The sequence below is a fragment of the Akebia trifoliata genome, chromosome 6 (genome assembly GCF_017979445.1).
Source record: "Akebia trifoliata isolate Shusen 1 chromosome 6, ASM1797944v1, whole genome shotgun sequence".
Lineage (NCBI taxonomy): Eukaryota > Viridiplantae > Streptophyta > Magnoliopsida > Ranunculales > Lardizabalaceae > Akebia > Akebia trifoliata.
This window is the reverse complement of record NC_141380.1, coordinates 28,925,042-29,042,455: the sequence shown is the minus strand read 5'-3', so window position 1 is coordinate 29,042,455 and position 117,414 is coordinate 28,925,042. Positions and strand designations below refer to the sequence as shown.

Here is a 117,414-nt window from a genome sequence, read left to right as displayed (position 1 = left end):
AAAAAAAGTTCATTGAATGATCGGTTTTATATTTCTCTCTCATCTTTTTCTCTTTACACTTTCTCTCTCTTAATTATTTAAAGAAAAAAAGGAAAATTATAAAAAAAAATCAAATATAATAATTATTTAATAAAAGTGAAGAGAAAAATTCATCAGACATTGAATAATGGTCGTTTCATTTTAAAACAATTTCGAGAAAAATTCAACGGACATTGAATAATTGTTTAGAATGTAAAAATTCTTTTTTTTTTAAATTAAAAAATAGAGAGAGAAAGAGAAAGAGGAGAGAGAAATTCAACGGACATTGATTGGTCGTTTAAAATGTAAAAATTCGTTTTTTTAATTAAAAAATAAAGAGAGATAAATTTAGCGAGCATTGAATGCCGTTTAAAATATAAAAATTTATTTTTTAATTTTTTAATTTAAGAGAGAGAGGGAGAGAGAGGATATGGAATGGCAATGAAAACATTTGAATTTTTTAATTAAAAAAAGGAAAATTATAAAAAAAAATCAAATATAATAATTATTTAATAAAAAAGTACAAATTTTATGAAAATTATGAAAAAGATAACAAACCGGCCATGCAAGGGCCGGTTTTTTCTCTCTCCATTTTTTTCTCCTTTTTTATCTTTTTAATTTGAAAAAATCGAATTTTTTATACTCTAACTGGCCATTCAATGTCCTCTACATTTCTTTCTCCTCTTTCTCTCTCTTTTTTATTTTTTTAATTAAAAAAATAAAAAAAAAAATTCATTATAACCGATCATTCAACGTCCTCTAAATTTCTCTCTAACCGATCATTCAACGTCCTCTAAAAAAAATAAAAAGAGAGAGAGAAATGTAGAGGACATTGAATGGCCAGTTAGAGTATAAAAAATTCGATTTTTTCAAATTAAAAAGATAAAAAAGGAGAAAAAAATGGAGAGAGAAAAAATCGGCCCTTGCATGGCCGGTTTGTTATCTTTTTCATAATTTTCATAAAATTTGTACTTTTTTATTAAATAATTATTATATTTGATTTTTTTTTATTTATAATTTTCCCTTTTTTTAATTAAAAAATTCAAATGTTTTCATTGCCATTCCATATCCTCTCTCTCCCTCTCTCTCTTAAATTAAAAAATTAAAAAATAAATTTTTATATTTTAAACGGCATTCAATGCTCGCTAAATTTATCTCTCTTTATTTTTTAAATTAAAAAAATGAATTTTTACATTTTAAACGACCAATCAATGTCCGTTGAATTTCTCTCTCCTCTTTCTCTTTCTCTCTCTATTTTTTAAATTAAAAAAAAAAGAATTTTTACATTCTAAACAGTTATTCAATGTCCGTTGAATTTTTCTCGAAATTTTTTTAAAATGAAACGACCATTATTCAATGTCTGATGAATTTTTCTCTTCACTTTTATTAAATAATTATTATATTTGATTTTTTTTTATAATTTTCCTTTTTTTCTTTAAATAATTAAGAGAGAGAAAGTGTAGAGAGAAAAAGATGAGAGAGAAATATAAAACCGGTCATTGAATGACCTTTTTTTTTTAAATTGATTTTTTTTTAAATAATTAAGAGAGAGAAAGTGAAGAGAGAAAATGAGGAGAAAGAAAAACATAACCGGTCATTTAATGACCTATTTTTTTTTTAAAAATAGTTTTTTTTTTAAATAGAGGAGAGAGAAACACAATCGGTCATTTAATGACCTGTTTTTTTAAAAAATTTGAATTTTTTTTATTTTAAATAATTGAAGGAGGAGAGAAACTACAACCGGCCAATCAATGGCCGGTTTTTTACCTTTTTCCTAATTTTAAATAAATTTGGTTTTTTTTTGAGAAATAATATTTTTATTCGATTTTTTTTAATAATTTTCCCTTAATTTTAATGCTTACTGTCTCAAACTACTTGCTATTATACACATTTATGATATTTTTAATGTGAAGCACCTATCTCCGTACTTTGATGATAATCCTTATAATGTTGCTATTGCAAATTCAAAGGTAAATTATTTCCAACCCGGGGATAAGGATGTACATAGGTTTGTTGACACTTATCTCAATGCGTATGATCGAGTTTAGATAGATCAAATAAATAAATCAACATCATTGAGTCAAATAAGTTTGATCGATCCAACTCGATTCATTCTTTGATCGGTCCTCAAGACGTAGTCCAACTTCTCTTAGGACTCTTTATGTTATCGAATTTCTATTTTTTTTTAGTTATTTAAATAAATCTTAGTTAGTTTCTATTTCAACTTTAGGAAGTTTCTAATTTGTTTTATATTTTTAATATTTTCTAAATTCATTTTTATTCTTTGGGATATAATTTGAAAGACTTTTAGATTTTCAAATTGAATTATAATAGGATTATAAGGTTAATAATATGTCACAGATAGATTAAGAAGTTACTTTTTAGTATTCTAGAAGGTTTATAAGTTATGAAGGAGTTATCCATATAAAGAGTTCCAATAAATAAATTCAACAATTATTATTTTTGAATATTTATTAATAAAAGAAAGAAGAAAAGACTTCTCTTCTTAATTTTTATTTTTATTTCCAAATAGCATAAAAGTCCGATGTTGATTCTTAATACTAGTGTTTGCGATTGATTTCCATCAATCTCAAATCTAGATTGAAGTTTTTAGTATATTTTATTCGACATGAAAATTCTTCATGACTCTTAGTTCTTGGGATTTCACTTTAAAATGAGATTTTTAACATAAACTCTAAGTTTGTGTGTTCTACTCTATATCACACCTGTAGCATAGTAGACCCTGCAATTTTATTTTATTATATAGATGTTCAAATGATTTTACTAGGCTTTTCCTTAATTTGTTGCCTGTTATAGTTGAACTTACATATTTTTTTTTAATGTATTCATTTTTAATTTTATTTTTTCCTATTGTTTCCACTCATCTATCTCATCATTTTCATATTTGTTAAGTTCAATTTATTAATACGACGGTTCTTGCTGCCCAACATTTAAAAGCATCATGCTAATTCATAGCTATTAAGATGGATGAGCAAAAAGAAAATGAAAGATAAAATCTAAATAGTGAAAAAAAGATAAAAGATTTTCCCCTAAATATTTAAGATGCTATAAAGATAATTTTTTTTGTTTTTTTGGTTTTGAGAAGTATTTGAAAATGAGAGTATCTTAGTTATTTTATATGTCTTCTACATAAGACCATGAATCAAAGGGACATGTCATCAATTTGAAAATAGGGGGGAATATCTAAAACATTTACCAAATGGTGGAGGAGGTATCTCTAAATTACCATTTAATTCAACAAAAGCTAATTACACAGCCTCGCATCATATATTTCGGATGTCGCATCATTAAAAGTCGCAACGTGGGGCCTATAAGCCTGACTCAATAACTCATGGAAATAGGGTTAGGTTTCCGTCGTCGAATACGACCCGTTGATGTTAATTTAACGGCTGAAGAGAGGCGTCTTCTGTCATGTAATCTAATGAGATTTTACTCACTCGACCACCAAGTTCTCTCTCTGCAGAAAACCCTAGAAACCCTAAAATTTTCCTTCGAAGCCCCTCTTGTCCGACCTCCCTTTCGGTCGGAAGTAGTTGTTACGCTTGATCTCTCCGAATGAAACCCGAAAGTACTCTCTCTCTCTCTCTCTAATAAACCTTGAAAGAGCTGGTTCAATCATTTGTTAGTTGGGGTTTTTGCTTCTATGCGTCTCTTGCATCGAAGATCTGCTGCTTCTGTCTTGATCACAGGTCAGTTGTTTCCTCTCTAGATGCGATGACAGCAAGAAAATTATGTTTTTTTTAAAATTTATTTATTAACTTTTGTGTAGTATTCCATACCCGAGTTTCTACGTATGTTCTCTCTGTATATATCTTGTTTGTTGAAATTATTGTTTCAGGTTCCCTCTTTATTATTTTTTTTAAAGGTTTTGCTTAATTTAAAATGTGCATTTTGGGGGGTTTTTTTTTTTTATTATCTCGAATGCATAACCTGCAATGCCCCCCCTAAAATTTTCGAGGGTAGTTATTGGTAGTAGGTTAAGGATTTGGGTTACAATAGGGTTACGAGTAAACCCAAAATTGTTTAGGTTGTCGGATTTAATTTTAATGTTTTGCAACTACAATTCGGGATTTAGGTTTATAGGATGAAAGTAAGGGTCAAAGGTTGAGGTTTGTAGGTTAAGGATTAAGGGTTTAAGGAAAAGGGTTTTAAAAATGAGAAGTCAAGAGTTCTTAAATTCAAGAACATCATGAACTAGAAAATAAAAGAAAATCAAGAAAAGAAAAATAAGATTATAAAAGAGAAAGAAAATGGATAGAAGAATAGAACCTTGGAATCACACCAAGAATAATGGAGAATTCACACCAAGGAACTCCATTTAAAGTAACTAATTCTTTATTCACATCAACTGTCCTCGTCCCAATGTTTATCCCCCATAAGTAGGGGTTGGGATGTAATTCCCCTGCGAATCTCGAGGACTCTCTCTCTTCTCTCCTTTCCAAGAATGCCCTTCTAATTTTATTCCCTTTCCTCTTCCCCCTTTCATTAATACTCTTGCGGGAAAACTGTTATTCAAACTGGCCCTTTTGTGCGGAGTGATGGTGCTTGGGAGGAGGGGGGAGGTTAACCAGAGACCGACCTCAAGGTTGCGGTGCAGAGCCCCAATCAATTGAGCTATGGGCTCGACCTTTTGTGTGTTGGTGTGTGTGTGTGCAAATTCTTATGTTAGGGTTACATGTTATATAAGTTATTTATGTTGTTACATTGGTTCTCATCAATTACAACACTTAATATCTATGCATCCCTTTTTCTTTGATAGGAATATGCATGACACCGAACATTCTGCAGTCTACTCCAAACTGAGGCACACGGCTTGGTATGGATTAGCGTTAATCTAAACTTTGATTAATTAGCTTGAAAATCAAGAAGCGCAGCTTGGTATATATTACTATATACTGCAGACAAACATGAATGTTGAAGTGGTAGACATGGAAGAGGAAAACCATGGAGCAGGAGATGCGGAACGTCACAAGCGCGGGGAAGAGAGAGCAACTGAAACATCAATTGAGGAAGATGATGGGGGTAGTGAACCACATGTGGGTATGGAGTTTGAATCCGAAGATGCTGCAAAGACATTTTACGATGCATATGCAAGGCGCGTGGGTTTTAGCACACGTGTTGGTAAATTCAACCGTTCGAAGCCTGACGGGAGCGTTGTTACTCGAGAGTTTCTATGCTCCAGAGAAGGTTTGAAAAGGAAGAATGTCGATAGCTGCAATTCAAGGCTCAAAATAGAGAGAAAGGATCTAGGCAAATGGGTGGTTACAAAATTCGTGAAGGAGCATAACCACTCAACAGTAAGTCCCAGTAAGGTGCATTACCTAAGACCACGTAGGCACTTTGCTGGCACTGCAAAGACCATTCCTGAAACTGATGGTGGGGTTGGCCTTTCTCCAAGCGGTATGTATGTACCTATGGATGGAAATCGTGTATCTGCAGAAACAAATCAGCCTGTTAGGATCCCTCCCTATGGAGAAGCAAATCGTCCGGTTAGAAATGCTCCCTCTGCGAATTATGGTAGACCATCTAACCGAAAGAGGGCCATTGGAAAAGATGCCCAGAATCTATTGGATTATTTCAAGAGGATGCAAGCTGAGAACCCTGGATTTTTTTATGCAATACAACTTGATGACGATAACCGCATGAATAATTTTTTTTGGGCAGATGCAAGGTCGAGAGCAGCTTACACTCACTTTGGAGATGCTGTTACTTTTGACACTATGTACAGGCCAAACCAATATCGGGTTCCTTTCGCACCGTTCACAGGAGTAAACCAACATGGGCAGATGGTGTTGTTTGGTTGTGCTCTAGTTTTTGACGAGTCTGAGTCTTCCTTCTTGTGGTTGTTTAAGACATGGCTCGAAGCTATGTATGGCCGCCTTCCCGTCTCTTTTACCACTGACCAAGACAGGGCCATACAGGCGGCTGTTTCTCAAGTGTTCCCAGGAACCCGTCATTGTATTTGCAAGTGGCATATACTGAGAGAAGGCAATGAAAGGTTGGCTCATGTATGTCAGGCTCACCCTACTTTCCAAGGGGAACTTTACAATTGCATCAACTTGACTGAGACGATTGAGGAGTTTGAAACATCTTGGGGTTCTGTACTTGATAAATATGATCTCAGGAAAAATGAATGGCTTATAGCTTTGTATAATGCTCGCCAACATTGGGCTCCAGTTTATTTTCGTGACACTTTCTTTGCTGCAATTTCCACAAACCATGGATTTGAAGCTAATAGCTCATTTTTCAATGGGTATGTAGATCAACAGACCACCTTACCTTTGTTCTTTAGGCAGTATGAAATTGCTTTAGAGAACTGGTTTGAAAAGGAAATAGAAGCGGATTTTGATACAATTTGCACCATGCCAGTGCTGAAGACACCATCCCCGATGGAAAAACAGGCTGCAAACCTTTACACCCGGAAAATATTTACAAAATTCCAAGATGAATTAGTTGAGACTTTTGTGTATACTGCAAATAAAATTGATGGGGATGGGGCAATCAGTACATTTCGGGTTGCAAAGTTTGAGGATGAAAAAGCATATATTGTCACATTGAATGTTCCTGAAATGAGAGCAAGTTGTAGTTGCCATATGTTTGAGTTCTCTGGCATTCTCTGTAGACATGTGTTGACAGTCTTCACCGTGACAAACGTTCTTACACTCCCATCTCATTATATATTGAAGCGGTGGACAAGGAATGCTAGGAGTGCGATCGGATCAGATGAGCGCAGTGGTGAACTCCAAGGTCAAGAATCACTGACAATGCGATACAACAATCTATGCCGTGAAGCCATGAAGTATGCTGAGGAAGGGGCAATAGCTGCAGAAACTTATAATGTGGCATTGGGTGTTCTAAGAGAGGGTGTGAAGAAGATTTCTATTTCAAAAAAAAATGTTGCAAGAGTCGCGCCCCGTAACTCTCATATCAATGGAAGCAATCAGGAAGATGGTAACAGGAAGACCCCTTCATCGTCTTCAAATATGACTCCGTCATTGTGGCCTCGACAAGATGAAGTGTCCCGTCGCTTTAATCTTAATGATGCTGGTGCTTCTACACCACCTGTTGCTGATTTGAATTTGCCCCGCATGGCTCCTGTGTCTGTTCGTCGTGATGATGGCCCTCCTGATAATATGGTATGGAGGAGAATGCGTCGGTAGGATTTTCTTTTGCGTATTATATCCAAATATTATGTGGGAGGGGAGAATTTCTGATTTACCTTTATTTGTGAAGAATCTGAAATTAATATTTAATCGATATATTTTGTTTTATATGCTCTAGTGATCCTATGTATCATTTTATAATTCCCCTCTTTTTAAAAATTAGAAGTTTTTACCTTTCAAAAAAGAGTTGGACGCATTGTCCCCAATGACTTTTTTTTCCCTATTGATAAAGGTGATTCTGCCTTCCCTTAAGTCAATGACTTGGGTCATGGAGAATAAGAATGCAGCACCGGCTAATCGTGTGGCTGTCATCAATCTGAAGGTATGCAAACTTAGACCCCAATTTTGTTTCCTGTTGTGTGTTTTGAATTAATTGACTTCCATATTTGCATCAATTATCTGATTTATTCACTCCATGGTGGTAATGGTGCATCTAATGCGTTGGGTTACATATTAGAATATGTATGTAGTTCTCACTATAACTGTTATAGTGCTTAGCAACTCAATTGGCAATAAATTGGTTGTATGAGGTTGTGAGCAGTAGCAAACATAGGCCGATGTCACATTTTGGTTTTGAGATTCTAAGTCACTTATCTAACTAGCCGTTTTCTTTTTTCCTATTGCAGCTGCAAGATTATAGCAAGAATCCTTCAGGAGAAGCAGAGTTGAAGTTTCAGCTTTCCAAGGACACATTGGAGCCTATGTTGAGATCTATGGTTTGTATTGGTGAGCAGCTATCAACGCCAACTAATAAGTTTGGCGTGATCAATCTGAAGGTATTATTATGGATTTTAAGTTGCTTCACTCAGTTTGCATGAATGATAATCTTATTCAGTTATTCTGGCAAAGCATGGCTGGAGAAGATTTTGCAACACTAGAACTGTTTGCAAAAGTGTTAGGCAACCACTAGGCTATATGGGTTCTTCAGGCAGTTTGTATATTTATTCATTAAGCTGAATCTACGGCCTTGGACCCATGGCTCTGTTGGGTGACATATTGCGCTGCAATATTTAGGTCTTCATGGGTTCATGTCAGCATACCTACCAAAAAACGTGAATTAAACAATAAAAATACTATGTAGGGCTTAGACCTATAGCTTAGTTTATTTGACACATTGCAAAGAAACTTTGAGGTTGTGGGTTCAAATCCAGCTTACCCAAGAAAAACAATAAAAATACTACGAAAAAAGTTTAAAGGGGGACGTTAATAAAGCGCATGACCATAAATTATGTAACACACGGTCAAAATGATTATCAATTATGTAACAATGGCCCCTGTATTAGTTTTGTTCCTGCTTTTGGTGTGGTCATCTCGACCAAGCTAATTTTCTTTGAATAGAATCTTTTGTCTATCAATTTTTTTTATGTATGTAATTTGATTATCAGTTACATTGAAATATTTTTGTTCATGGAATACCCTAAGCAAGTAGAGGCACACATAAACAAAGCTCACTGTTCATTTTTTTTCTTTCTTCATTTGAACAATGAGAAGAAATAAATAAATAGAGAAAATGAAAAGTAATAAAAGATTGAAAAAAGAGGATAGGAGGGAGGAATTTGGGGGGAGGGGGGTTATAAAAAAATCAATAGAAAGAGGAGTATTTCTGGGTTGCACAACTCATATCCTAAATAGAGAGGAGATATGAATAGGACTATTTCTTTAATGTGCAAGCACAGTCCATCTCCGAAACCAAAACACAGAGAAAGAAGAAAAGACGAGAAACTAACTGAGAAACAAATTTAATATGATTTGTTAGTGTTGCTAAGTACTCAGAGGACTGTTCCTATGTTGCATGTGCTAACCAACCAACTACTCCAAAAGACCGATCTATTGGAGAAGGGGAGAATACTGAATATAAGAGGGGTCACAGGGCTTGACTGGGATATGACACACCTGAGAGTGGAGGAAAATATACACTTGACAGCATGAACAGCCCTCTCCATTAAAGAGATGGGAGAGATGGATATTTTGTAGCATACAATTTAAAAAAAAAAATTGAAGAAAAAGGCCACCCCTTATCAGTAGGACCCCAAAAGGTGAATAAGGAGCAGAATAAATTGGAATACTCTATTGAAGTTATTTATTCTTTGTTGTAAGAGTTCACTTGCAATGTTGTCAAATAGCATATTCGGTGATATGTGTTCAGCATATGCAATTGCACAATGCCATATGTGGTCACATATCACTCAATTTTTTATTATGTTTTTTTATATTATAAAGCTAGAAAAAAGGGGGGAAAATTCATAAATATTACAATAATTTTAGATATATTGGTTATCATTTTTATTTTCCCTTCCATTATTGTTTATTATATTTGCATGTTACCAAGTTTGTAAGAATGCATAAACTTAAAAAATGGAAAAAATGAAGTCATGCTGCTTGAATCTTGCAAAAATCCTTTCATCTTGCTTTCGTAACCTTGAATCTTGATTCTTGCTTCTTGACCTTGATTCAAATAGAAATAAAATCACATATGACATCATGGCATATGTGATAGCATATTTGCTAATGGTCAAAATTTTGACCTTTGGGAAAAAACTTATTTTATTTTAATAAATATCATCAATTTCACCTCCCCATTCCTACAACATTCTAATGTAGTTATATTCTTATTTTAACTGAAATCTACTCTCATTTAGCTCTCTTTTAAGTTTAAGTTATTTTTCTTTTACAATCTACATTTGCAACAATGCTTACTCGCATATATACACTATATTAAGTTGTATGTAAAGCAAGGTGCCAACTTAGCTAAAGCTGGTAAGGCTCATGGAGTGTTGATACCATGATTTTGGTTCAAAATTCGTTGAACCTGCTTTACCTCTGCTGATCACTAACCCTTCTTGCCTTGCAAAAAAAAGGTTGTATGTATATTGTAGGACTTCAGTGCCTAAGCAATTGTTTAGTGGCCGATATGCTGAGGGTTCTGGCTAGGCGAGGCGTCCCGTAACCAAGTTGCACTAGAATTAGTTGGATCTGTCAACCGCATGGTTTCAAAACAAAGTTTTAGGGCTCGTCCATGGACGTGACCGAGTTCTCTCGAATGTGTCAACTAGCCTCGGACGAGACAATCCATAAAACTTGGTTTATATTGATTGATTTACATATATTTAAATTAAAATAATTATATATTGTAATAAAATAAGATAGGTTAGGAAATGTTTAGTCATAAACTCATGTTTTATTTGTATAATAAATATTTAAAATCTAAAAATAATAATAATTTTAATCAAAATCTAAAAATCCCAGTTGACTCGGCTGAGATTTTCAAAATATCATCTGAGAAATCTTGTTTATCTCGCGAGATGATGTAAATGTTGAGACACCGTGTATATCGGTATCTTTGCTGAACATGACCGAGATGACGAGACATCTCGGTCTCGGACAAGATTTAAAACCATGGTCAACCTTGCATCTGCCATGCTTGAAGAGGTTGATTTCCCCTTGACAAATTAATCACACTTGCTTGTAAAAGCTTGGGATAAAATTAAAGAAGATTAATTGGTTAATTTCAAAATGCTAAGAGGTTGCTAGATTTAACTATTGCACTTCTGGAGTACAATGTGTTAGATGCATCTCAATCAAACTAAAAGGAACATTTTACAAGAAGGTAGTAATGGCAGCTATTCTTTGTGGAGCAATGTTGGACAGTCCAGAAGCATCATGTTAATAAATTGAGGGTTGATGGGAATAGCAAATATGGATGGGTGGACAGACTAGGAAAGATAAAATTAGAAATAATTGCATTCAGGAAAATGTATGAGTAGCTCCAATATGAAATAAACTAAGAGTAAGTTGGTTGATATGGTTTGGGCATGTTGAACAAAGGCTCATTACAGCCCCTGTTAGAAGAAATGTTCAAGTTGAATCCTAAAACAGCGAGAAAAAGATAAAAAAGAATTTGGATGGAGACAATGAAAGTAGATATGAATTTGATTTAGTGTAATGGAGAGGAACAAGAATGATCACTGTTCGTAGGGGTAGACATAGATGAGGGTATTTTTAGGTTGTAGTGATGAGTAGGGTGTTGGGTTGGTAGATTTTTGGAAAGAAAAAAAATCAGGTTTTTCGATTTACAGATTGAAGATGAGGGTACTTGGTCATTTTCTATTAGTCTATTAATAAAGACCTAGGTCAAAGGGGTATGCTATCAATTTAAAATTTTAGGGATATCTCGAATATAATCAATATGTTGCAGTGGAAGTGAATTAAGCATTTTCCAAGGTAATCCGATGTAAAATCAAGAAGTTCGTTAGGTTCACTGCATCTTACGAACCAATAGTGTACTGTACCCTTATCGTGAACTGGTTCGATTCAAACCGGTTCGTGGTTTGGTACTTAAATAACAAATTAGGTAACCTAGTTCTAACCAATCTAGTACCTTCTCAATATTTATTTGCCTTACTCTTTTTAGACTCTCACAATGTGAATGAGTAAATGTGTATGTCTAGTTCTTTATGTAGGTGTCTCTGTCTGTATTGGACAACATTGGTGTGTAATACATATGGGAGGTAATTGGGATGGTACCTTCTAGAAGCCTTGCCTTCGAACAATGCTTTTACCAAGCCTTTCTCTTGCTTGATTTAATGTTGGTGAGTTTTGTGTCTACTTGCAGAATACTACCTTGAAAGGCAAATTTGTCTGTGGAATGTTGATGGAGACATCAAATCTTGAAGAGTAGATTTTTAGTTTTTATTTAGATTTATGTTTTGAGGCTTTAATTTTATGTTTTTGGGGTTTATTTTGATGTTTTATTGGCCCGTGGTCTTAGTATAATATTTATGGGCAGTTTAGTAATTGTAATTTGTCTTTTATTTAAGTTTGTTAGTGTTGAAAAATTAGGAGAGAGAAAGTTACGAAATTAAGATTTATTTATTTGGTATTTTAATTTGATTAGGATTCTTGATTGATTTTCTTTATATAGATTGTATTAGGGTTTTTTTTTTTAACCAATGAATGAAGAATGATGAATAAAAAGAAAGTTTGAGCTTGATCTTTCCAACAATGGGTGTGGTGTGAGGTCATTTTGAAATGAATCCAATATAACATTCTTTTCTTCTAATATTTATTTTTATTTTTTATTCTTGTTTTTCTTTTAGTTCCTTGTTTTTGATATTATTGATTCTTGAAACCTACAAACTTCAACCCTTAATCATTTCCTTACCCTATAAACCTTAACCGTTAACCCTTTTCATCTATTCCGTCGTAATTGCGAACACATTTTTTTTTACTTTTGGGTTTACCTTATCCTAGCCCAAATCCTTAACCCAATCCCCAACCAGAATTCCCTAAATTCCCCATTTTCTTCTCTTTTCTCATCGTCCTACATCAAATGTTTATTAAATTTGATATTTTAGTTTTTATGTGGTTATCAAAATAAAATATTTTAGTTATGGGTCAAGATCCCTTGACTCCTAAGAATGACTCATGAAAAAAACACATGATCCCAACTCTTTAAATGCAACAATGGTTGAGACTTATCCTCGGGATATGTAGCTCTGAGATTTGTGTTTTCAAGATACTCATAAATCTCAATCCATTTGATTTTGTGTTTAAAGGGTTGGGATCGTGTTTTCTTTTTCATGAGTCATTCTTAGGAGTCAACGGACCCCAACCCTTTAGTTAATATGTAAATTAGATTTAAAAAATAAGAAGTGAAGATATGTAATAAGTAAACAAAGAGCTGTTCAATAGGCTTAATATAATTTATACAAGGGAACACTATTGAACAACTATAGTTATGCTCAATTGCTTAATAAAGCAGGCATTGGAGGATGAATAATTACATAATTCATTAGATTAGAGTGACTGGTGTATGTGTTGGGAGTACTATGGACATGGCAAAGAAAGTGCCATGTTGTTGCATTAATGAGTGTGTGCACGTGCCCACATTTAGAATAACTTGTGATCGTGGCTTTGTTAGTGTATTTAGCAGCAACTATATGTGTTTGCCTGAGCATATTTTTTTTATAATATTTCAATGGTGATGCATAGAGACCTCAACTTGTATAGTCATTTTGTTTGAAGTTATTATGAATGCTTTAGCCATTAGTTTGACGTGTCTTTTTAATGTATTTTGAATTTTCAGCTCCAAGACACCGAAGGAACTTCAGGAGAATCAGAGGTGAAATTCCAGGTGTCTAGAGACACTCTGGGTGCCATGTTGAGATCAATGGCTTATATTCGTGAACAGCTCTCTTAACATTGTATGTGCTCTCTCCATAATCCTGTCACTTGTCGAAGTAAGCGCACATCATAAAGGCCTATTTTTTACCAAAATAACCCAAATTTCTTCCGATTTCTAGGAATTAGTTTCTTTCCCATGCCTGCTAAAGACAAAGGGGCAGTATTCAACTATTTTTCTACTCATTTTCCTTCAGGGCACACGTCATTTATTGTTGCTGCATAATAATGATTAAATCTTTGTATGCTACATTTGGCCTCCCTTTCTAATGATCCATTTCTTTTACAAAAACAATATGTTGTGCACTTAAAATCCATTTAGCACACTCTGTACCTCAGTTGTCAAAAGAGTAAACAAGTGTGGGTTTTCATTGTTGTTTTGCAACAAACAAAGCAAGAATTCCAAGGCATCATCTAACTAGTCTTAGGTGCCATCATTTATTCTTTAAATTTCTTTTGTTTTGACTTGGATGTATTCTTGGCAGGCCGAGTCGTAGTCAAACCCATCTTTGGAGAAGCATTGCAAGTATAATGAACATTGAGATGTGGGTTTTGTTTATAATCTGACATTGTAAAGCCAGTTGAATTCACGTAATATTCTCTTTCAGCATGTGATGGTGGGGCTGGAAGCTGTTCCTATCGCTCTATATGTGGGTGTCTATATCTATGACCTGCCATTTCATGTAAGCATTTGGTCCATCTAATCTGACATATCAGTTATTGAGGGTTGATGGTTTGTAGGAAGGTTTCTAGTTAGTAATCTTAGATCTGAAATTCAACTTCTGACTAAAAGGCCTTTATGTGGGCATTATTAACCACCTCACATTGCAACAGTGGGTTTATTATGGTTTCTTGGAAAATTTGCAATGTGCTTGTACACAAGACTATATTACTGATTTATAGGTGTTGGATCTAAAGGTTTATGTTGGCCACATGTCTCATAATGGCTGATTTTGGTGTATCAATTAATCAAAGGAAGGATTCCTTCATGCCAATCCTATTATTGCACTATTTACAAATGCTTCAAAGATTACATGCAAAACTAATCTCACTATATAATAGGCCCACATGATAACGAGGAAGATCACCTTATCACACATAGATTTGGGATTTATGCAGCATATATTGCAGTCCAATTCCTGAACTAGGTTTCCAACCAGAGGTTGAGATTTCTTCAGTGTGCTGTGTAATCTGAACAAGGCCTTGGGGAATCATTATTTCTCTTCCCACCTCAAACATGGGTTGGACAATGTTCAATGTTATTGGACCACAGAAACTTTTTAAAAATTTTGAACAACAATTTCATCAAAACAATTTTTTGTTGGTTACTTTGTTCCACCCTCGACATTTGATCCTGTTTAATAGATTTGGGGCATCCATCAAAGACCCGTCTTCAGCACTGATGGTGCAGTATGGTATCCAATGATACAAGTGAGATCTTGATGAAAGCATCTATGGTTCTGACACATCCATGTCAGAAATGTCTTCCCACGATGTACATTTTAATGTTACTTCAGCATTATCTATAAAATTTAGCATGATATTGGAGTTTGTTAGCTATACATATAGTTTTGACTGTTTTAGATTTGAAAATTTTTTGCTCATAGAATCCGGGATCCACCGATCACATGAGCCCACATGTATTGAATGACATTCTTAATTTACAAAGGTACCCTCGTTAGGCTTGATGTGGCACGCATTGGAGGGTCTGTGAGCACAAAAATCTCTCTTCAAATTTGCCAACAAAAGCTATGTTTGTGGGCCAAGATTGCAACAAAAGGGCAAAAATAAAAAAATTATTCCTTTCAACTTGTAGGCAAGATCACTTATAGAAAATATCGCCAAACCTGAACCCTACCTTGGGTCAGGTATGGGCATAGACATTGGATTGTCCAAATCCAAACTTAATATGGATATAATGCAAAAATATTTTTGTTTCTTTCTCGTTAACAATTCACATTTTAAACTTTAGATAATAATTAAAATCTTTTTTAGAATTTTTTTTTTCCATACTACTTATCTTTATATAAGTCATTAGTATTACTAAATTATTGGAATAAGCCAATCCGACTTAGGTTGAGTATCTATCTGCCTTAGTTGCAGTCCTAGATACTCCTTCCTAGAGGTTAATTCTCGTCTTAACTTGAATTATAATATAAATTTATTGTTACCTCGGCTCTTGATATTGGCCACTACCATTTTTGATCCTGTTATGGACGGCACCACCACTCTTAAACATCAACAAAACCCCAAAACTCAATTTTAGTTTCTAGTTATTAACCCCCACTCTCTCTATTTAACTTCCTCATGTTTCTTCTCTCTCAATCTCTCCATCCATCCTTTTTTACAGTACAACAACATTGACACAAGCACAAAATGTGGTCACTTGTTTTATTCATTATAGCTTTACTTGTTATATGGATTTCACATTGGGTTTATAGTTGGAGTAATCCTAAATGCAAAGGAAGACTTCCACCAGGTTCAATGGGTTTCCCAATTATTGGAGAGACTCTTGAATTCTTCTCTGCCAACTCGTCTTGCGACGTTCCACCTTTCATCAAAGAGAGAATGAAGAGGTAATATACTAATAGCCCATTGTCCATTTTTGTTCAACCTAAGTGCCCAAGGGATTACATGTTGTGTGTGTCGTCACTTTTCAGATACGGGCCACTCTTTCGAACTAGTTTTGTTGGTCACCCTATTGTTGTATCGACCGATCCCGAGATCAACCATTTCATCTTTCAACAAGAAGGACGTTTGTTTCGAAGCTGGTATATGGACAGCTTTACTGAGCTCTTTGGACGACAAACCGTGCTTGCCGCACAGAACATCGTTCATAAACACCTTAGAAGCTTAGTCTTGAATCTATTTGGTCCTGAAAACTTGAAAGAAAAATTGCTCCCTGAAGTGGAACAATCGACACGTAAATATCTGAAGTTATGGTCTAGCCAGGCTAGTATGGAGTTTAAAGATGGCATTTCAACTGTAAATTCATGCTCGTTGCCTCTGTCATTTCTTGTAAATGAGAAATTTACTAAAACGGTACATGAAAATTGAAAAATTACCAAACCAAAATGGAAAAATTTTAAATGAATAGTATTTAATGCCAAAAATGCCCTTTTACCTTTTTTTATATTATAAAACAGTATACATATCCCCTCTTTAAGTAAACATATAGAAAAATAAATGTTTTAGTTCAGTGATGAGTGATGTTTCCCTTCAAGATTTAGTTCATTTCATCACTACATATATACTAAAAAAAGTTAAATTTCTATCTATTTTGTTAAACAAGGAATGTGTATGCTGTTTTATTTAAAGGGGTGTGAATTTTGGTATCAAAACATTGTTCATTTAAAATTTTACTGTTTTGGTAAAATAACTTATTTTCGAAAATAATAATTTATCATTTTCAAAATTAAAATGAATAGTGCACCGTTTTGGTAATTTTTCAATTTTCGATGCACGTTTTGGTAAATTACCCTTGTAAATTTGCAAAACTACTCTTTCACTTAAATCTCTTGACTTGAACAATTCATTGGCTCCTACAGATGATATTCGATTTGACTGCTAAGAAGATAATTAGTTACGATGAAGAAAAGTCATCGGCAAAGCTAAGAGAGAATTTTGTTGATTTCATAAATGGTCTAATATCATTTCCTTTGAACATTCCTGGGACTGTTTATTATAAATGTTTACAGGTACTTTTCGAGAAAAATTCTATTCAACATATTCAGCATAACAAATGAATCTTTTGTTTTGTGTGTGTGAAATTTAATTGAAAATTTGGTGATTAGGGACGTAAGAAAGCGGTGAAGTTGATCAAAAATTTGTTAGATGAGAGGCGTGCAACACCTGAGAGGCGCCATGATGATTTCTTTGATCTCATTGTTGAAGAACTGAATCAAGAAGAGAAAATCCTGAGTGAGGGGTTTGCTTTAGATTTAACATTTGTGCTTCTCTTTGCTAGCTTTGAGACAACTTCCTCTGCTCTAACATTAGCCATGAAGTTTATTGCTGACCACCCTTTAGTCCTGGAAGAATTAACGGTTGGTAAAACAGTTATTTTTAAAGAATCCTCAATCTGAATCTGACATGTGCAAACTTTCTAAACATTGGACATTGTTCATCAGAAAGAGCATGAATCGATTCTAAGAAGCCGAGAAAATGTGGATTCAGGAATCACATGGAAAGAATATAAATCTATGACTTTTACATTTATGGTGAGTTGCTGTTCTTAGCCGTAAAACTAGCAACATGGGTTTGCTCCTTCTAGTCGTGTGTTTGAAACTAGGTGGCCTCCTGACTTACTCTGTTGCACGTTTCGGGTCAGGATGTGCGACCTATATATATATACATAAGAAAAGAAAAAGGGCCATCTTACTGAAGCTAGATCTTCCCTTGACATTGCAGGTTATCAATGAAATAGTAAGGCTGGCAAATATTGTTCCCGGGATTTTCAGAAAAACAATCAAAGATGTCGAGATAGAAGGCATGTCTTAAAATAACTAATTAGATGAACTCATTCTTTTTTAACATTACAAATCTTTCGTCAACTTCTAAGATAACCTTCTACTCGAATTGTATGTAATGTAGGATATACAATTCCAGCCGGGTGGGGAGTTATGGTTTGTCCTCCAGCCGTTCATTTGAATCCTGCAAAGTATGAAGATCCTCTTTCCTTCAATCCATGGCGATGGGAGGTAAGTAAGATAGTTGAGCATTTAAGTATAAATTCTTGTTTTGAGGTTGTTTGAAAGTGTCTAGATTGATGCCAATACATGTGGGAATGAATTGTAAACGCTCACACTTGAAGAAAAACCAATGCTTAATAGTGATGGTCTAATATTGCACAGCTTGTTACTTGATACCAAATCATGTCTTCTCATCCCTTTTTTTTGTGTGTGTGTGTTTTATGTGTGACAACAATAGGGCTTGGAATTAAAGGCTGGTAATAAGCACTTCATTGCTTTTGGTGGCGGGTTGAGATATTGTGCAGGGGCGGACTTAGCGAAGCTGCAGATGGCCATCTTTTTGCATTGCTTGGTCACAAAGTATAGGTAATCATGTCAATGATGCAAGATGGCACATACAAACAAACAAACAAACAGACAAACAGGGTATGAACTTTTCTAAAATTGGAATTTGTTTTGCAGATGGGTGATAATCAAGGGAGGTGATATTATCCGAAGACCCGGTTTAATGTTTCCAAATGGTTTTCACATTCAAATCTTGGAAAAAGACATAAAATGAAGACATTGTTTTCTGAAGTGTTTTCAGTTTAAAGTGTAACAAATAAACATGTTGTTCTTTGGCTGGTGCTTATTTACCCTTTGTTGATGATTAGTTGTAAAGTTGTGCACAATCATATATGACTCTACATGTGATTTAACACCATCCACAAAGCTCTTTCAATTTCTTGAATCTTATGGTGAGAAATTGATATAGGTGTTGAAGTTCCAAAGACACCGTTCTTCCAACAATCTTGATCGAGAGGCATTAATTAAAAATCTCGACGAGCTTAATTCTCTCTTTCAACATGCCAACTTTATATAATTTTGTCCCCTGTTAATACTCTAACCTTCTCTATTACTATCGAATAAGCTCTAGATTCCCTTTAATTACCTTTCCATGAGTAGAATCCAGGGCTCATCTTTGATGAAATAGGGATAGGCAACCCTCATTAGTTGGTTTGACACATAGCAAAGCCAATTTGAGGTCGTGGGTTCAAGTCCAGCTTACTCATTAGAAAAAGAAAAAAGAAAAAAAAAAGAGAAAAATTCATTCATTCACATTAGGATTTCTCTATAACCTCCAAATACCCTGTTATTAATTAATGGTAAAAATCAATTCATCTTCTCAATAACCACCACCATCCTTATAAATATTGAATCATGCTGGAGTAACATTGAAAATGACATCGTTTGGGACATTGGTGTGCATAGAACCATAAATGCTTCTCACTTGTATCTCAATGAAAAGCATCTATGGTTCTATAGACACATCCACATCAGCAATGTCCCAAACGATATCAATTTCAATGTTACTTCAGCATTTTCCATCGAGATTTTATCAAATCTCTACATTCTACCATAAAGCAAGGAAAAAAAAGGCCTTACTAAGAAGAGTCCGACTAGTCTTACTAACTTATTAAGGTAAAAAAAAAGGCCTTACTAATACTCATCCAATGTCTAAACAAGACCTTGAGATTTGGAACAAATCTCGAATCTTGAGGTCGACAGTGGATGAACCTTAGTAAGATCTTTTTTCCTTACTAAGTTATGAATGTGTTTTCCTAGTTAGTAAGAAAGCATTATCTAACTCTAGTTACCCAACAGTAGAAGTTAGGCCATGTAACAGATGTCTTTCCCCTCTATATTGTGAGTTGAAGTTGACCTATTGTATTGGTTTATTGAGTTTAACTTGACTGATCAAGTAGAAATTCCCATAATTCATAGAGTTAGACTATCGACAATAAAGGTATCACATTAGCTTGGTATATAGCTCTTATTAGTTTGCTAACTTCCATTATGTGTTACCATCTCCCTTTGTGAGGGGGACATGAATGCCACTATACAATTAATTGCTTTTATATGGAGTCGTGATAATTTGACTTACGCACGTGACATACTCAATCAACTTATGAGATGTGTGACAGACTCAAAACTATAGATGTGCTCTCCTTGAGATACAAAATTGCACCTTTTTAATGGGAACCGTAGTTTTGTATCCCTGGGAGAGCACATCTATGGTTCCCGAGCTTGTCATGTCGGGTAAGTCAATTGAGTTGCCACGTGCCTAAGTCAGATTATCAACACTCTTTTATATATGAAAAATCTTAAGGGTATCTTCGTAATTTCACTAGTATTATATTTACAAATATACCCTTGAAAATTTTCATATATAATATGAAACATTACCGTGGACCCCATTCCAACTACAGTTATGGGGGAAAACGTCCTCTCCATATACAATGGAGTGAGGTCCATATTACCTTACATTATTTTATTTTTTTTCATTTCATCTCCTTCAACTTTATTGTCTTTCCTCTCCCCTTCCCCCCTTACTTTTTTGCTCGCCGCACCCCACTTAAACGTTAAATGTCAATAATGTGTAAGTACGTAAATGCCTTTGGGTTTTATTATGTTTTATTGCATACAGCCACCTAATTCTCACCAAACTAATGCATTTTTTTTCCTTCTATTGATCCGAAGCATATCAAACCCTACAGAAACATCCATATCGAAAAAATCTATCAAGTTCAATCAAATCTACATAATCAACTAATTTTTCTTTAGAGATTCATCTAACGATCGTGTTTTGATCCATTTGTGAGGAAATTATTCATTAAAATCTGATTTTTTTTATTATCATTATTTGGTACAATTAAGTATTTTGATAGATGGAAGTGAATTTTTATCATTTATTTTCATCATCTTTTATTCTTGGAATTGCTTTTAATTGTTTTGCAAATGAACCATGTTAAAAATCGATTTGATCTTTATCGTTTGCATCAATTTTTTTTCTTCAAAATTTTCAATACGTTTGGTAAGTCAGGACCAAACTCATAAGCACTATTTTGATAGGTATATAAATGCATTTTTTCACATGGGATCCCCATGTTAAGAATTGTTTGGTATGTACATTATAATAGTGTATTTTTCAATATGTGTATTGAATTTATTGTTCTTAGATTTATAGTTACATACCGAACAATTCCTTACACAAGATCCCATGCGAAAAGTATTTATTACCGAACCTTTTTGAAAATATTTAGTATGTATTTATTAAAAATTATTGAAAGGTCTGGTAGGTTTCTATTTGTTTTAAAATAAATCGGTTGGTGAAATTAATAGATAATTTTTTGCTGGATACATCCACACAAGTACAGTGGGTTAACATAGTAAGTGGGTGTAGCGAGCACAACAATGGGTGTAGATGGCCCGCACTTCTTCAATAATACCCTTTTAATTGGACTATCTTTCCTCTGTTATACCTTTAACCCTAATTACAATAGAGTGAGGTCCACCCTTTCAACTTTATGATCATGGTTTTAATGCCATAATGTAGGATATCCCATGTCCCTTTTGGAATGGGAGTGGGACTAGTCCTTGTTAGGCCTAGATCCCACTAAAGGTTTTTAGAATTTGAGACCACCCAATTTCGAACACAAATATAATATATATTCTTTCTTATACATTCTCTCGGTTGAGACATAATTAATCAATAATGGATAAGATACTTTACTAATATAATTCTTAATATATCCCAAAATCTCAATTCAAATCCCAATTTATTAAATTTCATATATCATAAGATTTACATAAATATAAATAATTAGTCTTTTTATTTTTTGGGAAAATCAATTACAATGTTTGGACAATTTTAAGAAAGTTTCTTGACAGCACATCCTTAGGCATGGAAAATAAATAATGGAAGAGTGTTGATTTTGTAATTCAACCTCAAAAACTCATTGACGTGGCAGGTACAAGAATCGTAGATTTTTTTCCTCAGGATATACAACTATACATGTTTTATGGGGATGTGCAATTGTGTATCCCGAGTGAAAAATATACGATTCTTGTGAGGTACATGTCAATTGAGTTTTTAGTCACCCTGTCACGTTGAGTTACCAAATCATTACACGTAATGGAATGTAATATATATATATATATATATATATATATATATATATATATATATCGGGAAATGTTCAGCACCAAACATTTTGACAAAATATTTTTCAAAACATGGGTTAGAAATTTTGGAATGGCCTGATTTTTGGTGAGGATGATCTCTCATCACCAAAAATTAGCCCATTCCAAAACTTCTAACCTCATCAAAAATGATTTATAAAAAATGGACGGTTCACGATTTTTCAACTTGTAAACATGGGGCTAGAAGTTTTGGAATGGGCTGATTTTTGGTGAGGATGATCTCCTCACCGTAGAGATCATCCTCACAAAAAATCTGCCCATTCCAAAACTTCTAACCCATGTAGAACAAAAATGATTGGTTAAAATGTTGGCCAAAATGTTTGGTGCTGAACGGGACTCGTGTATATATATATTATTGTTAACCATTCTACTTTAAATTTGAGAGTTGGGTGACCATCACCATCAACCCAAAATTATTTTGTTAGGGGTGTGTAACACTATAGAAATTAAGATCTTTGGCTGGACCAACATAAAATGATTAAATTTGACAATTTTAATGGTTATTCTGATACAGATCAATTTTTTTTTTTTAATTATTATTTCAGATTTCAATAGAATGCTGTTTGTGGGTCCAAGGCATTTCATAGGGAGAACATCAAACGTTTTGTATTCATAATAACAACAAATTTTTGCCTCTCATTAAACTCGATCTGGGTAACCTACGAATCTGAAAATAAGTGGAAATATTGCTTATTTCGCGGCGCAACGATAGCATCTGCTCTTAATTGATCATAGGTTTTGTGAGCCCACAAAGAAATAGTAAAGTCAATGGCTAAAAGTATCAAGAGTAGCATATTAGGGAGACCGGAAGTGGGATTATAAACTGCTTCAGGAAGTACAGGATTGGTACATTCGTTATTCTTCTTTTTCCCAGCTTATCGTAAAACCAAAGTAATCATCAAGTACAAAAAAAAAAAAAAAAACCAAACCTTCTTTTTCTTTGTTTTTATTTCTGAATCTCAGTCTCACATTAGAAAAAAGAAGACAAAAAAATCTCTGCTTTTTTTCTCCTACTTTCCGTTATTATTGTTGGGATTCCTAATAGATTTTCAATGATTTCTGTCACCTTCTTCAGTAGTAAGTATTTGTTCTGGGAACTTACGTATCTTTCCTAACTCCATTTTTATGCCTTTTTATTACCATATGATATATGAGTTTTTTTTCTCTCCTTTAAACAGATTTATAAAGTTTTAAACTTTTCTTGGCATTTGAGAAGTTTGTTGCTTGTAGAGAAGTTTTAACTTCTTGTTACAGTCTTCTGAGAGTTTATGACTTCTGGGTTTTTCTTTTCAGGTCTCATTGATTTCCTTTTCCTACCCGTTCTTGCACCAATATAAATCTTAATAACCCATTTTTTAAATGCTTGGATGATTTCTGGGTTTTGCTGTTTTTTTCTTTGTCTCAAACTGATTAGTAAAAAAGAAAGAAAAATAGTTTTATACTTATCTTGGCATTTGCAGAGTTTGTTGGTTGTATTGAAGTTTTAATCTTTTTACAGTCTTCTGAGAGTTAATGATTTCTGGGTTTTTATTTTCAGGTCTCATTGATTTTTTTTCCCTCCCTTTCTTGCACCAATGCAGACCCATTCTTTTTTATTGTTTAAATGGTTGTATGATTTCGGGGTTTTTCTGTATTTTTTTGTCTCAAACTCATTAGTTAAAAAAAAAAATAGTTATGAAATCATCTTGGGTTCTTGGCATTTGCAGAGTTTGATGATTAGATAGAAGCTTTAACTTCTTTTTGCAGTCTTCTGAGAGTTACGACTTCTGGGTTTTTCTTTTCAGGTCTCATTGATTTCCTTTTCCCTCCCTTTCTTGCACCAATGCAAATCTTGGAACCCCAAGACATAATCTTTTCTATTGTTTAAATTCTTAGATGATTCCTGGGGTTCACTTATATTGTCTTTATAGAGGTCATATTATTAAATAGCGATATATATTGTTTGATACTTTATCTTATGTATTTTTATTTTATTTTTCTGAAATCACCAATGCACACTATGATAATGATATTTCTGAGACATTTTGAAGAAGTTCATGGGAAGTCAATTTAAGATTAATCTTTTCTACAGTTTATAGCTCTTCAAACATTGAATTTCTGTTCTTGGATGCCTGCAATGTCAGTGGTTGGCATTTGATTGATTGCTCTCAGTTTATGATTTGTGACATTTCCTTGTTTTATCTCAAAATAGTAAGTTTCTAAGCTTATCTTGGTAGTAAATTTATTCCCTTTCACCCCAAGTTTGGTGTATAGGTTTCTAATGCTTTGTTCTCAATATAATATTTCTTGAGTTAATTTCTCCACAAACTTCACTGCAGTTCTATTCATTCTTTTTTTGTTGTTGTTGATAAGCATAATTCAATTCAATTGTTTGTTTAATTTTGAAAATCAATCCAGAAAAACTAAACCCCATCCCTGCTATTGGGCTTAAGGTTGGTCTTGTGAACTTCAATTCATGGATTTTCTTGTCTCATATCAACGACCAGTTTGTACTTGTTTGCAATTGGAAATTTAGTTAGATAGTATGATGGAGTTTGAATTTTGACATTCAATGCGTTACACTTCAATTTTCTAAACATCCAAGATTCAAAGTTTGATTCTGCACAATTGATTTTTGGAGGGAGAGTTTATGTTTCTCAACCATGTGATTTAGTTCTTTTTTCTTTTTTTTTTCATCTTTCAATTTACTTCAAGAACTTGCATAAATTGGTTCTTAGATTTTCTTGTTTATTAGTTTTTTATATTTATCAACTAATAGAAACTTGATTAAGTTAAGTCTCTGGTTTTGTCAGATTGAAAGCGAGGCCTCTCTTTGTATGTGATGGGGCTTTTTAAAGGATCACTACCTGTTTGTCCGAGAAACGAGCATTGCTCGCAATGGGTTCAGACCTACATAAAGTATTGTCTTTGCAGTGTGAAGGATGGAGTTTCATTAACTCTGGGTATTGTAAGTGTTATGAGTTGGTGTATTGCTGAGCTACCTCAGATCATTACAAACTATAAGCAAAAGTCCACAGACGGCCTTTCGGTTGCTTTCTTGTTAACATGGATTGTCGGGTAATGCTTCTAATCCTCAATAATATCTTGAAAGTTTATATTTTATATTGATTTGATGTCAGTATTTTCTCTAGAAAAATGAATCCTGAGTTTTGTCTAAGTAAATATTTCTATAAGCATGCTTGCCTAAGAGATCTATATTGCCTAGGCGTTTAATTAGGCTTAAAGTATTTTGTATCTTGTGGATTATTTATACTAATAGCATGCAATTTGTATAGATTTATTTTAGTGTATCAATAACAAAATTTCCATACTTCTTTATAATTTTAAATATCGTGCTCTAGATTATGTATTCACTTAACTTCTGTAATAATGGGTGGATCAAATGTGATCACGGTGCCATGAAATGGATATTGTTCTCTTTTATTCTTGTTTGTTGCAGTTTTTAATATTAAATGGTTACTGCCTCCATTGCAGAGATCTTTTCAACCTTTCTGGCTGCATGCTTGAGCCAGCTACTGTAAGTTTTCCTTCCCTTTTCTCAATACAAGTACTTGTAAATATTAAATGATGTTAATTTAACCAAGTGAGAGGATATTGTGCTTTGTTGGGTCATATTGTATGCCATTATTGATATTTATTTTGTTTCTTTAAATTACTTTGAGAAATATGACACAATTACACTACAAGGTGTTATTGTTCTCTTCCAAAAATCAAAATAAATAGATGACAATGTAGCTATGCTTAGTATACACATTGAAGTGAATTTGTGGATAGGAGTCAAATGTCCACCTTTGGTTTAATTCTTTGTAGTTTTTACCATCTATTTGGAACTTTGTTATTTATCTAATATGGCTTAGTAAGATTATGTTTTCTTACTAAAGATTTTTTTATTGGTTAAAAGTGAGTTAAAATGCATAATTACTAAGGAATATTTCCTTGCCTTAATACCACCCTAAAAATTAACAATGTGAAAGTGTAGAAATCTAAAAGTACTGAATTCTTTTGAAGATTAAGTACACAAATTGAGAGATTCGGCAATGTCACCATCCGTAGTGAATGAAACGTGGTTGTGCCATGTGGTACATCCCAGATGTCTTATTGCTTCCTTCTTGCATGCCATCTCTTTCATTGCAGTGTGACACCCTCCATGCTGTCATTAAGTTCCATAATGATCATTTTTTTTTTTTGGGGGGGGGGGAATGGATCATTTAACAATCTCTACAAGGCTAGACAATAATGTTGTTGATGCATGTCTTCCATGTTGGATAGCATACTTGAATACGCTTAAAGAGGGCCATGCGATTGTTATCTTGCATTAGAATGTAGTATAGTTGATTGAATTTAGAATATGGCCGTTAAACTTACTGAACCATTTCTGCTTTATGTTGCAGCTTCCAACACAGTACTATGTGGCAATGGTAAGGGTTTCTGCTAAAGCTTTGTATATATTTTTATGGTACTTAATTGGGTAGTACTGGGACTGCAATACATTTGATAGTACCAAGTCTATATCTTATAAACTTTGCCTAGTCTTATTAATTGCGATTATCCGATTAGTTGACCCCAATTAAGATACCTCCTTGACCATTAATCATTTTGATCGGATGATTTCTAACAATCCGACGTAGAAAAAGTTTCTAAAGGCTCTTGTTGTTCTGTTTTTGCTGTTTGAGTACAATTGTTGGATGATTAGGATCATCTAACAAGGCTGATTTTTTATCAATAGGTAATACTACAACTATGGTACTAAATTTTATTCAGTTTTATCTCATTCTGTCCTCTTGTAGTGGATTGTGTAGTTAATTTGTTAATAATGTTCTTGGTGTTCTGCAGTTGTATATGGTAAACAGCACGATTCTCACTTCTCAAGCTGTATACTATGGTTACATCTACAATTATATGAAAGCAAATAGACGAGGCCTTCCTAATAAGGTCAGCCTTTCAGGAAGCATTTTCATCCCTGCCTACATTTTTTTCCCTTGTTTTTAACATCATGGATCTGTTTGTTCACCACCTTCCCCCTCTAGCCCACCAACACCAAATTATCCAAATTTTTCCTTGTAAAAATTTGGCGAATAACAAATTAAATAGTAATCATTGAATCGAAATAACAAATTAAATAACATCATTTTTATAATTCCCAATTTTTTTTCAGAACTTGTTTCTAAATCTTTCTTGGATTAAGCTGAATGGACTCGTGTCGAATAATTGCTCAATCCAATCTTGTTTACTATACTCTAGACAAAGGAGCTTTCTTTTTCTCCTTCATGTTTCATTTTCTCTTCCCTGATAAACAGTGAAATTTATTGGAAATAAGAAGAGAACGTAAATTGAGGTACACAAGGGATGAGTATCCCAAGACAACAATAAAAAAATTGAAAATCTTCTATAACCATCAAGCCTGCCTATTTGTCTTTGGTATTCTGCTCAATCACTGTGCTAATGATTTTCCTCAAGATTGCATGTTGTTCTTCTTCATCGCGCTCTCTCCCTCACATATAAATAGAAAAAAAAAAGAAGGGAAATGAAAAGAACAATGAACATTCAGGTACACCCAGATTCGGGAATCCTAGATGACAAAACAATATATACGAGAAATAGCAGAGGTCTGATAAAATCTTCGTTCAAAGTTGTACAGAGGAATCCAAGTAAACCTCTAGCAAGGAGCACTCCAAGCAACTTAAGAATTTTCAAAAGGACATAAAAACATATTTAGTAAAAATAAAAAAATCTCTCTTAAATACCTCATGTAACAAGTATTTTATAATAAAGCTAAGTACTAATAATATGATCAAAAGACTTCACATAATTTGTCTCTCATTTGTTTGAATATGGTTAATGGTCAAACTTCCCTTAATTCTCTAGACAAACAAATACCAATAATCATAAAACTACCACACATGCTTTCTCAGTTACTATTATACCACATTCTTTGACTTCTTGAGTTTTAAATACAGGATCCCACGTTCCACCAACCTGTGACAGTGGATAAAGAAAAACATATAGGTAATGCTGTTGGTGAGAAACAAGTTAAGCTTGGGGATCAATGGACAAATGGGTCTAACATTGTGCAGGGAGCTGTGCTGCCAAGCTCCCCTATCCCTGTGGCTGCTCCGTTCCTTTCTCGTCTAAATTCTATTGGGAGAGACTTGTACTACATGTAATTGCCTCAATCTTATTGCAATCTTTAGTCAGTGCAGTTATGAGTCTTAAGTAGGTACAGTTATGTATCAAGTTTATGAAAAATTAACAAAAAACCATGACCTCTGGCACGAAATCAATCAAATTGGCCAATTGTAACCATGTGATCTGTTGCAATTGGAAAAATTCCATGGATGATCAGCATAGCCACCAAAATCTGTGACTTATTCAAAAAATCGCGATTAAATCACGAACTTTGTGATTAAATAAAAAAGTAAAAGATGTCCTTGATGCACTAATAAGAGAAGATGACCTCGATAAAAAATGATAATTATCATTTTATCGATGAAAATGTTAGATAATGAGGATGCAAATGAAGATGAACTGATTTTCGTCAGTTGATGAATCTTAACTTACACTCATGACAACATTATATTTTGAACAATAGAAACCTTGATTTGTGTTGTAGACCTATGGTTGCCAATTGGGTTGGATTTTTTTTACTTATAAATTGTTTCGTGGCCCTAATAAGTGCCAATCCAAATGTATGCATGTGCACCATGTGGAATTGTTAATGAATTTGTCAGGTCAGCGAGATCTCTTGCAAAGAGTCACACACCTATAGTAGGATCTTATTTGGCACACTCACATGATCAGAAGAGAACAACTCCCATCCCATGCCACAATCCACGTTCCGTTGATGAGCCTTTGCTTGGTGTCCATCTTTCTACACAATCTGCACCACCATTTAACACCAAAAGCTTGCTATGTGTGGTGAGCTTAAAAGGCAATGGCATGTTGATCTGTTTTGGCATTCCTTCTATTTTATTATCTTCTAACTTTTCTTTTGTTGCAGATCTCTGCAGTGACATTCTTTGTTAGCAGTTTTAATCTCCACTTTTCTATGTCTAATAGACATAATGTGGTTCTAGAAAAACCACCCCAAGGAGTTGTAATCCAAGTAGGAAGAACACTTTTGCAGGTAAGAAAATACAGTAATTTGATCTTTCTATAAAGTTCTCAATAAAATATCAAGTCAAATCTAGATGAGGTAATATTTCTTATGAACCACATTGTGCAAACACCACAGTTCCTCCCCCGTTCAAATGGTCACACTCCTTTATTTTTCTTTTTCCTCCTTGTTTAATTGTTAAGAAATAATGCAATTTATTAGATGGTTAGGATCATCCTATTCAACTGATTTTTGGGCTTTGGTCAATTCAATAAGTGACTCATTAATACTTATCAAATTTAAAATAAATAATAAGTGACTCATTAATTGGTCAGTTTGGATTTGATTAGATCACCACCAAGTCACCAACCCAATAGTTGGAGTGGAGGAAGCATGAAATTTCCATACTGTGTTATGTTCCCGAATCCAATTTAGAATATTAAGAGTTGCCAAAAACTGCCTAAATGAACTCTAGTGTTTGATTTTCAGTGGGCATTGGAGTCATCATAGAGTGCCCAAGATGTCAGCATTGGCCTCTTTGGGGTGCTTTAGGTAGCACAGTCGGCCTAAGTGATGGCATGGGGCGATATGAGCCTATATGGCTTGGGAGGTTGGAGGCACGAGCATGGGCATGGATGGAGAGTAATAACTCCATCTCTTTTTTGTGGGAGTAGCTTCTGCACAAATTTGGGAATTATAGGGGTTTTGGGAGTTGCGACTGATGAGGGTATGCAATTTAAGTGGCAAAATGAAATTGAGTTGTAGAAGTTGCAGCTCAACTGTGTCTTCCAAGCATTCCTTTAGATTTTTAATTCTCTTGATTACTTGAAGTTGCTACATATTTTTTGATAATTAAGAATTTTTTGACAATGAGTTTTCAAATGATAGGAATTTGGTAATGCTGCTGAAAATTTAGTACTAATGATTCCTTTTCTTTTCTTTTCAATTGTCTGGGTTCTTCAGAACAATGGTGTACTAATTATGAGACAAGGGGCCGAAGGAAGCAGTGGGATTGGAAGCTTCCTTGGTTGGGCAATGGCAGCTATTTACTTGGGAGGACGGCTTCCACAGATTTACTTAAATGTGAGGTTTACATTTTTTAGTCTTCTACCAATAAAGTTGCAATTTTGTATACTAATTGTCATTTATAAAACACATGATTGAATATAACTTGATGGTTTGGTTTCTAATCAATTTGCAGATCCGAAAGGGCAATGTTGAGGTATGTCCTTTCAATCTTGAGTTCTTTCATGTGTACTATGGAAGCTGTGAATATTTCTGACTTCTGATATTACCATAACATGCAGGGGCTTAATCCATTAATGTTCATCTTTGCGTTAGTTGGAAATGGGACGTATGTTGCGAGGTGACTCTTCCCTTCAATTCAACTTCAAATTACAACAATAGAGTTGTATATAAAATGATTCCGGTCTTCTATGGATGAAATATTTATCAATATATTTTTTGTGTTTTTTTACATCTTTCTGTAGCATTCTTGTGAGCAGCTTGGACTGGTATAAAATCAAACCAAATCTACCATGGCTGGTAGATGCAGGAGGATGTATTCTTCTTGACATTTTTGTATCCTTTTTTTTTTTTTTTAAGTATATATATTATGCTCTGATTCCATTTCATTTCTATTGAAATTTAATTATCGAGTCTTGTTTCTGATCTCTATTGTGGGATTTTCAACTCTTCTTGATTGTAAAACAATACATATATCTTAGAAATTTAATGTGTAAGTGGCAAACAATAATGTAGAACCTTAACAGTTTTTCCAGATACTTACTCAGTTCGTCTATTTTCGTAAGCGGAAATTCCGGGATCTTCAGAATAGGCATGGTGAATTTGTACTGCTAGCTTAGCTGATTACAAAGTCAAGTTGCAACAATTCTGAGGTGATCTCTCTCTCTCTATCATTATGTACTCCTATCGATGCGACAATCCAATCAATCGTAGCTGTCCCCACCATGTTGATTATCATTACCAAAAATCAGTCCATTCCAACAACAATAACAATATGAAAATTCCACCTTAAGTATTGGCTTAATTAGATAGTCTATATTCCGGGTTTTTTTTTTTTTTTTTATAAAGTCATTCTCATATGAGGTTTTAGGAATGTCAGAATGAAGTAATTTTCTATGAAGATGATCTCCATGAAATAAGACTTCGATGATGAATTCACTTGCCAGTTTTGATTAATCGCTCTCACTTTCTTGTGTTTTCATTGTTTGATATTTGTGATTGACTTGAATCAATCATTTTCTTGTAGGATGGTCCTCTTTTCCTTAAAAATGGATGGAAATTGCTGTCCCGTGAAATTGAGGGAGTATCAGACAACTGGTGATAAGGCCAGAATGTGGTTCCACTGATAAAAAAATATGCATGGACAAAACAATCAAAATATTGGTCATATAATTTTTATTTTTTATTTTTTTCAGTTCTTTAACTAGTGTGACTAGAAGTTTCATACTCTTTTTAACTCATCTAATTAGATTATTAGATTCAAGTTTTAAGTAAGAAAAAAAATCCTCAATAATATATTTTTTTTCTTCTTATAAATATAATGTTGAATTTGTACCATTAAGATGAATCTTCCTATCATGTTACATTGCAGCTCTCCCATCTTTGGAGGAGAGAAATTCCATGTGCGATGGATAATATTCACATTCGTTTCTTCTCCTATGCATACATAAGAATGGTGAAATATATAATTTGGTAAATTAGCATATCCCATGTTTCTCATCTTTAATAGCTAATTCCAGTTCCTTCTATAAAAAAAAAAAATCAATGACATCTACGGGTTCTTTGGAAATCAATGATTCTTTCAAATAACTCTCTTCCAACCTATCCATCATTACCAGATTTGGCTTTAAACCACTTAAAAAGAGAAAAACCAAACGCTTTGAGTTGTAGTTAGCTCTAATTGTCAACAGTCAAAAGTAGAACTTGAGTGAGTTGAACATCAGAAGTCCGACTCTCACGAGTGAACGAAACAGATAACCAAGAACATCATCCACACATTCTTCTCAGATAATGTACATGGGTATATTGGTCCAGAAAAAATCACACTAAATGTTGAGCCAAGTATAATGTCCATTCCCACAATTAATCAGAGTAATGCAATATTGATCTGTTCGTAAACATATTTTAGATCCAATCTAACTAGGTTTCTGAATATACATATATCCAGAGCCGGTTCAATAGATCAGAATAGATGGGACCTAAAATTTTCTCTTTTGGTCTTTCAGTAAGTAGCTTAGAACTAAAATACAACATATGCTGCCAGAGGAAGAATTCCTTTGATGGGGTGAGTAAAGCCTAAAAACAAAAACCATCTGTCAGGAAAATGTGGAAAGACTGGGATGTCACCATTACTGCTTTATTCTTTGGGAGTTGACTCCATTGTTTGAACTGGTGGAGCCGTAACTTCTGCAAGTTTAATGTCAGATTGATAGGAGTTGCCTGACCTGTCACGGATCTCCCTGTACTCTTGACAAATGGCACATAAGTGGCAGAACACATGAGTTGTTAGGTCTCCACAGGGTGCTTCCTGTTTAGAAAATATCAAAGCAGAAGGGTGAACTTAAAAACAAGTCAATAGTGTAAAGAGAATTTCAATTGACATTGTTATATACCAAAATGGGTACATAGTTTACCCAGATAACCATCCTACTAGGACAAAGTGAATGATAGCTAATCCACAAATTATTACAATATGTGTGACTGTCACTCCTATATATACTTTTCTTACAGTCCGACTAGCCTTTGTAAGGATTTCACCCCCCCTAAGGGCCCTTGGGCTCATCTCTTGGCATCCAAAAACACGATCCGAAGCTTCAGGTTGTAGAGGACGAAATTCTATGAAAGTTGTAAAAAAAAAAAAAAAATCTAAAAAAAGTTATTTTTAACCGTTGAATTTCAATTTTAAGTTTGGGAGTTATGTGGAAGTTCTGGTAGCCTTCCATTTTCAAAACCTTGGATCAAGCTCAAATTAAATTGTTTTTTTGAAACTTTTTTCTTTCTTTTTTCAGGTCAGAGTTTTTCGAAGAAACTTAGAGGGCTGTGGTCTTGGAGTGCTGATGTGGTAATCCATTTGAGCAAAACGACCCTTAGTAAGGCTTAAAATCTTACTAAGTTAGTAAGGAAAATATTTCTCCTTCGTATGAGCCCGCTTACTCCCCTTTGAAAACTCTATGTGAAAGCTTCGGCGAGCATCCGGAAAGAGTCCTGTCATGTCTTCTAATCATCTGATATGTACCTATATTATGAGTGGTGTAACTTAGTCAGGAAAGGTGAGAAGAATGGAATAATTATTTAGAATAGTTGAGTTTACTATCAAAATACTGCATACACATGACCCTGTGAGATACGATAACAACCTCTTCCCGATCGTTAAAGCCTCTTCTAAACCCAAGATCCCAAGAAAAGTGTTCTCCAGAAGGGACAAAGAAATCACTGATTGGCACCTCTTATTTTTTGAGAAATGGAATGTAAGTTTGGAAAACACTCTTTAAGAGGTGAACATCCAACTGATCGGTCTTCTCAAAACCTAATCCTATTCCTAATCTCCACCTTGAAAATGATCTTCTGAAACATCTGGCCACAAGTTTTCTAAATCACTTTCCAACAACCACAGCCATGACAGAGGTTACTAGTTTACTTTCCCAACAGAACCTGTCAACCCCATACTTTTATTTTATTTTATAATATATTGAAAAAAGAGAGATAACAAAGTACAAGGAGGCCGAGGAAGCCTCTCTCAAAGAGCAACAACACAAAGAAAAGCTAAAGCATCAATAACTGTCAACCCCATACTTCTTCGCCTTGATGACATCCTTCCAAAGGTTTGGACCCTCCTCACCAAATCTCCACAACCACTTCCCCAAACGAGCCACATTCACTGGCCCTAACTATCTAATTCATACACCACCAATTTCTTTTTGGCATACAAATTTGGCTCCACTAACCCCAATTGTTTTATCCCTTATTCTCCTACAAAGTATAGGACTCCAAACCCTCTCACCCCATCCATGGTAAAACAATTTGGATGTAAGACGGATCCCAAATCCTCAGAGGCGTATTTCTGGCTTACGGAGTCAGCAATTCTTTTAAAAATAAAAATAAATCAAGCAGCTAAATACCAACCAGAAAATCAACTAGATATTATGCCCAGCAGACGGCAAAGGATTGGCATCATAAGTAGCAATGGATTCAGAGAGTTAGATTAAAAGCTGATCAGATTGAGAAAGGTAGATCAGCCTCATAACATCAATCTTACAGACAATATGGCTCTAGAAGAGTATTCAAGATAGTGTAGAAACCATTTTGTACTTGCCCCCTCTATTTGATTATAAGTTTAAGTGAAAGTGTTTTTATTTTGTGAACAATAGGAAAGTTCCATACTACTTGATGCTATATAACAGTCATGTGTTCCACCATTTTCTTGACCACTCAAATGGTGATCTACCACTTGGATAAGCCATAGACCACATAATGATCAAAGGATCCCACAGTTTGATCTATGATTCTTCCCTTGACAGCTAATCTTATCTATTTTAGGGGCCTTTCTGGTGGCCCCATAAAACAGGACCACTTTGTGCCATGTAATTTGCACCATCCACATTTCGACCTTAAGATAGGGTTCACACCATCTTAGGGAACTCTCTCTCTCCCTCTCTCACCAACAGTTTCTTTTATACTCACTGCCAACCCAGACAAAGGAGGGTACCGTCAGGTAGTAAGCCAGTGTCAAATCTTTGCAATCTCTTAATATATCCTGATCAGCCAATCCCAAATTTTTGGTGTAAGGCTTTGAAGCTGACGATGATGAGCTTTGAATAGGACCTTACTTCTCCATAGGGTACTGTCAGGTAGTAAGCCAGTGTCAAAAACTTTGCCATCTCCTAATATGTCCTGATCAGCCCATCCCAGATTTTTGGAAGGCTTTGAAGCTGACGATGATGAGCTTTGAATGGGACCTTACTTCTCCATTGTTCTGTCATTGTTTGGTTTTTAGAAGAATAAAATAAATAAAAAACTCAAGACCAGATAAATTGATTAGATTTTGGGATATGTCCTAGGATGTTGTTCACTTTCACTGACTTAACATTTTGGACTTACTCTTAGACAGGCAATGTGTGAAGTATAGCGTCAAGACAAAACATTTCTCCCCCACAACCATGAAAGTCAAAACCCTATGTTAAAAACTCTAATACAGAGCAGCATAAAACAGCATATAGAAGTTGACATCATACCGGAAGATTATATTTTGACCGTAGAGATCTGCGGTAGCCACATGCATAACATGCAACAAAGCAACCCGGTAACCCCAACAGAATACCGTCGGTCAACAGACAGCAGAGTGCATTAACAAGACCCCACAAAATAAAATGGGTCATGCACGAACCAGCCAAAGTTCCGGAACCCAAAAATTCAGCGTTCTTACCAAACAAGTAGCAAGGGCATAAAAGGCCTATACAACCTGTGTAAAAGCAACAAACACTGTAATTAGTTGATGTGTTACGTGCTTCAAACATGCTAAACAATATTCATTACTTGATCAACCACCCCATGAGTCTCATAAGCTATTTTAGCACCTAAAATGGAAAATGGAAATGCCAGATAGTAATGAAAATATGCACATGTTTAGCCAACAAAAAAAAGAGTATATGCATACATTTGGGTTACACTGAGACAATGGTTTAGATTTAAATCATATAATAATAGTACATTTGAAGCTATCTACTCTTGATTACGTAATTAAACAGAGTTTTGTTACTCCAAACTTTTGCCATCTTTGTAATTCGAATGGTGAGTCAGTTAATCACATTTTGATGCATTGCAACTTATGGCATTCCACTTGGTCCCATTTCTTTGGGCTTTTCGAAGTCTTCTGGGTGAACCTAAACTCATTACTTTTTTTTATTACAAAGTTGGGACTCTTCCTTGTTTTTGGGGAGAAAGAAAATCATTTGGAGGTTTCTTCCTTTTGCTACCTGGGGGATGTGGATGGAAAGGAATAAGAGGATCGTCAAAGAGGTAGCTTCCTCTTTTCGGGATGTTGTAATGAATATTTTGGGGCTGCTGTTCTTTTGGTGCAAGTTGTGTCTTGAATTTAAGGGGGTCTTCTTTGAGGACGTCGTCTTTAGATGAGACTCTGTGATAGTTAGGTGCTTAGCTTTTATTCGTCATCTCAACCAACAGTTGTATTTGCCTTCCTTTTTAATAAAATTTATACTTACTAAAAAAAAACGATCAAACAAGGGAAAGTATATTATGGCAAGTAGGGAATTCAATCTTCTACATCCTAAAGGGACCCGGCTGTAAATGGATCGGTCCTAAATGGGCCATAAAATCCTAGCCCAAGCCATGCTCATATAAAGATTGGACCAACCAACTAAAACTACACCTATTGGTAATATTGAAAATTTAGACTCAGCTCTGGGATGGCTGGGCTTGGACACATAAAACTGTACTTTTGTAAATAAAACTGCACCAAATTTTCATAATCAAGCCCCAAAGTAGCCTTCAATATAGCTTGTGAAAAGGCATACCAAGATATCTAGTAGGAAGATTTCTTGTCTCGCATCCCAGAGCTGAGTCTAAATTTTCAATATTACCAACTTCACCCACTCCAAACACTTTGCCATTTGTAATATTTATGGGAACAACTTCAAAATACCCTAGGATACATTTCTAGAGCCTTAATTGTCTATGTGGTGCATTAGAGAAGAAAGTTGTGCCATCTACAAATTGTAAATGACCAATGATAAGACTAATCTTTAACATCTTAAGAAATTTTCAATCTCCAAAATCTTCAAGGAAACACGACCCAACATATGCATCCTCATTATCTTAAACCAAAGAAGCCAACAACTAATAAGTAATATCCCTCCACTCATTTCGATAAAAAAAATTCTTAAATATAAAAGCATCAACTATTCTCAACTTCAGCACCACCACCACTTGTTCCTGATAAAATTAATTCTTGAACATAACATTCACAATCCTCAAATTTACCACAACCTTCCTTCCCCACTATAGTGTTCAAACTATAAATTTTCATGCATAAAGGTTAGAAAGAAAGTTTTTCTCCCCATTCTCACCTTCATCCACTAATTCTTATACCATTCATGACCCCACATTTGATCATCCTCCATCTTGATATCTGCACATGATCATTTGAGTATGTGGGGTCTACACTTAGAACTGACACCCAAGAAGAGGAACACCCAGTTGACATTGATGGTTTAGAAATACCTTGAGGAGATTAATTTTGTTATCTTGTCCTTAGGTCTATGATAATTAGAATAGAGATTGAGAAAGATGTTGCCCATTGAATTAGAGCTGGATGGTTAAAGTGGAGGACACTTCTAGAGTATTATGTGACAAATGAATACCAATCAAACTAAAAGTAAAATTTTATAATATGGAAGTAAGACCCATTACTCTTTGTGGAATAAATGTTAAGTAGTCAAGAAGCATCATGTTAATAAATTGAGCATAATAGAGATGGATGAGTGCAAATACTAGGAAAGATAAAATATAAATAGAAATTACTGGATCAAAAAAAAAAAAAAAATTGTAGTAGTAACTCCAATAGGGGATAAACTCTTATTAGTAATTACAGCCTTAAAAGAAATATTCACGTTGAGGGTCTGAAAGGGTGAGAGGAAAACCCAAAAGAACTTGGATGGGGACAATAAAAACAAATATGAACTTTCTCTCAATAACATAAGATTTGGCTCACTAAGCCAATCCCAAATCTTGGGATAAGGCTTTATTTCATTGTTGTAGATGAATAAAAAAATAGTTCTCTACATGACTTCTTTGAGGCACTATTTTTCAAGTTTTGTGGTCCATCTTAGATTTTTAATCCAAATCAAAAGTGGGTATTGGTAATTGTAAGCGCTTACACCTCGGCCATTTAGTACAACTAACTATAATAGTAGTGGCAATGAGATAACATAAACAATCTATCACAATTAGAGAAAAAAAAATAATCAAAATAATCAAGTTGCACCTTCCATAAATTTGTATGTATTTCTTTCAGATAAATCAAGAAATCAAAATTTGTGTGTACTTCTTTCAGATAAATCAAGAAATCAAAGGGGGCAAAAAGTAGCCTACAGCTTTGCATGTCATCACAGCAAGCACAGATTCCAGATGTCCACTGTGTAGAATCCTCATTTATCCGAGGACGAGGAGCGGCGATTAGACCGACATTCGGATTCGGTGGGACAAGCTCCGCTTCCAAATCTGACTGTCCCAATGGAATGTAAGGAGGTGGTACGTATTTGCCTTCACCTTTCATTCCTATTTGTTTGAAAGATTTCTATTATATACAAAATAAACAAAACAAACAGTGCTGGATCAGTAATTTGCAACAAGAATTAGAGAAAAACATAGACCATAAACCCACACCCAATGATCCATATATATACAAGATAAGATATTTGGAAAAAAACAGAAGGAATATATTTGGAATTTTATTAAAAATTTTTTTTTGCTACTTTTAACAAATTGGGTCTTGGAAAAATCTAAGAAAACGTCTAAATTTTTAAATCATACGTAAAAGTTTCCAAATTTTCTTCGTTTTAATCGTCGAATGAACAAAACATACTCAAGAAAAAGATCACATTTTTGGATTTCTTGACCTGCGAAACCCTAACTCCAAAAAATTTTCATTGTACTCTGATGAGAGAGAGAGATTACCAACAACCTTTGATGTTTTTCTTTGCTAGTGATTGTGATTGTGAGCGTGGGGGGTTGTGACTTCTCAGAGAGAAATTAAAGGCCGTAGCTGCAACTTCAATCAACCGACTATCTTTTCAAAGACAAGGACACATGGCCTGTATGAAGAGAGCCTTCTCGAATCTGGAGTGACGTTCCACACCTTTTTTACTGGACCGATCAGAGGACAAATGTAAATAGTAATTCATCCCAGGAGCCATAACCTTTGTTGGTGCCACGTGTTATTTTGTTGTGTGGGGTTTTTCACTACACATGTCACCCTGTCATTGAGGATAGACTAATACCTTTATTTTTAAATATGTCATCATCTTCAACTTCTTTAACTTCTTCAACTCTTCTCTTTGAGAATTTCTTTTTCTTTTTTAATACCAAATAATCCATTTTCTTCTACTTTTTCAAAATCTTACCAGAAGATCACACACATGGATAGAACTAATATAGTTATTTAGAGTAAGAGGGTATTATTAATTTTATTTTATTTTCATTATTTCATATTTTTATTTTTTTCTGTTTTTTATTTTTTTTTTATTTTTTTGGCTTTGGAGATTCGAAGCAGTGGTCAAAGAATACTTTTGGGTTGGAACATTATGTAGGATTGGATTTAAAATGTTGAAATTGAGATAAAAATAATGAGATTAGAATGAAACATATGAAATTGGATTGAGATTAATGAGAAATATGGTTGATAATGAATAGGGTTCTCATAGTTACAATGTTGAAATTGATTAAATTGAATGTAGTTGGATTATGTTAATCAATGGACGTTTTTCACAATCCAAACAATATGAGGGTATTTTTTGACATTTAATCATCTATGTTAATAGATAATCATTTTAGTTGAGAGTTTGATTGGGTCAATGAACGTCCAGGGTTAGACCTCATCTTGTGTTTCTCGATGCATCATTGATACCCCACTTTGAGAGAATGAGAGAGAGAAGGGAGGGGGATTTAAAATACTCACTCAAAACTTTACCATTATTATTCGTATGACAAGAGAATGCGGAGTGGAAGTGGTTTGACACAAAAGGAGCTAAGTGGTCATGAATGCCTCCAATTTTATATTTAAATTTAATATAATCAAATAGCATTTTGGCATATATAAAAAATAAGAAAATTTCCACCTACGACAATATAATCGTGTTGTTTAATTTTTAAATTTATAGAAGTGTCCCTTTTATCAAATCTTCATAAACCCTTTAATCAATATTTTAAATTATAGCATGTACTAATTTGTTTAGTTGATGTTAGAGATTAGGGCTCAAATCCCACCAACAATGAGTAATTAAACTTATTAAAAACAAGCTTTCCAGTTAAAAAATATAATTTTTAAATTATAAATTTGTACTATATCAATCCATGTGCCTTTGAACATGTTACCTTCAATTCTTTACTATTATAAAGAGAGAAGGCAGAGTAAAAGTGCTTTGACACCAAAACTTGGATTTCGAAAATGCCCCCACCTTAACATGAAATTTGAGAGTTGTTATTGGCACAATAACTTTTACTTGTTACACTCCAATTTCTTAAATTATTTATCATACCCTAATTAAAAATTAAAACAGAATATTCAAACATTACAAAAGTGTGGCTCAAATTATAATCTCAACATTACAAAACATTATAATATTGTTCAAATAATTTCAGCAGATGTTTACAGTTATGATTAGACTCATATAAAATCTTAAACTCAAAAAATAGAAAAAAAAAAAAAAAAAAAAACATTTCTATTGGCAATTCAACTTTTACTTATTTTCACTTGTGAGGACCATTTTGATCACATCATATGAGGTAGAAAGACGAGAAGAGAAAGCAAGCCAAGTGTTATTTTTCTTTGTCTTCACAAGGAACCATTTCTAGGTCTGAACTATGGTCGCACTGACCTTCAGTGCGTTATTACATTTCATATCAAATTCCTCGATCCTTCTTCCAACCGTTTTCAACTACCTGAATTAAGGAGGATTCGATGAGGAACTTCTTGATCAAGATCATCAGCATTGTAGACATTGATTTTTCATGGAAATCTCAATCTCTACTCGAATTTGGAGTAGTCACTATTCTTTTTTAGAATAAGGTGTGAATGAGCACCCAAAAGATAATTTAAAAAAAATTATTTTTGCAGTGACTCTCATACGGATAAGGGACTAGCTTACCTAATATCTAGATAAGGGGTCTATTTTAGGAAATAGGAAAAGTGTTAGTCACCCTATTTCCTTCACATTGAGTGGTAATCTATGCATTGATCATTTTCATTTTTTTTTTTAATTTAAAAGAGAAAATCAGTAGAAAAGAAAATATTTTACCTTCAAACTTAGAGGGATTTTATTTTGGACCTAGATCATGGGGGTCACCTCATTATTAGAGGGATCCCATGATGACTAGACTACAAGTATTTACATTTTTATAGAGGTAGACCTCCAAAAAAATTGAAAATGAAGAAATAAAAGGAAGTTAGGAGAATGAGATGGAGAGGGGGAAATTATTTCTTATACCTATCTTAAAGTTTTAACCTTTTTTTCTTGTTTTTAATGATGTATTTGTGTTAGAATTTTGGAGAAGAGAAAATAAAAAGAATTGAGTGAGATTGATGAGAGTATGTTTTGAGATGAAAGTTTAAGAGAGAATACTTGAGAGCATGTTTTTTTTGGATTTGTGAGAATATGGGATTTATATAGAATTGGGAGATGATTTTTAAGGATAAAAGAATCCAATCCTAAAAACAAATGGAAATGACAATTTTTTTTTCTTTAAAATTTCTCAATTATATGAGGGTATGAATGAAATTTATCTTAAGATTTTGGGAGGTTGTTTGTAGGATGACATGTGGAAGGTAGGTTACATGTAGAATAGGATAAAGTGGTAGAATGATTTAAGGAATGTGTTGGGAGAATAATAAGATAGAGTAAGGTAGGATAGGATGGGAGAGTGATTTGAGGAATGATTTAAGGAATGTGTTGGGAGAATATTATGGATTTGAGAATTGGGGATTGGGGATTGGGGATTGGGTAATAGTTTATGTTGAGTTGGATTTATGATTGGTTTAAGTCCAACGGGCTTAGGGGTTGGGTTGGATTTGATTAGGTTAAAGTATGTATATGATTGAGTTGGGAATGAGGTTGGATTTAGTGAGAACATGGGCTTGAGGTTAGATTAGAAATAGGGGTAGATTTTAAAAATTATATAAACTTTATTATGGGCCTATATGACTATTTAGAAGTCCTATGACTTTTGATTTGAATGAAAATATCGAATTTTGAAGATTTTGGCCCTTAGGCCTGTTGACGATTTTTTTTAATAAAAATATGTCATTTTTTTAATCATTTTTCGAGTGAGACCCATTCAAATTGGGGTGTGTATAAGCATCATCCACATCAATGAATATCTCAAGGAGTGGAAAAACCTAAGAACCTCTCCACATTAACAATTCACTTATTTTCTTTAGGATGAATCTCCATTTCGTGCATTGAACAAGACGAAATTCCGTGTTGGATACACTGTTCATTGTAATTCCTAAAACATGCATTCGTCATTTTTATATCACTTTAATATCTATAAATTCACAGATATACCAATGAAATCATCAATTATAAAAATGACGAATTCACTTAAAATACATGTTTTGGGAATTAAAATGAACAATATATCAAAACCAGAATTTGGACATAAGTTGCGTATGCTTTGGAAAAAATTCATTTTCTTTATTTTAAATTGAGATGTAATATGTAAGGTCCGGGTGCCAGTACTCATAAATTTAATATAATATTAAAAAAATTGTATACAGTTGGTGTGGCGTTAGTAAAAATTGGTGTGGCAACAACAACTATCTATTTATATTATATAAATTATTTATAATAATAATAAAAAATTAAAACCCTTAGTTAGTTAAAGAATTTTCATGGCCTTGAAATGAACACGGTACAGATATTAGTTGTATTTAGGTATTTGAGGAAGAATAAAGGAATTGTTGCAGTGGTGAGTGTTGGAAGATGGGGGATCATTACAAGGTGTTAGGAGTAAGTAATAAAGCAAGCAAAGAAGAAATAAAGGAAGCTTTCAGGAAATTGGCTTTAAAATTTCACCCAGATAAGCACATTCAATCCTCCAAGGTCGTCAGAGATAGAGCAACCCAAAGATTCAAACAGCTCTCCGAGGCTTACGAGATTCTCAGCGATGATCGAAAGCGTGCTGACTATAATTATTATTATAATTATCGCAGATCTACTAATAATGCTGCTGGTCATGGGGATGGCGGCTTTAATCAGAAAAGCAGCAGCACTAAGAAGAATCAGAGTAATTACAGAAGAAGAACCGCGCCTTCCAATGTGCAAGATTTCAATCCTCTTCATTTGGCGCGCAGTTTGCTTCTCAATCTTGCCTTTGCTGGGTAATTTTTTAATTTTTTTTTTGTAAAAATGGTATATTAATTATGACTATTCATATTCATATCAATTTAGAGAATGGGTATGTTCAATGAAGGTTGATTATAGCCCCAATTAGAAGAAATGTTCGAGTTGAAGACCATAAAAGAGAGGGAGAAGAAGACCCAAAAGAATGATAATGAAAGTAGATATAAATTCACTCTCAAAGTCTCGATAACATCACTAGACTTAGGACAGAGTAAAATGGAGGAATACGATTTGTTTAGCTGACCCTAAATCTTTGAAATAAGGCTTTGTTGTACGACCCACTTGCAAAACAATGACAAAAGATATGGTTTTTGACATAGCGGAACAAGGCCCAATTAATCAAATCCCAAACTTTTGGAATGATGATGATATGTTATTCATGGATGTCATCTTTATGGTGAGTGATTTTCAGTACCAAATTATAGAAAGGGTATGTTCAACGAAGGTTGATTACAGTCCCCACTTAGAAGAAATGTTCATGTTGAAGATTATAAAAAAAGCAACAAGAAGACCCAAAAGAATGTAGGTGGAGATAGCGAAAGTAGTATGAATTTCACTCTCAAAGTCTAGATAACATAAAATTTGACGACATAATGGAATGGAGGAATATGATTTGTTTAGCTGACCCCCAGGTCTTTGGCTTGTTATTGTACACTGTTACATTCGTTGAGTGGATGTGATCACACTTGCAATGACAAAAGACAGGTTTTGACATAATTTAATGAAGGAACAAGAATTATTCAATCAATCCCAAAATGGTAGAAATGATGATGATATTCATGGATTTGTATTGCAATATTGGTCATCTTTATGGTGAGTGATTTCAAAGCCATTTTTGGGTGCCCAGACTTAATCTTAATCTTAATCATCATGGCAGACATATCTGATTGGAGGTGTTTGTTGTTGTTAGATATGTTTTGTGCTTTTATATACCATTTGAAAGTATTTTTTTTTATATTTTACTTTCCCTGACCTCAAAATGTTGTTTTTGGTGTGTAGTGTCTTATTAGGTGGTGCAGTTCTTATTGGGAGAACTGGGGAAGCACTGTGGAAGATGCGTAATCCTGGGGTATGGAATTCATCTTTTATTTGCTTTTTTGTTCTAATATTCTCGATGTTATGGCTAGTACATTTCCCTTTTCTTTGTACCTCTGTGCCATTATGTCTGTTTACACTCAATTTGCAGCACATCCAAATGTCGTCAACCTGAATTACTTCTTAAACATTTGTAAAAGCCTAGATTCTCTACTCATTGTACTGACCATAGTTTAATTGTTCGAATATTAGATTCAAATTTGATGAAAATTTTAGATAAGTCCAATAAAGAACGAAACAGGTCATTAAACATCCAAACATTATCAACCACGTTAATCTTGGTTTTCAACTCGATACCAAATAAGACTGAGATGACTCGAACAAATTGTCTAGTCTCGGTTGTATCAAATTTTCCAGCGACAGTCTCATCTTCATTCCCCTATGTAATCGTAGCCCAATTTTCGCTTTAACGACCCATGCTTTCTTGCTAAACCTTCCAGAATCTTCTTGGTTGGAGATGGTGTTGGGAAAGGTCATTTAAAGAACCTTTGTGATGTCCTATCAAAGCCTTGGAGCAGGAGATTTCACATGTCACCAAATTAGGCTCATTGACCCCATAAACATTGGGCCCACAACCCCAAAGGGTTGTCGAGATGGCTATGATCACGCCTCAGGAAATGCAACCTTGTTTCAAAGGTTGTATTAGTGAATGAAGACCTAGGATGAAGGATGATTGGTGTTTTCATTGAGAAAATTTTGAAGCTACAGATGGTTGGGATCAATGAACAGAACATCAAGCCTTATAGTTCAGCATTTTCAACCTCTTTATGGAATTTCAACTTTAAAAGTTTACTTGGAGTGAAATTCTGTTTTTGTTTTTTTTTCTTCTTTTCTCTTCATCACTAATTATTAAATCAGTTGACATGAAAGGAATGGAATAAATTTTAAGCAGATCACATGATATTTTACTTTAGGACTTACTAATTTGATTGAGCTTGGCTTGCAGAAATCTTTTGAAGAAGCTATGGAGTCAATTGAAAAGACCAAAACAAAGAAAGAGAAGAGGTAAAACCACCTCGGTGATATAGTAGTGGTTGAGCGACTTGGTTCACGTTCTTTTTTATTTTTTATTATTGAAGTAAATATGAGAAGTTTTTTTTGTTTTTTTGTTTGGGGGGCTACAAATGTGTTACAATGTTTGTACATATCATTCAGAAATGAGCAGGAAGTTGCAATTGTAAATGTATTTCTTTGGTTGATAGTCGTAAATGTACGTAGAAGACTGCTAAATATCTACATGCAACAAGTGTCGGGCATAGTGGCCGGGGCCTCCATTCAAACAGGGAGAGGTTGAGTCCAAACCCTCTCATTGGCCACCCACACAGATTTATCTAGTCTTGCCTGGTATGTGTGGTATTGCACGTATTCGGGGGATTTGGGTGAGATATGGACATATGGTGCTTTAGGAGAGAGGCCAGTTTCCTCACCCCCTAGTCAAGCTTAAGGGTTCGAAAACCCCTCATCGAAAAACCTCTCTTGATGTAGTAAGATGGCTTAAGTGTGGGATTTAATTAAACATTGGTTTTTGTCAGGAGAAAACCAAATCGATCTCAATTGAAACATTTCAAAGTATTCCAAGCATTCAGGGCTAATGCATGTTTTTAGAGAATTCATTTTCAAGGGATAAAAATTCCTTGGAAAAATGAATTCTATGAGAATGATTTTCCACAGTTTAATTGCATCTTGGAAAATATCAAACTGGTGTTAGAGTAGTCTAAAAACTCATTAACGAGTTTCACGGAACCAACCCAACAACAGTAAACCATCTGTTCTGTTGGAGTCAGTTAAGAAATTATCGCTATAAATAATATTTTGTGTATCCCGTAGAAAAAGATCTATGATTCTGTGCACTTGCAACGTCAACCAAGTACAGATCGAGTATATTTTTTAAAGTCGGTTTATCACGACTTAATTGAATTTTTTTTTTTTTTCAGAACAAAAATATATTTATTTTCATATAATAAACACTATTACATAAGGGGAATGTTACCGTCTAATACTTCATGAGAACATTAGCATTATCCAACACTTTTTTTTTTCAATAAAATCATTCATTGTTTTGTCTTTTAGTGAAAAAGATAAGAATATATTAATCTTTTAAACAATAAATGCTTATTTATATAATAAATACTATAAATATTTAAGTATTTTGAAATATATATATATATATATATATATTTAAAGTAAATGCTTTGACACTCGAAGCCAATGCTAATGTCCCATTCCCATGAGGTGTTGGATGTTAGCATGAAAATATTAAAAATTTATGGCATTACCATATAACTTATTTGAGTTGAATCATGAGTTGTCAACTTTAATGGATTTGATCCATATGTACCCCCAATGTGTGTTTTTGAAAATATGGCATTTTGTTTGGAGGTTTCTAGCCTCAGGGTTTGAGATGAGAGGAAAATATTCGATTTCTTAACTTGGCTTCCAAAGAATTGTACATTTTTTTCTATGTAGGGATTCATTTTGCTCAAAAAAGACTGATCATCTCAACTGTTCGATGGAAGTTGAGGGAGGCTAGTGTTTTCCATTTGGTTTTGGGCGTTGGGCTAATCGTGTGGGAATAGTGAGGATGTTTTTTTTTTCTCTTGGGAAGTCTCAAATTCTGAACTTAATCAAATCATTTGGAGGGGACATGCTTGATACCAACTTACAACTAAATGTCAAATAAAATAAGATTTATTAGAATTAAATTTTTTTTTTCTGAATTACATAAAACATACAAGCAGAAAAGAATTAACAATAAAATGCGGAAAAAGAAAGGTTAATTAGTACATCATTGAGTACTACCAGATAGCTCTCCTGAAAACACACTTCCACCAGATGCTGATCCAGTTTGTGAATTTGTTACTCGAGATTTCTGGATCTGACGAATCCTGAAAACATCTCTTGGAAGAGGTCGGCTTTGAACTGTCGCAGTCTCATCTTCTTCTTTCCCTGTTATAATATAATGAGAAAACCCAATCATCAAAATTATGGACTTACAGCAACTAAAGGTTAGAGATTAAAGAGCTCAACTGACCCCTTGTCATCTCAACATTTTGTATGCATGAAAATTTTAGAAAACTTGTAATTTATTTAAGTTAAAATCTTAAATTGCAATCTGATTTTTGAATTGTTTGAACTTCTATTATAAAAGGAACAAGTTATACTCAACGTGAAGTTTTAGTGGATCAATTCAATCTGACAAATAACTTAGCTCAAAATTTGTAGTTGCTAAACAACATAGTTGAAAGTATCTTGGATGAACAAGTATATGTTTGCAACTGTATGGTAGAGCTGTCAATGGATCGGGTCTATTTGGTACCAATCCAATAAGGATTAGAGCGGATCCAGGAGTGATTCGATAAGTATCGGATCTCAATATTAAGATCCAGACCTGAGCCGATTGGGCCAAACCCGATTTTATATATAAAAATCTATATAAACCTCACATATTTCAACAACTATATCATATAATTTATACACTTTCTAGCATTTTATCGGATCAGGTCCTTATCAGATTGGGAAATGGTTGAACCAAATCTGACCAGATAAGATATCGGATTGGAACCTTATCAGAATCCAAAATATCGATCCAGGCCCGAGGTTATCGGAATGGATCGGATTTTGGGTCTGATCCAATCCATTGACAGCCCTAGTACAGTCATACAGAAACGATAACACAGAGAGCTGGGAAGGACAACACATACTGTCGAAATCTTTTCTTTTTCCTGATTGCCCTTCTCTGGTTGGTTTGAAAGATGAACCACTTGGGTTGGGACGTGACTTGTTTGAGCCAGAAAGATCACTTGTACTTGCAGCAGGACCTGTTGGCATTTTCTGTGGGGAAGTTGTCAATTTCCCTGTTTGTCCTATTGGTATGCTGTTCTGCAACAAAATTGACAATACCAAGTCCACATCTGGTGATGGCCCTGTAAAATCCCAGAATCTACGAAATTAGATTGAAAATAGAGATAGCAAGAAGCTTCTCGTTTCATTCAGCAGAAAAAATACAGTATTACATGGACCCATACAGAGTCAGTGTCGTGCATGTCGAACAGTCCAAACTTGTCAAGCCATAAAAAAAAGGTTTTGACTGCCAACTTTTAACTCTGCTTGTATAGTGTTGTTTCTTTCACAAGATTGCCTGTTTCAAGCCCTAGATAAAGGAGGGTTAAGTCAGGTAGGCACTTGGTTGAAGACAAATTTTCTACAGTAAGATGACACTCCCTTTCTAGAACCACACTTTTGATGAGAAGAAATTAGGACTTGCGGGTTCCGTATCACAAAACCTCAACCATTTTCAAGATACACTCTCCATTAAACTAGATCATGAAATTATATACTTTTCTGTGTTCTACATTATGAAATTTGAATCTATTTACGTAGAAATGATGCAACTGTATCTTTTAATAATGCCATGTTTGTGTTCACCATTTCATCTATGATTCTCTTATTGATATATATACTATGGACACTTCCTAGATGCCCATGCCCGAGGTCTTCTTTAAAACACAAATTTCCTTATTCCTGCTGCCAGACCCACTCTAGCTTCAAGCAACCAAGGGTTGGCAACCAGTATAACAACTTTGTGTACCTGATCCTTCGTTTCATTCATGAATTAGCAGAAGACAAAATTATATAGAGAATTGGATGGAAGAACTGGATTCATTCATTCAGACTCTACATGATGATGACTATCTTTCCAAGTCAAATGTGAACATAATATTACAAATAATATTCCTCAACTATTTTTTAGCTCCAATCTAGTTACTTCCCAGAATTTTGAGAGAGAAAGCTTTGCTGAGAGAAGTGTAACTCGTTGTTCATAATGTGAAGTTTGTGAAATGGAATGAAAAAGAAAATGAGCCAGCCTACAATCTAATGTTAATAATAAGATCAAAACTTAATGAATAAATCAATAAAAAACAGCAAGGGTGTCTGAGATAGTACCCTCAACAGCTGGCAATTGTGCAATAAATGCTACCAATGTTGGTGGCATTACTTTCAAGATGTCATCAAGTGCCTTTGTTGTTCCACCTCCAACTAAAGCGGCGCCAGGAGTAGATGTTATTGAACTAGAAACAGCAGGAAGTCCAGGTGCTGATGCATTCGGAATGAATCCAGTACCTACAGTCAAATTGAGACAATTAAGTCATAAATGTTCTAGTGTGAGAAACTTGAAGGTCAGAATTTAGTAGGTGACGCTCTTCCGTGACTCATCACAGTGTTCTAGACGTTTAATTAATGAATAATGCTGAAGTGACCTCAGGCTGGAACCTCATATCACACTTCTTGAAGTAAAAGTGTATGGGAATCATAGATTCTTTTCACTGAGATACGAGTGAAAAAGAATCTATGGTTCTTATCCACTTTCACGTCAAGAAGTGTGATGAGGTTCCAGCTTGAGCTCACTCCAGCACGACTCTTAATTAATTACTAAAATATTTTTTTTGTCTTAATCTGCTTTCTTTATCGCTCTAAATTTGAAAATGCTTTTCTGATCTGTAGTGGATATTAATTATGCAAAAATTAAACATATAAGGTCAACTAGAAAACAAGAACAATCAGGGTCACATACCAGGTTTCTGCCTTGGATCATAAATAACCATCCGAGAAGTATCAGGGTAAACAACTTTTGCAGATGATGTAGATATATCTGAATTGGTTGTTAGTCCAAAAGAACCCTTATCTGCACATAAAGTAGCATAATAATTCATTTGACCACACCAAGGAGTCACTATGCCTAGAAATCCTTATGAATGATAAACAAGATTAGAGTACCTATTAAACTTGCTCCATTAGGCAGAGTTGCCTTGTCAGCTTTCTTACTGATGTTTTTCGCAAGCCACTGAAAAGGTTACATCAATCCACATAAAGTACTTAGAAGGAATCACATTTTATTCAAGTTACAAAAACAATGAAAGCAAAAAAGGTCAATGAACCCTTAATTTTTATATTCCCATCATGGTTCAAAGTTTTCGCCATTATGGAATGTTTCGAAGGACCATTCCAGATTTGGCTAAGACTGAACAAAACATTGACCCCGAAACATTCAATGTTTCAGATTCTTATGCCTGAAACATAGCATTGAAAAACCTCGGTTTATGTTGTCCAAACAAGGAACTTCAATAGGGAAATCAATCAGTGCTTAGAAGATAGAAATATACAAACGAATGAGAGAATACTAGGGAATATTAAAGAACATAAATGTTGAAGTGGCACACAATGCTAATGCAAACGAATAAAAACCTCTTGGTTTGGTAGCAGGGTAGCATCCACTCAACTTTTACCTCAAGCACAGAAAAGAGGTTATAGAATAGTTATACTCGTAGAAATGTAAAATTTACAGATGAGCAGTTGTATTCAGATAGAGCTTTCTGTTAAGGACCATTCTTTTTTAGTGCGCCAGCGTAGCACCATCACCTTTGGAAGTGGGACTAATCCCTGCGGATACACCCTGCCACCACAAACATGGCGAACCGTACAAAGTCGGGGGGGGCTCAATCTCACGACCTTGAGGAGCATACTCAGGCCACCAAAGCTCAGATTTGTCGAGATTATTAATTCTACTGTCAATACCCTGGGAGACAAGAACACAGGAATGCTCGGGTGACATCCTGCTTTCCAGTTGAGAAAATGACACATTTCGCTCAATGCATAGATAATGGATACCCATTTGAACCCATACCATAATTTCATTATCTAAAGCAAGGTAAATGTTTTCCTTCCCCATCCCACTGAATTTAGATGGGGATTCCAATAAAAGTCCTGTTTCGTCTGTGACGAATGAATGAACAGATGAAATGAAGCATATAGAAGAGAAAGAGTGTTTTACATCAAATGTAGTGCTTTACCGGACCTACTATTCCTGACAAGGATTAGAGTAAAGGTCGACATGTTAGAGTATCCGCTTCCCCTGAAGTATCAGCATAGGCCCCCCTAAGTGAGGGCTCGCTCAGCTCTACCTCTTCTCGGGAATTGTTAGGGGGAGCCACAAAAACCAATTGTATGGCCTGAGGCTACCCAATCAATCTTGTGTTTTTCCCCCTAATAACTAGTTTCCTACTCGATAGCCATTTCTTTAATCAATGGATAGGAGCTCTTTCATCTTTATCAAGGGAAAAACTATCAACAGGGGAATTTATAAAAACATAAATATATATATTTTTTTTGAAAAGTATAATATATTGATGAAAAGAGGGAAAACACAGAACAAGGAGGCCGAGGTAGCCTCCAAAAAAGAAAAAGAAATGAAAGCTAATACATCAGTGATTACATAAGGAGTTCCATCTAAAAACAAAGTCATCAAACGTAGTCCCTAAGAACTCTGTACTCTGTTTCGACCAAAGATACATGAGGCCCAATATCTCCATAAAACTGGCATGAGAGCTCCTCATCTTATTATTGAACACCCTGTTATTTCTCTCGTTCCACACCCCCCAAGCAATAGCCGAAGGAAGAATAACCCAAAGATATCTTTTTCTTGAAGAAAAAACCTTACTAGCCCACCCCTCTAACAATGAGGAAAACTTACGAGGAAAGACCCACTGGATGCGAAACAGACCAAGGAAAATTGACCAAATATTATAAGTGAAGGGGCAATGGATTAAGATATGGTCGACAGACTCCCCATCCTTCATACAGAGGGGGCAACAGTTAGGAGTAATCCAACCCCGAGTAATCAAATTGTCCATCGTAAGAATTTTCCCAAGGAAAGCCAGCCAAACAAAGAAAGAAATTTTAGAGGGAACTGAGTTGGACCACATAATGGACCCGAAGAAATGTCGGTCTGCAAAAGGGTTGAGCCACTTGTAGAAGGATCTAACAGAGAATCTCAAATCCTTGGCCCTCGTCCATTCCCACCTGTCCTGTACACTTTCATCAAGACGATAAGAATGCAGGAGATCAAGGAAAGATGTCACGTCTGTTAATTCCCAATCATTAAAATTACGCCTGAACCCCAAATCCCAAGTAGAACTGGAGTCATTTCGAATCAAACACTGCTGGATCGAGCAATTCTTTCTCAGTGAACAAGCGTACAATGACGGAAATTGGGCTGCTAGAGGTGAAATGCCACACCAGTTATCCTCCCAGAATCTAACCTTGTCTCCTATACCCGCTTTGAATCTAATCCCTTTCTCAAACTCCTCCCTCACTTTGAGAATCCCCTTCCAAACGCTACACCCATACGAGTTATTAGCCTCGCCACTAAACCAACCTAATCTCTTATCTCCGTACTTGGCCGTAATAACTCTCCTCCACAATCTACCCCTTTCCTCCCCAAACCTCCAAAGCCACTTCCCTAAAAGCGCTCTATTAGCTAATCTAAGTCCCCTAATCCCCAACCCCCCATTCTTCTTGGGCATGCAGATAACCTTCCAATTGACTAGGTGATACTTCCTCCTACCATTCCTATCGTTCCACAAGAAATTTCTCATAAGCCTTTCCAACTTGATTTCAATAGACCTCGGAAGTGTGAACAACGAGAGAAAATAAACCGGGATACTCGTCATGGTGCTCTTAATCAGTGTCACTTTCCCTCCTTTAGACAAGTACTTGGCTTTCCACGTGCTTAGCCTTTTCTCCAATCTCTCAATCACTCCTTCCCAGATTTTGATACTATTGTATGGTGCTCCCAGTGGTAAGCCCAAATAAGACGTGGGTAAAGAGTCATACCCACAGCCCAAAATGGCAGCCATCAAATGAATATCGTTCACCACTCCAACCCCAAAAAGCTTACTCTTCTGCAAATTGATATGTAAACCAGACATAGCCTCAAAGCAACATAATAGAACTCGTAGCACCCTCACTTGATCTCTCGAATGATCAAGGAACACTAATGTATCGTCTGCAAATTGTAAGTGAGAAATCAACGGACCATCATTCGCCCTAAACCCCGAAAGCTTACCTAATTCGACTGCTCTTCTAAACAATCTACCCAACGCTTCTGCTACAATAAGAAACAAGAACGGAGATAGCGGATCCCCTTGCCTCAACCCTCTCGAACCCCTAAAAAAACCAGCTGGGCTCCCATTGACTATAATTGAATAGGAAACCGTTTTGACACATTTCATTATCCATTTTATCCACTTAGCTCCAAAACCCATTCTCCCCATCATATATTCTAAAAAATCCCAACTCACATGATCATAAGCCTTTTGTAAGTCTATTTTCCCAATCATCCCCTCTTTTTTGTCCTTAATCCTAGAGTCAATGCATTCATTAGCTATCAAAACTCCATCCAGAATTTGTCTTCCCCTAATGAAGGCTCCTTGCTCATCTTCGATAAGCTTAAGAAGAACTACTTTCAAACGCGAAGCTAGCACTTTGGATATGATTTTGTACACCGAGCCCACCAAGCTAATGGGTCTGAAGTCTTCTAACTTATCTGTCCCGACTCTCTTGGGAATTAAGGCCACAAAAGTACTGTTAAGGCTATAGTCCAAACAATTCTTATCTTGTAACTCTTTGATGACTTTCATGAAGTCTTCTGAGACAATCTCCCAACAATGTTTGAAAAACTCCATGGTAAATCCGTCAGACCCTGGTGCCTTATCCCCACTCATAGACTTGAGAACTGATCTAACCTCCTCCTCCCCAATTTGTCTCTCCAACCACTCCCTATCTTCCTGACTTAAAGAAGTAAACTCTAAATTATCAGGTCAAGGTCTTAAAGGTTCTTTCTCCTTGTACAGATCTTGATAGTAACCTACCACCCCTTCCCTAATCTCCTCTTCTCCTTCCACCATGATATCCTTTATGGAGAGTTTAACAAGCTGATTACTCCTTTTATGGAAATTGACAATTTTGTGAAAGAATTTAGTATTATTGTCCCCTTCTTTCAGCCATTGCACCCTCGATTTCTGTTTCCAACTTATCTCCTCCATTAAAGCTATTCTATGGAATTCCATTTTCAACTCCATTCTGTTACTTCTTTCTTCCACATTCAAAGTCCCTTCTTCTTCCTTTTTATCCAAGATTTCAATATTATTCATGATTTCTTTTTTTTTCTCCACAATTCTCCCCAATACCTCTTTGTTCCACATCTTCAACTTATCCTTCAAGAACCTAAGCTTGTTCTTAAATACACAACCCGGCTTTCCTGTAGAGGGGCCCTCATTCCACCAAATCCTAATGAGGTCTAAGAAGTTTGGTTGAACTAGCCACATGTTTTCAAACTTGAACGGAAGTGGGTGATTCCTAGGGTATCCTGCTTCCAAAAAAATAGGGGTGTGGTCAGAGACAAGACTAGGCCTAGCCGAATGAATAACATTATGAAACTTCTCCTCCCACACATTATCAACCAAAAACCTATCTAATCTGGACATCCTAGTGTTCCCTTGGTTATTGGACCAAGTGAAGTGTCTACCCAGGAGAGGGAAGTCCATCAGGCAATGTCTACCAATAAACTCATTGAAGTCTCTCATGCCCTTAGAGATATTCGAACTCCTATTCTTCTCGTGGGTAAACCTGGTAACATTGAAATCCCCACCCAACACCCAAGGTTTCTCCTAGTAACCCGCTACATCTTCAAGCTCCTCCCAGAATTGAGTTCTCTCCCTATTGTTGGTTGGTCCATAAATCCCGGAGAAAACCCACTGAAAGTCTTCATCTCTAATCTTACATAGAATAGAAATGGAAAAGGCCCCTACTAAGTTATCTGTCACTTGGATCCACTCTTTGTTCCACATCATCAAAATCCCCCCGGCCGACCCTATAGCAGGCAAAGCTAACCACTCTATGTTTCTCCCCCAAATTTCCTTAATGGTCTTATCGTCGCAGTTAGCAAGCTTAGATTCTTGCAACGTGACTAAGAGGGGATTTTTACTTCTGATAAAAGCTTTCACCGCTGCTCTCTTTCTTTTGTCTCCCAACCCTCTCACATTCCAAGATAAAACTCTTAGCGTCATTGGAGACCAAACGAAGACCCTAAACATCCAGGAGCAACCTTTCTCTTCTCCATCCTTAACACTTCCTTCTCCGCTATTGATTTTGTCAACTTCCTAGTCATCTCCAAGGGTGCGACCACCACCAATTCATTATTCATCCCATCCCTGTAACTACAGATTTCCTGTATCCTCTCGGATTTTGAGCTTTCAATTTTTTCCTCAATACCAAACCCTTTGTTGATGCGATTCCATTCGTCTTCCAGAATAGATCTATCTCTCGAATCACCAATAGCCACTCTCAAAATCAAGGAGAACTCGTTATTCCCTATCTCAGGAACTAACCCAAAATCTTCTGCCAAATTAAGGGCTTCGCTAACTAACCACTCCACTGTTTCCAATTCTGTCCTAACTATCCCTTCCTCAAGCGTTTCCATTAGCGGTTCATCCCTGTCTCTAACGACCCAATTTTCGTTATTAAACACCTCTGTCCGATTATCAACAACCACCTCCCCAGGATTCTGAGTGGGATTTAATGTAGCAAGATCTAACTGGCCGACATATTCCCTGTTCTCCCTTCTTCCTTCATCCTCTCTGACAAGCACACTAGACTGACAGGAATCGATGAAGGCTGCGGACATACGATACCTGTTCAAAAAGATAGCACCACAAGGGAAATACACCGAGATATCCAAAGAAGATAACACAGATGCTAATGCAGAACAAAACGGGACAGAGATAAGGGAATTCGCACCAGGATACTGGGAGAGAACCTGTAGACAGGTGGATGGGCCAATAAAGTCTCTTACCGGAAATACTCTCGGGCTACAAATCTCTATAATGCTACTGCTTGGAGAATCCACAACGTTAGATCTACCTGGGTGACGCCAAAGATCCAAACGAAATCTGTTCCAAATTCTGGTAATCGCGATAAGGTGATGTTTTGATTGCTCTTCTCTACCTTTCTTCTTTAAATCCTGATACATTGAGTCTACATCGATTGTCCGAGCGTCCTAGTTCCCTGCGTTCTCATGAGTTTCCACTGTTGGAGAGTATTCATATTCCTCATCAGCTGCCGTGACATCTTGCAAGGAGGTGCCTGAAGATAATGTTCGCTGCTCTCGAACTAATATGTGCTGAGACTTGTTACTGTCGAGTTCTACCACTTCATCCCTACGATCTGGCTCTCTTTTACTCTTCGTCTGCTTCTCTGCGTTATCAGGAGACTTCGAATGGGTGTAACCTGTTAACTTTCTAAGAGAAGACATTCTCCTAAACTTTAAAAGCCTTTTTGACCGCCCACGGGCCTGCCTAGCTTTCAGCCCAGCCCTATTCTGTACAGCTATTTTATCTCCACGGGCCTGACTAGACCTGCACTTCTTTTTGGGCCTCCTGCCTAGGTCCAAGTTCGAATTCCTTAAGTCCAGATTTAAGCCCAATGGGCTATAGCTTCCCTGCCTCTTTTTGATTTCGTAACGGGCTTTTAAAACTTTCACTTTTACAAGCCCAACAACTCCATTTAGTTTCCTTGAGTTTCTAAGCCCAATTACCTTGGGTTTACTCACCTCCACCATTCCGTTTTTGCGCAGCCACCTAGTATACTCTAGGTTCTTAGCTGCCTTAGCTAACAGCTTGCCCGTACTATCATCTTTAAAAACCCAACGACGTGGCTTCAATCTATTGAAGATTTTAACACGTTTTTCTATGAATGGACGTAATTTGAATTTACGCCAACTCTTTGGTTTATTTCGCACGCAACTTTCTTTTGGATTTGATAATTCCCGGGCCATATCCTTAACTCCAGGTAACGTCTTCTCCAACTGGCCATCTCCTTCCTTCAACTGAAAGTGACCCTCTTCTACCTCCTGTGTGCCTTGCTCCGATGGATTACCGATCGCAGCTACCTCTCCTTTCCCCAACTCCATTGTTGATTCCTTCCTCACTACTTCGTCTCCTACCACTTCAATCCCTATCATGTATCTAAACCCATCCACCCATAAATACAAGCCTCTAGGCATCTTCCATGGAGAACATCCCACCCTTAGCCTCGCACTATCCAATCTCGCACAACGTAGAGTGTTCAAGTCCACCTCTAATAATCCACCCAACTGAGCTCCAACCTTCTCGAAGGCTTGTTTCTTCCATAAATGGAAAGGTAGCCAACTGATGCAGACCCACGTTCCGCCTTCCTTCCATTCTGGTTTCATTGTGTTACAGTCCGCAAACCATGGACGTAAGGTAAAGTTATTGTTCCCCACCGCAACTGATCTTGTCTCATTTACCTTCAGGTATTCTGATCTGCTACCTAACATCAATATCCGAGTACAAGGTTCCCAAGTTAACAATTTAAGCGTTGATGTTAGTGAAAGCCTTAGCTTCATTTCCGGAAAAAAACTATCCCAATCTGATTCCAAAGAGTTCGAACTGCATATAAACGACCATCTCCATTTTCCGAATAATATACCATTATTGTGGGCTTGTTTTCTCACAGGGTAGGTGACTTGCTTACCCTTAGGACTGGACTTCACTTCTTTACCTGATGTAATAGGAAACTCTATATTAGTCTTTGAAGTGAAAGGTCTATTTACTATCTCAGCCCACGAATAACCCATCCCTTCCTTCGCCGCAGGAGCCTTCATCTTCTCATCCGGGGCCAACAGTGATTTTAAAGCGATGCTGACCTCCCCCCATCCATTGCCTCCTAAGCCTTCTGGGAATAGGATCCCACGTAAACGTAGTCTTTCCGAGAACTGTTGTAACTTCAGATATTTGCCAAATAGATTCTGCTCTTCCTGGATCCAAAATATACGCCCATCCTTCGAATACGTGGCCCTATGGTTTTTCGGAGTGGTTCTCGCTGCGTCAAGTTGTTTAGATACCCAACTTACTTCCTCTTCCATCAACCAGAGACTCGATTCAAATCTTCTTCCTTTTCCTTAATCTCTATCCCTCTTTTCCGTCGAACCCAAACTTTCTTTATTTCGAAGACCTTCCGTTCCACCGTCACTGTCGTCATTTGAACTCTATATTTTAGTCATCAAAAACCAACATCTCATGAATTCTCATTATACTTTTATGAACTTTTGTGTTTTTTGCTTAGCTTTATCCTTGGATTTTGTCTTCTCGACTGATTAATGTCATATTCTTTGCTGATTTCTAATATATTAGCATCCATTTAGTGATAAAAAAAATTGAACTTCTAGAAGCTCCAAAGATCTTCGTCATGTAGACCCTCTTCCCACTACTCTTTTTATTCTTGTCATGGAAGCTCTTGGCAAGCCTGTAAGGAAGGGAGAAAGGTCAGACTTCATCAAATGATTTAGAGTGAGCATTGCAACTTGTCTCCTTATATCAATACCTGTTCTAGAGTACATCAACTACTTAATAGTATGGGTGTCAAAGAACTTTTTTTTCATTGTCTTGAGCTGGTTTCAGGTCCCCATACAAATTTTGAAAAAGCCAAATAATTGACATTGGAGAAGAGGAGGATGCCACTTTCGAAGATTGTGCAAGACATATGGGGTATTTGTTAGGGATTCTTCCGAAAACTTACGTTTGCCTCTTTATAATAGGGTCTAGGTCAAGATCAAATAGCATTTCTGATCTGATGGCATAAATAATTGAAATAACTCTGGCTTCTTATACGTGGCATGAGGAATAGGGATTGTGACGGAAGAGGAACAAGATCTTCGTTTAAGAATGTTAGGGATAGAGTTTTACTGATCATGATGCCCTACTAGCTTAGCTGAAGTCGGGAAAACTTCTATAATTGTCCGGGGAAAATTCTTAGTCTCAAGGAAAATTCTTAGCTCTAACTGCCACAAATGAAGAGGAGAAAAAACTCTTAGGCAAGGTCTTCAAAGCTTCAAGGAAAATTTAACAACCCTTTTGGAGATCGAGGGTGATTCCTTAAGTGTTACTAAAGGAACAAGAAGATGTCTACCCCTGGGAGATAAGCTAACATCATTATACCATGTCAGAGAATAGGCAAGACATTTGTTCTTATTTTCATTTATATGATAAGGGATGCAGATATCTAAGTAGACCTCTTGATAAGTAGTGGTGTAAATTTTTGAGCTCATATTTTATACACTGCTAAAACTGTAGATTAATGTAAAGAGGCAGACTGCTGAAAATGCATTTTCCAAATTTTCATCAAAAGAAAATTCAATAACTTTCTTGATTTCAGCCCTTGGAATGCCATCAAACCTTGATTACATATTACGTATGACAATACTAGAGCATAGTTGATGAATAAAGAAAAGAGAGGCCAAGTGTTGATAACTAAATAACATGCTGTCACTTATCCCCTCATCTTCAATTACACCAACACTACATTTTGAAAGAGAATAAAGGTACCTCTTGTCGCGCCAAATGATCAAGGTCCTTAGATGAGCACGGCCACAAATCCATGAAGCTATATCGTGAGACAACGTCATGCAAAGAACCCTCCATTGCTGATGATCCCTCTTCACCTGTCCGAGAAAGAGCTTCCTTCCTTCTTTGCTCAACCTAAATCAAGAAAATATTCCATTAAGAAGACTAAAGCATAAAGTCCATATCAAGGTTTAAAATCTTGTTTCAGTTAGGAGAAAAAACAAAACAGTCTTGAACCATGACATTCTGAGACAATCTGAAACATTCAATACTTCAAATCAATATTTCATTCCGGTCTCAGCCAACCGGAATGTTATGCCAATACATTATGAAACAACGCAGAACTTTGAACCATGGTCCATGTTATGGACGGAATAATTGTCCAATGGGCAAGAATTCATCATCCACTCCAAAGCATCATCCCAACTAAATTGTGTCAGGCTGTCAGCCAAAAGAATGTAATTCCGACATCTCATTCCATCCAAGGCCATATATTGCAGATTGAAAATCTAAAACATAATACTTTCAGAGTTCTATAACGGCTTAGAAAAGTTATGACACAAATAAAATATAAAAATAAAAATCCCAGATGAATGAACCACAAATCTATAAATCTATGAATGGAATTGAAATAACCATTTATCTTTTCATTCCTTTTCACCTCACTGGATGAAGTAAATTGAGCTCTGCATGCAATCAAAAAGGAGTGCAAATGCATTTATAGATCTAGTAGAGGTAAAATGTTTACTGCAAAATCGATTTCAGTTTATGACATATCAGTAATGATTCAACCAGCATATTAAAAACTGATTTAACCAACCCCACCATTGAGAAACTTTGAGTACCTCATTAACTTGGTAGTTTTTACAAGTGGAAGTAATATCACAAGCAACATTGACGGACTCATACCTTCAACATGCTAGCCAAATCGCCATATGTTTGCTCGAATTGGGTAAACCGCTTCCAAACCTACAAATGAAATATTAAAACACAATAGAACAATAAAGAGATGACATGACAGACATCCAAAACCAAATCTTAGAGAACATACCTCAACAGATTCCTCAGGGGGAAGTGAGCTCAATGCCCGCTCAAATAAAGCACGGATATTTCTATCGTCATTTAAACGGCACAAGAAATCTGCATATCTGTAACTTCAGGTTAGGACATATGAACCTACATTTAGAAGCTACAACATTAGATGTACCGAAGCACATGTTACAGGGAGTGCCACTAAGACACAGTACATGCTGAAGTGTTAGCTTCACATCATATCCTTAAGAACATAATCACCATTAACCAAATTGATCAGCAATATTCGAAATGAAAGGAAAAAAAAAAATTGAACTTACTCAAGAATGTACCCAGGCTCATGCATAAATCTCTTCAACCCCGCTTCAAAAACATCGTGTGCAACCTGCAGGATCCCAATAATAGTCAGAGGTCATCTCACTAGAAACTTTTCCAAGTCACACACTACAGTGTCAAAAATAGCAAGCCATGCTTGATCTAGAGTTTATTACAAGACAAAATTAAACGGCAGAGGAAAGGGAAAGCACAGAGAGAGTCTATTCCTATAAATATATGCACTGCTTCTTCATTTTTTTAATAACTAAAGCCCTCTAAAAGGGTGAAGCCCAAAACTGATAGAAAGGATTTCCTTTCCTCTGACAAGTAAGGGTCATACATTATCCCTACATCTCAGGACAAGGTCTTCGAATTGCATCCCTCTAAACTCTGGGATAATATGAGACCAGAAAAAAATTTAAGAATTCTGAGTTAGAACAACAATTGCCACATAATATTTAAATATTTGTCATTTATATGAACATAAGATTTTGTGACTGGGCATCTACTAATCTACTATAAAAAAGGAAAAAAAAAAAAAAAACTGCAATTATTTAAATATAAATATAAATATATTAATGATTAATCTTAAACTGGTATAACCAGTTTATCTCGTCCAAGACGAGATGACTTGGATAAGTCAACTTGGTAATGATGGCGAGTGAGACGAGATGAGACACCAAGTTTTAAAACCATGCCTTCTATAGTTGTAGCTAAATACCTTTTTTTTGTTTAAACTTTAGTTCAACTCTTACTCATAAGCTCAGCATCTGCAACGACATGCAATACGTTACGACTTATGCGATTCTCAGGTAAGAGTTTTTACAAAGTGGAATCCGACTAAGTTGAAATCTTCTTCAACTCCCAAGTCTCTTATCAGCATTCTGTGCTTAGAACTTCCTTAATGATAACACACTCTTCAGACGTAGCATTTGAGCAATTCAGAATTTCCCCAACATTCTTAGATGTATTAAATTTCTATCAGATTTTAACCAGTCGAAAAGTCAAGTAACATAGATTGGCAGCAATGGGGGCGGTTTCTTTGAAATTATGCAAGGGATTGAGTTTGTCGGTGATTGATGTGTGTGTGTGTGTGTTTTGGGGGGAGGGAGTCCCATTTTATATCTAGCATTTCCTACTAAGCTAGTGCCCATTTAAAGGCATTTGGAACTGGAAGAGAGCTGTTTGAGAAGTAACTGGCTCTACAGGAGAACTTCTTTTCCTTTAGGAAGTAAGAACACTAAACAAGAGCACTTTAGACTTCAGGTGAGCTACAACTCTACCCATTTTTATTTATGAAGATTCACATGTAAGCTGCTAGATGTTGAAGAGAACCCAAACAGAATTTTTATCTATCAAAGAAAAGAAAAGAAGAAAAGAAGAAAAGAAGAAAAGAAGAAAAGAACCATCATTTGATAAATTTTGAATAGCTCTGTTGACCAAAGAAAGGTGGTGAATTTGGCCTACTAAGTACAGAATATGAACAAAGCATCACAACAAATGACTTCAGCGCTTTGGGAGAGAAAACAAGGTGTTTTGGGATGGATAATTTCTTATAAATTTGGCCTAGGACCCAATAGTCCAATTCTGGGAACTAATCCTAAAAAAAGGGAGAAGGGGTTTAGAGAGGCATGCTGAAGAGTTTTAAAGAATACCAAAAAGAAAAAAAATAAAGTGTAAGATTCGAAGTTTGGATGGGGGAAAACTAGAATTTCAAAGGATTATTACCCTGGGATTTGGAAGCTTGATATATGTTTGCAAGACTACATAGACTGATCCAAATTAAGGGTCCAACAGTGAACCATTATTTTGTGAAGATCAAGAAGAATATGATTGAAAGCCCAGATTTCAGAAGAAATCTGCAAGATAAGATGGAAGAAAATGTGATTCTTTATTAGGATGAGGGAATTGAAAGGTGGACACTGATAAAGTGGTGCAGTTAATAACTGTTAGATGTTATTAATATATGTGAGGGGCATATATGTAATTTTCTCTTTTATTTATTAATATATAAGTGCCACGACTCTTCCCACTTTCTCCAATATTTTCTTCTTCTCTTCTTTTCAAAACCCTAATATGATATTCTACTTGGTATCAGAGTTTCTTTAGTGGTCAAATTTTGGTTCTCGCTTCTCTTCTGCATTTTTTTACTTTTCTTTCTTGGTATAAATCAGATTTTTTTAATTTGATTTGTACCCATTATCCTCATGGTGGTTAAAATCCTCTCTTTGGAGGATTTTGTCTTTGTGGTTGAAAAAAATCCCTAACGTGATCATAAATCAGGGGATTTTCACTAGTTATTACTGGTTGGTTGTGGTGTGATGTGGTGATTGGGTTTCAAATTGTGTTTCTGGCCTTCAAGGCACCTTGCGATTTCATCTTGAAAGGTGTTGGAGATCTGCGATTTTATCTAGAAAGAGTTTTGAAGCCTAACGACTTTATCTGGAGGGGTTTTAGAACCCTGCGACTTCACAAAAATAGATTTCTCTATTTTTTTTTTTAAGGGGGGGGGGGGGTTGGCTATAAGGAATTTGTGCCAAGGAGATTTTCTGCCAGTAGAAAATCGTTTACGAAAATTGTGGGGAGAAGCACCGAAAATTGTAGAGCAATTTAATTGCTTCCAGGGTAATCAGTTGTTCTCTCATGAAGCAGAAGATATACCTACTGATTTGGTCGAAACTCAAATGACTTCCTATTGCTTAAATGGAAGTAATTATATCCAATGGTCAAAGGCAGTAGAAGTGTTTTTGAAGGCCAAAGGAAAACGAAGTCATGTTGTTAAAAATAAACCATCAACTCTTGATGAAAAATATTAAGTTGTGGGAGCAGGAGGATGCTCAAATAGCTACTTGGATGTGGAATAGTATGAAGCCTCAGATTGGTGCCAATTTCATGTTTCTGGATACTACGAAAGACATCTAGGAATGGGTGAAACATATGTAGTCGGGGTTGAATAATATTGACCCGGATCTATGAAATTACTCAATAATATTTCATTCTACAGATGATAGAACACTAGACCAGATATTTGCATCATTAATGTGCATGCGTGAGAAGTTGAACAAGTATCAACCTATTACAAGTGATCTTCATCAAATGCAGAAACAAAGAAAAGATATGGATGTTATTCGGCTTCTCTCCTCCCTACGATCTGAGTATGATGTTGTGAAATCCCAAATCTTGGGGAACCCTGAGCTTCCATCTCTTATAGATGTCTTTTCCCAATTGAAGTGAGCCATGTCATTAGAGAATGTTAGTCCTATTACTGATCGTTCTGCTTTGACTTCTTTAGGAGATTGTGGCCGAGGATATGGAGGTGGTCGAGGAAATTGTGGTGGTAACGATGGTGGTCGAAATTCAAGGGGAGCATAGAGGTCGTGGAACCCGGAAGTGCACTAATTGTGGAATGGATAGCCATACTATTGATTATTGGTAAGATCTCCATGGGAAACCTACAACACATCAAGCTTCAATGATATCAATTCCAGATGCTAACCCAGGGTCTGTCTCATTTGATCAAAACATTGATAAAGAACTTATTGTTATTTTTCAAGAAAAGTATGATAAGTTGGTCATCAAATCTTCTCCCAATGCTATTCTAGCCCAAACAGGTACGACATCCACTTGTTTATTGTCTTCAACGAGCCACTGGATCATTGATTCTGGTGTTTCCGATCATATGACAGGTATTTCTCATATGTTGTCTTCTCTAGTCCATCTCCTTGTCAAAATGTTAAGTTGGCTAGCGGTTCTTTTTCTAGAGTAGTTGGGTTAGGCACATCACAACTGCATCCTAATATTCCCTCATCATTTGTGTTTTATGTTCCAAAATTTGCATTTAATCTTTTGTTTATTAGCCAACTTACAGAGCAATTTATTAAATTGCTCTGTGGCATTTTTTTTCCTGATCATTGTGTATTTCAGGATCTAAAGACGAAGAGGACGATTGGTGGCAGGCGTGAAGTGGGTAGTTTGTACCTTCTTGATAGTGTTCCAACTCATAGTGCTCATCAATCTGCCCCCGACAAGTTTTAGTGGCATTGCAGACTTGGTTACCTGTCTACTCAATCCTTACTTCGTTTAGTTCCCAATTTGGATAATGTTCTTTCAGATTGTGAAGCATGTCAGCTTAGTAAACATCATCATGTGTCTTTTCCCCTTAGTCTTAGTCATCCTGAGTCGAGTCCTTTTTCGTTTAGTGCATTCTTAGGGTCCTACATGAACCTCGTCATATCCTGGTTTTAAATATTTTGTTACATTTGTTGATGATTGTTCAAGAATGACAGGTTATTTTTAATAAAAAATAAATCCGAGTTGTTTAATATTTTTCAACAATCTCATATGGAAATTCAAACTCTGTTGGGTGCTTCTTTGTGTATTTTACGCTCTGATAACGCCAAAAAGTATTTTCTTCGTACCTTAGTACATATTTATAGTCTCATGGCATTCGTCAATAGTGTTCATGTATTCATACTCAACAAAATGGAGTTGCTGAAAGTAAGAATCACCACCTTCTGGAGGTTGCTCGTGATTTGTCATTTTAGATGAAGGTTCTTAAGCTTATTGGCGTGAAGTTGTCCTTTTTGTGAGTTATCTTATCAACCGCATGCCTACTCTTGTTCTTACTAGTAATTCTCCACATAAGATTCTATTTCTTGATTGTCCTTTGTTTCACCTTCCTCCTCGAATTTTTGGTTTTGTCTGTTTTGTGCATCATTTGGGACCAGGACGAGATAAGTTAGACCCAAAGAGTATTAAATGTGTGTTTCTTGGGTATTCTCGTTCATAAAAGAGTTACAAGTGCTACAGCCCAACACTAAGTAAACATTTTGTCTGTGGAAATATTACTTTCTTCGAATCTACACCTTATTTATTTGTTATCACCCTTACTAATCATGATTTTAGTCATGTTCCTATTCCAATTCCTCTCTTTGTTCCCCTTTCTTGAACCAAACCTCCTCTTCAAGTTTATCACAGAAGGACCATCATTGCACCAACGGCACCAATCTCTTCTAGGGCTTAAAACAGGTCGGGTTCAAGTCGAATATGAGTATATCAATATCCATATTTGAAATTTTTATTCGGATCTTACTAGCTATAACCATATCTGAACCATTTTATTTTTACCAAATCCATCATTGCACCAATCTCTTCTAGGGCTTAAAACAGGTCGGGTTCAAGTCGAATATGAGTATATCAATATCCATATTTGAAATTTTTATTCGGATCTTACTAGCTATAACCATATCTGAACCATTTTATTTTTACCAAATCCATCATTGCACCAATCTCTTCTAGGGCTTAAAACAGGTCGGGTTCAAGTCGAATATGAGTATATCAATATCCATATTTGAAATTTTTATTCGGATCTTACTAGCTATAACCATATCTGAACCATTTTATTTTTACCAAATCCATATTCGGATTTGACCCAACAGAAATAATTGATTCGTGTTGGTCGAGTCGGACAATTTCGAATCATTCAAGGTTATTTCAATAAAAATCACTAAAGGTGTTATTTGAAGTCAAGACCTCTTCCTTCATTGAGAGAGGCCTTAGTCATTGTGCCCAACACTTGGTTGTTGTAAAAAATACCTTGAAAAATATAAAATATATCTTACAAAGTAATATATAATTCGAATCTAAGAGGATATAGGGATGGATCTGTATCCAACTCGGGTTAAGGGACATCAACCCATATCCGACCCATTTTTTAATTCGGATATACTTGAAGGAACCAAGCCCACTAAATCCAGATTCGGATAAAATCCGACCAATTTTAAGCCTTAATCTCTTCACTGTTTGACGATCCAATCATGCCATTTGTACCTCCTTATCCCAATCCAGTGGTTGCTTCATAATCATCCTCAATGAGTTACCAACTACTCTTCGCAAGGGTACTCGCTCTTGTGTTACTCGACATCCTATTTTTCATTTTGTGTCTTATTATTCTGTCTCTTTCATTATTTTTGTTTACATTATCTACGTCTCCCATTTCTATTCCTAAGACTCTTCAAGATGTCATCGATAAAAAAAAAAGACTCTTCAAGATGTCTTATCTCATCAGGGTTAGACGAAAGTAATGGTGGAAGAAATGGATGCTCTTCATCGTAGTGAGACATGGTCTTTTGTTTCTCTTCCTCCTCAAAAACATGTTGTGAGTTGCAGATGGGTGTATGTCGTTAAGTTTCATCCTGGTGGTACTATTGATAGGCTCAAAGCTCGTCTTGTTGCTAAGGGATACACTCAAATGTACAAGATTGATTATGAAGAGACTTTTTCCCCAATTGCCAAGATTATGTTTGTTCGGATTCTCATTTATTTAGCTCCTACGTATGGATGACCTTGTATCAACATGATGTTAAGAATGCCCTCCACCATTGTGGTTTGCAAGAAGAGGTGTATATGGAACAACCACCTTGGTTTGTTGCTTAGGGAGATACTAGTGTAGACTCAGGAAGTCACTCTATGGTTTGAAACAATCCCCGAGAACCTAGTTTGGCAAATTTAGTGATGTCGTTATTGCTTTTAAGATGACGAGATGCCAGACAAATCACTCAATATTCCATTTGAAAATTGAGCATGGATATATCTTACTTGTAGTGTATGTAGATGATATTGTGTAGACAAAGAGTGATGCAGATGGTATTCAAAATCTGAGGTCATCTACAACTATAGTTCCGAACCAAGGATTTGAGAAAACTAAGATATTTCCTCGGTATTTAGGTGGTTCCCTCAGCTAATGGTGTTAGTCTCTCACAAATGAAGTATGCACTAGACTTACTTGAAGACACAGGATTACTTGGGTCCAAACCAATGAACACACCCATGGATCCTAAGTTGAAACTAATTGATGAACATGGACGGGTGGATTTAATTCTTTTCTTGTTCTCTTCTTCTCGAAACCCTAATCCAATCTTCTACAATAACTTAACCAGCAAAAAGAGAAGGTAGCAGCAGACCAATAAGGAATAAAGGGAGAAAAGATGAAAGAACCAATGAGAATCACAAGCCGTTAGGCTGCTGATGGGCTAAAGAGGAAATCATACGCAATGTTTCTTGTCTATTGGAAAATGTCCAACAAAAATCCCTTTACAAGATGAAAGATAAGTATTTTTAATAACCATACTTGAACGGGTCTAGACTACCCATCTACTTCTAATTTGAACCATCCAAATAACTTCTAACCATATTGGACAGAAATCCCCTTAATGATGACAACACACTTTCAAACAACATATGACAAAGATGTCCCTACTAATAAAAAATAATAATAAAGAACAAAACAGCAAAGCATAGCAATACTTCTTGGCTCCCAAATTTTGTACAGAGAAAATTGTAACCACATTTTGGACAGAAATTCCCTTAGTTTTGTTCACGTGTGCAGCTATGTAGGATTGTTTTAGGCTCTTAGCAATAGCAGAAAACAGGGAAAACAAGATAAACAAATATTAAGAATATGCTTGTCCACAATACGTCTAACAGTTACATTATTAAGAAAGAGAGTACGTTATATTAACTGAAAATAGTCTTGGAAAAAAAGAACAAGTGCACAATTAATTAGTATCAAATTTTCCAATGACCTTTGGATCCTTGTTAAGACAAAATGCCATCATTGCATAAGCAACGTACACATGATATGTGCAGTTTGGGGATTTACGAGCATCTAAGAAGTACTTGCGAGCTGCTTCAACTCCTTCAGTTCTTCTTAGAAAACGGAAAAACTGCAATACCAACACCAATTATGAATGAACAAGTAGAAACAGCATAATAAGGGAAGAGAACTCTTTAAGATAGCCAAATACCACTTACTTGTATGTGTGCTAGTGCTGTTGCATTGACTCCATTACCCAAAAGACTCTCATATATTTTCTTGGAAGGCTGCATGGATAGACCAATTTACGGTTAAAAAATGCAATCACTAGGAAATCTAATGAGAACAACCAAAAGAAACACTTTCCAGACCTGAATTGCTCCACGGGACTCCTCCAGTTCTGCATAGGCATACCTTAGCACTTCAGAATCTGGCGAAGTGAAAAAAAAAAAAGGGTCATGAATCAATTCAGGCTTGCAGTGGTACATTAGTGGCTAACTCAACTTCCATTCATCAATAATTAGTAGTGACTTAAAAGGTCTACAAAAATATATTTAAATAAAGACTCATCTAATAAAATCTTGTACTGTAAGTTTTTCCAAAATGAGAACAGAATGAAACAAAACACAAAATATTTTGAAACATCCACTTTAATGATTGAGAGATGGAAGTGGTGGCCAGTCTGACGAGATGCATTGAATCGGCTCCAATGGATCCTAAGTTGATGGATGGAAGAGTTGGGGCCGGGAGTAAGGATGGGCCGTTCTCTATCAGATCTATTTTTCTTTGGCCCAGAATAGTCCTAAGACTACATCCAAGCTTGATTTCTTTGTTTGGGGAGCTGTCTTGGGGAAAACCATTACTATGGATAAGATTATCAGGAGAGGTTTATATGTGCATGGCTGATGACTTCATTGCTCGTTTGCTCCCCAAGTTTGGGCTCACTTCTTGTCCTTGTTTGGCCTCATTAGTTGCTTTCCTCGGTCATTGGAACCTTTCTTTCTATCGTAGGCCTCTCTGGGTAATGCTTTTGGTGCATCCAAATTTGTTTTATGGAGCCCAACTCCTTTCGCTATGTGTTGGAGGGATGGGGGGGGGGGGGGGGGGGGGGGGAGCTTTGGAAAGAGAGGAATGGGTCTTTGTAGGAAAGAGTGTTCCCTTCCAAGATTCTATTATTTCAATTCTTAGTTTCCTAAGGTTTTTAAGAAATTCAAAGTGCTTTTCTTTGAGGACTTCTTGGAGAGATGGGATCGGGTTTGTTGCATTTCCTCTTCTTAGTAGTTGGGTTGGGTGATTGTTGGTTTTGAACTTGTGGCTGGTCATCTCGACCTCCACTCCATTTTATTTGGGGGAGATATGGTGCTCTAGGGGGCCTACGAGTCCAGACACTCCCATCATAATTATAAAAAAAATTGAGAGTTATAATCAAAATCACATTTTCACATCCATACTCAATATAAATACTTCATAACATTCCGAAAAAAACATAGCAAGATCGAAACATGAATTTGATGATATATATGGCATTGTAAAAATCTTTTTTAGTTGATTAAATGAATCTTAGAAGTCAAAAGAATGTTTAATGGTTAACTCAGTGTTGAAATATTGCATTTGATATATTTTGGTATGTATCGGAAAATTCTGAAACACTCCAAGACATCGAGTTTCAATACAAGATTTTTTGTACATATTGATATGTTTGGTTTCGTGAAAATATTGCGGTATATCAGAAGTTATATGATATTTCATCCCAGGTATGTCATAAGCTGGAATGTTTAGCTGAAACATTCTAAAATGAAACAAGCTTTAAAGAACCATGGCTCTCTTTGGTGATATACGATGCATGAAAAACGGTCAAATGGGAAAAAAAGAAAAGAATTATATATACCAGGAAGAGCCTTTAAAGCCCGCTGGAATGCTTTTATTGCAGAATCTATCGAGCCACTTTTTGCATGCCATGTAGCATAATCATACCATATATCAGGACAATGATATAAATACATCAGACACTGGATCACAAACAGAGTAAGGTGTGAGTAATCCATCTAAGGAAAACAAAAAGGTAAACCCTAAAAAAACCACAAATTTGCATGGTGGAGAGAGAAAATAAGTATAGGCTCTATCTCATCACATGACTGCGGATATATGGTAACCCATTAGTCGGCATTATCCAAAGAGAACTGTATAATTAAGAGTAAAGTTTAACTACTAAATGAAGATAAACAATGTCATGAGAATTTGTTTAGGTGACAAATAAATCATGGAAGGAAAAAATGCAGTTCCAAGATTTGTGTATGTTGAACTAAGGGAATTTTTTATGCAAAAGTGGATAAACAGATCTCCACTAAAAATACTGTTAAAAACAATAAAAGAAAATACAACCGTCACAGCCTCACTACCCTTTTTATTAATTGGACCACACTGGAGAACACTATAGAACACTGCATACTGGTGCTCTGAATTAAAAGCTACAAGAAGCACCAGGCAACCATCCCTTTCTCACACCTGCTCATATGTGAAGGCAATTCGTCTGTTGGAGGATGCACTATCTATTCTTTGTGGGTTCCCTCTGAAAAGCATTAGACCCAATTAGTTTGAAAGCTCAAATGAACTTCATAACTACAGACGAAAGAAAATAAAAAATCAGAAACAATTGCTGAAAAGGGGGCTCAGTCAAAAAAATTGGTGATTTAACGGATGGGTCAAAAAAATCGCCATTTATTTTGAGAATACCAATGATTTCAAAAAAATCAGTGATTTTTTTAATCTATCCCTCTGATCAATTTTTTTCAGCTCTGCCCAAAATTTTCCCGAAACTTGTCTGGACATCCAAATTAACTGAACTGACCCCCAGCCAATTACAAACTTGCTCACTATGATTAAAGTAATTCCTATGTCACCTTATAACATATTACTATTGATAAAAAACGAAAAACATTTCTTGAAGATCAGATATTTTCCAATGAAATCTCCTTTCTTAATTCGCATCATCAATCCACCAATAAAATACTTCAAATTTTCAGATTTTAAAGCAAGGGGAGAAAATGAGCAATTTCAGTTTGATACAAAATTTTACACATGGAAAAACCAAATGTGTAGTGCAAACCAGTTATACCACTGATGAACGAAAAACCACATGGTCAAGAATGTCTTACTTTTCAAAGGCCAAAAGCCTTTTCCACGCCATGCATTGCTGCTCTTCCTGTAGGAGCAGAACAGCAAATTAAATTTCCACCTATCAATAGAGTCTACATATATAGTGATTCACATGACATCTAAAACAATTCAAGTACGCAACATCAACCACATAAGAAATGCAGATCCTTGGATGGAGCACGCTCTAAAATGAACTTGAACACATGATCAAGGAAAAGGACTGAGACAAAGACCCAACTAAGAATTCTCAAAAAAATTAATGACTCACTGCAAAAATGAAGAATTCTTACCCGGTTCAAAGACTTACTCTGCACATAAGAATTCATCAAAGAGATCGTAACTAGGAAACAAAAAATGCAAGGGTTAAGGAAATTACAGATACCAGGCTCAGGTATGCTGCCAAAGCTAGCCGAATCTCTGCTTGGATTCTTTCTATTGGTGACTAGCAGCCTAAAACCAATGAGTACAGTCAGCGTTCCATTTCTTTCTTCCTTTTTTTGGTAAAACTTATATTAAAGGAAACTTAGAGAGGTCGAGATGATCATCCCAAGTACAGGAAATTGAGACAGACAAAGAGCACACGCCTCAAGAAAGGCTACAAACCCAGTCCCCAAGACTGCTTTACTCCAATAAAACAAAAGACCCAAGACTGCTATTGCTAAATGCTACAAAAGATGCTCCTTTCCATCAACATAAAGCCTCAATTCTAATTCTAGATGTGGTAGGGTTACATGGAAACAAAGAAGGATCTCTGACGGTGACCTACTTAGCAGGAATTCAAGCCTAAAACCATGAAATTTCATGAGCTTCAAGCTATTGAATGTGATCATCAATGTCCTTTCTGGCCCGAATTTGCATTCATCAACCATTTCTAATCCATTCCACTTTAATAAATTTAAAAACTATCAATCAAATAAAAAAAATTTAAAAACTAAAATCACAGAATAAGACAAAAAATAAAATAGATGTAAGACTTTTTTATATGAATAAGAAATTATTGAACGAGAACAGAAAACATAACATACGTGAGTAGGAGAGAGAAAGGTTACGTTCTCACATCACCCAAGATAATTTACATATCCCGAACAAGATCATCCCCATCTCCTTGCAACGAGAATCAACTTTGATGTGTTTGGTCTCATGGAGCGCATGATTAGTGGCGATATGAATGACTGCTTATTATCCCAGTACAGTTTCATAGGCAGTTTAACATCAAGCCATAAGTCTACAAAGATGAATTTGATCCATAGCCCCTCATAAACACCAGGGGCCATGGTCTATATTCTACATCCGCACTTGAACAAGCAGCCACATTTTGGTTCTTGCTCTTACTAATGACAAGATTCCCCAATAAAAGTGTAGTATATAATGAATGGATCTCCTATAAAAAGAGATCTTGCTTAGTTTGCAGTTGTATTGACCTTCTTTCACACCAATGAAATATCAAGAGAGCTGCTAGCTGCTATTGGCCCCAATTTTTACTTATTACAATGGTTGAGAATAAGTACAAGTTAGGGTGCCAATAGAATCTCTCCCTTTTTTGGGGGGCTAGATTTCTATTTGTTGGGTTTAGAATTTTATATGAGCTTAATCATAATTGTAAACTATTGAAATTGTTTGAACGAGTTATATAATATTATGTAAAGTTGAGATAATAATTTGAGCCAAACCTTTGTAATGTTTGAGTAGTGTGTGTTAATCTTTAACTGAGGTGTGAAATTTTTTTTACGAAATTGGGGTGTAATAATTTAAAGTTGGGGTGCCAATGGTAGCTCCAAATATCTATCTATCAAAAAAAAAAAGACAAAAACAAAGAATTCACCAAAGCTGTCATTTAGAATGGTGTGTACAAGATCCTTCAGGGGGAAACAAGAATCTACTCTATAACTGAAGGAAAATGTTATTTGAAAACAGAAACAGCAGAAATATAGACTTTTGCAGGCACGCAATCAAGAAAGTATTTTCTGCCCCAAGGCGATTAAGAAAATCAAAGGTATTTAAAAGAAATAAATAAGAACATACCTTGTATGATCCAGTTGGGGGTACAGCAAGCATATTCCAGTCAAGTTCATCAATATACTTCTTTCGCTCTCTATAGACAGCCCTTGCACTGTTATACTTCGGTTGATATTCAGATAGCAGCCCTTTTGCCTGCAGAATGTCATATTTAAGTTGACATATTCCTTTAAATACCCAGGGGTTTTATTGGAGATGAATATATTTATTTCATAAATGTTGATCATGGGTACACAATTTCAAGTTTTCTTTAAAATTGTGAAATCAAGAAAGCCCAAAATCCCTCTAATTTTACAAATGCATACGATCTTCGAGTCTTTGGAATTATAATTTCTACATCAAAAGTATAATTCTCAGAATCCTAAAGTCAATATGCAAGAATACTGCATTTTAGACTTAAGAAATACAAGTTACCAGTGTACGGCTGACAGAGTTCTCAAAATTTTCATAGTCCTTCCAAAGCTGTTCCACGTGATGGGTAGGAGTAACAATAGCTTTTTGGTATACTTTTCGCACAGAAGTCATTCGTTGTGACTCTTCCTGTGCCGTCATAGCCTGCAAGAGAATTTTTTAAGAGCTCTAAAATCATCATCATTGAAGCCTTATCCCAAAGATTTGGATTCGGCTTTTAAGAGCTCTAAAATAAATTTTAAAAGATTAAAAAAAAACTGCCAAGAGCTCCACTAGAAGAGAAAAGGAAAAGATAGAAAATAAACAGACCGGCAATGACTTCAAGAAGGTAATGTACTCCATCCATACTGGCCCAGATGCAATGTCAGTTCCTGATAACATATCTCAGAGGGTCAGAATTTGGAGACCACTATGAACTAGTCCAATAACATTGTAATCACTAGATAAATACTTTTGATAAGTACATATTTAGAATTAACATACCACAGAGATACATATTAAGGATAATGTCAGAAGAGAGAGACCCAAATGATAGAAGTAGCAATAAACTGCATGCCGTAAGGCTGTGACTAAACTGGAATTGAATGACAAGAAATCATGACATAATTATACTTTGAGAACGTTCTGAGCATGTGAACTACTCTCAGACAAGCAAAACAGATAAACAAACTGTATCTGCACAAGGTTGCACAGAAGCAAAGTTGCACAGGTATGGGCATAGTCTCCAAGTCGGGATTTGGGAATAACTCGGCAAAGGGAACATCCCGAAAAAGGGGGAAATTCTAAGGAAAAAATGGGAAGGGGATGGGGCTAGGATTACAACTATGTAATTATTCCTACTAAGTGGTGTTCTTGTGCTATATCATCAAATCCTATATTTAACTGCAATAATAAGTCAACAAAATCTCATATTAATATCATCCACAAAAAGTAACCGTCTACTACACATTTAAGGCTTATATTGTTCAAAATATAAAAAGATTACAATCATGAATCCAAGTTAGGATTCACCAACCAATCAAAAATCATCAACTTCAATGTCATCCTTATTTGCATCCTCACTCTCTGACACTTGATCAGTAAAATGGTCATCATCATCTTTATCAATGTCATCTCCTCTTATTATTGCATCATCTGGGATTGGTAATGGAAAGGTCGAAATTTTTATCTAGGCTGACATACCTCATTACTAAGATACCGAAATACACCTTTTTCGTTTTTCTCAATTTAATCACAAAGTTTGTAAGTCGCGACTTGTTGAAAAATACATTATTTAATCGATGACAGAAAAAATAGTCACGATTTAATCGATATTTTTTCAGTAAATTGTCCAATTTGGTGGCTATGAGTACGGGTATGAGTGCCGGAGTCCGATACAGGTGCGAGGTGTCGAATTGGCAAATAAAAAAAATGACTTCAGGACTTGGGGTAAGATGTTGCACCTGTAGTATATCTTGTGCTACATATAGAATATATCTGGAAATTTATAGTATGAGACGGGATGGATTACACACTTATTTAGTAGTTACTTATGGGCATTTGGTCATTTGATAAATATGGTATTATAGAATATTACTTGTTTGTTTATGGGACCAAAATTCCTTGTTATTGTTGCTCAATTTCTAGGATTTTGGACAAAAACTGAACCAAGGAAAATGAAATATAGATAGGTTTTTCTCCTTTTTTTTCATATAGGTAAGCTGGACTTGAACCCACAACATCAAAGTTGCTGTGCAATGTGTCAAACCAAATGAGCTATGAACATGTTTCCAAATTATTGAACATGCAACTCAATTGTGGCTTCAACGAATCCATGTAGCATAACACAAAAGAAGCACATTTATAAAAGCATGCCATTTTCGAATATTTCTGCATAACATTCTAGTTTCAGCCGAAAGTGGAACGCAGCATTTACTGTTTCAGTAATGTCCGAAATGTTTTGATTGAGACTATTTCGGTCTTTCTCCTAACTAAAATATTTCCTCAAAACGAAATCTTAAACCTTGATGGTTAAAAAGACTCCTTTATCTCCCACTCTCCCTCACTTATGATTATTGCTGACCTTTTTCACTCTCTTCCACCAATTAAATGATGAGTCCAAACAGCATTGTCTCATTCTCTGAATGAAAGATGGGCATTGACAAAAGAGTTTATCCACGAGAACTCTCTTATTTTAGTTTACTTAATAAGCACAATAAATTATCTTATTGTAAAGATAGAGGATGGATAAAAAGAGTGAGATGGGTGTGGGTGACAAAAGACTCAGGACTACCCTAGATACTCAAAATTTTCCATGGTTTTTATTCATCTCTAAAGCAACATGGAGGGATAATTTTCTATTTCCAGATCCATTTATTTATGAAAGGTGATCACTTATATTTTACAAGAGGAATGCATGAGAGATGCACATGAGTAGTTAAAACAAACGAACTTCACTAAGCTAATAAGAAAAATGGAAAACAACTAAATGTGTGCCAAAAAAATTAGATTAATCAAATAAAATAATCATGTTGATGTCATGTAAATGCAAACTAAATGCACAATGCTTAGCAAAGAGAAAACTTACTAATATTTTACAGAATAGATTGCCTTCTTGAGAAATTTCTAAGCTAATATTATCATTTCAATATAATAAATCACCTACATAAATATAAGACACCACCAACATACATGAATTCACGAATATAAAACCACCTCTTATGCTCCTTAAAAGAGAGATGAATCAAATTCATGTAAAATAAAAGAGAATGGCACTAATGAGTAACATGTTGATTTCTTTTCAACAAAAAAAAAAAAAAAATTTGTTGTTTTGTTTCTTGCTCCCAATATAGACTTTTGGGAAAATTACAAAAAGTGGGTTAAATATTTTAATATTTACAAAATGTAAATTATTATTTTTTAAATTACCAAAACAAATTAAGTCGTTGGACAGTCCAGCGTTTTAGTAACTTGCTGGACTGTCCAGTGTTTTAAAAGCTTGCTTTAACACTCCAGCAATTTAGCCTCTATTTAAAACACTGAACAGTCCAGCAAGTTACTAAAACGCTGGACTGTCCAGCGACTTAATTTGTTTTTGGTAATTTTTGAGAAAATAGATTCTTTTTGGTAAATATTAAAATATTTAACCCTCTTTTAGTAATTTTCCCTAGACTTTTTCATTATCAATCTTTTACATTTACTAATGATAGAGCTTCCAATGCCAACAGTGAATTTTTCAACCATTTCCTCATCCAATGTAAGTTCTCACATGATGTATGGTCTCATTTTATTTCCCTTTTTCAAATCATTCGATGCTTTCCAAGATCAGCATTAGAACCCTTTTGAGTTGGCAAACATTGGCCCTTATCTCTAAAGAAATGATTTTTGGTTGTTTGTTAGGACAGCTAGAAGAAGAAGAATAACAGTTTTTTATAGAGGAAAACAGTCTACAGGATGTAATTATTAATATTTAGATCTCCTTTTCTTTGGGAGTAAAGTTTTTAAGGAATTTAAAGGCATTTTCATCGAAGATTTCTTATTCTCCCTTCCTCTTTCCTTATTATTTCTAATAGAACTTCATGCCTATCAAAAAAAAACCCATCCAAGGGAAGAGAAGGGGTTTCTCATGGGTAGGACTCTTTTAAGAATATCCATTGTTTATTGAGTGTGGGACAGTGACTCTCCAAATCATGGCTGGATGAGTAGAAAAAAGGTTGGAAAGGAGATTGTCTTAGGGAGTCTAAAGAGAGAGAACTCTTACTCACCACTTTTTAAGAGCATGAAATGGTTATGGCTCCTTGAATGTAGGGGAGAGGTTGGGCTTTTCATATTAAGAAGACTCATTTGTTATAAGTATATACATTAAAGATGAGACAAATCCCCAAAAAAAAAAAAGTGTAGCATCATGAAGAGTGAGATGACCGTCTAGGGCTTACAAAAGAAACAACAAATACCTTTAGCCCTTGGGCTACACTCTTGGCAGATATTCCCTTTCACCATTTGTTGGGTAATTTGTAAAGGAAGGAACAACCACCTTTTTTGTGGAAAAGATAACGAACCTTCACTTGCTCATCTTGAAGATTAAAGCTAGATTATCTATTGATCTTAGATAATTAAGGAGCTTAAGGCTTGCATTTAGAAGGTTATATTTTATAAATGGCACAAGATTACATAGAGGCTCATTTTTTATGGCTTTCTTATATAATATGGTTTCTATCCTACTTTGTTTTTCTTTAATGCAACTTTTTTACCTACAAAAATAAAAATGTCAAGCAAATAAACCAATAAATAAAACCTAACATCCAAGAATGCATAACATGATCCTTACCAACATAGTTGAGCATAAAGTCAAACGCTTTCCTAGTTTCTTCCTGGCCCTCTGCTCCCTTCTTTTCATTGACTTTCCTAATGAAACGAATATAGCATCGCCTACACATGCAATATTAATATAATTAGAATGCATAGTACCTAAGATGATGGAATGTAGGCTACCAATTAGGTTCTTTATTATTAGGACGCTTATAATTAGTAATTGTTAAAAGAAAAAGTACAAGATGAAAAAAGAAATAGTTTGTTTATAGAAGTAGCAAAAAATAAACGAATAGTATGCATTGGCCTAGTAAGGCTATGCCATTTATGTAGGCTCAATCTAATCCATATAAGCTTGAAAAGGGTAGAATCACTTCTTGCCTTGCCATAAGTGTGTATGTGCAAACTGGCTGAGTGAGAGCATTAGGGAAGAAATCAAATGTGGCCACTTAAGCAACATGTCTCATTCAATTCATTGTTTCCCACTGGCTTGCTCTTCGGGGTTTTTTTTTTGATAAATAAAATTTTATTAGAAAACATTGTTCATTCAATACATTAATGCCCATTGGCTTGCACATGAACTTATTTTAATAAAAGCAGTTGGACACCTCCTTTCAGCCATCAAAAGATGCTTAGATTGAAGCAACAAAGGGTGATTCTTTTCCTATTTTTGCATTCTTTTATTGCTTTCTATTGCATCTTAATTGATTCTAATGACTAAATTTGTTCATTCGAAACAACTTTGGAGTTGCCCGACTTCACGATTATGCATGGAAACAACTAAGTCACCTTTTAGGTCCTAGACAATTCAAACTCGATAATGCAAACCAAACCATCAAAAGAGTGCATTAAAGAAGAATTTAAAAGTTAAAACTATTTAAATCCACCCAATAAGCATATTAAGAAGAGCACAAATTAACAGTTAAAACAATAATAGAAGTATTGTTCCTCTATAAATAGTAATAAGAGAAGAGCAAGGCAACAAGTTGATCCCTTCTTAAAAATTAATTTAACTTGCAAGAGAGTGGTTTTGATTTAGTGGCCATAAGATGTTAACATCCATGATACACCCAATGTCATAAACAAGTGTACAAGCTTCTTCCAACACGTATAACTTTTTGGATGTATATGATTATGATGATAAATAGAAAAATGGATCTTATGAGTCATATGATTATGAACCATATATATATATATATATAAACTTGAAAACTATCCTACAACAAGTCCAATAATTAAGTGATCTTGTCGTCATCATAATCATTAACAAAGCCTTGTCCCAAATACTTTGGTTTGCAAGATTCCATTTCACCGTTCAGCTCTATCTAGAGCTACAATATGTTAAGATGCCATGTCTTGAAATTTTTTCTTAATATCTAATGATAGCAAGTAAGAACATTCATAAACTTGAGCCATGGTGAGGTAAAAGGCTTACCAAAGAGAAATCTGAAGACAATTTAATAAACACCGACTGAATATCTGCTTTGTTGCATCATCGTTATTCACAACCATGTGCGCCTCGACGTATTGCTTCCAATATTTAGCCTGCATAAAGGTAAAGAGGATTCAGTTATGCACTCCATGTAACATCTCAGAGCAACTAGCCTAATGGAACCACTTTATCTAGGTACAATTTAGGGTGTTAACCATAAAATATAACTGATATTGAAATAACTGATCACCAAAACAAGGGGGTATGTATATATTAGGCCCAAAAAAAGCTAAAAGGATAAGCAACAGGCTACACATCAAAGGAAATGAAATTAGATAGAGCCATGATCGATTGACCCCCACCTAAAAACAAAATCCCCAAAAAATAGTAAGTACAATCTTTTTACAATTGAAGACGATACATCTCTTTTATCTTCAATATAATCTACTCAACGCCACAAAAATTAGTGTTTTCAACATTTCATCTAGATATGTGAAATGTCCACACCTTCCTAAATGCTCCTCATATATTCTAATATAAAACCAATTTATAAGAAGAAAAAGAAAAAAGAAAGCTTTGGGCAAAGAATTTGATAATTAGCAGTTTACTAATAGGCTATATCAAGAATTTTGAAATAATTTTCCCAGGTTTATTACAACTTTATCAAAATTGCAGTTCTGCCACTATGATGAGAGTCACTGCATAATTCAAGACAACACTTGCCTGAATGACATGAACGCGTTCAAAATGGCTGGATACGTTAAATCTCTTACTAATGCAAGCCTTGTCAAAAAGATGTCATGGCCTCACAGATAGAATTGAGACCAACTTCCTATCCAAGAAAAGTATACCCTGGCCCATCGATCAATGAACCAGTCTTTACCCTATGTTTTGATTCTATGCATAATTCAAATTAATGAGGTCACCTAGCAAGTGATAACCTCATTTCAATAATCGTCCGAGACCATGAGTCATCTCGGTATTGTTCATGAAAGAAACGAGACGCCAAGGCCGAGTTCCCCCTTTTTCTCCCTCTCCTTCGTCTTCTTCTTCTTTTTGGTTCAAAAATCCAGGCGAAAACTTCTATCTCATCCAAGATAACCGAGATGTCTCACCAAGTCATCTCGGTATTGTTCATAAACAAGACGGAACAAAATTTTGAGATTGAAAACGAGTGGTTAAAAACCACATACCCCATTTAAAATCAATAGTTCATGCTCAACGGGATTTAGTAAATTGACATATTTCCATTCACAACCTGAAAATTTACTAGTAAATAATGGATGTCTCGGGACTGTGTGTCATCACTCCTACACCATTCTCATCATTCAAAACTAAAGTGACTGAATACTATGACATGCACATCTTAATCAAAATCTTGGGTAAAAAAAATCATAAACAAAGCGGAATGAAGATAAACTATAGTAAATCCAAACATCATCACAAGGGTTATAACTCCAACACTGTTTGTATGCAATCAAGATGAGAAGTGAACAATTGATTCATATACATAAGCATAAAGAACTTACAGCTGTTGGAAAGGTTGAGAGAAGTTGCTCATATATCGGTGTTGCCTCGGAAATAGGCATAAGCTATAGAAATGGGTTCAAACAAAGCATAATTAATACTCGGTGATAAGTAACTAAATTAATGCAAAAAAAAAAAAAAAATCATTTTTTTCCATAAAAAATCACACACACACACAACATAGTATCTCACCAGAGCCTCATTTGCAAGAATTTCCGCGGCTTCAACATTGTAATTATTAGCTAGAAGAGTATCTCTCGCTTTCTTTCCCTGTAATCGAAACGGAGAAAAATAACATTTTTAACATATTCATTATCGAAAAAATACACAGAATTCAATCGATTTAACAATGAACTGAACCTTTGTTTCGGCTCCACTGCGATCTTCCACTACACTTCTTCCTTCATCCGCCATTAGTCTTTGCAGACTTACACAAATGATTGATTTCTAGGGTTTTATATCTACAGATTCAGATTCAAAATAGGGTTAATGGTCTAATTATAAAGTTAGTACATGTTATGTTAACAGAGTTCTAAGCTTATAAAAATCCCGCGAAAACTGAACTCGAGGATTCTAGGGTATGGAGATCCTTCGAATACTATAAGAACCGTAGACCAAGTAGAGTGGGAAATAACGGTAACGGAAAACCTCTAGGAGCTGCTATTAGCACTCCAACTTTTACATATTTTCAGTCATTCAAAAGCTCTTTTACTCTTTTATTCTCAAAGAAGATGCCCTTGCACCTTTACCCCCTTACTTAATAGAGAAACAATTTCCTTATTTAACTTTTTTTTTTTTTTTTTTTTTAGAAATTACTTGGAGGACGCTCACGGATGGACTTCTTTCTAAATATCTCAATTGAACTATTTAAACTACCTTAACCTCTAAACTCACCTTTATTTTCATCAAAAAACTCAATTTCTGGCATTCAATCGATGCATAAGAGCCACCATTTACATCGGAGAAGTTAGAAGATCCTCAAATATGCTTTTTTGGAGGGTTTAACCGGTCAGTTTGAAGAGGTACGATTGATTTAGGTTTTTGTTTGATTTTTGAATTGTTTGTAACATAAAAATCTAATCTTTATGGAATATTTTGATTTGAAAATGAAAATAGAGTTTGTAAGATTCGTTTATATATATTATTTTTTTTTTTTTCTATCATTTTCTTGCCGGAAAAGATGAATGTTCGTTTTTTACAGCAGCGAGTTCGTTTTTTATTACTATCAAGTTCAGTATTATTAATAATATGAACTTGATGGTAATTAAATTACCATCGAGTTCATATATACCAAATGAATTGTAGACTCGATAGTAATTTAATTACCACCAAATTGGAAATAAAATGAATTATGAACTCGATGATAATGATATTGTGAACAAACCTTCAGAGAAAATGTAATTTGACAATACCGTTGAAGTCAATAGTAATATTATTGAACTCGATGGTAATTTATTGAATTCAACTATAATTTCTTTCGAATTCAAAAGTAATTTGTTGAACTAACTAAATTTTTATGTTAAAAATCCTTGATTATTGTATATAATGGTGCAATTATCTCGTGGTATTGAAGTCAAAGATTTTTTGAATTCAAAATGTGATATGTATTGTGTAGTGTTGTTTTATTTCAATTTAAATATTTTATTTTATTTTGTAGTTGCTTATTTAATTTTTATCAATATTGTAGGGGAAAGGAACACTCTGCTCAAGTATTGACAGCCTTATCAAAAAATTTGAGGGTTTAAACAAACCAAGGCATTTAAAGGTACGTGCTTTGGTAAATTATACGAATTGAAGGCAACAAAGATTACACAATTACAAACCCTTATTACAATTTTGATGGAAAAACATCAACCGATTTTGACATTTTCTTTTCTTGATGAAGATTTAAATGTTACTCAGTTCGATGTTACCCTTTTATTAGGATTTAAATGTGTGACAAATAAGGAGGTCGTAGTCCGATCACTTGCGAAAGGTAAGAAAACCACCAAGCAGACATATTTCCTCACTTCTCAGATTATTCTTACCAAGGATGTTTCAATTGCATTAGAGACTCGAGGGATTTCTAATGATGACTTTTTGAAGTTGAGTTTACTCTATGTTATCGGTATTTTTTACTGTCAACTGGTAATGACATCATCTTGCCAATATATGTTGAGCTTGTCAACAATTTGGACGTCTTCAACGAATATTCATGGGAAATGGCGGTATATAAAGATTTGGGACAAGCCATAATAACACTTAGAGAAGTGGTGGATAGGGCTACATACAATATATATATAGATGCGCATATGTCCTACACGTAATAAATTTAACCATTGCATTTAAATTTTTTATTTTGTTCATTAATTCAAACTCTTAAACTTATTTTGTAATGTGGTAGGTGTGGGCATTTGAAGACATCATAACCCCGAAAGCAAGGTGGTTAAGAACGATACATGGCCCAGATATTTAAAATGGGAATCCACAACTTATTTGTGAAATAAGACTGTAGAGGACAATTTAAAAGAATGCAAGGTAAAAAAATATATATATTTAATTTTAATGAAATTATTTTATTATAAAGAGCCATTAATGGAATGTAAAGTTTTGCACACAGATTCTAACAAATTTGAAGTTGACAGATAGTGAGAAGAGAAACAAATTTGTTAAAGATGTTATGAATTTAGCCACAGTTTAGATCGATAAATAATTAATTAAAACATACGACCCTCTAAAACATGTCAAGACCTATCAGATAAGTAGGAGGGTAAAAGATTAGTTTAACTTTTATAAATTAAGTTCTTCATCATTTTTGTGATAAACTCTTATATTTTATATTTGCAGAAGGCACAAAGAAAATAAGATGAACCAAAATTGGTATAAAAAAAATTAAAAACTTCTGCAGATGGATATATGAGAAGAAAATAAGAATAAGAAAAGAAAAGGGAGAGAGAAGGAAGTTCAAGAGAAGAGTGGGAGTGAGATAGTGAGGGGAAGAGATAGAGGGAGGGGGAGGGGAAAGAGTTTGGATATTGTTGATGGGGAGATGGATGATGTTGCTGGGAGGAGGGTTGGGGATAAAAGGATTGATGAGAGAGGGAATGATGAAAAGATGAGAAATAATGAAGACAATGATGGTGAGGAGGTGAAGAGACTCAAAACTTATTCAAGGAGGGACATCATAAAAGTTGCAGTAGGTCTTCAAATAAAGACTTGTGATTTAGAAGATAAGGTGACTTATTGGGAGGGAAGAGTATTTTTACTTAAAGAGAATAAAAAAAAGTAAGGAAGAAGAGGATGAGAGAGAGAATGATGATGGTGGTTTAAGGATGGATGGGGTGGATGGTGGTGATGATGTTTATTCATTTGATTTATTACTATTAATGACAATCAGAGATTTTCCGCTAGACATTGTCGATAATGAGTTGTTTGTAGAAAAGAAAATGATTATGAGTTGAGAAGTGGGATTCAATGGATTGTATTTCAAAGGCATATACAAGTAATCAAGTAATGTGAATGTGACAATTCACTGGATCTTTTGTGAATTGTCATGTCTTCAAACAAGTAAATAAATGTAATTGAACAACTGAGGTGAATTCTCATTTCAATAAAATCTATATTAATTAGCATCGAGTTCGACGGTTTTAATATTATTTAGTACCGAATTCAATGGTGATTTAATTACCATTGAGTTGATAATATTATTTAGTACCGAACTTGATGGTAATTAAATTACCGTCAAGTTCATAATATTATTTAATATGAAGTCAACATTGTAACTGATTTTTATTCGGTTTTGCAGTTTTGATTCCAACACAAATTTTTCATCTAAACGACAAACAAAATGAAATGGATGAACTTATAAACCATCTATTTACTTGGATTTTAGCCTAGATCTATTATATTCATAGAAAATAAGTTAAAAAGAGTGTTAAAAATCCACATCTTGTGTCAATTTTATTATATAAAAGATTGGGAAGAAAAACTTAAGGGAGTGAGAGCAAGATTGATCTATTAGTGGAGTTTCTAAGGCTTCATATCATCAAGAACCAAGAAAGGGTAATTTCGACATTTCACATGTCAAAATGGTGAAAATGGTCTTCAGGGACCATTTAGAAAGAAAAAGTTTACTAAATGTCATGTTCAGCAACTGTTGAAAACTTCAGGACTATTTAGAAAGAAGTCCCTCTGCGAGGGTCCTTTAAGTAATTTTCCTCTTCTTTTTTTGGATCGATACTTATTAACTTTGTAAAGATTTTAAACCTTACTAAGGGTCGTTTTTCTGATAGGATTATCACATTAGCAATCCAACACCACAGTCATCTAGATTTCATTGAAAAACTCATTCAAAATAAAAATAAAAAAATCGAAGAACAATTTCTTTTGGGCTCGATCTAAGATTTTGAAAATGTACGGCTATCAAACTTCCACATTACTCATAACTCCAAAATTTGAAATTAAAATTCAATGGTGAAAATTTAATTATTTATTTATTTTTTAGAAGTTCATAGAATTTTTTCCTCTACAACCCTAAAGCATTGGATCATGTTGCCAAGGACCCTTAGTAAGGGTGAAATCCTTACTAACTTAGTAAGGATAGGCAGACTCTTGTTAATAACACCTCTCCAACTTTATTATTGTTTGTCTTTCACATATTTTTTAATTATATCCGTCCAACTTTATTTTTTATTTTTTCATTTTTACCCCCTTAACCTCTAAGAGGATGCCCTTGCTATAGGCACAAGCGAACTTTAGTTGAAATACGAAAGGCGTTTGAGTCATTCTTTGTTGACCTAAAGAGAAGAATTTTTGAATGGATCCTCCCTAGGTCTCCTTGACCATGGAAAGGACAAATGACTAATTTATCACACTATGAAAAGTTTTTTTTTCCCCAATTTATCACCATGGGAAAATGATAAATGACCAATTGATATGTGCTTTGGAGCTCCAAAATGCTCAATCTACTCATGCTAGTGTGTATGAGATTCGTACATCATATGTGTAGTTGAATGATAATTATATGAGGTAAGTGAAAATAAAATTTAAACAATAAATCAATGATCAATAGGGATTGAACACATGAATCTTGGAGTGATTGACCATATCAATCACGTCATTTTGTAGAAGAATAACTTCTTATTATAGAGGAATTTTCCATTAACAAGCCCAAGGATTTAGAGAAATGATAGGTTCATGATAAACACGAATCCCCATGAATAAGGAAATGGGGGTGACGTGGCTAAAGAGGTAGTTAAGGAAAGGGATTGACCTATATAAATAGGACAGGAGGTCTTAAGAGAAAGGACTTTTGGAAGGTGGTCAAAGCAAGTAGTTATTATTCTTTGCAACTACCATTCTAACTTGAGCGTGGGAGGGTGTTTGGTAGGTACCACATTGATGCCCCTTCCGTTGTGTGGAGGAAGAGAGTGCATAATCAAGGAGGTTTGAGATGTTCGAGGTAAATCAACAAAAAAATCTCTACAAAATCCATAGGGATTGAACACATATCCTGAAAATGCATCACGCATCCCTAGGATAGATCTCAACAATTGGATCTTTTGTTTCTCTACAAGCCATTTTTCGAGAGTCTACGGGTCCTTTGACCTATAGTTATCTTTAATTGTTTGGTAAACATTCTTCAGAAAATACCTGTATTACAATTGTTTTGGGCATAATCAATTATGGAAATCAAAATCAGTTCTACCATAATGGTAATTATACTACCCCAAATGGATCAGAAAATTGAAAGGTGAAGTATTTTATCTTTGTTATAAAGGAGGAGTTTTGATAATTTATCTTTCTTATAAAATTGCAGAATGGCCAGGTGCATGCAAATACACAACAGGCCATGCATGTTCTTTTGCCAAACGTGTTGTTTCAAGTGTAGATGTGTTCCTCCTGGCACTTATGCCCTTGAATCATCAACACACAATCACATATCCTCCTCAAGTTTAAGGACATGTTCCCTTGCAACTCTCAAATGAGGTTTTAAGGAATTTCAGTAATTAAATGAGACTTAGAGGGAAGAAATGTCTATCAAAAAGGTGTCTTTGAATTTGAAAAAAAAAAGACTAAATATTTAGTCGTTGGCCTTGCTCACATGGCTCAATATCTGTTATGGCCTTTAAAACTATCTTTGCACCCAACCTCGCTTTGTATCTTCTCATCTTCTGAGTTGTCCGTGTCTGCAAAGTTTGGGGAACCTCCTTCATCACTAGAGGAAGGAACCCCATCAGAATAGTCAGAAGTTAATGATTCGGATTGCTGGAGAAATGACACAATTGACGGTTCAGCAGGAAGGGTTGATGATGAACATCCCGAGTCGATGAAATCAGACATCTTCTTATCTTCCTCTTTCATACTTTCACTGTACTTTTTATAGTCGAACCCAATTGAGTTCTGCCCACCAAATGCAGATTCGAGCTTGTCGATATCAAAGAGCTTCTCCATTATCTTCTTGCTTTCCGGATTATCCAAGTAAACAAACATCACCTTCTTGTATGTCTTGTGTTCCATAAATGGTTTCACTACCTACAAAGAGGAAATGTCATTATAATTTAGATTCAAAACCCATTTCCTTAAGAAAGAAAATTTGGTCCAGGGGGCTCTGCAGCTCAGCATACCCCCTACAGAATACAAGACATTTACACAACATATGTTTTCTTGTGATGCACGTAAATCCCAATCATTGGATTGTGCATTTAACTGTCATGGAAATGTTTCTACTAAAATCTTGCACTTTTACTCCTGAAATTTCATAAAAAGAATTTTTTCCGATGTATTTTGCCGAAATATATTGAATTTTTAATTCTACAATATCTAAGAGTATAATGGTAAAGTTGACAGGTCTAATGGTTAGGATTAAAGATTTTCATTAGATGTATACATCAATAGTTCAGGGACAATATGGTGGCATACTAACCTTCCAAAAGGACTCAAAGATCTTCGGCGGATTGTAGAGGATAGCTAGGCCCAACCTCTCAGGGTAATGGTTCTGCAACACATGAGCTGTTTCACGAGTCACCTTCACTGATACACTTGACATGGTCCATGATTGAAAATCAATTAACCACACTATCTGCTCCACACCAGGTCCCAAATTCATAATGGCTTTCTCCATACAATAAACCAGATACCTTATCTGCCCAATTATTGAGGTTGAATTCTGATATAAAAAAGAAGAAGAAGACAACAATCACAACCCCACCCCAGAAACTAAAACTAAAATTTAGATTCTATTCTAGTTATTGAGCTATATTTGTACCTGGAAACCGGGTCTCATGACAAGAACAACCCTTCCATGATTGTCAAGGTAATTAGCCCTGTAGATCTTTCCAGTCTCAGCTTCTTGGGCAATGTTGTCCTAGCAAGGAAGTAAGAAAATAACTTCAGTTTCATATCAAATAAACGCGTATCTGGCTTCTTTTGTGATCATAGCAGCTAAGCTATGAGTAAACCTTACTTTTACAAAGAAGGTGCTATGTAGTGCAGCTTAGGTAGCTAGGACCGCTTGTTGGAGTAAAGACACAACGGAGTAAAGACACAACCTCGGGTTGTGCCATACTGCACTGTCCAATGGGGAAATTTTTTTTGAAATATCCATCCCACTTCAAAATTTCGGTAGAACTCTCTCCTTTGAATTACACGTGTCATCTCCAAGGAGGTATCCCAAATATTAACAAAAAGTAGGGAGGTGAAAGAAACACAAAATGCCACGTATCATGTTATGAGGAGGGTTCCTCCAAAATTTTGAAGTGGCCTGGCCGTTTCAAAGTCAAACTCCTGTCCAATTGAGCTATAGGCTCATACCAATTTGCAAAATAAATCATCATATCCACTTTCTAAGTCTCATTTTTACATTACGAATTAATAGCAGAGAATAAATAATACCAAGAGTTAGGAGTAAATGCAATAGTTATTATTAAGAATAAAACAAATAAGTAATAGTAGAAGCAGAAGAAGGAAGAGAGGGACTAAGCACAAGCAAGGGAAGAAGTGAGGGATGAGCTTCCCCTACTATTCAGTAGTTTGTTGAGAACGTTTCTCCCTTTCCATAGGATCAAAAGGACACAAGTCGCACAAACACTGTATTTTTGGATGCAAGTCCACTTTTACTAAGCGAGGGAAATAGAAAAGATGCACAAATTGCATAAACCCCTTCCAAGGTGTGAAGTTGGGAGAGAAGGGATGTCATAATTAGGGCTTTGAATAAGTAATAAGAATGGGAGGCATAAGTTTTTTTTATCATCCTGGTGTCGAGCTATTTTTTTTGCAGGGCCTCCCCTACAATATTGTTGCCGCAATAGAGTTTAACCACTGCATGAAGCCAGAATTGCTAGTAATTGCCGATCAGCCATATGGCAGTGAATTCGCTCCTCGGCCTTGTACACACCGCCCGTTACACTATGGGAGTGGGTCGTTACCATTGTGATTATTTAAGATGCACTATAAGTTCAACACCATGGATCAATTGAACGGTACTCATGTGCTGCCACAACCTCAGATTGAAAAAAACCGTTACTTGCCCGCACAGGATGAGTGTGTGTGGGTGGGCATGTGGGGGAATATATATATATATATATTAAATTTTAAATTTTCGTTCAAGGTAAAATGGTTGGCAGAACCAATTGAAACTGATATTTCTCAAATTGAAAGCCAGAGTTACAAATTTGACCAACAAAACGAAGAAAAAGTAGAAGCTGCATACCCAGTGGATCTTTTCTGGTTTGTATTCAAGTCTCCATTTCAAGGATTCTTTGAGCATCTTACATGCCTTCTTTGTACTCCAATTCCTTGCTCTAAGATACCTTGATATCGAAGCATCTGAGCACAAGGCTGGTAGCTTATCAGCAATGGGACCTATCAGCTTTCTAATTTCATTGATCTGAAAGAGAAATGAAGGTATCATTTGTTTAACATCAACAGTTTCTTCTATTGAGCTCTTAGGTTGTTACATCCAACAAGCTATACATTTAAATCAAATTTTAGGACAGTACACACACACACACACACACACACACCCCCAATCCTTTAAACACAAAATTCAATGGTTGAGATTTATGAGTATCTTGATAACACAAATCTTGGAGATACTTATCCCGAGGATAAATCTTAACGATTGGATTTTGAATTTAAAGGGTTGGGATCGTGTGTTTTTTTCATGAATCACTCTTAGGAGTCAAGGGATCTGACTCTATATATATATATATATATATATATATATATGAAAAAGTTTATATGGACCAAAGGACTATATAGAGCCTGAACCAAGATCCTCATTTGGGCTACGTGGACTATCATGTTGTCTCAAATGAAACCTCGGACCTTTAGAGTTCATGGTCTAGGTTAGGTAAAAAACTGTTGTGAGATGTCAAGTATTCTTATTGGACTTGGACTTCAAGAGGCAAGGCAGTATCAAAAGGGACCTTTCCTGATGCGTAGTGGGCTTGACCTGGAGTGAGAGGGAAAGGTCTCAGGTCAAGTTACTTGATTGGGCCCATATGGGGGTTTGGGGGAGTGCCCCCAAGGCGATATTTTTTGGGTATATATTGTGTTTTTTAGTAGGGTTTCTTATGTGTTTTTTGCTCTGTGAGGTTCCTTGCGGCTGTGGACAGAGAGTCTGTAATATTTATCGTTGATGGTAGATTTTTCTCCCTCTCCTCCGTGGACATAGGCAATTTGCCGAACCACGTAAACCTTGTGTGTTCGTTTTGTTGTTTTCTTTAATCTTGTTATGCTTCCGCACAACAAAAACAATCATAAAACAAAAGAAAAGAAAGTTATTTTTGTACATATAGATGGTTAGAGTGTGCTAGCATTCCACAAACACACACACACACACACATAAAAATACATGTGCGCTACCCAATATAATCATCCTTCACCACAATGTATGTGGGCTCTCCCACATACCATTGCTACTTACAAAATGTGTAGGCCATCGGCAACTCACTATTCTATAGTCAGCTCCTTAAGTCAACTTTCCACAGTAGGCAAAATCAAGGTTTTTGAAAGTTCTTGGAGTAAACTAGTTGCTAGAATTCAGAGAGTTTATATCTGTAAATTCGAACTTCTGTACAAATTGTATAGCAATATAAAATATAAGAACACAACCTACACTAGAACTACCTCAATTTCTTCTTCTCCATTTTTTTCAGAAGAGGTGAAAATATTTCACGAATATTACTATGTACTTTTGGGCTGTTGGAAAATATGGTGATTAATCCTGCCACATACTTAGATGGTTATGTTCATCTGAACAGGTCAAATTTTCATACAAATATCCCACCATTACTAAGCTATTATTCATGTACAAAGAATGATATTTCCACGCATTTGATAGTTGAATGTACCTTGGCTTGTTGCTCTTCAAGTGACAAAGGTTTCTCTACTTCACTTCCTCGTGATTTCTTGAAAGACATCTTTCCAAATAAAATAGATTTATTAAGAAGCTGAAAGAGAAATTACAGAATTAATCACAACCATCAAAGATTTCTAAGGTAGAGAATATAAAGCTCCAAAAGACATCTGTCTACAAGTCAAACATGAAAACAAAAATGAATTTTATAAATGGTAGAACATCTACATCTTTTTGTAACAAGTATCTGTTTCATAGCCATGTCTAGTATGAGTCTCTCTTTGAACATATACCACCTTTGTGTGTGTATGGTGAAAGCCTCACAGTTTTTTCTAGGCTTCTGTTTCTTGTTTCTTATTTCCTTTTTCGATGAGTGGGTTCTGTTTCTTGTTGACAGAAAACAACGTAAACATGACACTTAATTGGTAAAATTTCTCACCTATTTTCAAGCCAGTTAATCTAACTTCAATATAAGTAGAAATCATGATTTCAAGTTACAGAAAGGGAAGGTCTATGACACGTACACTTTGTTCTAATGGTACACGAAACTACATGATCATGATGGAATCATTACCCGACCCAAAGATTTGGGGTCGGCTAAATGAATTATGGAACAAGAACTTAATTTAATTTGATTACAAATGGTCCGAAGACAATTAATTTTCCACTTATCTGGGCATCCAAAACTAACTTGTAAGAAAACATTAATGATGACAAAGATCTCAAGCGCTATGACTCAAAGGATCCAATCATACGGGCCGCTTCTTTACTTTCATTTACAAACATTTCTTTAGTGGCTATGCAATCTGGGGTTTGGCAGGACCGACACCGGAAACTAAAAATTTCAAATCATAAACAGTGGTATTTACGATCCTACGATCCTCATCAAGATTCAGACAAGTTTTCCAGAAATATTAATTGGGTATAACAAAATTTCACGTTAAATATTGTAAAACGCAGAAAGGAAATCCAATGCACTATGCATTTACCTCCACATATGGGAAGTTATTGACATTTGCATAAGAAAATACGATTTTCTTCGACAAAATCTCCCAATAGACATTGAAATAGCTGATAATTCAAATACTTCTGATATCTTCTAAACAATGTCTATTATATTTATTCATGTTGAAATTATTTGCCATTTGGGTCAGTGTCTAATTCCATAACCAATCCTTCTTCCCAAATTCATTAAAAAAAAAATCAACCCATCATCCTATGAACAAAGAATGTAAAAGTTTTGAAGATGTGTAATACCCATAAAAGAGAGATTCATCAACATGAAGAAGAAACAAAACCCATTCAAGAATTCTAAGAAATGAACCCACAAAATTAAGAAATAAGAGAAAGGCACTAAAAGTTTAGATAACAACATAAATTTTAAACTGAAGGAAGAACAGAAAGGAATTTTAAAAGCAAACCCAATTACAGGAAATAAATATACAAAATACCCAGACAGGAAGAATCTTATTTCAACACAAGAAACTATGGATCTATAGAAAAATAAGGAAAAAAATTAAAAAAATACAATAATACATACCTTGCCTGTACTATAGTAGAGAATTTCAACCTACCCCATGAGAATTAGAATTCTTATCTGAGACTCAAAGATTTGATGTAATATCTTTGATTGATTTGCTTTTACATGATATAGAAGGAAAAAAGAAAAAGAAAAAGAGTACTAATTTTTGAAATATAAATGGAGAATCTCCACTACATCTGAATCTGATTAAATCTTATCTTGCCTTTAACAGATGGACACAAACAGAGAATTTATGAACAAAAACCATGTGGACCAGCAGGTGACATTTGATTGTTAGAAATTCTAATCATCCTAAAAACGCATCTGTGCGCAATGTGCACACCCCATGTCCATGTTGTTGAAAATCTTGTATGGTTGGTTGACACGTGAGATAGATTGACTAAAAACAATTGAATTTCTAGCCTTATTATCTTAGTAAGATTTTCAAATCTTACTAAGGGTCATGAGCTCACATTTTGTCATCCAAAAACATGATCCAATGCCACAGGGATGTAGAGGACAAAATTTGAATAACTTTCAAATAACAAATTAAAAAAAAAAAAAGTCATTTTTCACCATTGAGTTTTAATTTAAATTTGGGAAGTTTTTAGCCGTCTATTTTCAACACCTTGGATGAAACTCAAAACAAATTTTTTTCTTCTTCTAAATTTGAGTTTTTCCCTGAAATCTAGAAGGCTGTGGTGGGATTGCCAATGTGGTAATCCATGTGGGCCCAAAGACTCTTAGTAAGATTTGAAATCTTACTAAGTTAGTAAGGGAAGTGTTTTTAATTCAAAAAGCAGTTACATTTCAAAGCTCTATTCCTCCTCCCCCATCTTCTCCTATTTTCCATCCATTCTTCCCTCTCAACCGTTTAACTTTCTTCCCTTCCTCTTAAACACTCCAATTTCTCTCTCTCTCTCAAAACCAAGTCCAATGTCTGTACACAGTGAACAAGCTGAAACCTCCAACCCAGATTCATCGAGATCAGAATCGGATTCCAAAGTTGAATCCGCCATCCAATTGCTCGCTCCCATACTTGATCCCCTCCCTCCTTCTCTCTCCTCCTCAGAAAACCCTGCTTTCTCACTCCTCCATGACCCTGACCTCGCCGAGAAAATCTCCTTTCACCTTAGGCTACCCAATTCAGGCACCGGTGATAACAACCTATGTCGTTGGCTCTACGATACTTTCCAATCCTCAGACCCAAATCTCCAACTAGTCGTATTAAGATTCTTGCCAATCATCGCCGGAATCTACCTTTCTCGTGCAATTCTACGAAAACCACTTGCAGGTTTCGAGGCTATACTCTTAGCTTTATACGCAAATGAAACAACATCTCGAGGAGGGCAACCAATAACAATTAGCATTGCCGACCTATCACATTCAAGCCTTTATCACGAAACTAAGGTACCCATCAAGAATAACTCGACGGGGCTAAACTTAGCGATCTTGTCACCAAGTTTAGAACCCCATGGCACAGTTAGGTCAACCAAAAGGGCTCGAATCGTTGGCGTTGCATTGGAATTGTATTATAGTAAGATGTCGCTAATGCCCGTAAGTTCGAAGATTGAGTTTTGTGAGTTTTGTGTGGTTTGGGCTGGACAAGATGGAGACATGTTTAAAGAAGATGACGACGAGGAGGAGAAGAAGGAGAACGAAGGTTGCGTTGAGGTTACCGATGAAGCTAGCAGTGAAGATGTGTTGGTTTCTACTAGTGAAGAAGATGTTGTGAGGAGCCAAAATTGTGGGGAGGAATGTGGGGAGAAATTAGGGAGAATTCCCTTCCCATGGGAACTTCTACGACCAGCTTTGAGGATATTGGGACATTGCCTTATGGGTCCAAATGAGTCGAAGGAACTAAACGATGCAGCACGAGAAGCCTCTAGGAGTCTATATGCAAGAGCATTGCATGATGTCGATCCTCAGGCGATTCTAGCGACCGGGAGTCTTCTTAGGATTGGGAAGATGGCGATGGATTCATCGACTCAAGAGGAAGATCCAACTGAAATTCGAGATTTTATGAATCCTACTACTACTCTCTAATGCTTCTGTTTTATATTATTTTTCTTGTTACTGATATAACCATTTGGGTCCATTGGCATTTTATGAACTCTATATTAGAAAGCGTCCAAATTTGGATAAATTCAACTAACTATTAGGAGTTATTGAGTTTAGTCCCACATCGGACACTCATGGCCTTGTCTCTCTCTTTATAAGCTGCTGGGCCTCTCCACTCATTGCCATTTGGTTTTGAGTTGGACTCCCCCAAATTTATCATGGTATCAGAGCGGGCCTTTCTCTCTTCCATGTAACCCAGTTCATATCTCCATGTCCTTTGGTCGAGTCTGGCCCCTTGCAGGGGCGTATTGAGTTTAGTCCCACATCGGACACTCATGGCCCTGTCTATCTCTTTATAAGCTCCTGGGCCTCTCCACTCATTGTCAATTGGTTTTGAGTTGGACCCTCAAATTTATCAGGAGTACTTGATCGGATTGGGTTTGAATCTTCCTTGGTTGATGAAGAAAAGATAGTGATATTCCTAGTCACTTTGTGAAAATGTACCGAATGCATAATTTGAAATTAGGATATCTCTAAAATGCATCATATGCACAATTTTAAAGCCTCATATTGAGAGATGGACTGGAGTTGCAGCATTTTCTAACTCTTGACAAGTTGTTCATGTTTTGTGATAGACTATCAGCTACTTGTCCTTATAGCCTTGCTTTAGGATGATAAGCATGAATCAAGTACCTAATCACATGTAGCAGGTAAAAAGGCACACATTAATTAACCACACTCAAATTAAGGTTACAATAACAACAAACCCTCTTATATCCCAAAGATTAGGGTCAGCTTAACAAATCTTGTTCCTTCATTCCACTATGCTCCTACCTTTAATTAAGTCTAACGATGTTGAGAGAGTTCATATTTGATTTCATTGTTCCAATCCAAAATCCAAAATTTGGATCTTTGTCTCGCTCTTTAAGAACCTTCAACTTGAATATTTCAAAGGCTTCATTGAACATGCCCAAACCGTGCATCTTAGTTGACTTTGTCTTAATTTACTGTCTATTGGAGCAACCACACTACATTTTTTACAATGCTTTTGCTTCTAATTTTTTCTTTTCTTCTCTTTCCACTAATCCATCTTGTCATTCTCATCTCTGTTATGCTTAATTTAATTTAGGTACAACTCATGCATCATATTTGGAAAGAGATCGGAATTATCGTATCGTTGCATATCAACTCTAACGTTACATGTTCTCACAGATTTGCAAGTACATAATCATTTTTTTTATTGGTTCATAATCAATCATTTTAATCTTAATATAGGATGATTGACATGAATCAAGTACAAATACTAATCACCTGCTATCTTAATACCATGAAGGTAGGGGGCGTTGTAAGTAAAGTTTGGACTGATAATACTAATTGAAAAACACTTTCCTTATTAACTTAGTAGTAAAGAGTCGTTGGCTTACATGAATTACCACATTAGCAATCCAACATCACAACCTTCTAGATTTCATGGAAAAACTCAGATCCAAATTTTTTTTTTTAAAATCTATTTTGAACTTCATCCAAGGGGTTGAAAATGGACGGTTACTGAACTCCTAAATTTAAAATTTAAATTCAATGGCAAAAAAATAGCTTTTTTTTTTTCAAATTTCTTAAAAATTTGGCCTCTACATCCTTGCGGCATCAAATCAACTTTTTGGATGCCACCCTTCAAGCTCTTGAGCCTCAGGGGTAAATTATTTGTAACCTATTCAACCTCATCTTCAACTTCTTGTAGAAAATGTTAGAAAAATAGAACTTGAAAAATTGCTCTAATGCACGTAGTAATCTACGTTGTCTTATAGATAATAGACGCTCCCACTCCGATTGAACACGAAGATGCAGATGGGTTGCTGGCGAACTTGTCTTCAAGATACAACAGAGCCCAGTTTTGTCACAACTGTATATTTCCTCAAAATTTGCACTATTTTAATTAAATTTGTCACTCAAAATCTCGGATACACGAATGCCTCTTTTTGTATAAAATTTTTGAATTATTAATTTTAACAGAATTGATCTCCATAAATAGATAACAATCACAAAAGTCACATCCATTCGTAACTGGTTTAAGAATCTCAATAGGTATAAAGCCCATTGGAACTACTAGGCACCTATTCGGATCAAGGAATCCGTTAAGCACTTTGTAGGCCCCTTCGACACCTTTCAGATTGGTCTTGGTGCCTATCTAAAATTGGATGGCCCAATTATATATTTAATTTTTGTTTCTCTTTCTCTTTCTTTTCCTTCTTTCTTATTTTATATTATATATATAATAAAAAAAGAATTATTAAATTTTCATATAGCTAGAAGCCATTAGGAGCTCTCAAGGAGAAAGTCTTTGGAATGAAGAAAAAATTGATAATAAGTTATTATTTATAGGTTTAAAAAATCCCTCCAAAACATTTAAAAAGCAATGTGGGATTTAAAAAATATTTGAAAAAATAAGCTAAAAAATACTTTTACAAACTTCAATCCATGTGAAAAGATATCAACCAATAAAAATGTTCTTTTAAAAAAAAAATACTTATTTTTCTTTAACAAAAAAGTACACCAATCATAAAGTAACTTCCAAATATCAAACTAAATTAATTTTATTTGAATCAATTATAAATAAATATTAATCAACAATTATTGATATTTATTTTAACAAAAAATCCTTGATTTTTCTATCCAGAAATCCATTACTTTGTATTTCACACTCGAATGTCGAAGGAGATAAAATCTTCAGGTCAAAGATAATCAAGGTTGAAGGTAAGGGAAAATGAATTTTGTGTTTAGATTGAGAGAAATGAGAAGGAAAAAAAAAGTGGGTTTCTCTCAACTTCCTTTGCTTGGATTGTTTAATGGGAAGAGAAAAGAAAAAAAAAAAAGGTCAATTTTTCTTCTTTCCAAATTGGAGCAAAAAGAAAAACTCATGAATGATATAACATTTAAGATTACAACTCTAGCCTCTTTTTTTTCTCTCCAAACTTATGTTTTTCCATTGTCAAACCAAACAAGGTGGAGAGAAATAATATTTCTCTTCTCTTATTTTCATTTCATTTCTTTTAATGAATCTCTTTTAAAAATCAAGGGTTTTTAACTAAAGACAAGGGCCTTTAGAACATTTTTGTAAGTTTTCCATAGTAGAACAAGGTCAAGGGGTATGTCATTATTTCTAAAACACGGGTATCCAAAATATTAATCGCTCAACATTTTTCCTCTGGAGTTTGATGCTATGCTATCGTTCACGACGACATAAACGAAAAAAGATTACAGCAATCTTCAACATTTCCTTATTTTCAAAGGTTCCCGCGGCTTTTGTATGATCTTTCTGAAATCCATCACTGTAGCAGTTTTAGAATTCAACTAAGAAAATTTGAACTCAAAGAGGTGTCGTTCAGTCATTTACACAAACACTTTGGACTCTAATTTGATAGTGTTTTTGTTGTTAATCTTGCTATGTATCCAACCTTAGTTAGAAGACTGTGGAACCTGGGAAGAAGAGCTAACCATGAGATTTTTTCTCTTATAATCCAAACCCATCTCAAATCTTCGAGTTTTAAACAGACCCAATTCGTAAATTTGATCCATATTTCTGAGTTAAGGCCTTATGGCACTAAAACTCTAACGAGGCTTTCCGATTTCGGCTTTTGCACTCAATTCTCCTTTTCTTTTAGTTCTTCTAGTTCCAAGGGTCTATGTGGAGATAGAATGGTTGAACCAGACGATGGTGATCATGATGATCGAAGTGATAATGATGGTGATGATGAATATGAAGTGGGGGGATTGGGTATTAGAGATGAGAAGGTTTCCCGGGATGTTGAGATGATTGTGGGTATTTTAAATGATTTTTGGATGAGTGGCCCCGAAGCAAAACACAAGCTTGAGCAATGTGGTGTACCCGCTTCGTCAGAATTAGTGGTTGAGGTTCTTTCTCGAATTCGCAATGATTGGGAAGCAGCATTCACATTTTTTCTATGGGCTGGAAAGCAATCAGACTACAGCCATTCTGTACGTGAATACCACTCGATGATCTCGATTCTTGGGAAAATGACGAAGTTTGGTACGGCGTGGGCTTTGATCGACGAGATGAGAGGAGGTAGGACTGGCCCTTCTCTAGTGACTCCTCAAACAATCTTGATCATGATCAGAAAATACTGTGCAGTACACGATGTGGGGAAGGCAATCAACACTTTTTACGCTCTCAAACGCTTTAAATTCGAGATTGGGATTGAGGAATTCCAAGATCTTCTATGTGCTCTTTGTCGGTATAAGAATGTCGAAGAGGCTGAACACTTGCTTTTCTGTAACGAAAGCACGTTCCCTTTCAATACCAAGAGTTTCAACATTATCCTTAACGGGTGGTCTAACATTGTTGGCAACCTACCTCAAGCGAAGAGGTTTTGGAGAGAGATGGATAGGAGAGGAATTGCACGCGATGGCATCTCATATGGGTCTATGATCCTATGCTACTCAAGAGCCAATAATCTTAACGATGTTCTCAAGCTATTTAACCGTATGAAGGATTTGGGTGTTGCCCCTGATCGCAAGGTTTATAATGCCGTCATTTATGCTTTAGTGAAAGGTAAGCTTGTTAAAGAAGCTCGCAATCTCATAAAGACAATGGAGGAGAAAGGTTTAATCCCGGATGTCGTTACTTACAACTCACTAATCAAGCCTCTCTGTAGGGCTCGTCGAACTGATGAAGCGAGAGTGGTCTTTGATGAGATGATACAAAGGGGTTTCTTTCCATCGGTTAGCACATATCATCCCTTTTTCCGCACACTTAGAACTGCAGAGGAGGTGTTCGAGCTCTTGGAACAGATGAAAAAGACTAAATGCCACCCTACGTATGATACTTTCATCATGTTGATTAGAAAGTTTTGTCGGTGGCGTCAGCTTGAAAATGTTTTCAAGTTGTGGAATGAAATGAGTGAGAATGGACTGAGCCCTGACCGAAGCTCATATATTGTCCTTGTACATGGGCTATTTTTGAATGGAAAGTTGGATGAAGCTTTCAAATATTATGAGGAGATGAAGAAAAAAGGGTTTCTCCCGGAACCAAAAACTGAGGAGATGCTTCAAGCTTGGGTCTCTGGTAACCAAGAGGCAAGACCTTGCAAGTTAGAGCTGAAAGACAATCACGTTGATCGTGGCTCGCCAAACAAGAACACCCGAGTCACCTTGAATACTTCGGGTTATGAAAGAGATTTTCTGAAGAAACCTGAAACAAGAAGGGTAATGCGGGAGAAGGGTTTTTCTTTCTTGGAGCGCTAGTATCTCCCAACATACTGTATAAAGTTGGTCGTGTCCGATTCATGCAATGGAACTCTTCATATGCACAGGTGCACAACATTTTCTATATCCATATATTGGTGTTCGCTACCTTCTCAAGTTTTTAAAATGGTTATGAACTTTGGATCTTTAGTGCCCATTTTTCTTACTAGAGATATGTTCAAACAAATAATCACTTTTTTGGAGAACTGCCTGAAAAAAGAAATGTAAGATGCACAAATGTATATTACTAGTACATGGAGCTCATTATATTACTAGTACCCTACATGGATTGTAACTAATAAATCCAAAGGCCCAAACACTAAGCTATCAATTGACATGTTTAACCATCTTCAAACATTTGTATTTTGGTCCCATTGGTTCTTGTAGCTAACCAAATTTAAGTATATGGGTTTCATTTCCTTATGAGAGGATCACTGTCATTATTATGATTATCATTGACATCATTACCATTATCGTTGTTATTATTTTGAATTTGGCCTATGCTTTGTCAAGTTATCAGTATATAAATGCTATCTTCTTAGATATAAATGCTATCTTCTTAGGGGTATTTGATCTCTATGTACTTGACTTTCTCTTGTCTATGTAAAAAAAATATGCCCCCCTTGGGTAAATATTGAGTCGATAAGGATTCCTTCTCAAAATGCCATTCTAAATTTTCCAGCTAATCATATAAATAAAATTTCCCTTCCTCAAGGTCTGCCAACTCGTCCTATTTGACTCAAGCTAGCAAAATACTCAACATGAGATGTCACACATTATATGTTCATTTACTTGTTCAGATTCATGGTTGCATACCTAAAGTGGAATCGCTTCATTATCTCACTCAACGAGGTCAAGATTTATCTGATAGCTACAAATAACATCAGCATAGTTGAAAATCTTGGGGAAAGATTTATTTCATTGTTATTTGTTATATAAGTTTACATATAAAGCGAATAAACACATGATTGAGGATATTATTGTTTTTTTAGATGATAAACTAATTCGAGGAGCGTGCATATATATGGTCTCTACTGGCACCATGGGTCATGTTTGAGAAGTTTGGTAGCCATCTTGGAAACCCGAGGAGATTTGAAGAGGTTTCCAAGTGCAACAACCACAAATATATTAGAAATTCTGAACCTTTTCAGGCTATGACTATGGAAAAGGATGGTGTTGAACGTATAAGACCCTAGAATCGACAAGAAATAAATGGAAGATACTGAAAAAAAAAAAGGGAATAAAGAAGGGTCATATGATTGTCACTACAAATTTTAGGAATAAACTGTAGAAAAATCTCAAAGTTTAGTGTACACGAATATTAGGAGATATTTGGACTCCAACCTCAATTACGATATTTGAGTACGTGACTGGTGACAGAAGGGAAGGTGTTATGGATCCTCTCTGCATATTAGAGTCAAGAGGAAAACTTTATTCGAGAACAATTTTCCCTTTTTAACTAAGAGGAAAGAAACTGTAAGGTCAAGATGCCTAGCATAATACAAGCAGCATTTCTAGCTAAATAATGTGAGTATGCAATTTCAAGCGAGAGGAAGAGTAGTAGGAAATTCTATTAAGCACCCCATTGTAGAAACTTGATTGGAAGAGAATTCGATCCCTTGAATCTCTCTAGAATTATTATTGTTATTATTATTATTATTGGTCTTAAAGGAAATCGCTTCTTTCCATTATTTCCTTTTGGCTACTATTTCACTAACTTAGCTCGTTTTATTGGAAAATTCCAAAAACTTAACTACTTCGTTGCATTGACCACCTCCTCAAGCTCAGTAGATCCAACATATGTTGTGCCCTTTCTGAAGAACTAAGAGGTGATCAACTAGTACTTGGAAATAAAGTAGGCATCTACAATATAAAATCTTTTGTTTTTGGAGGTTATAGAGAAATTGGATTTCTTGGGGTGGGTGCCACGTTACATGGGTCAATGATCTCTCAAATTGAGGACAGCTATGGAAAATCAAAAGTTTTCACATAAGCTTTCGGTTTTATTTGTTGGGAGCTTTGGTATTTTTAGGGGTGATGTTTGGTTGAAGTAACGAGTCTTGATAAAATTATAGCACGGTAACAGCTTTTTGTTGTTTGTTTGCTGAAGTATTATACTCGCAGAGTTAATTTTTCCGTGGCTTCACGTATTTGAGAGCAAATTTGGTGATCTCACCAAGTACTATGGTTCAAACATTGGTGCTACAAGTCTTATTAAATAAGAATTACTTTTGCATACACAATTGGCTCTTGGGGAAGTGATGGGGCACTTGAGGAAAAGTGTGGTTGTAGAGATTTCTTGGGCAAGAAGTTGAGAGTTTCCTAGGAGACCAAGGATATTTCATGGGTCAATGGGAGTGGTGGAGGATTTTCTGTATTTGAACCAAAAACAGAAACCTAGTCACAGAAGACTTGGACTGAGATATGGTTAAGTGTCAAACATGGTGACTTTGAAAATGTTGGCTCATGATATATAATATTGAAAGATGATGCATTCTTGTTTAATTGTAAGCTTCTAGAAGTATAATGATTTGGGAATGATTTTGTTTGATTTTATATTAGTAAACGTTGAAGCATAATGATTTGGGAATGCTTTTATTAGAAAAAGCATTTAAAATTATATTAATAGTACATATTTAATAGCAAAAAAGAAAAAGAAAAAAGATATGATACAGCGTCGATTATGTCGTAAGTCTGCACTGATAAGGAATTCTATCAAACATATCAATTTTTATTTTTTTATTGGCAGAAGAATCCAAGTGTTCTATTGATTTTTCATGATCAGGTTGAAAGTGGAGCTCCTTCATTAACTTTATCTTCGCCTTCTTTAAGCCGAGTCAATTTTGAACTTCTTCAAGTACTTAGTCACAGCTAGCATTGTGATTCTCTCCCAAACTAGACGTTAAATATTAGCGATTCTTGATTTTATAAATGAGATAGAAAATTCTCCACTGTCATTACCATCCTTTGTGGAGTGTTGCAGATCTATCTGTTCCACGACGGGAAAAGAAGCAAAAGAATCCAAATTAAACCTTCACATAGGAAGTCCTGGCCTTCCCTGTTTTTTCCTTTTTTCCATTCTACTATGTACAAATAGTGAGTGATTCAGGAGTTCAAAAGGGTAGCAGATTGGTCTGATAAGGCTTCAAATGTGGAGAAGCTAGACCCGAGAAGTAGTAATCCTGGCACGTTGAATCTGGTATAGGAATCGGTCCAAATACCGATAGAGAATTCTGCAAATCATCCATATCCAACCCCATATACCATTCGTTATCTTCTTCATTCGTCATTGTTGATCTTGCACCAACTAGAGCTTGAGATGCATTACCTCGGTAATTCTGCTCCATTAATGGTTCATTATCGATACCTGATTCTGGCGTTCTAATACTATCTGACCCCATGTCTTCAATCGCATCAAAAGAGTCCATTGTTTCATCGAGGGATTGTTCTTCCTTATTGTTTTCCCAATTGTTCTTCTTGTTGTAGATTCGACAAAGTACCCATCCATCGAGCTACAAAATCCAAAGTTACACGTGAGTCTTACTAAAAGTAGTAGTAGTAGTAGTAGTAGTAGATGTAATGAATCGCTAACCAGAACAGTGTCCCATTCCTATACCAACATATGGTGTCTATGTGGCACGTTTTGGTTGGATTTAAAACAATTAGGGCTGCATACACGGTTTGTTTAGAAGCCCATTGTGTTTTAAGCTCCAATCAAAACTTACCACGTAGACACCGTTCTGAATCCTGATTCTAGATGTATTAGTCGTGGTTCTCCGAAACCTACCCTTAGACTGCCCTTTTTGTTGGAAGGCTGATTCGGTTCAGCGAGCCGATACTCATGCATGATCCAATTGGTCTTGACTCCTTTGGGTGCTTTCCCGGAGTAGAACACCAGAGCTTTCTTTATTCCAACATGTCTAGCGGATCCCGTTGGTCTTACAGGTTTATCCGCACCCGTTGCTTTCCAATATCCACTTCCCGCAGCCCTATTAGGCCTCAACCCATTCGGGTACTTTCTATCCCGGGGGCTAAAGAAGTACCACTCTTTCGTGCCAAACAACGCCTTCTCTGTTCATTTACAAGTAAAAGAACAAAATTAGACGTAAACTCAAACCTGAACTCAAAACATAATAGAATAACTGAAATTTGGTTTAAATACCTGGAAGTTGCCATGGATTGTATTTGTAGAGATCGACTTCGGCGATGATCGGGACAGGTAGATTTTGGTAGCTGACCTTACGACAAAGATAATGAACGATAAGTTCTTCGTCCGTGGGGTGGAAACGGAACCCGGGCGGTAGATTTAACTCAGCTTCTGCATCAATTTCCCTTCTCATTCTTGTTGTTGATGATGATGATGATAATGTTCTTACTCGTAGAAGCTTTGTTGTTGTTTCTTTGGGTGGTGATGTTGTGAAGGTGAAGGTGAAGGTGAAGGTGAAGGAAGATTTTTGACTCTCATGGTGGGCAAAACACGCTCATATTAATAGGTTGTAAGGAGACGAGGTAGGTCACATGTGGGGGCGGTTCTGACTACTTGGTTGAACCGTGGATGAGCCGAAGGTGCAGTGTTTTTGACCTTTTGTGGAGCCAATTTGTCCAAAGAGGTTCGTGGGACCCATTGTGCGTGCAAACATTAAGACCGCCGACGCGCGAGTTGGTCAAAGAAATTCGTGTGCACACCTTTGTCGGCTTGTGTCTTATGGGAGGAACGAAGCGACATTATTTGGGAAGTGATATTGACAGGCTCTTTTTTTTTATATAACTAGGTGTCAACTCCTTATAATACTGGACATAAGGCTGGGTTGATGTAGAAAAAAAGTGTGACAATATCATTTATTTTGGATGGTAAGGACGGAGGAAAATCCACGTGCACTTTGATACTGTTTGAGCCTTTTGAGGAATCTTTGGTGTGCATTGTATTATGTTTTTCAGGTGAAGGAACCATCACCAAATAAATTATAAATAAAACCCAAAAGGGATTCGTCGAATTAATTTTTGTAAAACAAAATCTCTCAAAAGGGGGTGCATTGAATCAATTGATCAGAAACATTGGCATTTGTACTATCCAAAAAATGATCGATGCCTCGATGTGTATCACAAAATTTCAAGAACATTAAAAAAAATATATATATATCGATTTTTTGTTCCCTAATTAATTGAATTGATAAAAGGGAAAACACAAGTATACAGGTGCGTACCCCCAGAATTACATTAAATGAATGAGTCGTGTTTGAGTGACCTCAATAGGGGATACCTTGACGTTGTGGATGGTACATGTTTGTAGATGTATTTTACTCGTATTTTAAATAAAATATATCTATGGGCATGCGCACGCCACCACGTAAAGATGTTCCCCGTGTGTCTCTCACTCTGGTCACTCTAGCATTAATCTAAATGAATAGATACAAGTCCTGAGATATCTCCTACAATACGTCTTCTTAACTTCAATGAATGTTCATTTTCGAAGTCTTTGATCAAATAAAAAATAATTTATTTTTTATTTGTCATAATTTGATTTATGCCATGAACTCTAGATTTATTTTTTATTTGTCATAATTTGATTTATGCCATGAACTCTAGAGGGTTGAGCTGTTATTTGGCCAACTTGGCATTCCACATGGATCTCATGATCTTTTATAAGATTTGAAATCAAATCTTACCAAGGTGATTACTATAGCCTCACTTTTTTTTTTTTTTTTTTACAGCAACCCTTTGATTATTTTTTACATCCATTTTTCCAATTTTATTTTTCAAACCAATTAAAAATTGAATAATTCTTGATCCGAACTTGATTACTATGATGGGAATTTGACATCCCAAGACAAAAAAGCTAATTCAAATAATTAATCACCAATTTGTGGGAATTAGTTTTGGTAAATATTTGAGATATTTTCATACTGATGACATACTCTTTAATAAAAAAAATTCATCACCATAATCGTAATAGTTGACGTCTTATCCCAATAAACAAATCATTTTCTCCCATTTAATTATATATATATATATTGAAAGTCGGACCAAATTCACTTCTAATATTTCAATCATGATTATTGTATTCTATGAGAGATACTATAAAAATGACTTAGATAACACATTATCAATCTCTTGCCAAAAACCCTTATTTATTCAAAAATATATAATGTTCGACTTCTTCATTCTATAATGTAGAGGTAATTTCCACTCACTTACACATTAAAATGCACAATGACGCCCATGGTTAAAGGGTTTATCATCAATTTGAAAACACAAGAGTATCTTAAATAATTACCAACATCACGAGGGAACGTGTAAGTTAACAGATAATGTAGTACTATTAATGCCATTTAGATTCATATTACACAAATCTAGAAGAACATTGCAGTTGTGTGGACGTCCGACTTGACTCAAAACCCAATTAATCTGAAAATCAAATTTAGCGGAGCTAAATCCTTTGAGTATTCAAATAAAAAAATATAGGTTGAACTATTATTAACGTGTGATTTTTATCCCAATAATTATGTTTTAATTTAATAGTTAGGATAAATTCCTTTTTTAAAACATTATAAATAATAATGTTTGAGTATTTTTAAAGATTAGGATTTTCTTTTTAAATTTTTTTTTAGAAAAACATGAAGAGGAGATGTACAAGGGTTTCACGATTTGAATTTGATATTAAAATGTTGAACGATTGTTTTTTGTATTATTCTCTTTTAATTTCTTAATAAAAAATATTAAATCTATCTATGGACATAGACATTATCGTCGAACTAAGTAAATCTTGATCTTATTTGATTTATTTTTTATTTTCTTCTACGTTACCATCTAATACACGATGAGATGTGGATGACGTACTCCTTATGGAGGTGTTCGTAAATTAATTACTCCCAATTCCCAAATGCACCTCCCCGAGCTCAGTTCGTCTTTTAATAAAGCTCGTGTGATTATTTCGTCACAGTCCACGTCCATTGAATCTGGAGCCGTCAATTGATTGAATGACGTCATCGCTAACGACAATCGTTAATTCGTTTTCGTCATTGCTAACGTCAGCGTAGAGAGCTCGGATGAGTTGACAAGGTAGTTCCTTCGAGTTAGCAGATCACTTAGTCAAACCGAGTCAAGAGCAAGACCTTCTACTGAATGGGCCACGCACGGAAAAGAACAAAAATAGTCATGTATTTTGCCAAAATTACGGGCCCAGCCATTCGTTTTTTTTTTTTAACAATATTTATCAAGAGAGCCAAATTCCCATTTTAGGTTGAAAATAAGGGTAAATAAGTAAATTTAACTAAATTAATATTCTCTTTTGGGATGAATTTGAAAATAAATATATTATAAAGTTAAATTCAGTTTAATTTCTGGACAGTGAATACCTGTTTTGTAAAAATAAATAAATACCAAAATGGATACCATTGTAAGTTCACATTTGCTATTTTAACCAGTTGAAAATATCGGTAAATTTAACTCAATTGATAGTCTAGTTTGGGATGAATATGAAAAAAAAAAAAAAAAACTACAAAGGCAAATCCTTAATATTATAATGAGAGAATGCGGAGTAGAAGTGGTCCAAGTTCGACTCCAATTTTTGAATCTCACAAATGCCCCCACTTTACATTTAAATTTAATATGGTATGAGTCATTTTGGTAAGACAACAACAAGAAGAAAAATTGTCACCCACCACCCTACAAGTTTTCAAAATTACAAAAAAAAAAAAAAAAAAATCATTTTTACTATGCAATATTCACACACACCCTTCAATCCAGGGGCGGATTTAGAATGGGGGCATTTGCCCTCAGGAAATTTTTTAAATTCTATTAAGGATTTTGAGCTATTGTGATAGATAATAACGGCAAATAAAAATAAAAAATCATCGCTATTGCCCCCATAAAAAAAATACAAAATTTCACTCACGTGCAAAATCCTGACTCCACCCCTGCTTCAATCAATCTTTTAAATTACAGATAAGCCTTTTTAATACATGTCCATTTGCACATGCCACCTTCTAGTTCTGTTTTTGTAAAATAAATAAATTCCATATTATATATATGGCCATTTTGATAAATATTTTAACAACATGTCTCGACTAGTAATTTTGAAAATAACCATTTTCATTAAACATCCCTCATAACTAAAGTACTAAACGGACTTTGTAACATCAATTAACCATTCCCAAGTAAGAACTCTGGTTCCAATGAGACTATCATTACCCCCCAACAAATACAAAATCTTTTGATATAAGTAAGAGCTTGTTTGGATAAGATTCGTGTTGGAGTAACATTGAAATGTCAATCGGTTTTGGGATGCACAAATATCAAAAAACACAGAATTATTTTTAGGAAAGATTACTTAAAGGACCCTAGCATAAAGACTTTTTTTTGAAATAATTCCTAAGCTTTAGGCGGCATCTTAATAGTTCATTTAGTAAAAAAATTATTCTTAATAGTCCTTGAACAGCATCTCATGTTATAATATTTAAAAAATTTTAAATATCCAAACTACCTCTTTTCTCATCTTCTTTGCATAGTTAGGTTTTCCAATGACGATTGTGATCATTTCTAATGATTTTTTTTTTTTATCGTGAATGAAAAATGGAGAATTAAATAAATACTATTAATTTTGAACATTTAGATGTATTTCTTTTATTTATTTCAATGATTCATTAAAAAAAAATGAAGAACGGAGCTGAGATTCTAATTTTTTATTATTTTTATTTTTTATGATTATGCCACAACTTTTGATTCGATGTCCATTTCGCAACTATGATACATGCATTTTTGGTAATTCAAGAAGATTCACTCAATATTGAAGTCGAGAAAAATGAAAAAATCCAGATCACATTTACAGTACTGTTGAGTTCATACTTTATATTGTCGAGTTCAACATTTTTATTGTTGAACACACCACTTTTTACCGTTTGAGTTTGACGGTAATTAAACATAACTCAAAAGTGTTGACTCCATCAATAATTATCGTCGAACTCAAAATATTACTATTATCGAACTTGATGATATAGATTATATAATCAATAAATTTGATGAACTAGATGCTTTTAAGTCATCTCACTACAACATATTTTACCTTTCGTTGTGGCATTTTTCATCACTAAATGTTTAACAATTCTCACTAAAAGTTTTAGTGACGACATTTTTAATGTCGCTATGCCCAACAAAAACCTTCATGGCTAAAGGTTTTAGCTACGACTTTTAAAAAATGCCACTAAAGATCATACATTTAGTTATGATGATAAAATCGTTGCAAAAAGTATTACATTTAATCACAAGAGATATTCTGATGTTAAATGTCTAAAAGTATATATTTTCTCATTATTTTATAGAGTACTTAACTAATTTAAAAGTTATAATTTTTTCATAAAATCATGCATAATAGTAATTCGTCATAAGTTATATTTTATTGACTAAATTGCATGTATTTTCATGAATTTCGAATGTCCAATTATATGTACATTTTTATAGGCAAAACAAATGAAAATTGAAGAATCAAAGAGTGGAAAAACTACCAAACTCAAAAGTCAAAGCACGGTCTAAGAGATTTGATGGTTCTGGATTTGATAGAATCAACTTTCCCTTCATTCTAAATCTATCATGTCATACCATTTTTTCATAACTTTTAACTCACTAATCGAAATAAGACGAGATTGAAGGGTTAAAAAATTGATTTAGATAATAAAAAAAATTTCACGCAGCAAAACTAATTTAGACTTTGAATTGATTAAAAACACGTAACAAGTGAAAGATTCCAAATCTTTTATGTTTCACCATTTTGGATGTAACTTTTGACTCGATTATCAAAATATGACAAAGTTAATGGGTTAAAATTCTAATTGAGAGAGAAAGATAATTTTATTTCACGTAGAAAATCCAATTCAGACAAAAAATGACAAAAATTTGCTATCAAAGTAACCTTAATTTTGTCTATAAAAGGACACTAACTCTCTAAAATTTTGGATTCTCTTGTAGTTTACTTTCTTGTTTATCTATTTCCCTGTAATCTTAATTTCTTTTTCTTTTTTTATTTTAAGTTTTTGTTATTATTTTCTACAAATTGGAAGATAAGTATTTGTTTAAAATTTATTTCAAAGATCAATAAAAGATAAGTTATTTCCATTTATTTATTTGTTGATTTTTAAAATGAGTCTTGGCAAAATTTTCAATATAGGGAGATTGATGAAGTTAAGATGTTTAATTAATTTTAATTTTTAAAGTTCTTGTATATTTTTCAAAGTTCTTAATAGATTATCTTCAACAAATCTTATTTATAAAATTTTGTTATTTATTTCTCCTTATCCTTCATTTCGAGCGTGATGCGTTACTATTACGGAGGACACATTATATCGGATGGTTGCTGTGATGTAGGATTATTGGATGATAAAACTTTTAAAAGGAATAGAATCTTAGCCAATTCTTAGATTTATAAAAAATAAAATAAGGATTTTTATTGTTAAACTTTTAGAATCAAGAACTTGTGTTGGTTTCTTGATTTGAGTTATTAAAAAAGAACTTGAAATACATTGATTCAAATTAATTATTTTAGGTGAATTCAGTTTCTTAGATGTTTTCCAATTCAAAGTTTTTTTTTTAGTTAATTTAAATTTTTTATTTTATTTTATAAAAGTTAATTTTTCTCCAAAATCACCCCATTTTCCTTTTATTTTCTAAAATCTAGAATATTAGCCCGTCAATCCTCAGTGGAATTACTTTACTTGCTAATTTAAAATAAATTTTTAATTTTAATTTTATATTTTGTTCTTGTCATTTTTAGAGACGTCTTATATGACGTACACCTTACTAGTTACAAATGTTAATGTCACTAAATATATGAAGTCGTCTTTAAAAGTTACTTAACTAATTAATAAAAATAAACTTTTAATAAAAACTTTTGATTGTTGCTAAAAGTGGAGAGTTACCCGTAATCATAAATCTCCATTAAAAGTACTAGAAATAGTGACAACTTATTTTTCACGGCTAAAAGTAGACCGTTAGTCACAACAATAAATTGCCACTAAAAGTACCTAAAAAATGTTTAGGAATAGATTAAGTGACGAATTATTTTTTGTGACTAAAAGTAGACTATTAATCACAATCATAAATTGCCACTAAAAGTCCTTAAAAATGTTTGACAATAGATTTATTGATAACTTATCAATAGTTAAAACTTTAAAATTAAAAGAAATAATATTTATTTTATTAAATTCTTTTTTTTTTCTTTTTATATGTTTTTTTATCAGTAAAAATTAAAAATTATTGGGTAAGCTGGACTTAAACCCAAGTTCTCAAAGTTGCCATGCAGTAGGATCTGAACCTAGGTTTTTGATATCATCACCCGAAGATTTTACCAACTAAGATAGTTGATACCTACTCTTTTTATAGACTTGTTTTTCATGAACCTACTTATATTTAAAATGAGAATATGAAATCTTCATTAACACCAAGTATTAAAACCAAAAATCAATCTAATTAAAGAATGAGGCACGATTTTTTGCAGTAGAAGATTGAAAAAAAAATTCTAAAGTGTTCTATAAGGGATTAATGTGAGGTTCAAAATGATAGATTGCAGACGCGATTAAATATATTAAAATTATAATTTTCTATAGATTTGAAGAATTTGATGATGACTAATTTTACGATGAAAATAAAAAGATTTTAATTACAAGTTGAAGTTGGAGGTATTTATGTTAATTTTCGTAAGTGTAGAAAAGAAGAATAAGGTCAATGGGGGGCATGCCATTAGTTTGTAAACATAGAGTATCTTAAATATTCACCAAAATGTGGACGGGTGGGCAAATTAGTCAAAATATTGGGTAGGAGGTAAGACAAAGTCAAAGGGGGTGTGTCATCAATTTTAAAAAAAGGGCTATTTAAAAATTCCACTGAAAATTTAAGAGGTAGAAAGAACAAAATGATGTGTCATCCGTTTGGAAAAGAGTAATGATTTTTTTACTCCCCCACGTGGCATACTCAAAATACTCTGCTGATATGGCATGTGCTAAAACCATAGATATTTTTCTCTCTAGATACACAACTGCACATATTAATGGGGATGTGTAGATGTCTATCCAGAGACATAAAATCTATGGTTTTAACACTGTCACGTCAAGAGAGTATTTTGAGTATGCCATGTGGGGGAGTTAGATCATCACGACTCTTTGGAAAAAAAAGGAAAGTATCCACTAAGATCTTGATGGGACAACCATATCAAAGGGGCCATGTTATTGGTTTGAAAGCAGATGGTTCGTCTTAGATATTCAACCAAAATTTGGTAAGGGGTTAACAAGGTCGAATAGACATGCTTGGATTTGAAAACGGAGGTTGTATCCCAAATATTAACCAAAACAAAACCTAGAGGTTCTATCTAACCCAAAAAATTCAGGGTTTTTTTAATTTTCATTGATTAATTTAAAAGAAAATAATTACTTTTGAACTACAAATAAATTTGGGGGTCCAACGCAAAATCAATTGGCAATGAGTGGAGAGGTTCAGAATCTTATAAAGAGAGAAACAAAGTAATTTATGTTTGATGTGGGACTAAACTCAACACGCCCCTACAAATGTGAGTCGGATTAGGCTAAAGTCCATGAAGATATGAACTGGATGACATGGAGAAGAGAAAGACCCGCTCTAATACGATAAATTTGGAGGTTCAACTCAAAACCATTTGGCATGAGTGGAGAGGCCCGAGATGTCATAAGGAGAGAGACAAGGTAATTTGTGTCCTATTTGCACTAAACTCAATATAGTGGACTTGGAATTATGTCCATGAAATGCCTTATTCACCCACTTTGAACCATTGGGAAGGTATTTTATAGTAATTAAATGCAAGAGGATGCATGCACCTTGTTTGTGTGGGTCATTCTGCTTGAAAAGTAAAAAAAAAAATAAAAAAAAGACTCAATCTGAACATAATCATTGCATAGTAAGAAACATGGGGCGGACTAGACTACGACTCTTAATCTTTTCCTAGTAAGAAACATGGGGCAGAAAAGGACTGTCAATGGATCCGTTGCGACCCAAAATCAGATCCATTTACTTATTAATATTATAAGAATTTAGGATTTATGTTTCCATAAGGTGCGATTTGATAACTGTGGGGTTCGAAATCATCTAAATTTCCCAAACTTCTGTCCTTATTTCTCACATGCAAATATTTTGACAACCAATTCTGATTGGAATTGCCAGATGTTTGGCTGTTAAAGAACTCAAATTTATGAACTTTTGGAGTACTTGCTTATATTAATTGATTTCTGACCGCTCTTCTCAATCATGTTAATTATTTGATGTTACATCTCGGATTTGCTTTTTCAATCATGGCATGACTCAAACATATCCGTGATGATTATAGAGATTAATTATTTTGAATGCATGCATGTGCAAAGTCTTCTCAATCTCGTCACTCTCGTCAGGTCATGCAAATTATTGTGGATGCCCCGTTGGTTGCATGTGTTTCTCATTGACATTGATTTATTGAGTCCAGTCCAAAAGATGTAATGCTTCTTGTTTCAATTTTCTCGCTTGGTTCTTGGATGTCTAGATTTTGCCTATTTGGGATGTTGTTCCGAGTACGAGGCTTAGTCACTTGATACCGTCGATTGTTTTAAGGTTGGAGATTTGATACTAGAGTTTCGGTCCTCCCACAATAACCTATTGGATCAGTTATGGATCAACCATGTCCAGATATGATAAAATGTGACAAATTATGTCAATAATATTATATATTTTAAAAAAATATATATTTTGTATATCAAATTAGATTAGATTTGATTTGATCCCATACCCTAACCAATTGTTATCTGATTCGGATTTGGATCTTAATATTGAGGTCCAATAAAAACTTGATCAAAAAAGAATACTAGTTATACCGATCCGATCCAGACCCGATCCCTTGACATAGTACCTGTTTCAAGAGGGGTTTTTTATTTTTTCTTGATTTGCAAAAGGTGCTCATACCTTAGTTACATGAACTCTTGATTGTGCCTCAGTTCCTGGTTATATAATTAAACCAAAAATGCATATTCTCTACGTATTTGCAAATATTTTTTGGATACCTCCTAAGTTTTCAAATTAATGATATGCCCCTTGATTCCGGCATTCTCTTATAAATAGAAGAAAATGACATAAAAGCCCCTATACCTTTGGCAATAAATCCTCGATTTTTCTTCCCAAAACCAGTCATCTTTCATCCTTTCAACCTCTATGGTAAAATTATTTTTAATCTGTTCAAACTCGTCGTCAATCCATCATTTTCAATCTCATTTTAATCTCTTGTAGAAGGCCCTTTTTTTTTTTTAATTATCAAAATTCCGCAACTTCTTGTTACATTGGCACCTTGGGTTTAGTATTATATACTTTGCATCCATTGACATTTTTCATCTAAAAGGAAAGAAAACAATTTGAGTCTAAATTAGGGTTTTTCGACTTGTTTCTCAACTTGGTGGACATTCAAGTCGAATCAAATTTTCAAGTTTTAAAATTATGGTTTATGGTTAGGTAGCTGAAGGGCTCTAGAGAGGTAAAAATAGGGACGTTTTGGTTTGAGCATTTCAATTCTTTTGTTTGTTTATCAAAGAAGACTAAAGCCAAATGAGAGTTTGTCGAGTCGGGGCCACTTCAAAATTTTGAAGGAACCTTCCTTGTTACAAGATACGTGGCGTTTTGAATTTATTTCATACCCCAACATTTCAGCCAAAATTCGAAAAACCTCCTTGGAAATGCCACGTGTAATCTAATGGAGAGGGTTCCTTCAAAGGGATATCTGCTCTAAAGTTTTTTCCGAGTTTGTCATCAATTTGGAAAAAAAAATCTGTTTCTTAAATATTGACAAAAATCCAGAGGGCATACATTAATTACCAAAGATCCTTTGAAACTCTTTGATGAGATGGGCTGGCAAAGGACTGTGTGGGTCGGACTAAGACACAGTGGGTTAGTCTGTGGGAAAAGGCCCAATAGTCTATGGACTGGGCACAAGCACAGCCACTCCCTTTACACAGTCTGTCCATAAATGTAATTTGAGTCGTTATAAATTGACATCCTTGGACACTGTGCTCAAACCATAAATCTTTGGACACTGTGCCCAAACCATAAATCTTTTTCCTCGAGATACAAGGCAAGAAATCATTGGTTCTGTGCACACTGCCAAGTAAGCAGTGTCGAAGGAAATCAGTTCAGCAGTTTCCATGTAAGTTTGATCACATTGGGACTTGGGGATGCAATCCCACTAAAACCACAATCTTCCTTGAGTCGTGCCGGGGTGACACAAACGGAGATACCAAGGTGACACAAATGATGTGGTGGTGCGCACATAACCATAAAGCATCTATCATTATGTGCGCGCCACCACATCATTTGTGTCACCTTTGTGTGTCCGTTTGTGTCATTCTAGTATTTTCCATCTTCTTTTAGAATGTATTAGGTGGTCAAAGTACATGACATTATCCAAGAGAAATCGCTTCTCCAGAATCACCCTCAACTAGGGTTGTCAATGGACAGGTTTGGGCGGTTGGTCAAGCCCTAACTCAACCCTAAAGAGGCGGGTTCTACGTAGACTAACCCTATACTAGTATTGGACCTAAGTTGACCAAGCCCTAACCCGGCTTGGACCGGATTTGTGCCAAATTAAATGATAAAATTTTATTTATTTTAATAAAAAAAAATGTATTTTTGAAATAATTTTTGTATACATGTTTGAAGACTATCCAATCGAAGTTGAAATTAATATCTTATTAACCTATAAAGGTTATAGATGAGAGTTAAATTGTAATTAGACAATATAGTTCACTTTTATTAGAAAAATATTTTTATAATTAATATATTATAAAATTTGTAAGAGATTGAGTAGTGGGCCGGGCCTGTTGGACACTATAAAGCCCTATCCCAATCCGGATTTAACGGGGTAAAAAATTAAAAACCTCAGCCCTAAGTTTGCGGGCTCAACATGAAGGCCCTAGCCCTTGTTTTATCGGGCGAGTCGGATCGGGTTAGCGGGCTTACAGGTACCCTCAATCACTGTTCCACCTCCGTTGTGCTACTTCCTTCTGAGCACCATTCATCTTCTTGAATTCAAGAATTGAAAAAAAAAACACCTCTACTAGACATTTTAACAAACACATTCTCTACGAGGATACAATTGAGTATGTAAACATGTCGATGCATCCTTTAACTTGTCAATTTTGCAAAGCTCTTGTTACGGAACTAATTTGTAAGTTGATGATAAAACCATAGAAAAAGGAAAATGATATGATTTGAGGTCAATCTAACTTTCTAAACTACTTCGAGATGGTCCATTTCTTAAATCCTAAAGGGGGTTCAAGTATTATTCTCATTTATTTCCAAAACCAAAATATAAAAGATATTTATAGAGTAATTTTCTATCCAACTAATCTTAATCCTTATTAAAGTTAAATTCAAATGAATCATAATCCAAATCCTCCTGTCTAATTTCTTATTTTAATCCTACTCCTAATCTTATTGACTAGTTTACTCTTGACCCATTATATATTATTGTGGGGGGTTTTTTAGTCTTTCCACACTTCGAGACATACCTTGTTGCAGATGGTGGTGATGATCTTGATTAGGAAGCTTCACTCCAGAGTTTCTTTAGATTCTAGTCGGCAAAAGGTAGAAAAAAGAAGGATTGAGGCCCCAATGTGATACATGCCAATGATTTTCCAGTGGTTTAGTTAGTACTCAAATAAAAGAGAGTGAATGTAGAAGAAGATGAATAATGAAATTGCTGTGAGATCTTTCTTTCTTCATAATCTCACTCACCA

The 117,414-nt window shown here is 35.1% G+C and overlaps 10 protein-coding genes and 1 long non-coding RNA gene across 30 annotated transcripts; 7 read left to right on the top strand and 4 right to left on the bottom strand.

Moving 5' to 3' along the window:
* Positions 1–3,390: 3,390 nt before the first annotated feature.
* Positions 3,391–14,314, top strand: LOC147400684 (protein FAR1-RELATED SEQUENCE 3-like). 3 transcript variants are annotated; one of them, XM_086446485.1, is made up of 6 exons: positions 3,394–3,728; positions 4,799–7,175; positions 7,435–7,524; positions 7,829–7,978; positions 13,288–13,405; positions 13,868–14,314. In XM_086446485.1, exons 2-5 carry the CDS (start codon positions 4,947–4,949, stop codon positions 13,399–13,401), a joined length of 2,583 nt encoding a protein of 860 aa, XP_086302611.1. In that variant the 5' UTR covers positions 3,394–3,728; positions 4,799–4,946; the 3' UTR covers positions 13,402–13,405; positions 13,868–14,314. The 3 variants fall into 3 exon arrangements, with proteins under 3 accessions (XP_086302613.1, XP_086302611.1, XP_086302612.1); XM_086446486.1 differs by lacking the exon at positions 3,394–3,728 and adding an exon at positions 4,283–4,679; XM_086446487.1 differs by lacking the exons at positions 7,829–7,978; positions 13,288–13,405; positions 13,868–14,314 and having other exon boundaries at positions 3,391–3,728; positions 4,799–7,195.
* A 1,133-nt stretch (positions 14,315–15,447) lies between these two features.
* Positions 15,448–18,632, top strand: LOC147400683 (cytochrome P450 87A3-like). Its single transcript, XM_086444620.1, has 9 exons — positions 15,448–15,958; positions 16,043–16,424; positions 16,931–17,080; positions 17,177–17,428; positions 17,513–17,602; positions 17,793–17,871; positions 17,976–18,082; positions 18,312–18,439; positions 18,536–18,632. The coding sequence occupies exons 1-9, from the start codon at positions 15,759–15,761 to the stop codon at positions 18,630–18,632; spliced, it is 1,485 nt and encodes a 494-aa protein (XP_086300746.1). The 5' UTR covers positions 15,448–15,758.
* A 4,400-nt stretch (positions 18,633–23,032) lies between these two features.
* On the top strand, positions 23,033–31,621 carry LOC147400682 (PQ-loop repeat family protein / transmembrane family protein). Of its 6 annotated transcripts, none has more exons than XM_086446477.1 (15): positions 23,481–23,633; positions 23,803–23,880; positions 24,889–25,153; positions 25,571–25,613; positions 26,488–26,514; positions 26,930–27,028; positions 28,054–28,256; positions 28,825–29,011; positions 29,094–29,219; positions 30,153–30,272; positions 30,391–30,411; positions 30,497–30,555; positions 30,680–30,770; positions 30,971–31,087; positions 31,462–31,621. In XM_086446477.1, exons 3-14 carry the CDS (start codon positions 24,918–24,920, stop codon positions 31,052–31,054), a joined length of 1,296 nt encoding a protein of 431 aa, XP_086302603.1. In that variant the 5' UTR covers positions 23,481–23,633; positions 23,803–23,880; positions 24,889–24,917; the 3' UTR covers positions 31,055–31,087; positions 31,462–31,621. The 6 variants fall into 6 exon arrangements, with proteins under 6 accessions (XP_086302604.1, XP_086302603.1, XP_086302602.1 ...); XM_086446476.1 differs by having other exon boundaries at positions 24,168–25,153; XM_086446478.1 differs by lacking the exons at positions 23,481–23,633; positions 23,803–23,880 and adding an exon at positions 23,033–23,173.
* Positions 31,622–32,255: 634 nt separating this feature from the next.
* On the bottom strand, positions 32,256–39,066 carry LOC147400681 (PLAC8 family protein). Of its 5 annotated transcripts, none has more exons than XM_086446484.1 (4): positions 38,914–39,066; positions 38,322–38,526; positions 35,447–35,673; positions 32,256–32,742 (listed from the first exon to the last, which is right to left on the bottom strand). In XM_086446484.1, the coding sequence occupies exons 2-4, from the start codon at positions 38,503–38,505 to the stop codon at positions 32,572–32,574; spliced, it is 582 nt and encodes a 193-aa protein (XP_086302610.1). In that variant the 5' UTR covers positions 38,506–38,526; positions 38,914–39,066; the 3' UTR covers positions 32,256–32,571. The 5 variants fall into 5 exon arrangements, with proteins under 5 accessions (XP_086302610.1, XP_086302606.1, XP_086302607.1 ...); XM_086446480.1 differs by having other exon boundaries at positions 38,907–39,062; XM_086446481.1 differs by having other exon boundaries at positions 38,831–39,050.
* Positions 39,067–42,829: 3,763 nt separating this feature from the next.
* LOC147400680 (Chaperone DnaJ-domain superfamily protein) lies at positions 42,830–45,625 on the top strand. The gene is made up of 3 exons (XM_086446471.1): positions 42,830–43,326; positions 44,348–44,417; positions 45,390–45,625. Exons 1-3 carry the CDS (start codon positions 42,929–42,931, stop codon positions 45,450–45,452), a joined length of 531 nt encoding a protein of 176 aa, XP_086302597.1. The 5' UTR covers positions 42,830–42,928; the 3' UTR covers positions 45,453–45,625.
* A 1,488-nt stretch (positions 45,626–47,113) lies between these two features.
* Positions 47,114–82,153, bottom strand: CSTF77 (Tetratricopeptide repeat (TPR)-like superfamily protein). Of its 5 annotated transcripts, XM_086446459.1 has the most exons (24): positions 82,035–82,150; positions 81,831–81,931; positions 81,663–81,740; positions 81,473–81,535; positions 79,947–80,056; positions 78,531–78,631; positions 74,534–74,595; positions 74,228–74,368; positions 73,820–73,948; positions 71,797–71,843; positions 71,147–71,210; positions 70,530–70,650; positions 69,013–69,071; positions 68,860–68,928; positions 68,632–68,771; positions 61,053–61,121; positions 60,752–60,848; positions 60,610–60,669; positions 59,683–59,835; positions 50,219–50,285; positions 50,016–50,126; positions 49,388–49,564; positions 48,145–48,366; positions 47,114–47,389 (listed from the first exon to the last, which is right to left on the bottom strand). In XM_086446459.1, exons 2-24 carry the CDS (start codon positions 81,882–81,884, stop codon positions 47,229–47,231), a joined length of 2,355 nt encoding a protein of 784 aa, XP_086302585.1. In that variant the 5' UTR covers positions 81,885–81,931; positions 82,035–82,150; the 3' UTR covers positions 47,114–47,228. The 5 variants fall into 5 exon arrangements, with proteins under 5 accessions (XP_086302585.1, XP_086302584.1, XP_086302587.1 ...); XM_086446458.1 differs by having other exon boundaries at positions 81,831–82,149; XM_086446461.1 differs by having other exon boundaries at positions 61,053–61,117; positions 68,631–68,771; positions 81,831–82,148.
* A 206-nt stretch (positions 82,154–82,359) lies between these two features.
* Positions 82,360–84,508, top strand: LOC147400678 (uncharacterized). The gene is made up of 3 exons (XR_015179471.1): positions 82,360–82,492; positions 83,158–83,235; positions 83,395–84,508. It is a non-coding gene; the product is annotated as an uncharacterized LOC147400678 (long non-coding RNA).
* Positions 84,509–87,324: 2,816 nt separating this feature from the next.
* On the bottom strand, positions 87,325–93,701 carry LOC147400677 (uncharacterized). Of its 4 annotated transcripts, none has more exons than XM_086446466.1 (6): positions 93,555–93,701; positions 91,805–91,903; positions 90,160–90,336; positions 88,717–88,815; positions 88,375–88,617; positions 87,325–87,983 (listed from the first exon to the last, which is right to left on the bottom strand). In XM_086446466.1, the coding sequence occupies exons 1-6, from the start codon at positions 93,597–93,599 to the stop codon at positions 87,558–87,560; spliced, it is 1,089 nt and encodes a 362-aa protein (XP_086302592.1). In that variant the 5' UTR covers positions 93,600–93,701; the 3' UTR covers positions 87,325–87,557. The 4 variants fall into 4 exon arrangements, with proteins under 4 accessions (XP_086302592.1, XP_086302593.1, XP_086302595.1 ...); XM_086446467.1 differs by lacking the exon at positions 93,555–93,701 and adding an exon at positions 93,350–93,548; XM_086446469.1 differs by lacking the exon at positions 93,555–93,701 and adding an exon at positions 93,350–93,548 and having other exon boundaries at positions 91,805–91,873.
* Positions 93,702–93,828: 127 nt separating this feature from the next.
* On the top strand, positions 93,829–95,438 carry LOC147400676 (hyccin). The gene has a single exon (XM_086446465.1). It carries the CDS (start codon positions 94,268–94,270, stop codon positions 95,375–95,377), a length of 1,110 nt encoding a protein of 369 aa, XP_086302591.1. The 5' UTR covers positions 93,829–94,267; the 3' UTR covers positions 95,378–95,438.
* A 2,678-nt stretch (positions 95,439–98,116) lies between these two features.
* LOC147400674 (Tetratricopeptide repeat (TPR)-like superfamily protein) lies at positions 98,117–105,589 on the top strand. 2 transcript variants are annotated; one of them, XR_015179470.1, is made up of 2 exons: positions 98,117–100,719; positions 105,092–105,589. XR_015179470.1 is itself a non-coding variant. In XM_086446464.1 (1 exon), exon 1 carries the CDS (start codon positions 98,834–98,836, stop codon positions 100,649–100,651), a length of 1,818 nt encoding a protein of 605 aa, XP_086302590.1. In that variant the 5' UTR covers positions 98,120–98,833; the 3' UTR covers positions 100,652–103,662. The 2 variants fall into 2 exon arrangements, 1 of the variants encoding a protein (XP_086302590.1); XM_086446464.1 differs by lacking the exon at positions 105,092–105,589 and having other exon boundaries at positions 98,120–103,662.
* On the bottom strand, positions 103,231–105,109 carry LOC147400675 (NAC domain-containing protein 68-like). Its single transcript, XM_086446470.1, has 3 exons — positions 104,814–105,109; positions 104,439–104,722; positions 103,231–104,163 (listed from the first exon to the last, which is right to left on the bottom strand). Exons 1-3 carry the CDS (start codon positions 104,989–104,991, stop codon positions 103,765–103,767), a joined length of 861 nt encoding a protein of 286 aa, XP_086302596.1. The 5' UTR covers positions 104,992–105,109; the 3' UTR covers positions 103,231–103,764.
* Positions 105,590–117,414: the final 11,825 nt, after the last annotated feature.

Bases quoted from the DNA above. Each gene is read 5' to 3' on its own strand.
- LOC147400676 (XM_086446465.1), top strand. From the start codon at position 94,268: ATGTCTGTACACAGTGAACAAGCTGAAACCTCCAACCCAGATTCATCG.
- LOC147400682 (XM_086446478.1), top strand. From the start codon at position 24,918: ATGGGGCTTTTTAAAGGATCACTACCTGTTTGTCCGAGAAACGAGCAT. The intron at 26,515-26,929 runs GTAAGGGTTTCT...GGTGTTCTGCAG, and splicing joins CACAGTACTATGTGGCAATG to TTGTATATGGTAAACAGCAC. The intron at 28,257-28,824 runs GTAATTGCCTCA...TGAATTTGTCAG, and splicing joins GGGAGAGACTTGTACTACAT to GTCAGCGAGATCTCTTGCAA.
- LOC147400681 (XM_086446484.1), bottom strand. From the start codon at position 38,505: ATGAAAGGTGAAGGCAAATACGTACCACCTCCTTACATTCCATTGGGA. The intron at 35,674-38,321 runs GTAGGCTACTTT...GCTTTTACACAG, and splicing joins CTGTGATGACATGCAAAGCT to GTTGTATAGGCCTTTTATGC. The intron at 32,743-35,446 runs GTATGATGTCAA...TTTTCTAAACAG, and splicing joins GGTCAAAATATAATCTTCCG to GAAGCACCCTGTGGAGACCT.
- LOC147400683 (XM_086444620.1), top strand. From the start codon at position 15,759: ATGTGGTCACTTGTTTTATTCATTATAGCTTTACTTGTTATATGGATT. The intron at 16,425-16,930 runs GTACATGAAAAT...TGGCTCCTACAG, and splicing joins ATGAGAAATTTACTAAAACG to ATGATATTCGATTTGACTGC. The intron at 18,083-18,311 runs GTAAGTAAGATA...TGACAACAATAG, and splicing joins TCAATCCATGGCGATGGGAG to GGCTTGGAATTAAAGGCTGG.
- LOC147400675 (XM_086446470.1), bottom strand. From the start codon at position 104,991: ATGAGAAGGGAAATTGATGCAGAAGCTGAGTTAAATCTACCGCCCGGG. The intron at 104,723-104,813 runs GTATTTAAACCA...GTAAATGAACAG, and splicing joins CAATCCATGGCAACTTCCAG to AGAAGGCGTTGTTTGGCACG. The intron at 104,164-104,438 runs GTAGGTTTCGGA...TGGATTTTGTAG, and splicing joins ACAAAAAGGGCAGTCTAAGG to CTCGATGGATGGGTACTTTG.
- CSTF77 (XM_086446459.1), bottom strand. From the start codon at position 81,884: ATGGCGGATGAAGGAAGAAGTGTAGTGGAAGATCGCAGTGGAGCCGAA. The intron at 80,057-81,472 runs GTAAGTTCTTTA...ACCTTTATGCAG, and splicing joins TCTCAACCTTTCCAACAGCT to GCTAAATATTGGAAGCAATA. The intron at 60,670-60,751 runs GTATGTTCTCTA...TTTCATTTGTAG, and splicing joins CCCCTGAGGAATCTGTTGAG to GTTTGGAAGCGGTTTACCCA.
- LOC147400680 (XM_086446471.1), top strand. From the start codon at position 42,929: ATGGGGGATCATTACAAGGTGTTAGGAGTAAGTAATAAAGCAAGCAAA. The intron at 43,327-44,347 runs GTAATTTTTTAA...TTTGGTGTGTAG, and splicing joins CTCAATCTTGCCTTTGCTGG to TGTCTTATTAGGTGGTGCAG. The intron at 44,418-45,389 runs GTATGGAATTCA...CTTGGCTTGCAG, and splicing joins GGAAGATGCGTAATCCTGGG to AAATCTTTTGAAGAAGCTAT.
- LOC147400684 (XM_086446485.1), top strand. From the start codon at position 4,947: ATGAATGTTGAAGTGGTAGACATGGAAGAGGAAAACCATGGAGCAGGA. The intron at 7,176-7,434 runs GTATGGAGGAGA...CTATTGATAAAG, and splicing joins ATGGCCCTCCTGATAATATG to GTGATTCTGCCTTCCCTTAA. The intron at 7,525-7,828 runs GTATGCAAACTT...TTCCTATTGCAG, and splicing joins TGGCTGTCATCAATCTGAAG to CTGCAAGATTATAGCAAGAA.
- LOC147400674 (XM_086446464.1), top strand. From the start codon at position 98,834: ATGTATCCAACCTTAGTTAGAAGACTGTGGAACCTGGGAAGAAGAGCT.
- LOC147400677 (XM_086446466.1), bottom strand. From the start codon at position 93,599: ATGGTTTTTGTTCATAAATTCTCTGTTTGTGTCCATCTGTTAAAG. The intron at 91,904-93,554 runs GCAAGATAAGAT...TTTCTCTTTCAG, and splicing joins TTTGTGTCCATCTGTTAAAG to CTTCTTAATAAATCTATTTT. The intron at 90,337-91,804 runs GTACATTCAACT...TTTCTCTTTCAG, and splicing joins TTGAAGAGCAACAAGCCAAG to ATCAATGAAATTAGAAAGCT.